The sequence below is a fragment of the Xenopus laevis genome, chromosome 7S (genome assembly GCF_017654675.1).
Source record: "Xenopus laevis strain J_2021 chromosome 7S, Xenopus_laevis_v10.1, whole genome shotgun sequence".
NCBI classification, from domain to species: domain Eukaryota; kingdom Metazoa; phylum Chordata; class Amphibia; order Anura; family Pipidae; genus Xenopus; species Xenopus laevis.
Window position 1 is genome coordinate 33,186,939 of NC_054384.1, and position 144,179 is coordinate 33,331,117.

Sequence of the window (144,179 nt, forward strand, 5' to 3'; positions counted from 1 at the left end):
CTGGAACGACCCATTTAACTTCTATTTTCAGAGAGAGAAATGTACTATAACCAGCATGCACAACATTTGCTGCCTTCCTTCCTTCCTTAAATAAGGGCCATAATTGACACCTGTTATTTGACAGAATGAAAGACCTCACTAATTGAACTCCACAATATTATTTGGAACAAGCTATTATTATTTTAAACACTGCTATTATTTGGAACAAGCCTCAATTAATGATTACACAGAATTGGCAGCATGTATGTCATGACTGTTGTGTGTGTTGGTTTTCTATTACTCTACTACACCTACTAGTAAATCATTTGGCATGTATAAATATAATTTCTACAAAAAACCAGTGATGGATTAGGTTAGTGATGTTGGACTGCTATTATTCTGAACACAACTGTATGCTCTCCCTGTGGGTCTCCCACACACAAATAATGTATAAACTCTGTAAAGTGCTGCCTAAAAGTGTTGGTGCAATACAAATATTAAATAAATAATTCAAATGAAGCAACATTTTGTAGTGTGAATCAGAAAAACATTTACCAGTAACATTTTGGGGGGGGGGGGGGGGGAGATGTTCGATCTCTGGACATAAAAGGTACTTTTGTAAAATTATATAGCAAAGTGGATGCTTGAATAGTCTTACAGCTAGGTTAGTTTTACTGCCTTATTACTGGCTAGTGTATGCTAAACTGTGATCCACATTTTGAGAGATTTAATACTGAAGCACTTCTGTGTTGCTCTCCAACTTTAATTTATATCTGGATGTGGCTTATGGGTAAAAAAGGTTGGGGATTCCTGTTCATAACATAAGCTACAACATTTGAAGCCTACGTTCTCTTAGCTTCTTGTTAAATAAATTGTTCAGTATAAAAATAAAAACTGGGTAAATAGGCTGTTCAACATAAAAAATGTTTCTAATATAGTTAGTTAGCCAAATATGTAATGTATAAAGACTGGAGTGACTGGATGTGTAGCATAATAGACAGAACACTACTTCCAGCTTTGCAGCTCTCTTGGTTTCCACTAATTGGTTACCAGGCAGTAACCAATAAGTGACTTGAGGGGGTGGGGGCACATGGGTCATAACTGTTGCTTTTCAATCTGAGATTCATGGTAAGGATTAGTTGCAAACTCATTGAACATTCATGTCCCATGTGGCTCCCCTTCATGTTGCTGACTACTTCCTGCTTTTTTGCTTTCTAACTCCGAGTTAGTGTTCTGTTCTGTTCGACATCCAGTCACTCCAGCCTTTATACATTACATTTTTGGCTAACTATATTAGAAACATGTTTTTATTTTGCACTGCCTATTTACCCAATTTTTATTTTCACACTGAACTGTTCCTTTAAAAAGGTATGTTTGACATTTACACTAGAGACAGATGTAGAAGCTCTCGCGACCTGCAGAAAAATGTAAGAATCTGCTCCTCCCCCACTGTTGCATGTGCCTGAACCCAGATAAATGGTCTCTGCTTAGGTGCAAGCAGATACGGTGGTTATTTGGCACGGAAAAGCAAACTCTCATGTTTTAGTGCCAAAATATGCCACATTTGCCTGGGTGCAGGTTCATGGAGTGGAGGAGCAGATTCTCAGCCTGTGTTTCTCAGAGATCCACTACTAATGTCCATAACATTACATTGAGAGCATGTTCACAAACATTCGACTTATTTAGCAGAGGTTATCTACAGTTTATGCACTAAAAACAAGAGTAATAGAGAACACACATTTGTGGACATTTTGGCCGGTTATTTCATTCATCTTCTGTTTCTCATTGAGGTCACATAATACAATGGTTGAAGACTAAACAAACTTATATAGTTAGATAATATAGTTATAGGGCCACTATTAAGAAGGGTCTTGGGTGCGTATATTTCCTTTCAAAATTATTAGGAGCCACATACTGTGCATATTTTCATAGGAGGCTTTGTAACTGAGCAATCCACCATGCATTATGTGAATGCCAGGAAAACAGGCACTGTTTGGAGGCCTCAAGAACAGGGGATGCCCCTTTCCAGCAAATCTACAACTATACCACTATCACCAAAAAAGTGCTGATAAAAACCAGACAATTTTTTTTTAACTGAACTAATTTAGAGGCATATAATAATTCAGCCTAAAGTTTTACGCTATACACGCAAACTCTCTAAAATACATCTGAATTTATTTCATTTATTTCTTTACAAATTAAAATATGACTTGGCAAAACAAACACAACGAAGAAAAGAATATGTATATAATTTATAATCATTTCCCTGTTTGGAAGAAAGCAGTTAATACGAAGCATTGGGGTATAAGCCTGCTAAGGCCCAAATTTTGTGAAGTTTTCCTTGCTTAAGAGAAAATACTGACAACCAGCCATCGTAATGAACTCTCCATTGGGGCTGAATGAGCAAATACCACATCACAGTGAAGGTTCTCAATCTGACGTCAAATAGACTATCTCAGAAATCATTGTCCTTCGCTTTCTGCAAAGTGACATGCAGGCAAGACCATTGGGTAAAAACTAGGAGGAGGCAATGCTAATTATTACATTTAGCAGACAGCCACACTATCCAAAAGTGCCCACATATGCTTCAGAGGTGAAGGCATTTCTGTTTTGATCCAATTAACAAGGTGAGCATATAAATAATATACCGCCCCTCTACAATGTAAATGAGGGCTCCTATAAAGTGATTTCTATGTGCAATACAAAGTCCAGTGCATATAAGTAACATTTTTGTTCATAAATCTTAATTTTTACCAAAAGGAAAAAACACAAATATAGAAATAAAAGAGAGTCCTTTAAGTCTTGAGTGCAGGTCCAAAATATCTTCAGAGCTCGTGATCTTTGCCATGTAAAAACAACAGAGGCGCACTATCCTGAAGGTCATTAGGTTACAACCCATGTATATATATATCATAAATACAGAAGAATTGCAGAAATGCTTTTTAAAATGTTTTGTTTTGCTGTCTTACAACGACAAGTGTTACATAGTGACAGCACACACCTTTTCACTTTAACCTATAATGACTATGATTAAAATTGATGTCTGCTGGCTTGGCTATGTCATACTTACACTATAACAAAACCAGACTATTTCCAACATAAGGTACACATAACATTATGTAAACTCCCTTATTTGATATGTTCACTCTCTGCAGAAAAAGAAAATAATTAGCTGGACTTTTAGAAAGCATCTACCTTAAAAGCTTTAACACCCTATGAGTGTGTAGAACAGTATAATCACAGGCTTTAGTAGTTAGTTTATTTATCTAATAGGCAACAATATTAAATGAAGCACAAAACCACAGTTTTCAACAAGAACAAATGAGGAAAAGTCCAGAAGAAAATTAAATATGGATGATTTAATTTTTTATAGAAAAATAAAGTGTTGCTAGGTGCCATCTTTAAAAGGGGTATATCATTTTGTATATGAACAAATATTTTTAGCTTAGTTACACCTTCAGCGCCCAGGATGATGCTTTCTTTGCACAGCTTTAATAGTATGGCCATTTTCATTAGCCGTTCTCAAACGGTGACAAGCTGAATAAAAAAAAAAACATGGGTCTAAGGGTGGGGAGGGTTACATTTCTTATTGCCAGGCACAACTTCAAAAATTATGTCATCACATGATACTGACAATTTCTTTATACATTTATCCATCAATCATTTGGGAAAGGCAGACAAAGCTATTTAGGCAATTACCAGTGTATTTTAACAATTATTTAATCCAAGTTGATACACTACATTCATTCTGACAGTACTACCAAGGAATTTTGGTGTTTGGGCTCCTTTTCTAGGTACTTTCACAACCTCCTTAAATACTCCCTCTGGCCTTTTGTTACTTTGTATTTAACCTTCCGCTTCTTTCTGAAATTGCCTTTTTACAGGAGGTTTATTGATTTTGAGGAAAGTTGAAGAGGAAAAAATAAGCTGCTGCTGCTGTCCTGGTTGTAGTAGCAAAGTTAACAGACCAAGGTGGTTAGTGAAACATCATATGTCTATGAGCACACTGCTGGTTGCTTTTTTTAACTTAGAAGTTGTCTGATTTCTTTGTGCATGTGGCATAGGAAGTCTACATATGAAGCACCTCCATTCAGGTTCTTGTCTTCTACCAACAAGTTTTTGAAGAGCATCTCCATCTTGTCATCCTGTTTCACAATAATAAGCTGTGAAAAAAAGATTGTATAAATATAGAGAAAACTGCTGGAGTAAGGTAGTAAGCTGTTCATGGTAAAATTTTCTGAATAAATATGTCCTTCCTTTATAAATAGGCTGCTAACTCAACAGTTTATTAGCCCTTGCATAAGGCCAAAATGATGGCCTGCCCAACAGAGATATGAGATTGGCCAAATCGCTAACTGATCCTCCAAAAGTATATAGTCCAAAGTACAAGATAAAATATGTCTTCTGTCTCTTTGTGGGGAATGTGTGGATCTCCTAAAATCCTCACAGTATACATCAATGACAGAAAATCCCAGCGTTCTTAGCTAAGCTCTTCTATTGTTCTTTTGAAGTTGAACTTGGATTTTCTATCATAGGTTAAAAAATACTGGAAAAGGACCACCAAGTGATGTGGTCCTCTCCCGGCGAACATCCATAGGCCTCAAGGCTAATGACTCGATCAATCAAATTTGGCCTGTCCAAAGTGGCTGTCACTGAGGCCAAGACATACTTGTTCTGTGGATTCTTCACACAGCAGCATCAATTTGTAATGTTTTGATGACATGACAGGGGTACAAAACTATTCAAAACTCACCCCACCCCCAAAGAGAATATTAATTTCCACATTCAAACCTTTTCCTTTATAGGGACAGGCACGTATCACTCGAAAATGTGTGTCCCATCATTTTTGAGCAATACATGCCTGTTACTAGCCCAACTGTAAGAGTTTATTTTAAGAGAGGGGTATTTCATCCCTCTAATCATCTACTCCTAAAGACTAGGGATGCACCGAATCCAGGATTCGGTTCAGGATTCGGCCTCTCAGTAGAATTCGGATTCGGCCGAATCCTTCTGCCCAGCCAAACCCGAATTTCCATATGCAAATTAGGGGCGGGAGGGAAATTGTGTGACTTTTTGTCACAAAACAAGGAAGTAAAAAATGTTTTCCCCTTCCCATCCCTAATTTGCATATGCAAATTAGGATTCGGTTTTCGGCCGATTCTTTTGCAAAGGATTCGGGGGTTCGGCCGAATCCAAAATAGTGGATTCGATGCATCCCTGCTGAAGACATGCAGTTAACGTGTACAGTGGTGCACTATACTGTACTAGCAATTATTCAAACTGTCCTAAGAAGAAAATTTTAGAGCATTTTGCTACCACTAGTTTTTAAAGAGAACTGTCACAAAGAGCATGCAAGGAACTCAAATATTTTCTTACCTTCATATAACGTGGCCTCTGTGCTCTGAACATTGTTATGATACCCCGTATTTTATTTGAAACTGGGTTATCTAACACTGGCAGCGCATTCTGGAAAGATAAAGTGGAAAGTCTTATCACACGGTATACTATTTTTAATAAATATAACTAAAAGGAGAAAGCAGACATTCAACATCCAGCCTCATTAGGGTTAAACTATGGATCACTTTTATAATGAAAACAATCTCTATAAACTACAAATAATGTATTTAACAGGTTAATAAAAAAAAACAAAAAACTTACAATAATAATGACATTTCCATGCTTCCATTTAAAGGGGAACTCCGGGTTCCAAACCAAAATTTGATAAAGATACCCACATAACACAGAAACCCATCATTTAGCCATCACAGTTACCTGTTTCTTCAAAAAGTATGACTAAATGCCATTTTTTATGCTGAAATCCAGCTGTTTAACAGTTCTCTTTCTGCATCATTTGAAATCCTGGCAAGGGAAGGAGGGACTAAACGTTGATGTTACAAATTGTAACAACTTCTCCACAGCTTACAGACAGCATGTAGGAACTACATAACCCCCAATGTATTGCACCTTGATGTTCTGTTCCTTATTGAAATCACGTGTGCAGGGAATTGTGGGGTTTGGAAGATGCAGGCTAAGGACAGATAGCTGCTCATAAAAAGTAACAGTAGTCAGCCAGCTCAGAAAACTAGTCAGAGAAATCAGCAGGAAAGCAGGGGGCTAGGCTTAGAGAACTGTTCCAAACCATTAAAAATCCTGAAAAGTCTGCATATTTTTTAATTGATGTATATTGCAAAGTTGCCTGAAATTATGTTTACTTTTCAAAAAGCTTAAGTTATGTTTGTGTGGAGTTCCCCTTTAAATAACAAGATTCGGGAAAACATTAAACGTATTATTATTCTGCTACCGCTACTACTTACCATGCTACAGTCTATTTGACTGAAGGAAGATACACCAAAAAGGTTCTGGATATATGACTGTTGTAGATTTGCCCCAACCCATACAAACAAGTTCAGACCATTCTCTAGGAGATACACTTCACCCTTAGAAAGACGCTCCTCTGATGAACGGATAGCTAAAGGTAAGCCATCATTGGAAGGGTCCATTTTTGACTAATAAAAAGTGACAAGAAAATTGTGAGTTAAACAAGAGTTAATAAACACTAATAATATATAATGCAAGACATATTAGGGCGTTGCATAGTAAGTTAGGTTGAAAAAAAGACATCCATCAAGTTCATCTCTCTCTCTCTCTTTCCCAGCACATGCTCTGGCCTTGTTACTGCTGTCTATTACCTTGGCATAGGGACTAACTCAAAATATACTGTATATTTACAAAATAACCACAACACAAACCAGGCCTGTAGCAACTTCTTCTATGTAAGATGTAGGCTTTCCTTCTACTTATGTTTTGCTGATTACAACAGCCATTTAGCTCAGCTTCTCAACACCAAGCCAGAGCACAATGAACATGTAAAGTGTCACGGACATCTAGAAAACAAGAAGATGTGAGCTACTATATATTTGAATACATGTATTATCGGGCTGCTGCATTAAATTTATTAAGAAAAGTTCAGAATTTCTACATTTCTAACTATTTCTTCATTAGACTTTAGTTCTAATTTTTCATGAATTTGTGTTGTTTTTTCATTGAAAAATGCTAACAACATTATTTAAAAACTTACTAAGGGCAGCAGTCGAGGATAAAAAAAGACATGCGAATCTGCAACATCCATGGCAGAAACAAGCTGACGGATATAAGCCCGATCATCGGTGGTCATCTCAGTCCCTGGTTGCAGCACATCACTTTTGAGCAAACAGTTTAGGTAAACAGGAAGTAGTTTCATGCATTCTGGGAGTATAAGCTATAGAAAGACAAATCACATATACTGAAATCAGCCAACACATTTATTCACAATCACTTAAGTCCTAAGAATTAGACAAAAATATGACTTTAAATGCCAGAAAAACAAATTTGCTAATAATGGTGCTTGAGAAGGTCTTTTTATATATATAATACACAAAAGCCATGAATATCTTGTAAATTATATCCTTATAAACGGTGAGTTCTGATGTCATTTCTGTCACATGACTCACTGAAATTTGTGTATTATAATAAATAAAGTACCCCCAGTTGCCTTCAGCCTCATGTTTTTATATGGTCACGAAACTCCTCTGTAACTTATAATATCCTTATATTTTGCAAGAGGGGGTACTTTATTCACTATATATATATATATATATATATATATATATATATATATATATATATATATATATATATATATATATATATATATATATATATATATATATATATATATATATATATATATATATATATATATATAAAAAAATACATTACATATAATGTAAATGTAATACAATGAAAAATGCCCAAGTGTAGCCTATATCCTTAAAGAAAAACTACACATGTGGTGAGTTACCTGCCCAGCAGATGACGGACTTGCGCAGTTTTTGCGATAGCAGGATAAGATCTGAGCACATTGATTGATCAGGGTGTCCCTTACAGTCTTTGTTGGGTTGCTAAGGACTCCTCGATAAGCTGTTAAGTAATGAAGAATGCTTTACATTGCAAGTGAAAACAGAATTATTATTTTATATAGAACTACTGAATCTTATTTTCAATTGTACATTTTTTTTAACAATTCTTTTATTAATTATACATGTGAATTTTACATTTTTATAGCAAAGAACAGTGGTTTTCTGTTGCATGCTTTTTCCTAGCTTTAATCAAGGTTTTACAGACTCTGCTTGCAGAGCTATCTATGCTCTCTCTGCTTGTCTAGTCTATGAATCACTCATCTGACTTCCAGTCCCAAAATTCCTGTACAGTGATAATCCTCTTCAACAGGAAGCTAGGTAAAGGCATGGAAACAACGAAATGTTCACTACATTCACAAAGGCTCTAGCCAGGCAAAACACACCATTCTTCTACATAATATATGTAATAAACAAATCACAAGGTAACTAACAAGGTCTATAAAAATTCTGATCCAAGCATCTAAAAGTGTATGTTTATGGGGCATTTTGTGTTGTGGAGTACTTACCCAACTTCGCAAAGTAGTTGATAAGGGTGTCGGTTTCGCAGTTACGGTAAAGATCAGCTAATTGGTTACAGCAATTCAGAGCCATGTTGTGAACACGAAGCCTACGCTGCCCCCCACAGCTTGTGTACAGTACAGCACACTGTAGGACAAGAATGATCTTTTATTAAATATTTAAAAAGGTTCTTATTTTCATAAAAGACTAGTCTAATTTCCTTTGCATTAGCCAATTGATCTCTCAAACAGTGATGCCACATTGCAAATGTGAGACTGATCTGTCTCTCTCTCTCACGCTCTATGTATATCTAGGTATTTTGCAGTTTGCTGCATTAAGATGGTATTAGAAGAATATTATGAACAGACAAGCTGGCCAGATAGAACACCAAATGCTGTGTTCAATGATCCAGGCTAAATTGGCTAACTAAGAGCAAAACTACAATAGTACACCTCTCCGTTACAATGTTGCATTCTCAATGGAATGTACTGGAGCATATTGTTTGCTTGTACAATTAATTCTTAGACAATTCATAAAGTATTAATTCAATTGGCTCAGTGAGTCAGAAGGAGACAGTTTAATACTGCAGTAAGACCAGTAGTAAACTCTAATATATCATGCATGGGTGGAGTACCTGAAGAAGGGCACCAGTGTCTTCATTCAATTTATCATCATGTTTAAATTCCACTGTTATTGTTTTATCACAATCCAGTCCAGCTAATTCCACATCAGTGGTGTTGCTCATATAAAAAGCACCAAAGAAGTCTGTGGCCCGGATGCCTGAAAAATTCAGTAGTATTGTTATTTCAGAACTGAAAAGGAATCCTTCCAGATAAAAAAAAAAATCCAATATATGTTCATTGAATCTATGATTTATGTGACACTTCAATCAATCCCCAATACTACTACTTTGCCAGTTATGTTCAAAATGTTTGCATGCTGTTAAAACACAAAACAAATGCAGGCAGAAAGTGCAAGTATATTAAGGATTTTTTTTAAAAAAATGTCAGTACTTACCAGTACTAGTTCTGACTCTCATAACTGCATCAAATCCAACTTCTTTCTGTACATCCCTTCGTAGGTCATTTAAAAATTGTTCTTTATCGGTTTCCGGCTTCAGAGAGAAATACATATAAATACATAGAGATAAATATAAATACGTAGAGAAAACATATAAAGGTTAGATATCAGATTCTCTTTATGGAAGTAGTAGACTATGCTTCATGTAGGAAAAAATAACTAACCTGGAAGGAAGTGTACTTGTAAACAGAACCACCAGTTTGGAATGGGACCACACCAAGGGTGGCTACGTCCACAAATTGATTGGGAAACAGGAACAAGTCTACACAACAGCCCTGGGCAACACAATCCTTGGATAAGTTGTTGTAGAAATTTGTTTGAGGTTGGAACAATATCTGCAAGGATGGAGAAATCACCATTAATTTCCATCATACTACATTGCACATAACCAATGACAGCTACTTAAAGAGATCCTGTCATCGGAAAACATGTTTTTTTCAAAACGCATCAGTTAATAGTGCTACTCCAGCAGAATTCTGCACTGAAATCCATTTCTCAAAAGAGCAAACAGATTTTTTTTATATTCAATTTTGAAATCTGACATGGGGCTAGATATTTTGTCAATTTCCCAGCTGCCCCATGTCATGTGACTTGTGCCTGCACTTTAGGAGAGAAATGCTTTCTGGCAGGCTGCTGTTTTTCCTTCTCAATGTAACTGAATGTGTCTCAGTGAGACATGGGTTTTTACTATTGAGTGTTGTTCTTAGATCTACCAGGCAGCTGTTATCTTGTGTTAGGGAGCTGCTATCTGGTTACCTTCCCATTGTTCTGATGATATCACTCCAACTTGCAGTACAGCAGTAAAGAGTGATTGAAGTTGATCAGAGCACAAGTCACATGACTTGGGGCAGCTGGGAAATTGACAAAATGTCTAGCCCCATGTCAGATTTCAAAACTGAATATAAAAAAAAATCTGTTTGCTCTTTTGAGAAATGGATTTCAGTGCAGAATTCTGCTGGAGCAGCACTATTAACTGATTAATTTTGAAAAAAAAATTTTCCCATGACAGTATCCCTTTAATTAGCAACTAAGGATCAGTGGATATGTACACCTGCATACAAATACAAACTATATATTCTAAGAAAAAATAAAAAAAGCAAGTATCCAACAATTTTAATAGCAAATCAGCTAATATACCTTAAGTACTGTCATTTATGTCTGAATACAAGGGACATGGTATACACGCTCTCTACTGGTTCCAGATTTACTTCATATGCAAAGACCCTGGACTCTGCACCCACAGTGCTCCAAATACACAATCTAATAATGGCGCATGTCTCAGCATCAGCAGTAGCTGCTGGGCAATCAGCAGTGCTTTACCACTTACAGTATCTAAATGGATGTGATCTGGGGTGAGTTAACTAAATGAATAAAATTGTTTTGGGCAAGTCTAATAACAGTTAAAAAAAAAAAAAGCAATGGTTGACATGCCACTGCTCATTAACAAAGAACCCTTAACTTTCGTGATAACAAACTACTGATAAAATGGGTTTTGTACAGTATTGAAATCATGTCTTTTTGTTAAATATTACCTTTTCTTTGTCTGTGTTGACCAGCTTTTTATCATCTCTGTTCTTAAGTTTACCAGGGGCTTCAGCAATAGGCAGTGTTGTATGAAAAATGAACAGCTTTCCAGCACAATCTGCTGCCTAAAGATAAAAGGTATAAAATATTTGTGGAAAAACACTTCTAAAAATATAAAAAAAAATCAAGTAATAACAAAGAGAGGTGCATTAATAATTAGGGAAAACTAAGGCTCATAGAAGTCATAAGTTAATAATTGTTCTGCCTTCGGGTGGTGAAACATATAACCCTAGGGGTTCTCTCTCCAAAGCTAAATTAAAGTGAAAATACAACTGCACTGCTGTTTATACTACACCTTTGTAAGAATGACTGCAGTGCCAGAATGCTTTTACCAATATAAAGAGGTTTAACACAGTGGCTCTTACCTTCAGTGCTTCTAAACCAGCTTGAATAACAGGAGCAAACACAGTCTCTGTTTCTCGTGTGTCAGCAAATAATTCAGGAATCTGATCTAACAAGCTATGGGAAGAGTATTCATGTTAAAAAAACACAATACAGCAACACATCTAAATAAATGATGCTACATAATATTGTATATATGCAACTTCAACAACCCATCAATTGCCAAACTACATCTTAATAGAACACCAACAACTTAGGCAGGGGTAGTTTCCATTCTAACAAACATGTCATGTTCAAAGCCTGTATATGTTTACCAACACTGTTTGTTAAATATCTGAAGATAAAGGTTTCTGGACAGGAATATTCCAGTTTTGTAAGAGTGTGTTTTACTCTATAGAATTGTAAAGAGCCATGAATGACTTCTGTGCCCTCTTTATTTACTCTTTAGTGCTAAAAATGTTATATTTTTCGGAGAAGTAACCGTTGTTTAAGTATTGTAAAGAGTTTATCTGCTACGCATATTGGTCCCTTATGGCCTAAAAGACTTTTACAAACAGTCCCAACCAATGCTAAAAACTAACTTAAAGGGATTGTTCTCCTTTGAGATAATTGTTAGTATGATGTAGAGAGTGATTTTCTGAGACAATTTGCAATTGGTTTTCATTTTTTATTATTGAAGGTTTGAGTTATTTAGCTTTTTATTCAGCAGCTCTTCAATTTGCATCTTAACCAATCTGGTAACTATGGTCCAAATTACCCTGGCAACCATGCATTGATTTAAAAAAGAGACTTGAATATGAAGAGGAGAAGCCCAAATAGAAGGATCAGTAATAAAAATAACAATACATTTGTAGCCTTACAGAGCATTTGTTTTTTAGAAGGAAGTCAGCGACGCCCATTTGAAAGCTGCAAAGAGTCATAAGTAAAAGGCAAATAACTATAAAAAATAAATAATGAAAACCAATTGAAAAGTTGCTTAGAATTAGCTGTTCTATATCATAATAATAATGTTACCTTAAAGGCGAACCACCCCTTTAAATATAAACTGTATTTAAAAGCAAACACAATCTTTCATAAGAACAATGTAAAAAAACGATACATTTACATATAGATTATACCACTTAATTTGCATTCATGCATAATGTACTAGCATATATTCAATTACACTAGCTTCTCCTTAGTTGCAACTGGTTCCGTTTATTACCTGGTGATAACTGTTCTAGATTCATTCACGTTCACAAGAAAACCATCCAGCAGAGGAACAAACATATCGGATACATCGGACACAACCATCATTTGTGGCTGAGCCAGAGAGCTTTTCACATTATAAAAGTGGAGGACTTTATTGTAGGTCACAAAACCCACCCGGATAACCGATTCTTCCATGTTGCTTTCCCTACAAAGGAAACAAACGAACATTTTTAGTTTATCCTAATCCTGAGTTGTAAAGAACAATTATAACTTAATTCTAAATTGTGTTTGAGATCAGTTTTGACATCTGAATGAATAAAAAAATTATGATAATGGCCCTTTTATTACAAAATTAACACATAAGGAGTTGGGGTACCCTTTGTAATAATTTACAGGGACACTAAAAAACAAAGCTACAAGACTTCCAGGTTAATTTTCGTCTCACCGTGGTAAGTAATCCACAAGTTGCTTTAGTTCTTCACAAACCAATGCTACTAAGCCACTCTTTACAGCATTGTAGGACACATCAATCATAAAGATGAACGCAGGAGGATTGGGTATCTTGTTATTCTAGGGAAAAAAATCCATCTTTAATAACAAGGCCACTTTTGAGCTGCTAGCACACTGCAATACACCACACGAGAAACGGGAAAAAAAAAGGTAATAAAAATATGATATATAGCGTACTGTACTTTGTGGTAGACCCATTGACATAATTATAGAGGGAACAGACCTCACAACTGCAGGGCTTTGCAGTCACGTGGGGGATGCCAGACCCCTGAAATCATGGCACTGGGTGCACCCTTCTTTGTCCAATTTTTTCATTACCAAGAGTGTGGCGTTGTTTATGTTGCATTATATAATAAACCCAAGTCCACATCTAATTTTGTAGCTTTTAAAAAAATCAATGAATATTTGTTAAAAATAAAATGTTTAATAGAATATATTATTGCAGAAGTAATTTCTTGCTTTCGAGGCTTCTAATTAATGTTGCTTACTCATTTCCAGAGGTGGAATAGAATTAAAATTAATCATGAGATGGAGTATCCATAGGTAAAAGTATGTCATACTTTACCTTACAGTAGTCAACAGTTGCTGTAAACTCATAAGAACCCATAGATAGTTCTGGCCTCTCATAACAGTCTACCCTCCTGCCTGTGTGATCCAAGTGCTGGAAGTAATGTGTTGGTACTGGAAAAAAAAATGGTGTTTGGGATCTGTCATTAAGCAAACGTGACAGGGGATAACAGCACAAATTATAAGGTGTGTGCAAACAGGGTGTGAATTCACAAAACTGTAGGGTAACAGCCATAATAACCAGTCGTCACTAATCGGTCAGCTGCAATAAGACTTGCCATGGTTTCCTAATCTGAAATAAAGTATTCATAATAATAAAGAGAAATAATTATATTTAAAAAAAATATATGCCCATATTTAAAAGGCACTAAGTTGGTCCAGGTAACCAACTACTTTTAAATAGATGACTGGTAAATACTTATTGGTTGTTATAGGTTATTAGAGAAGAAGCAAACTTTGCACCTCTTATTACATTTCCTTAATATGGTGTAATGTACTCACCTTCAGTAACACAACTGCAGAAGCAGCACTGAAACCTCCTCCCACCTTCGATGAACTGCATAAAGGGGCACATGTAAGCCTTGCATCTATTACACCGAATCGGACCAGTCTCTACATGATCAACTATACAAGGAGGCAACTTGAAAAAAATAGAAATTGCAGTATGAAGCTTTTAATGCAATAACACAGAAAAAAAAGACACAGGGAAGTGACACAATAACAAACAGGCAAATTAACAACTACTTTACTTTACAGGTGTTGAAGGACTACTACATCATACAAGCCTGCATAGCTACACCAGAATACAGACAACATGAAGAACCTTTGTTTTGATCTGACAGCTTCAATAGTAAAATTCATACTAATCAGAGTTCCCCAATGGTTGAGAGAGAGTTTTGCAGAGACAGCAGAGTTGTATCTTTGATCACCCCTTTAAGCAGTGAACGCTTCAAAAACGACCCAAACCTTTGACACAATGGAACCCTCACAATCTATTTTAGGCTAATGGATAACAGGAATACGGATTACAATGGGAAGCAACAAGCACAGATTCCTACAACTAAATTACTGCAATTATCCAACTTCATTGTAAAAAATTAACCTAAATTTTAACTTTCTAGCAGGAAGAGAAAACAATGATGCATGACATTCATCTGTCTGAAGCGTTTCCAGGCAAAAATGAGCCTTAGATGTAAGGGTGGTATGGGGTGTTTTATCCGCCTGATGTACAAAATATTACAGGGCAGCTTAACCCTTTTAATGCCACCATTCCTTGATTTTGAGTTTTGCCAGTAATCATGCATTGTGGCACAAATCGAAGAGCAAACCAGGAATGTAACATCTATAGAATTGGTGATTTTATGACCTATGCTGCTATGACTGAAAGCTACGTCCAGAGAGAGTTCATAGAGAAAGAGACATATGGTAGGGAGTCCGACAACCAAGCACAGTCCGAGCTGCCTTCTGATGGAAGCAATCATGCTTTCGCTGCTGTAGCAAAGCTGTCCTTTTATTTTGTTTTGATCTCATCCAGTTGGTTAAAAATAACAATTACCAGAAGGAATGGTTGTCCTGGCTTCACTCTGCAGGGACCTGATAAGACTCCCAAGAACATCTGGTGACACAACATTAATAAGAAGGCGATTCTAGTCAACAAAACATGCACAGGTGTCAACTGTCAGCAAGTCTATCCATGGCAGAACTTACACTATTCAAGATGTACATTGCCAGCTCAAACTTCAGGGGGTGCTGGGATTTAAAGTCTGACAACAAATGGCACAACATAATTTGCAAATTTAAAAAAGTACTACAAGTATTGCATATACAACGAGCAAAAACTTTAGATTCCACTAAATCTCACAGCATTCACTATTCCAAAATTTAGCGCTTTTAGGAAGATTATGATTGCAAAACAGCAATACACTACCAAATTTTCAAACCACTGCTGCAGAAATTAGCATTGCAAAATAAAACCAATAGTTGATTTACCTCTGGAAACAATGTATATATTATTTGGAAAGAACACATTCTGATGAATGCAAAATTAGTAAATATGCTTTTCTACTCCAAACTATGAAGATCATCCAAAATGACAGTAATGAAAAGTTTTAAAAAATTGAGAGAAGGTCTGGGGAAAAGCAAATGAAAGAGAAGGGTGAAATTCTGGCAGATACTAAATGTGCGCAGAAATGTAAAGAAATAATAAGTAAGGTGTTGAGAAAAGGGGATTTTGTGTTACTCACCGTTAAATCCTTTTCTCTTCAGCAGTCTGTGGGACACAGGGACCATGGGGTTTAGCTTCTACCTTCAGGAGGCAGGACACTAGAACAAAAACTGACTCCGCCCCCTTAAGCTATACCCCCCACTCACCGCAGGGGAGCTCAGTTTTGAATTAACCAAGAAGAAATAGAACTCCATAACTATATACAAACAACCACTTGATGGCGAATAACAGTCTGAGGAATCGCTTCCTGGGCGGGATGCCCTGTGTCCCACAGACTGCTGAAGAGAAAAGGATTTAACGGTGAGTAACACAAAATCCCCTTTTCTCTTGCAGATATCTGTGGGACACAGGGACCATGGGGACATACCAAAGCTGTCCCAACTAATAGGGAGGGAGGAAGCGAGGCCGAAGTCTTTAAACTACCGCGGCCTGTAATACCTTCCTCCCGAAGCGTGCATCCGATGCCGCAAAGACCTCAAATTTATAGAATTTTGTAAATGAATGGATAGAGGACCATGTTGCGGCTCTGCAAACTTGTTCGGCTAAGGCGTGATTCCTGAAGGCCCATGAAGTGCTGACACCTCTCGTTGAATGGGCTCTGATGAGTGTTGGAGGAGTTTTTCCTCTGGCCACGTAGGCGCGTCTAATAGTTTCTCTTATCCATCGGGATATGGACGTTTTAGATGCCGGAAAACCTTTGCGTATTCCTGAATGAATGATGAACAATGAAGATGATTTCCGAAATTCCTTGGTTCTGTCTAAATAAAACTTAATGGCTCTTACAGGATCTAAGGCATGCAAGGCAATCTCCTTAGCTGATTTAGGATGAGGACAGAACGATGGTACTGTGATGTCTTGGTTGATATGAAAATCCGATATGACCTTGGGTACAAATGAAGGAATGGTGCGTAGAACCGCTCGATCCTGATGAAATGTCAAGAAGGGTGGTTGACATGATAGAGCACTCAGTTCGGATACTCTGCGCGCTGACGAAATAGCTAATAAAAAAGCCACTTTCCAGGAAAGCCACGCCATAGGAATGGAAGCCAAGGGTTCAAACGGAGGACCCTGCAATGCCGACAGCACCAAATTCAGGTCCCACGGAGGAAGAGGATCTCTATATGGAGGAACTATATGAGTTGCTCCTTGTAAGAATGTTCGAATATCCGCATTAATTGCCAGCTTCCTTTGAAACAGAACCGAAAGTGCTGATACTTGGGATCTTAATGATGCCGGAGACAGTCCCTTATTCAACCCAACTTGAAGGAATTCTAAAATGCCAGGAATTGAACAGTCCTCAAAAGGTATTCCTTTTTGAACACACCAATCTTTGAAACAACGCCACACTCTGTAATAAGTCTTCGACGAGACTGGTTTCCTTGCTGCTATCATGGTCTTTATTACCTCTGAAGAAAACCCCTTTCGTTTCAGCACTAGGGTCTCAATAGCCATGCCGTCAAATTGAGCATCTTCGAGTTGGGATGTACTATGGGGCCTTGAGATAGTAGATCTGGTAGATTCGGTAGTGGCCATGGATCCTCTCTGGACAGATTTATCAGATCGGAAAACCATGCTCGTCGAGGCCAGTGTGGTGCTATTAGAATCACTGTGTGATTTTCTCTTTGAATTCTTCGAATTAACCTGGGTAGCAGAGGAAGAGGGGGAAATGCGTAGCCTAGTTGGAACTCCCATGGAGCCGTCATGGAATCCACTGCGAGTGCTAGAGGATCCCGGCAACGAGACATGAATTGTTGTACCTTCCTGTTTGCTCTTGACGCCATAAGATCTATGTCCGGAATTCCCCATCTTTCTGTGATCAAGGTGAACACTTCTTGCTTTAGAGACCACTCTCCTGGGTCCAGTGTCTGTCGACTCAGATAATCGGCTTCCCAATTTTCGAGGCCCGGAATGTATATTGCGGATAGAGTTGCATTGTGTTTTTCCGCCCAAGACAGAATTTGGCTTACTTCCTGGAGTGCTTGTCGACTGCGAGTACCTCCTTGGTGATTCAAGTAAGCCACCGTTGTCGCGTTGTCCGATTGAACTCGGATGGCTATTCCCTTCATTATCTGTTGCCAATAACTGAGAGCCCTTCTCACCGCTCTTAGTTCTAGAATGTTTATTGGCAGTTGAGTTTCTGCTGATGACCAAATCCCCTGAGCTGTGAGTGTGCCGAACACTGCCCCCCAGCCCCTTAGACTGGCGTCCGTAGTGAGGATCCGCCATTGGGGATCTGCAAGGTTCCTCCCTTTGGACAGGTTGTTGCAGTTCAGCCACCATGCCAATGACACCTTGGTCTTGGGAAGTAGAACTATTCTCTGAGACAGATTTGTTCTGTTCCACTGTGTTAGAATGTTCCATTGTAATTCCCTGAGATGGAACTGCGCAAAGGGAACCGCTTCTATTGTGGCCACCATGGATCCCAGTACTCTCATGGCAAACCGAGCGGTAGTGTTCGGAGTCTTGGCGAGACGTCGTACCAATGTTAAAATATTCTCTATCTTGTCCTGTGGCAGATAAACTTTCTGATTCTTTGTGTCGAAAATCATACCTAAAAACTTTAGTTTTTGGCTGGGAACTAATTTTGATTTTGTGGTATTGATTATCCAACCCAAGCTTGTCAGTGATTGTATCACTTGGGCCAGATTGTTCTGTGCTTCTTGGTGAGATGGCGCCTTCAGAAGAATGTCGTCCAGATAGGGCGTAATGGATATCCCTTGTACTCTGAGAGATGCCGCCGCTGCTGCCATCACCTTGGTAAAGATCCGTGGAGCCGAGGTTAGGCCGAATGGTAGTGCTACGAATTGAAAATGTAGTCCTAGGTAAGCAAACCTCAAGTATTTCTGATGGACTTGGAAAATCGGGATATGAAGATACGCGTCCCGGATATCTAGTGCGGCCATGAACTCGTTCGGTCTCATACTGGCAATTACTGAACGTAGGGATTCCATCTTGAAATGAGCTGGTCGAATGAATGTATTGAGCTTTTTTAGGTCTAATACTGGTCTGAAGGAGCCATCCTTTTTTGGCACAATGAAGAGGTTTGAGTAGAACCCTCGAAATTTTTCCTTTGGGGGAACAGGTACAATGACTTTTTCCTGTACTAGATTGAGTACTACTGCGAAAAAGGCTTGTCTCTTTTGTGGCTCTGTTGGCACTCTTGACATGAAAAATCGAGATGGAGGGGTGGAAGAAAACTCCAGCTGATACCCTCGGGATACAATTTTTTGAACCCAAGAATCCTGAGTGGTTCTTCGCCAAACCTCTTGAAAGTGAAGCAACCTGGCCCCGACTGTAGGTTGCAGACTGAGATCGATTTGGTAGTCATGCTGAAGATGACTTGTCTGACGGCTTTGACTGGTTTCGTCTGTTCTGCCAGTTGCTCTTGAACTTATTCTGGAATCTGTTTTTGTTTCCTGAGGACTGAGACTGGAAGTCCCTGGAAGTTGAAGTCTTGGTGTAGCGTGGGGAACGAAAAAATCGTCCTTTCCGAAAAGTGGACCGAGGTTTATTTTGGGGAAGGAGCGTGCTCTTGCCCCCTGTGGCTTGACTAATAATTTTATCCAAATCCGACCCAAACAGAAGTTTTCCTTTAAATGGTAGAGTGGTAAGAGATTTCTTTGATGATAGATCTGCTGACCAGAGTTTCAACCATAAGGATCTGCGTGCCGCCACCGATAATGCTGAAGTACGCGCTACTACTTGGGCTGCATCAAGAGATGCCTCACAAATATAATCGGATGCATCCTTAATTTGTGAAGTAATGTCAAGAAGTTCTTGTCTAGGTCTTCCTGAAGCAATATCATCCATCAAGGATGAAATCCAAGTCTGAAGAGCTCGGCTTACCCATGCCGTTGCAAAAATGGGCCTTAAGGATTCTCCTGATGAGGAAAAAATGGCACGCAACAGTCCTTCCAATTTTTTGTCCATAGAGTCCTTGAAGGACGATGCGTCTGGAACCGGCAGAGCTGTATTCTTAGACAGCCGAGAAACCGGAGCATCTATAGATGGAGGAGAACCCCATTTGTCAGTATTTTCTTTTGGAAACGGATAAAGTCTTTGAAAACGACGATTAGCCTGAAATCTCTTCTCCGGTTGTTCCCACTCGGACTGAACAATGTTGTCTAGTTGAGGGTGAGAAGGAAATATTGGTACCGATTTTTTCTGACGTTTAAACATTAACTGAGAAGAATCTGATGAAAGCTCAGATTCCTTGAGATCCAAGCACTTGATTACTGACAAAATTAACTTGTCTATAGATTCTGAGGATCTAGTCGGCTCCTCATTATCCTCTTGGTCATCTGATATTTCACCTTCACTTTGTGAAAAATCATCCTCTGTAGGAGAATTGGCTATAGATTCTTCCTCACTGAGTTCCAGAGATGTTGAAGGAACTGCACGTTTGTGGGCACGGGTCTTAGGTTCCACTGTACCCTGATCTAGTCTGTCTAGAAGTTTATCTAAGCATGCCGCCAATTTAGGAATGCCTGAAGATAACTGGGTTGCCCATGCAGGAGGGGCTACTTCAGCGACTATGTGAGTTTGAGCAGTGGCGGTCGGTACATGCGGAGGAGAATTATCCTCCCTATTGTCTGACACAGCAGTTTCCTGCAGTTCTTGAGCCCTCAGTGACCCCTCAGCCGAAGAAGGCGGAACGCAGTTACTGCATAAGGTCTCTTTATGACCAGCTGGTAGGCGTTTGCGGCACTTGGAGCATGCTAAATATCTAACTTTAGAAACAGCATGACTGGTCCTAGCAAACGGTCCTTCAGACTTTTTATCCGCCATGGTGGAAAAATTTTTTTTTTTTTTTTTTTTTTTTTTTTTAAATTTTTATATATTTTTTAAATCTTTTTTAAAAACCACAACACTCTAAGGTAGCTCTGAAGAAGCTTTTACCCTTGTGCCTGCCCCCCTCGGCACCCTCTCCCAGCCCCTGGCCCCTGTGTCTGACCGTGAAAAAATACTGTCTTGCTGAGTCAACGTAGCACCGGCTAGAAACACTGGGACAGGTCCTGCACACGCGCGCTAGGAATGCTGTTCCTAGCCGCCGACAACCTTTTCTCCCTGAGGCGTTGAATTTTGGCTGGCCGCAAGCAGCCACACGCTGCTCAAATCACTTGCGCACTTAAAATGGCGCTGCCGGAAGTGATGCGTCATCGCCAACCGAGAACCGCCTATGCGTTCCGCAGTGGAACGCAGGCTCACTGAAATAACCTCCAGGTGCGCCCTTCCCCACGCGCCTAACAGAACACGCTGGTGCCGCAGTCGGAAGACACAATAGGACCCGGGGTGGGGTTGAGGGGGGCACAAAAACCACCATTACTCGCCAAAATAGTTGCTCCAGCGTAAAAACGCCAATACTCACAGACCCTGGACATCCATCATCTCACAGGATGCCCGCATTCAGCCTTCTGCTCTGGACAGCTGCGGCTCATGTTACATGACACCATTGAGTGCTGTGTGGCTCGCTCCATAAGAGACTTAGTCGCCCCAGTGCAGATATCCCACGAAGGGGGAAGCCTAAAAGGAGATTCCCTTAAGCAGAGAACTCCAGGACAACCCCTGGTGCCAACACAAAGTCTGGCCGCAGAATAATCCTGACTGGATTAACATCCTGACTCCTTGAGGACACTAGAAAAACTGAGCTCCCCTGCGGTGAGTGGGGGGTATAGCTTAAGGGGGCGGAGTCAGTTTTTGTTCTAGTGTCCTGCCTCCTGAAGGTAGAAGCTAAACCCCATGGTCCCTGTGTCCCACAGATATCTGCAAGAGAAATAGATTGTTAGAAAAGCATCATGAGGTGTCTGGTATATTACTGGAGGTAAATTGATAGAAATAAGGAACGTTGCAAACTGTTTTTAACTTCAGGTTCATTCATTTTTTATCTTTATTTCAAAGTTTCATGATGAGGTTTTTTTTTTTTTTTAATATGGTCAGCAAAGGTTAATAACAAAAGCAGTTTTAATTGCCTATACTGCATGTATGTTTCTTCACATATGTTGAAAAGGGTTTTCCTGTTCTTCGAGGAGAACACAGATGCCTTGTGACCCGATAGACAAAAAAAATGCAATCAACAATTTGGCACCCAACATCTATCAATGTAATGTTCTAGTGCCATGTACAATTGAAAAATGTTCTGCCATATGAACAGAGCACAAGGAACAAATAAAAAAAAGCAAACAAGCAATTTGATGGAGAAAGATACATCTGGGGCAGTGATTTTTTGCTTTTTACATGGGTTGATTTTTTTTCTCATATCATATGTTTGAGGACCAGATCATATTAAAATGTCATACAAAGTCTATGGCATAACTGTGCAGACCTAGGTCCATAAAAAACCACTTTTAACAGCTTTTCCATTTTGAAAAAGAAAATTAAGGCTACATTCACAAAGTTACTAGTTAAAACTATACACCATGACTCAAAAAGTAAAGGGAATTACTGGTTGGTAAAAGGTCTGGACTTACCTCATCCCCTGGAAGAGTTGCCAGAGGTTTAAAAACGGCAGCCAGAGGTACCTGGGACTGTTTTGCCATGTCCGAACTAGCAGGAAAGTTGTAGGAAGTACATCTGATATAGCGAGGACTTGCATTCCCTTCAATCAAAACACAAGATGTACTTTAGCTTATGTACAAAAACCCCCATAACACGTTTTTTCTGTAACAAAGCTCACTGCCCTCTGGCTCACTGAATAAAGCTGGCCATAGACGCAAAGATCCGATCGTAAGAACCCTCATGAAGAGTCCCGACATTTTTCGTCCCACTGAGATCGGTCGTTCAGTCGATGGGACAGGTTAAAAGATTTGTCGGCTGCCGATAATATCTCTGCATGTATTGCGGATCGATCGTTTTCGAGTGGGAGACTGTCACCAGCTTTGTCGGACATAAACTTCTGCACGATTGCCGTTAGGGGCAGAACATCGGCTGATCTGTTCTTTTACTACTTTATTTAAACTGCAGGTTTGGGGCAGGTCGGGAGATGGGGAAGTCCGATCGTTCAAGGATTCGAATGATAGGATCCTTGCGTCTATGGCCAGCTTTACTTCTATAGGAATATTGTATGCTTTGTCTGCTGCCTGTATATTGCAAACTGAAAACGATCACAGAGAAAAGATGCAACACGGGTTCTTCTTCCTGCGTACTTTAAAAGTTTAATGTCTGCATGTTCGGCAACACTACGGCTAAGAATTTCAAAAGCTCCAATATAAAAAAAAATATATGTTCCATCTATAGGGAAAGTTTTTACTACAATGCTTTAATAATACAGTACAGACATGTCTACTGATTTTTTCATCACTGATCAATTTCATCACTCAATTCTGTGGATCTTACAATTTGAACAGGAGCCAGTTAACACAAATGTTTAGGAAACCGCACACCTTTTTTAAAAACAAAAATAAAAACGTTGTCCAAGCAAAACAAACGTTTTTTGCTTCTTTTTTTTTTACTTGGGCAGGGAGAATTTCATACAAAGAAGAAAATCAATTAAAGTAAGCAGAAATAAACAAAAATACAGTAAGCTATAGTAAACTCAGAAGATTCTGCTGCTACACAGTCAAAAAACAATTTAAATCAGAGAGTGAAAGCAGTATTTTAAACACTATTCTGCAGAGTTTGCAAGAATTTACATGAAAGAAGAAAATAAAATGACTCACTACAGTAATCCTAAAAGGCAAGTACTAATGTTTTATCATTATTCACATGACTGTACCTTGATCTTTGACTAAGACATTTGTAGTTACAAGTGGTGGAACTTGACCTCTTGGCCCAGTAATAAAAGGCTCAGAGCCCCTGTTTTTGTCATCTTCTATGACCTGGATCTAGAAGACGAGATTGTATAACAAAGTTAAATACGTATAATGTATCATTATAAAGTAAAACATTATGTTTTTGTAATGAGTCAAATGGAGACTCTGCAGACATTAATGAAAAAAAACAAACCTGTCATTCAATCATGGAAACCAACATACTAGCCTATATAGTACTGACAAGTATGTCTTAAAGGGACAATGTACCCCTTATTCAGCATTCAGTGACCAAGAGTTTAAAGAACGGGGTTTGTGCTGAACATACTTCTTGCCTATTGTTTCAAACAGAAATTTTTGTTTGTTTGTTTTTTGTTTCTTGAGTTAAACAGGGCAAACAGGGACATTAAAACTACTCCAGGTTTGGTCCTTGGCAGATAATTAGACTGCAAATGCACAGATAATCCTACTGCATAAAGGACTTCTGCTAAAAAACAGTCACAACAAAGTAGAAAAAGAGGGAATTGTATAATGGTAATCCAGTTAAAGTCCTATTGCGGTACACCAAACTGCAAGTTAGTTAAAACCTATATTCTGTGTAAAATATTGCCCAGCGTTTAGAGATTTCACCTGTGTTTATCATGTTAGTCCACCAAATAAATGTGCAGGCAAGATGGTGAATGAAAAGTATATGAAAAAGTATATAATAAGTAAGATTCTGCACTGTATTCCCTCTACAGTGTGAATGATTAAGAGGCTTAAGAATATGAACTATAAACATCATAGAACAGAACCTAAAAATGGCGTCTAATCAATTCATCAGTTAGGGTGTATAAGGAACATTCTTCAGTGCTGACTACAAACATGGTAGAAGTGTTGGTATATTGAAAAAACACACATAACTGTAATAACCATCCTCTTTATACATTCTTAGTGTTGCAAAAATACCTGGATTAAGAATAATTGGATTTTTTGATACTCACCGTTAAATCCATTTCTCTGTAGTCGAAAGGGGGACACAGGGACCGATGGGGTTAAGCTCCATCCTCCAGGAGGCAGGACACTTGATAATTAATTTAAGGGGCGTGGCCTACTTGGCTTAACCCCGCACACTGTGCTCAACAATCAGTTTGTTCCAAATTTAACTATATGTGTAACTGAACATTATAACCGATTAATAACTATGACAGAATGAAAGCCAGGGACTATCCTGGACACGACCATCTGGTCAACGGCTCGTCCGAGGGCGGGAAGCCCTGTGTCCCCCTTTCGACTACAGAGAAATGGATTTAACGGTGAGTATCAAAAAATCCAATTTTCTCTGTCGTCTTAGGGGGACACAGGGACCGATGGGGACTTAACAAAGCAGTCCCAGAACAGCAGGGTGGGACGAGCCAATGAACGTAATTAATGTAGAACAGACTGCAACACCTTGCGACCGAAAGCGGCCTCAGCTGAAGATGTTGAGTCGAGTCTGTAAAATTTAGTAAAAGTATGAGCGGAGGACCAGGTAGCCGCTCTGCAGATCTGATCCAAGGAAGCGGCATTGCGCCATGCCGATGATGCTCCCATTGCTCTTGTGGAATGAGCTTTGACACCCTGTGGTGGTGTCCTTCTTTTAGACAGGTAAGCTTGACTGATGGTTAGTTTGATCCACCTGGCAATGGTTGTCTTGGAAGCTGGAAGGCCCTTACGAGGACCAACTGGAAGAACAAATAGTGTTTGAGATTTCCTAAAGGGCTTTGACCGTTCAAGGTACCACCGAAGTGCCCTGACAACGTCTAGATTGTGGAGACGTCGTTCTTTGTCATTCTTGGGATCTGGACACAATGATGGAACTATAATTTCCTGATTAATGTGGAAGGATGATACCACCTTGGGTAGAAATGAAGGAACTGTTCGTAAAACTGCCTTGTCCTTGTGGAATACCAGAAATGACGGATCACAGGATAGAGCACTCAGTTCAGACACCCTTCTGGTAGACGAAATTGCCACTAAAAACACAGTCTTGTACGTGAGCCAGGTATCAGAAATTGAATGCATCGGTTCAAACGGTGGATCAAGCAAGGCCTCTAGCACCAGATTGAGATCCCAACCTGCAACAGGCGGATGAAATGGAGGACTTACATGTGTCACTCCCTGTAGAAAGGTCCGTATGGTATCATCTGTTGCGAGCCGGTGTTGGAACAGAATAGACAATGCCGATATCTGTACTTTCAGTGAACTGAGTTTGAGGCCTAGTTGTAGGCCTCGCTGTAGAAAGGAAAGTATCCTAGGAATGTTGAGTTCCAGAAAAGTAAACCCGAGTTCTTCACACCAAGTGAAATAGGAAAACCACACCCTGTGATAGGACTTGGAAGAAGTCGGTTTCCGTGCTCTTAGCATTGTTGATATAACTTCTTCAGTTATCCCCTTTCTTCGCCAGATGGATGCCTCAACAGCCATCCCGTCAAAGCGAACAGCCCGGGATTGTGGTGTGTTACTGGGCCCTGGCTGAGCAGGTCTGGTCTGCACTGAAGCCGGATCGGTTGGTCTATCGACAGATCTTGTAGATCGGAGAACCATGTTCTTCGAGGCCAATAGGGAGCTATCACGATTACGGTGATATCGGATTGTCTGATCTTCTTGAGGACTCGAGGTAGCATTGGAAGCGGAGGGAAGATGTACGCCAGGTTGAATGACCAGGGTTGAGTCATGGCGTCTACCCCTGCCGCTAGTGAGTCTCGGGATCGAGCAAAAAACGTGTGAACCTTTCGATTTGTTCTGGAGGCCATCAGATCTATTTGCGGTTGGCCCCAGAGATCCACTAGCATCATGAAGGCTTCCGGATGAAGTTCCCACTCGCCCGGTTCTACCTGATTGCGGCTGAGGAAATCTGCTTTTGTGTTGGACACACCTGGAATGTGAATGGCCGACAATCGGACTTGGTTGGTCTCGGCCCATCCCAAAATCAATTGTGCTTCCTTCAGTGCTGCTTTGCTGCGTGTTCCTCCCTGACGATTTATGTACGCCACTGTGGTGACGTTGTCGCTTTGTATGCGAACTGGTCTTTGGTGAAGACGGTGAGACCAATGTAGTAGCGCTTGCTTTACGGCCCTCAACTCTAGGATGTTGATGGGTAGTTTGGATTCCTCGAGAGACCATTGACCTTGTGCGGATAGGTTGTTCCATGTGGCCCCCCAGCCTTTTAGGCTGGCGTCTGTGGAGATGACATCCCAATTTGGAGTCGCCCAGGATTGACCGTTGGTCAAATTGTCCGTGATCAACCACCACTGGAGACTCTCCCTTGTTGTCTGAGAGAGACGTATTACTCGAGACAAGAGACCTCCTTTCCAAGCTGAGAGTATGTTCTCTTGCAAGGCTCGTAGGTGAATCTGTGCAAACGGTACCGCCTCGATGGTCGACACCATCAGTCCCAGTACTTTCATCGCCATGTGGACTGTCGGCCTCTGGTGTGAAATCAGTGATTGTACTTGATCTCTGATCTTGTATTGTTTCTCTAGTGGAAGACATACAATTTGTGTCATTGTGTTGAATTCCAGGCCTAGGAATATCATCTGGTAGCTGGGCTGTAAATTGGACTTTGACCAATTGATGGTCCAGCCGAAGCTCTGCAAAAGTCGAATTGCCTTGATTAGATCCTCCTTGGCCTTCTCTTCTGATCTGGCTTTCAGAAGAAGGTCGTCCAGGTATGGTGTCACCGATATTCCTTGTAGGCGTAAGGTTGCTGCCGATACCGCCATGAGTTTGGTGAACACCCTGGGCGCTGAGGACAGTCCAAACGGAAGTGCCGCAAACTGAAAGTGTTGGTTCGCAAAGGCGAATCTGAGATATCTCTGGTGAGGTGCCCAAATCGGAACATGGAGGTATGCATCCTGGATGTCTAACGACATCATGAGCTGTCCGTGCTCCATTCCTCGTATCACTGAACGAAGTGTTTCCATCTTGAAACGAATGGACCGAATAAACCTGTTCAACTGTTTGAGATCTAAGACCGGCCTGAAGGACCCGTCCTTCTTCGGTACTATAAACAGATTGGAGTAAAACCCCAAGAATCTCTCCGGCTGTGGCACTGGTATAATTACCCCAGTGTTTTCCAGCTTGGTAATGCACTGTAGAAAGGCTAGAGCCTTCTTGGGATGAGATGGTACTCTGGACATAAGGAATTTCCTGGGGGGTAATTTTGTGAAGTCGAGGTGATAGCCTTCTGTGACTATTTCGTTGACCCATGCATCTGAAGAGTGATGGATCCACACCTCCCGGAATCGTAGTAGTTTGCCCCCTATTTGTTCTAGCGATTCCGGAAGGAATGCCCCGTCATGCTGAGGCAGACTTGTCTCCTGTGGGTTTGTTGAAGGGTTTGTTGGCCTTCCATGGAGGACGGCCCTTATCATTGGTTTTGCTCCGAAAGTGTGAACGTTGCGGTGGACTGCTTTTACGTGAGTAACGTCCGCTTTGGCCACGAAAAAATTTTCCACGTCTAGCTGTTCCTGTGGATCTATTCTTCGCCTGAGGGAGAAAGGTGCTTTTCCCTCCTGTTGCTTGTGAAATTATTTTCTCAAGTTCCTCTCCAAACAACCGTTGGCCCTTGAATGGTAACGAAGTTAGTGATTTCTTGGAACTTAGGTCAGCTGACCAGTTTTTAAGCCATAATGTTCTGCGTGCCGCTATGGACAGGGCTGATGTTCTAGCAGTGATCTGTGAGGTGTCAAGGGTGGTGTCACTGAGATAGGCTGCTGCTTCTGCAATAGTTTGAGCAGAAGACACTAGGTCAGTTCTGGGTACTCCTTCTTGGATGTCCTTGACCAGTGATTCCGCCCATGCTTGAATAGCTCTGGACACCCAGGCTGATGCTAAGCTGGGCCTCAGGGTTGAACCCGAGGACGAGTAGATTGCTCTTAAGAACCCCTCCAGCCGTCTGTCTGATGGATCTTTAAAAGCAGCCGCGTCAGTTACTGGCAGAGTGGTGGATTTTGACAGTCTGGATACTGGAGCATCCACTACAGGTGGATTTGTCCACTTCTCCACTAGGTCTTTGGAAAAGGGATAGGTTTTTGAGAACTTTCTTGTAGCTTGAAACTTTCGTTCAGGATTGTTCCATTCGTCTTGTATCATATCCATCAACTGCTCGTGTGATGGAAATACTATTGTGGATTTATGTTGTCTCTTGAATAATCTGGATGTTTCAGTTTGTTTTGGTGCTTGTGAAATATTGAGAATTTCGATCACCCCTTTAATGATTTTATCCACATCATGTTGGGAATCACGATCTCTGTCACCTTCTTGATTCTCCTCTTCCTCCCCTGAGGACACATCTGAGGGTAGAATTTCGCCTTCTGACTGGGAAGAAGGCTGATCTACAGACGACTCGTCTGGTGATGCATCCGCTAGGGTATTGCCTTTGGAATCATCAGAGCGTTTGCGTTTGGTGCTTGGTTTCTGACTGAACTTAGCCAAAGCCTTTCCTAAATTATCTGCAATGGCTGGAAGCCCTTGTAGAGATGCTAGGGATTGTGAAAGCTGAACTGCCCAGAGAGGGGCCGCCATATCTTGCACCCGGCTGGGCCCTGGCTGGTGTGGGGGAGTTCCTGACTCAGTGTTCTCTTCTTGTGCCCCAGTTGGAACAAGGTTGTCCCCTGAAGCTGCTGAATTAGCTTGTCCCATTGAACAAGGTCTGCACAGCGGTTCACTCTGACCCCCCGCAATTTTTGTCTGACATTTTGTACAAGTAAAATAGGTTACCTGTGCTGTGGTGGGTGCTCTCCCCCCCGCCCTGGTAAATAGACCCACTGGCCTACCTTCTGCCATGGAATCACCTGAGAGGTGAGACAGTGTGCAGGGCTGAAACAAGTAGCAGCTACTGTAACAGCAGATATCTGTGCTTTAGCAGATATAACAACAGGCCAATATGGTTCCGTTTCCACTTCCCTGCACTTGCTAGCACTCTGGAGTGTGTGAGCGCGCTCCTGGTAGCGTGTTCCGCAGCGTTTGTGGAACCAAAATGGCCGCTGGAACGCATTTGCGTTCCACTGCGGACCGGATCCAAAATGGCGCTGAGCGCCAAAACGCCGCGATGCCAGCCAGCCTCAGCCCTCCTCCTAACATGCGCCATGATTCTCCTCTTACACGGAGCCTCTGTTGGAACTCCTCCAGTAAGGTATGCTGCTTAGCTTGCCTATGAGGAACGACTAGAGGAAAGAGAGATATATATATATATATATCCTCCCCTAGTGAAGCAGACAAGTGAAGCTGTTAGGAGGGCAGCTGCTAGGTGCGGATAAGGAATGGGAAGGAGGGGGGGGGGGGGGGGCCCCTGTGATAAACGGAGCAACAATAGCATAATGGCCATTGTAGAAACCATTCACCTACTGTACCTTCACTGCGGCCAGACCCTCTGTCGACCCAATGGACGCAGGCACTGTCTGGGTGGTCGTTATAGCTATTACGCTAGAAAGTGACCCCGGTGAAATTATCCATGATGGGGGTTAACCTTGAGGATGCAGGCAGCCCTGCTCCAGGTTTCACCCCGGGTGTCAGCGAATCTGACCGTAGAATATCTCCCACTCTAGGGAAGTCCATCCTCCTGGTAGCAGGACACTTGAAAAACTGATTGTTGAGCACAGTGTGCGGGGTTAAGCCAAGTAGGCCACGCCCCTTAAATTAATTATCAAGTGTCCTGCCTCCTGGAGGATGGAGCTTAACCCCATCGGTCCCTGTGTCCCCCTAAGACGACAGAGAAATTTAAGATCACCAGCCATATGTTGGTAAATTTCATTGGCAGGTCTTACCCACTTAATACAGGTCATATAAAGCCATGTAACGGTTTCCCGTGGTAAATGAGATTACTGAGCATAATTAAAAGTAACCTAAATACCATGACTTGTTTACCACAGATGGTTGAGTTCCACAAGCCACAAAAAGGTTTGGGAATCCTACATAACTCAAATCAATCAGCAGTCAGCACCCAAGTTTGCTTTGGTGAAAAATAAAATGAATGAAAACTGCAAAAGAGAAAAAAAAGCCTGAGTAAATTTACATCAATGCATTTTAGGGTTTAGATTCCTCTGAATACTGGGTCAATAGCTGCAGTGGATCCAATTTGGGGAAATGAAATTTAAATTATATGTATCAGTTGTACATCTGTAATTAATAACAGTCACTAAGACTAACAATTTAGAAAACATGTATGACATGAGGGTCATATGCTGAAATAAGAATGCATCATAAAGCTACCTACCATTAGCACTGTACAGCTCTGATTTTGTGAAGGCAGGTTATTCTAACTGCCCACAACTGTGGAGTGCACAGTAAATTTGTCAATGCAGTCCATCATGTTTTTTGTTTATTTGAATAAATCTTACCTGAGAATAGGTTAGATTTTGGTCAAAAATGCACAGAGAATACTTCTTTCTGTGTGCCATGGGCATAAGGGTCCAGGCTTGGTTTGGCTTGGCTAAACAACAACAATTTAAAGGGGTTGTTCACCTTCCAAACACTTTTTTCAATTTAGTTGTTTTTAGATTGTTCCCTAGAAATAATGACTTTTTTCCCAATTACTTTCCATAATTAATTTTTTACGTTTTTTCCAAAATCTAAGTTTAAAGTTGAATGTTCATGTCTCTGGTGTTTGAGTCTGGCAGCTCAGTAATTCAGGTGCAGACTCTAAACTTTTACAATTTTGCAACATTTAGTTGATACATTTCTCAGCTGCATCTCTGGAGTATTAGCAACAATTGTATCAATTCTAACAGCTGCCTGTAATGTAACCCAGAGATTCTGCTCAGCAGGGACAAAGATAAGAAATGTATCAACTAAATGTGTCCATTTAGAACAGTTTACAGGATCGGCGACCCCCCCCCCCCCCGAGCTGCTTCAGAAGGAAAGAAATGACACTTTACACTTCAATATTAGAAAAACCATGACACATAGAAAATAGAAAGTCATTGGAAAAAGTCGTTATTTCTGGTGATCTATCTGATAACTAGTTGTTTGAACGTGAACAACCCCTTTAACCAAATCCTGCAAGATTGCCAACATTTATTTGTTTGAAAACAGCAAAAAGTTGTAAGTTTCCTCCAAAAAGTAAAGACCAAGATTTATAAGTAAAAATTCAAATCATCCTAGCATGCCAGAAGTATCGCCCAATATACCACGGTGGTTGAACCCATCCCTGCCACATTTGCAAACAAAACTGGATCCGCAGCTATGGGCAACATATAAAATCAAATATTTGGGCCAGTTATACCAAAACCAGACACTTAAGTCTTTTACAGAGTTGTCCAAGGAATTTTGTTTACCGCGTACCATGTTTTACAGGTACCTTCAGGTTCGGCATGCCCCGAATGCCCATTTCCCATGTATACCCTTAATGGAAACACCAGCCTTGGAAGCTTTGCTTAAGGCACCTGAAAAGAAGAAAAGATTGTCCAAAGTATACCCATACGCAAAATGCTATAGTAAATGGACCCAAGACATTCCTACTTTGGAATTAGACGACTGGGATGACATAACAGCAACCTTTGTTCCTACAGTAATTAGTAGTGGGAATAGGCTTTTACAGCATGAGATGATACATAGATTGTATTACACGCCAGTGCGTTTGCATAATATGGGATTGACCCCAGCTAATCTGTGTTATAAATTATGGTCTAGACCCAGGTTCCTTTATGCATGTCTTTTGGTCCTGTACGGTGATTAATACCTTTTGGGAGAATGTAGCTATGTATTTGCAAATCTATTTGGACTTTTTTTTGCTAGGTCATATAGACCAATTACTCCCACAACAAGCTAAACGACAAATTTTTCAGTTATTTTTCTTTTATGCAAGGAAAGTTATTGCACTTAAGTGGAAACTCCAAGACCCTCCTACGGTATCATTATGGTAAAAATTGATTAATGAAGCGCTTCCCATGTGTAGATTTACCTACATGAGTAGAGGTTGTCCAGAAAAATTTGCTAAAATTTGGGATGCATGGACTACGTGCCAAGAAACCACCACAGAGATGGACTAACTCATCTGGTATAGCATAAATACTGGACAATGGATGGTCCAACCACCATCCCCCACCAACCATCCACTCTTTTTTTTTTTAATTTTCCTTCCATCAATATGATTTGTGTTATTGTTAAATGTAAAAATAAAGGCTTTAAAAAAAAAATTCAAATAATTTATTAGGACATACAGATAACCGCCTAACATGTTTTGTGCCTATAGGGCACTTACTCATAGGCCTATGAGCCTATGAGTAAGTGCCCCAGTAGGCACGAAACGCGTTAGGCAGTTATCTGTATGTCCTAATAAATGATTTGAATTTTTACTTATAATCTTGGTCTTTACTTTTTGGAGAAAACTCACAACTTTTTGCTGTTTTGGACTTATGCACCCGTGGACTGGGGTGAACTGTATTTTCTCTTTTCATTAATTGCTTTGGATATTTTGCTGTTTGATTAATAATGGTACACTTATTGGCATTGCGTACCAATCTCTTTCATATTTTAACATTTGTGTGAAGCCAAAAAGCCCTGACTTTGGTGCCTCTCTGCATGGATTGAAGCCTCTATTCGTCAGTATCCCCAATGAGGAGCAGAATACCATTCCATAATTTCCCAGGATTACCCACACAGCTACCAGCTCCACCATGCGCTACAGAAATAAGATTAAGAGACAAGATGTTTGTTACAAGAGGCTGAATAAATTGTAGATTCATTTGTAGGAGACATGGATGACCTTTGCATGGATTTCTCACTTTACTTTAAGTTTGTGTTTTCCTCGGACAAGAATTTACCCCATGTTCAAGATAATTTTGTAATTTCTTCCTCTATAAATTTTTAGAACTGACAAGATGACGCCACCCAAACACACATTTTAGGCATTATGAGACATCACTAACTCACAGAAAGTGAGTCTACAAAGCTTTATACATAGGTTCTACAGCCTTCTCAGTGCTGTTAAACAATCCATTTGCTTAGAAAATGTAACTTAAAAGCAATTCTTGGCCATTTTAAATTAGGACTTCACTAGTTTATTATAGTATAAATGAAAGGTATTATGGGGGATGAGAAAATGTAGGGCTGCATGCATAAAGCGAGTGAACAGTGTTAGCATGCATAAGGCATTGTGAATGAAATTATGATCACGCACATGACAAGGGAAAGACAGACGGTTCACTTACTGCACTAGGAATTGCATCTGGGTCTATTCTGTGCCTTGTTTTCTGCTGGGGTGGCAGTTCATTAGCTTGCTTTATTGTTTAAAAGACAAAAAAAAAAAAAATGCCGCAAAATAGCAAAGAGAAAGAGTATTAAAGAATAATGATTACTGAACAAAAAGGTTAACCCAACATTTCTGAACTTTTTGCACCATCATGAAGCTCTTTGCAAGTTGTGTATATGTTGCACTGTTGGTGCTTTCCTGCCAACGCTTTTTAAATGACTGATGTGAGCGATGTGAATCATGTAGAATATGCTGGCACTGTATAGATAACTGTTCAATGCAAATTAGGACTTTTCTTAAGCAGACTGAAGGCTTAGAAGATTGTTACTATTTAAAGGGAAACAATCAAGTATACACTAAACTGTGGTTCAAACATATGTATAGACTTAAGTACAGGAAAGCTAGGCACATTTTTAGAAAAGTGTTACTATTTAATGGGATTAAAGGACAATAGAATAATGCCAGAAATGCTGTATTTTGTATACTAAACATAAACTTACTGCACCAGAAGCCTAAACAAATGATTTATGCTTTAAAAGTTGGCCACAGGGGGTCATCATCTTGTAACTTTGTTAAACATCTTTGCAAGACCAAGACTGTGCACCTGCTCAGTGTGGTCTCGGCTGCTTAGAGATCGTCATAAATGATCAAAAGAGCACAAGTCAAATAATATCTGACAGAAGCCGATACAGCAAAACTGATTAATAATCAGAATAGGCAGACTGCACTGGGTCCTGTGTGGCCATGTAATCTAATGTGGATTTTATAGTTATTGTATTGTTTAATACAAATTTTCTCCAACTCTGCAGAACCAGTGGCTGCTGCAAAATAATCCTCCAAATAGAATCCCAGTTCATTTTAAAACTTTTTAAATCTGGCTCCATGATCTTAGTCCCTGCAGCTGGAGTTGGAAACAGTAAAGGGAATGTAAAGGCAAAAATAAAATCCAATACAAATCTCTACACAGTCGCAGACTGCTCTACAGGGAAACAAACAAAGCTGCTTGAGTTCTGCATGGCTGGGAAGTAAGGCAGAGGGCTCCCCCCGCTGTTTATAAGTATGATTGTTTCCCTGCAGAGCAGTTAGGGATCGTCTGACAATTCCTATCCACAGCAGTAAATGAAGGGAGAATTTCACTGCACTTCACTTACAAAAACGGTACACATTTTTTAATTAAAGTATATTGGGGATAGGTTTCGTTTTTATTAAAGAAAGTAAAAATTAGATTTTATTTTTTTGCCTTTACATGCCCTTTAACTATATAGAAGTTACACATTTTGGTGTAAGGTCAGTGCATTTAGTCACTGCACACGATCTGTACAAAATCTTCCTCTTCAATAACAGGAGGATGCCATTCTCATCACTACATTCACACAGTAACCCATGGCTATCCAATAGATCTTTTCTCTCAGCGTTGTTCTTGCAGCTGGCTGAAGAAATCTAAACACTGACTGGTTGCTATGGGCTTTTACCAAGGATCAAATTTGTCCAGTGTCTAGTGAGCCCAATGGAGTCGTTGCAGGCCATGTCAGCATGTTACATTATGCTTAAGGTTCCTATGTCATCCGTTTACGTTTACACACACACAAAACATACTTGATTAATTAATAACTGGTTTAAATTCAGGCTGCAAAGCATTCATTTCAAACACAATTATATGCAAATGTTCAGAAAGCCACCATTTTTTGCAGATCACTGCTAAACTATTTTCGTTACTGGTCAGCAATGCGTTCACCTGCATTGCATAAGTATGTTCCTAGTCACATGTAGGAGTGGATGAGGGAAAGGTGAACAATTACATATCGGTCTAAACAAGTGTCAGCAGGAAAAGTCCTATACTTCCTTTGTCTAACTAAAACTTTAGCTCTCGTGGAAAAGCAACGATTCCTAAGAATTTCCTTCCTTTGACATGACTTGTACCAGGAAGAGTTTTCTCCTGAGAAAACAAAGCATACATATGTTTGCCCATCAGCTATTTACTTTATTGCCTGTGGTAGAGCATTTTCTGCGAGATTTAATGTCCAAGATAGCAAAGATTAAACCACAAGCAACAAATCTCACCTTCTGCCTTAGTCCTTAAGTTCACCAGGAACTGAAAAAACATATTGACACTACAAACAAAAAATTAACAGTGCAGTATACGACAACTTCCAAAGAGTTTGATGATGGATGCAAAATATACAGAAGTGTTAAATTCACTTTAACACCTTTATCTTAGCCCAACAATAAGCCAAATTGTGGTTATAGGGATCAGTTAAATATAATTTCATGCAAAATGTTAATTGCCAAGCTACACTTACAATGCACCACACTCTGTACAGTACATTGAGCATCTTAGAATGCAAAGTGTAAAGAAAAATTACAAAGGAAATGCAGAACACATAAGCAGGACAACATTAAACGAAGATATTTTATATGTATTATTATTGTAAATAAAGTTAAAAACCTTGATATGACGTTGGAATATATATTTCTGAAGAATAGCTGCCTGCACACCAATATTAAAACTAAAAAATATATATACTTGTTGGTTCAGGGATAAAATTTTCAATGGTAGAGTGAATTATTTGCAGTGTAAACAATGTAATTTAGAAATAATTACTACACCATAAAAATCTATTATTGTGAAGGCTTGGGACCTGGAGTTTTATGCATAAGGGAACTTACCATAATTTGGATCTAACATAAATGCTAAATTTACTAAATTTGACTAAATAAACTTGTTTTGCCACCAATGTGGGTTCATGCATCATAATAAAAACAGAAACTGTTTTATTATTACACATAAAAAGTATTATACTATAAGAATGGATGCATGTAGATCTTTTACTATTAAAGAGTTGAACACTCTTTAAGGGTACTTTGTCTTTTTTTTCATATGCCATATTTCATATGGCACTCAACGCGCTTCGTTTTCCGAAGTCGCCTCACGGGGAAACCTGAAGAAGAGAAACCTGAAGAAGAGGTGATTTGTTGCCGTGCGACTAAATCTCCCCGAATCTTTGCGCGTATTTCTGCCCTAAAACATGACTGGGGCCAGCTGGGAAACTGACAATACGTCTAGCCCCATGTCAGATATCAAAATTAAATTTAAAAAAATCTGTTTGCTCTTTTGAGAAATGGATTTCATAGCAGAATTCTGCTGAAGCAGCACTATCAACTGATGCGTTTTGAAAAAAAAAACTGGTTTTTCCCATGACAGTATCCCTTTAAAGTTTGCTCATAGCTAAAAAAAAAAAGATAAAATACCATAAACTGTCAGCAAAGGTATTTACCTGTGCTTAGTGCAATAAGTAGAACATTTAATTGTTGTGGGCCTCATACTCCCCTTTTTAGATAAACAAGTACTGAGAGTGCAGAGGAAAACACTCTGCTGTACTGTAGTTCAGTTACCTTGGCCACTAGATCCCATGTGCCTTGTGTCAAGGTAGCACAAAACAGAAGCATAAGCCTTATGCCGTTATAGCGGTTCTATGATTAAAGGAACAGTAACATCAAAAAATGAAAGTAATAAAAATATAATTCAGTGTTGCCCTGCACTGGTAAAACTGTTGTGTTTGCTTCAGAAACACTACTTTTGTTTATATAAATAAGCTGCTCTGTAGCAATGGAGGCATTTATTCAAAGGAGAAAAGGTTCAGGTTACACAGCAGATAGCAGATAAGCTCTGTAGAACATAATAGTTTTATCTGTTAACTTGTGCCATATAGCCTTTTTTCAATTTCCGCCATTGCTACACAGCAGCTTATTTACATGAACTATGGTAGTGTTTCTGAAGAATACCGTTTTACCAGAGCAGGGCAACAGTACATAATGTTGTCATTACTTTAAAACACTTTCCTTTTTTGGTGTTACTGTTCCTTTAAACTAGGTACTGGGAACCGCAAATAGTTTGATCTCTCATACAGTGCTTGACAGAAAAAGGCATGAAACAGGCAAGTTATGTATTTATATACATGTGCTCGGAGAAAAACAAAATAGCTTTTCACTAATTTTCTAAATCTTAGGTACTAATCATTTGTTACTCATCCGAGAAAAGTGAAATGGATTTATGACACATGTAGCAAAATTATTATTGTACAGTTGCTTTAAGTTGTAGAATGTGGCCTTTTTTATCAGCTATTACTTCATAATGTACAAGTGCCACTAAATTATTTTCATGGCCAGAATGTCACCAGTCTTTATTTTAGGCTCTAAGAAATAATGTTGAGACGGGGATTTCTCAGCAGTTTGTATCAGTACTCAAGCAATATGGTTCAATGCATATACGTTACAACTTTTAGGCAATGTATGAACAGGTAGTTTAGCCCAGTTTAAGAATTGTTGTATTGTATTTTCTGATATTAATGTTGCACAAATAAATTACAACATACACCTAAGAGTTTCAAATCGCTGGTGGAAACCATTAAACATCTGAATGAATTATTATACATGAGGTAAATTTCCAGTACTGCACATAAAGTTAACATATATCTGTTAAAGTGGATGTAAAAAAGAAATAATGAATAAAGTTAAAAATATAAGCATTGAAAATGCTTCCTACAAGCATATTAGAAATAAACCACATTTTGTATAGATGGCACAAATAATAGTAATACTTACAGGACTGGGAATGGAATCCGGGTCCAGCCTTTTTTGTGCAGGGGGCGGTGGTGCAGGAGGACCTTGAAGTCCAGGTTGGGTGCCGTAGTTTGGAGCACGTGGGTATGTCGCAGGGTATCCTGGCTGAGGACCCTTGATCTGCCCAAATGAACCTGAGAGATGAATCGATGCACATGAATTATAATGAAAATTGTGAAATTAGTATGTTTAATATCAGCCATTTCCTTAAAGTGGTTGCATTGATTTTACTAAGATACTGCAAAATGAATAGGAGAGGGCCTGAATAGAAAGATGAAAACTAAAGAGTAGCAATAATAATATATATGTAGCCTTACAGAGCATTTGTTTTTCTAAAGGCTGGAAAAAGTCAGAAAAAATGAAGGCAAACTGAAACGTTGTTTAGAAATAGCCATTCCATAACTTACTAAAAGTTGACTTAAAGGTGAACTATGCCTTTAACAATAAAAATTACCATATTTATAAATACAGATGCATTAACTATATTTTCAATCAACTAATAATAACCTAACAATAATCTGTACAGAACCCATAGTAATGCATCTAGATATATATGAGAATGCCTGACAAGGTAAACCATACACAATTACTGTTGGCTCTGATTCACAAACAGGGATGCCAATAGATAAATAGAGCATTGCAGAACATACTATGTTCAAAGGGGGTGTCCACCTTTTAGTTAACTTTTAGTATGATGTAGAGAGTGATATACAGAGACAATTTCTAATTGGTAGTCATTTTTTTTATCATTTCTGTTTTGTTAGTTATTTCACTTTTTGTTGAACGGCTCTCCAGTTTTGAATTTCAGCAGCTATGTGGTTGCTAGGGTCCAAATTAACTTAGCAACCAGGGAGTTGTTTGAATGAGAGACTGGTACATGAATAGGAAAATAAGCAGTTAAAAGTAAAAACAGCAATAAAATTGCAGCTTCACAGAGCAAAAGCTTTTGCCTACCAGGGTCATTGACCCCCATTTAAAAGTTGGATAGAGTCAGCGCAAAATTGCAAATAGGTAATTAAACAAAATAAATAATTTAAAAATTACAACCAATTCAAAAGTTGCTTAGCATTGGTCATTCTATTAAAAAAAAGATAACATAAAAGTGAACAACCACTATTATGTACTTTAAGCTACCTGAATAAACTAAATTTGTTTTAAACTAAGCACTGGGGACAAACTGAATATTGAAACTATAAACTGCAAGTAATCTGATTTTCAGCCCCCCAAGTGCTTTCATCTGGTTGTCAAGTAGTCTGTAAGTTATGAAGCAAAACACACCAGAGGGGGCTGCAGTTTGGACTTCCGGTAAAATAAACATTTACATACAAACCAAGGTGTGTTCATTTTACACAACTTCAACTTGGATTTAACCTGGATAGTTTCTTAACAAGCAAGTTGATCTAAAATACTCGAGAAAATTTTTGACAGTAATACAATCATAACATTGTAAGTACCAAAACATTATTATATTGGATACTCTTATGTAGATTAGTGATTCAAAAGTCACCCCTTTCCAATGACTTACCGTTCTGCTGAGGAGGAAATCCATCCTGACTGGATGGCATATGAGGGGGTGGACCCTGAGGACCACTCATTGTAGATATTAGTGGAACTCCAGGCATTGGTGGTTGAGCTTGGTTAGGGGACGCGTGATTTGGATGAGGTAATGGGGGTGCAGGTAGAGCCTGCCCGGGCAAAGGTGGACCCTGTGTAAATGGTTGTTGAGGACCTCCAGAAGAAGAAACATAAGTTGGTACTTGAACAGCTGAGGGTGGAGGGGGAAAACCTGGAGCTTGTGAAGAAGGAAGGTTCTGTGGAGGAGGCCCACTGGCAAAACGCTGCTGTGTTGGCTGACTCTGAGGCAGACTTGTAGGGGGCATTCCTTGTGTCAAATTTATTGGAGAAGGACCTTGGCTACTGGAATATGAATGTTGAAATCCAGATCCGGCAGTAGGAAAGCTTCCTGAACTGGGCTGAAGAGGATTCTGAACGCCTGTGGAGGGTTAAAATATATTTTAGTTCTACACAATCAATTACAATGACAGAAACTGCTATCCAATCAGTACCCCACCAGACATCTGGTACAGGATATAATAGCAATGTTCTAAATGGCAGAAACACCTAATACTCAGAAACTGCAGTAATTGAATTTCATTTTAATTCACTCAATATGCAATTAGAGCACCTCAGCAACTTTGATCCTACAATAAGTTAAGGCCGTAGCCTGATTCAAAAAGAATAAATTATACACGGCATATTAAGAATTACCATAACCCATTGCTGTTGATGTTGGTGCCGCTGCCGCATTACCGATGTGCATTCCCATAATTTGATTGGTCAGTTGCTGTGTACTAGCAGTCGATGGAGTATATGGCTGATAACTAGTTGCTTGTGGTCCTGTACCTGGTTGCATATATCGCATTGGAGGTCTGTGGGAAAAATGGATGCATTAATAAAAATGCATAATGAAAAAAAAACATTTTAGAAGAAAAATAAACCTATTTTTATTAAAGGAGAAGGAAAGGTTAAAACTAAGTAAGCCTTATCAGAAAGGTCCATCTAAATATACCAGTAAACCCCCAAAGTATTGCTGCTCTGAGTCCCCTGTCAAAAGAAACACAGCATTTCTTTCCTTCTATTGTGTACACATGGGCTTCTGTATCAGACTTCCTGCCTTCAGCTTAAATCTCATTGCCTTGGGCAAGAGCATGCTTAGTTTGCTCCTCTCTCCCTCTCCCCCCTACCTTCTCTACTGTAATCTGAGCCCAGAGCAGGGAGAGACTCAGGCAGGAAGTGATGTCACACCACATTAATACTGCAGCTCCTATCTTAAACAGAGAGTTTCTAGAGCTTTTTACTGAGGTATGGTAAAACATTCTACAGAATAAATATAACATTCTAGCTTGCACTATTGCAGCTAATCTATTGGCAATAAAATGCCTCCGTAGCTTTCCTTCTCCTTTAATATTTACTAGGATGCTACCACTCAATACATCAAACAGGTTTTATTTTTACAGGGTATTTGACACAAAATTGCAATGGGGGAAAAAAACTTTCCAAATGTTTTTTTCTATTTACTTCATTATAATTCAGATTACAAGGATTTTTCACAAACTGCGATAGGCATCAAAAATGGTGTGAAAGGGGGAAAATAAAGCAAAGCAAAAATAATTAATCCTTTATATTATTCCAGGTCATGATGAGAAAACGAAGAGTTACTGTTGAATCATTTTTAGATATATACTAGTGTAGAAAAGTAACATCTAAGTTATAAGATATAAGAATGTTTCTGATATTCATACCTTTGCATCTGATTGGCTACTGATGTTGGCCCATTGTGTGCATCTCCCTGGCCATATTGACTGTACAGCTGCTGTTCAGCTGGAAGAGACGAACCTGCTATTGTAGGTGTAGGTGCAGTCGATACTGGTGGTGGTCCCATGAGACCTAAAGCACAAAAAAATGCTATCATAAGTAATAAATGTGATTGACAGATGAAAAAGTGATGATTTGCTGACCCAAAATAGGTTATAGATAACTTTGATGCAAGTATATATCCTTAGGGATATAAAAATGTAGAAAGTCTGGTCAGGCATCCACTTTCTCCTCAAAACCGAATATCACAAGCTCGGCACTAAACTGATTTCTTAAAGCTTACTGCTGTAGCCCACAAAATCATACATCAGATCATGACATGCAGTTTAATGCAAAGCAATCTCTAGAATATCAGAAGTTATATTGTGAGGGCAGTATGCGCAGAGTGCCCCACACACTTCATCTACTGTTACAGCATCGCCCCCACAACTTTATTCATGGCAGCTTGGCTAATCCCAAGGTTACAGATACGGGTGTTCATGCCCCAAATGTCATACAAGCTGTTCTTCAGCCTGGCAAACAGTCTCTACCCTGTGGTGGGAGGGCTCCAGTTTGGGAACCATTGAACCAGAGAAAATGTTGTCAAGTAACGCTAAAGGGCAGAATTATCATAATGTGAGCTCACCACAAAAAAATGAATCCAAACTCTATTAATTGCTATGGGATTTGTATTTATCAAATGGTGAACTCTAACGTTCACCTGATGATAAATACATTTTTAAAAATGCCTAAAGAATGAAGAAAAAGTGGGTGAATTTTTCTGTGGTGAGCTCTAATCTGACATTTTGAGCAATCTGCCCTTAAGACACAGAGTTTGATTGATTGTAAGGGCTCAGTTTTACTGGTTTTCAAACTCTGTATGCAAACAGTAACAAAACTAATCAATGGTAAAGAATATTTGGCCAGATATAGGCTCAGAGACTGTTTAAAAGCACTGCTCTGGTTTAACTTTATTTCACATAAATGCATTACCCTGGTAGCTATAAAGCTATTATCAAGGAATGTTTCGGTTATTATAATGTCATATGGTACAACTGCATTGTATAACAATTATTATAATTGGTACTGGTGACTAATGGTACATATAAATGCTGAACAATTATTTACAGCAGCAAATGCGATGGAAAGTGTGAATAAGCCCTTTGAACAATGGCTTATAGCATAATTCAGGGCGTTGTCACAAAAAAAATCTGCAACTGTACAAATGGGTCCAGCAAATATAATAAAACTTGAGTGAGAAAGTGGCCCAAATTAGCCCATGTTCCATTTCCTTAGATGTGCTTTTCTGGCCGTTATGCTACCTTATCACAAACCTAACTGTAGTAAGTGCTCTATTTATAATCACCAATTACAGAAATATTAAGAGATTACATTTTTTTTTAACCAGGTAAGCTTTTATTTATAAAAAGAATACACACAAAGGTAAGAGATTACATTTACCTAAATAGTCAGAAGTAACAGGGGAAGAAGTATCAGAGGTAAAAGAATCAGGAGACCCTTTAATTGGGAACCCTGAGCTACAAAGTAAACCTGTAATACAGAAAAGAGTGAAAGAGTTTAAAAAAACAGAGATGGACAAGAAAAGAGAAGTCAGAAAGAGGTGAAATAAAAAGAAAACAATTGCATGTCAAGAACCAGGCCTTATTTTCAGGGAGATGACTCGGGCTAATTTGTACAATGGATACATGTGGTCCATGGGTGGGAAAATAACTGGAAGCTTATATCCTATTGTAGTAGAGTGAGGTGCTACAGGCTGACCTTCTGGGTCTGATTAGCCTTAGGTGGTTAATCAGTAGCCCTTAAAACCCATGCTGGTCAGTCTCTCAGAGAACACTAACAGAGAGAAATCTGGAAACTAATGTATTGAAGTCTATGTAGAAGACTATGCACAGTTACCTGCTCAGAAGTATGTAATATTGCAGTCTTTTTCTTTTTGCTGTATTGTTATTCTTGCTGCAAGCTTTTTTTTGTTGTTTTTGGAAAAAAAACTTTTTATTTTGCCACCCCTTACTGCTGGCTGAAATAAAAGCCATTTTTCTTTACAAGACTTTTGCTGTCCTGACAAACAAGCAGATCTCTTCCCGATATGTCCACCTTGAGAGCCCAATGATCGGATGATAATGTAAGGAATACTGGCAGTCGGATTGCGGGATCTTACCAACAAACAGATGCATTCCGTGATCCGACTGGATTTTTACCCCGCTGATCGACATCTGCTCGGCTCTCGGCCAGATATTGATCGGCAAAGCCTGTTGGAGGGCCCCACACATGGGCCGATAAGCTGCCGACTCGGCCTGTCTGCAGCTTTTATCGGCCCGTGTATGACCACCTTTACTGTGGAAACCTGCCGCACTATATGAAAAACAACCACCTAAAGATAACTTAGGTTCAAACAATTGTCATTCATGTAATTAACCTTTGACAGAGATCAATTTCTGTCTACAAACAAATGAAAATTGTGTTCTTACCTTGTGTAGGGTCATGTTGTGAATATCCTTGCAAAGATCCATTGTAGCCAGGATACTGAGGGAGTCCAGGCATTTGCTGAGCTGCATAAATAGGTTGTTGGTAACCTTGCTGGGGTTGCATGTAAGAAGTGGCAGGGTGTGGCTGCTGGTTTACGTTCATCTTGTGTACATCCCCACTCTGGTATTAACCTTTGCGGAAATGTAGAGAATAGACTTCACTATCAACTGTACAGAATATATAGTTCATCTAATTACATTGTTGTACAGTGCTGGTAGTAACACAACAAGACAGGTATACTCAAACATGTAAAAGAAGAAAACTCCCAGTGGATGGATAAGAATGCCAATGTAGTTTTTGATGATAATGTTACATTTGTTTTTTCTTGTTTTACAAAGATGGAGCATTCAGTATCCCATATGATTTCTCAAGTAGTTATTTTTTAATGGTAAAATTGTTTCCCTCACCAAATTGTTGGCTAATTGAGCCCAAGATGAGACTATAAAGGCAAAGCACAAGGCCACCCACAGTGGGAGGGAGGCTCCAGATGTGGAAGCCCATCATAGTGCTGAGAAAAGTGCCAGAATATTTAATCTTTTGTGCACGTGTGACACTCATTTTCCTGAGATACTGGCAGTTTTACACTGCTATGCAAGCCGATTCTCATTTGAAACCCATTATCCAGAAAGCTGGTTTACTACAAGAAGTAGTAATCGCATGAAAAATGTTTAACAATATATGAGCATCAGTCATATCCAGGGCTTACTGAAAGTGATTAAAGGGATTCAAGTGATGGCTGGTGTTCCACAAGTGCAAATATTTACTGCAGCGAAAATGAAATCAATTTGCTCTGGTAGCATAAGGCATAGCATCCAATACAGGGTGACGTTTTTTGTTACCAAAAATTACAATGTTGACAGTTCAGTTGAGTATCTGACATTAAAGATTCAAAAAATCGAACGTTTATGACTCATGTCTTTTTATGTTTTCAATAAACTACCTGAGTTTAAAAAAAAAAAAGATTCAAAAAATAAACAGTTTTTTAGGATTTGACCAAATACCAAACCACTGAACAAATGATTCATCCAAATCCCAAGCAGAATGTAATCTAATAAACCTACAAAAAATGTTTAAAAAATTCAAAAAAGACAAAAATATGTAACTTTCATTTGTCCAGAGTTCAAAAGTTATTTAAAGGAGTTGTTCACATTTGCATATATCTTGTACTGCTGATGAAAACTTGCACCATCATCTATAAAATGATACAAACTATAAAATCTTAGTGCCAAGCAAAATATATACCAAAGAGACTGGTAATAAACACAAGTCTAAATATATTCAATTTTATTTTCCACAACCTAATATAAATAAAAATTCTAGTACCTGTATTGTGTTATTTGCTGCAACAAAAAGTAAAGATTTACATTTAACATAAAAATGACAATATACAAGAAGTTTTATATTAAAAACAAAGTTGAAAATGTATTTGTTGTTTGAAAACAATTGTTTACTTTGGAGAGAAAGCATAACCGCAGAGATACGTTAGCAACCACATATTGGACATTAGGACAGTAGAACAGAATTATAATGGAATGCTTTAATAAACAAACAGAATTCAAGTCTTACTGTTAGAACAGTGTTGCAAACGGATAGGCAATGTTGATTTTTGAAGAAAATTCCTTACTACACAAATGCTGAATTTTAGATAAGATAGTTAACATCCTTCTTACAATGGCCCCATTCCCACTCCGGCTTACTACCCAGTTGCATATGAAAGAATGTTCAATAAATTCATCTGCAGGGACTGGCTCACTTTAAGGGTTAGTCCACGCGAGGAGATATGGGGAGATTTAGTCGCCTGGCGACTAATCGCCTCTTCTTCTGGGCAACAATCTCCCCGAACTGCCTTTGCGTGTCTTCTAATCCGTGATAATGAAAAGTCGCCTGCGCTAAAGCACACACGGTGCTTCGTTTTCCGAACTTTCTGATTGGAAGACGCGCGAAGGCAATTCGGGGAGATTGTCGCCAGGCGACTAAATCTCCCCGAATCGCCTCGTTTGGACTAACCCAGGGGTCAGCAACCTTTACTATCAAAAGAGCCACTTTGCCCCCTCTTCCACTAAAGAAAAATAGTCTGGAGCCGCAAAACATAACACATAAAAAAAATAACTTGTAAAAGTTTTTTTTAATTTTAACTGTTACAACAACAGAGGGCTATAGACATCATTAAAATATGCGTCACATCCACATCTATAGCCTTCGCACCTGCTGCAGCTGGACTATGGAGACTTCTCTCTTGTTTTGAGTGTGCGACCGCGGTAAGGACCATAATGAATCATCTTGCTGCGGCACGGTTTTGCCTGGGATGTTAATACAGGCCTCGCACCTGCTGGCGGCATCTTGAGTGTGCGACAGCAGTAAGCTAATGGTTAGCTTACCACGGTCGCACACTCAGGAAGCCGCCAGCAGGTGCAAAGGCTGTATAGACGATGTGACAGGCAAAGCCGTAAGACTGAGTTTCAGCAAGCAGGAAGAAGAGCCGCAGGTTGCCTACCCCTGGACTAACCCTAAACCATATCCTATTCTACCAAGCTAGAATAGAATAAGAATAATTAGAATTTGAAGGATACAAAACGATGTTATCAGAGCAAGGGTACACGTGGAGTGATATTTGGCCTGAACTGCAATCAGATAAATAAAAATTGTGGATAATAAATATAAGCCATAAACTTACTGAAAGAACTCATACAACTGGTATGTATGCTACCTTGCTACTTTATATACTAGCAACATGAGATAATCAAATAAATTAATTAGTATAGTATGCTAAAAATTACATTTTACATTCATTTTAACTATCTTCCCTAGTTTGCAATTTTTTATAGACTCAAGACTGATGTCTTGAATTGTCAGGAAAATTGTTATTCTAGATTGTGCAGCATATAAAAATGTGAAGGACAAAACACACTTGTCAGTCTCTTATTGCTCTAACTGCATGTTATTCAAGTGAATAAGAAGCGTGCAATTAGGCACACAAGTAGCAGTGACAGGCAGACCTGTGATATCCTCCAATGTTGGTCACATGAGGGCAGTGGCACACATAACACCACAAGCCAAGGGCAAAAGCATAATGAAAATTGATGCTACTAAAAAATGTTGCTGCTTAAAGGGGTGTTTCATCTTTAAGTTAAAGTTTATTATGTTATAGAATGGCCAATTCTATGCAACTTTTCTATTGGTCTTTATTATTTATAGTTTTGTAATTATTTGCCTTTCGCTACTGACTCTTTCCAGTTTACAAATGGGGGTCACTGACCCTATCCAAAAAGATATGCTCTGTAAATAATACAAATTGATTGTTATTGCTACTTTTAATTCCTCATCTTTCTATTCAGGTCATCTCCTATAAATATTCCAGTCTCTTATTCAAATGAAGCCATGGTTGCTAGGGTACTTTGGATCCTAGCAACCAGATTGCTGAAATTGCAAAGTGGAGAGCAGCTGAATAAAAAGCTAAATAACTCAAAAACCACAAATAATAATAATTGTAAATTGTCTCAGCATATCACTCTACATCTTATTAAAAGTGAACTCAAAGGTGAACAACTGCTTTAAGAATTAGGGTAAAATGTATATATATATATATATATATATATATATATATATATATATATATATATATATATATATATATATATATATATATATATATATATATATAAATAAATAAATACAGGTGTGGGATCAATTATCTGGAAAGCTGATATTCAGAAAGCTCCGAATTACAGGAAGGTTGTGTCCCAGAGATTTTTAATCAAGTGATTAAATTTTTTCCCTTTTTCTCTGTACTTGGTCCTAACCCATAATATCATGAATCCTTACTGGAAGTAAAACAGTCATATTTGTTTTATTTATGTTTACCTTATTTTTTAGTAGACAAGTAGACCTGGAGATTCGGGGAGATTTAGTCACCAGGGAGCGACTAATCACCTCTTCTTTGGGGCGACTAATCTCCCCAAAGGGTTCCCCTTGCCTTCCGCCTGCCTGAATGAGAAATCGCCTGCGGCATGGCACTACCGGCGCTTCGTTTTCCGAAGTCGTTCGATGTTGCCTCATAAGGAAACTTTGGGCGACTTCACACCTGGAGATTTAGTTGCCCGGCGACTAATAGCCTCCTCTTTGGGGCGACTAATTTCCCCGAACAGCTTCCTCCCTGTCTTCCGTCTGCTCGAATGAGACATTGCCTGCGGCATGGCACTCATGGCGCTTCGTTTTCGGAAGTTGCCCAAGGTTTCCTCGTGAGGCAACTTCGGAAAATGAATCGTCTCGAGTGCCTTGCTGCAGGCAATTTCTCATTCGAGCAGGCGGAAGCTGTTCGGGGAGATCAGTCGTCCAAAGAAGAGGCGATCAGTCGCGGGGCAACAAATCTCCAGGTGTGACCTTACCCTTAAGGTATGAAGATCTAAATTACGGATACCCATACATAAAATTCACATATAAATAATAGTCACAGAATGGCGACATCCGAAGCTTTTTTTTTTTGGTAAAAATAAAACTGCGATAGTTTTAATGGAATACCACATAGATCAAGATTTCTAATATAAAAATCAAATACCAGTTATCAAAAAAAATCATGAAATTCTGCATGAAAATTCACACGATGATATATTACGGCTTTTGTTTTGGTGGAACTGAACCAAGATCCCAGCAATACCCACCAAGACATCATGCTGCAAACGATATGGCTCCAAAAGGTCACTGTATCTTGATTTTTTAAAAATATTAGTTGTTTTGCAGGGACAGGTATGTTTCTAGTGTGAAGCTGATGTAGCTATTATCATGTGTAAATATTCTCCGCTGATCTAGTAAGTTTTCCCATCCAATCATCACTTAATATTGCATTGGAAAATAAAGCAAACCATAGGAGAAGCAGCCAGGCCAGTAAATACTGATAGACTGCAGTAAAGGAATCAATGGGTTGTTGCTTTTAACTTGACAGAATTGGCTTTCAGCAGGCGGCACAATACAAGAAGCTTGGCTATTCACTTACATTTGGTAAAACAAGTAGTGGAGGCGGACAATGCACAGGGAATGTTCTGCTACAATTGATGCCTTTCACCCTTCACCTTGCTAAGCCCAAGCACCTGTTCACATGTGAATGACAGTGACAGCCCAGCAAGCTGTTTTACCTGTGGGCCGGATACGCCTATAGCAACGACGCACAGCTCTTAGCAGCAACTACAAACACGGGACATTGCAAAACGGGGTTCCTTTACGTCGCAAACGGAGAGTTGCATTTGACACCCCCCTTGGCCTACTATAGCCTCCTCACTCTGGCTGAGACTTGACAGAGACAACATGTAAGTACAATGAGAGCAGGGCGCACCTTTCAAGCAATGCAGTGCCGCGGCATCCTGTCTCCACCTTTGGTCAACCATAGAGTACATTTCACTCTCATTACTCACCACCTCAATCCCGGCTTCGTTTCCACTCGCTCACTTCCCTGTCGCTTTACGGAAGCTTCGGTCTGGTTCCGATAGGAAATGACATCACATCCCAGACCACCCACCGGAAGAGGCCAGCGTCTCAAATTCTGCCACGTCCTCACTCCTCCCAGACAGATCAGGCAGTCCTATGCTACCGACTGCGCAGATACAATATCCGGGATAGCTAACGCAGAAGCGTCCATATTTGTTGTGGGCGAAAGAGTGTCGTAAACTCATCAAAGTATGAAATTGTTCGTGTACAAATATAACACTTGGACTCGTCCCGAAGTGACTGAGAACTAGTAGTGACAGAATAATGCTGCCGATTTACATCCATCTAGATCGGGGCCAACTCCCCAGTCCCCCCGGCCTTTTTTTAGCCATGACCAGATAATGAGCCACAATTAAAGAAAGTGAAAGAAGTTGGAGAGCAACATAAGCATTCAAAAAGTTCCAGGGGATGCTAAATGTGAACTGTGATTTGGTAAAGCCCCTGTGTGGCCACTGGCCAGGCAGTCTACAGGAGGCTCTGTTTGGCAATACACCTGTTCTTTTATTTAACTAAAACTTGCCTTCACATCAGGAATTCAAAAATAAGCACCTGCTTTAAGTAGGGTTGACGCCTGTCCGGATTTGCCCCTGACAGCCCGGTTTTGCGGAGGGCTGTTCGCACTGAGAATTAGAATAGGCCCTGGCATTTCAGGTACACAGAGGTCCAATCGACCCACACATAAGCCCAAACAGCCCCCACCAGCCCACTAAATACTGACTTTCTATGGGACCTTATAGCAGCCCCTCTGGCATTTACCAGAACCCACAGATTGCCAGTCCGGGCCTAGTTCGGGTCAAAACTAGGGTTGCCACCTTTTCTGGAAAAAGATACCGGCCTTCCTATATATTTATCTTTTTTTCCTATTAATAACATTGGGATCAACCATCATTTTTACCTGCCAGGTGGCAACCTTAGTCAAAACTGACTGCCCGGTTTTCCTAGTTTCAAAAACCAGGCACGATTCCCTAAAACTGACGCAGTGATTGGCCGATTGCCAAATCACCCCTCCCAAGGTAAATTTACAATTATATCTATATGTACAGAGCGTAAAATCAGTAATTTGGGATTTGTGGTAGTTTGGAATTTACTGTGTGTTGGCACCCTCAAATCTAAAGAAAGCTTCTTTCTGCTATGGGGTTAAAAGAATAGTTTTCCTTATTAAAGAAATATCTGCCCCCAGAAAATAGCCCTGAAAGTGAAAAAGCTCTGACTAATTTGTGTGGTTGTGGGATATCAGCTGCCATTTAATGGGTTAACTATAACAGACGTTCTGTATTGCCATGTGAAATGGCTTCTATAATGCTACAGATCTCCAATTCTATTAAAGAAAGGAACAGATTTTTAAGTATATATAATGCAACAAAATGTGTCTTTTAAATAATAATAGTGCAATATTATTCCATGAGCTGATATTTTTTTTCTCCACTAGGAAAAGCCGCCACCGTGAGACCACCACCAGCTCAGCCTTCCAGGACTGACCCGCTCAGAGTCTCCAGTTACAGCTTCTTCTCCATGCTGGGAGGAGGAGGATTCGGCAAAGTTAGTGTGACTGGTTCCCATTAGGCAGAGCTCTTTTTTGTAGGTGCTACATCCTAAATGTGGTAGAAAGCAAAAGGAATGAGAGCTCTGGGGTCAATTTCCCTATTTCCATCTTTGTGCACAGGAACAGATATTGACTCTTTTCTTTCCTTTCTCAGATGATGCTGGCCAAGTTAAGAAACAGGGAGCCATATGTGGCTATAAAATACATTGAGAAAACAAAGGAGACCAATTACAACAGCCTTGTCACTGAGGCACAAGTTCTCCAGATCTCCAGAGAGTGCCGGGAAACTTTGCCAAGGCTATACCGCTTTTCAAACCCAGGTGCAACATTAGTTCAGTATTGCCATTTAGTGCCATAAATGCAGGAATCTGATTGGCCTGCCAGAGTACCAGAGATTCTCCCAATGGTTTCCAGCCATAACAGTATGCAAAATATCAGTCAACTACCCACAGTATTAATGAACTGATGCCATGTATTCATATTATATATTGAATATTATTTATTACTGATATAATTAGAGTATTCAAGTCCCATTCTATTAGTTTTTAGTTATGTTTATACCATCTGGTAATTAATAAAATAAGTGTTATTTCTTTCTACCCATCACTCTTTCTATTTGTCTGTATAACCAGCGGCATGCCTTCTACGTTATAGAGTATCTGAGACGGGGCAGCCTGGAACATGCACTGGAGGAATACGGCCGGATTGATATCGGCACAATACAGTAAGTGGCACATGTGGTAAATGGTACAATTGTACAATATCACTAAGAAATAACTTTATACTAATTGCACCTAAAAAAAGGAAGTACATTTTTTTAGTAGACACTTATTGCTCATGTTATTAAAAGAAAGGCTAACCATGATTTTCCTGTTTAAAACGTTCCTTTCAGCAGAGATGATATGTGGCCTACAATTTCTGCACAACGAGGGGATCATCCATCGGTCAGTATAGATTTCTTCATCTCTGTATCATTCTACAGCAGAGGCCACGCACAGGTTGCTCTGCAGATCAGCAGCCCTTACCTTCTTCTGTGTAACTCCTTTAATCTCTATATTACAGAGACATCAAACGCCTCAACATCTTACTGGATGACAAAGGCCACGTTAGGATCTCAGACTTCGGCCTGGCTAAGCAAAACGTCTTTGAGGACAATACCATCACTAGCGGTGTCGGAACCCTGGGATACATGGCCCCGGAGGTGAGAAATGCAATTACGGTAGATATGTGAAATATAGTAAAAGGAAGAAATATAGGAGAATGTCTCCTGGATGGGCAGATCATGGTCAGAAAATGGGCAGATCAGGGAGCTGTATGTTGTGGAAGTGGTAGGGTGGTGGAATAGTTCAGGTAGGGGAGGGAAGGTTGGGAAATAACACATTACCACTTGTGTGGCAACCCTAGTTTTGATCCAAGTTGGAGAAAGCAAGTTGTTGCATGCATTACTTTATACACTCAATGGCAGCTAAAGTTTGTTTCACATATTATGCCTGTAGACAAATTTAGAAGGTGCCATTTAGCTACTTGGCAAGTTAGTATTTTCCTCTCCTTTTCAGATTCTACAAGAAAAGCCATATAATGCAGCAGTCGACTGGTGGTCATTTGGCGTCACCATCTTTGAAATGGTCACTGGCGTCGCCCTATTTGCCAACAATGACAGTGAGGAACTCATTGATTCTATCATCATGGATAGGCCTGTAATACCTCAATGGCTGGATGAAGAGCTAAAAGATCTTCTGAAAAAGGTGGATTAACAAGTTGCGTGCACTCACCCTCTAAGATCCACGGGTACCAATCCACCGTGCTACAACATAGTGAGCGTCCCCGGATCCAGACGAATTAATATAGATTCAGCAATTGTACTATGGAGCACACAGGTGGTTGTGGAAAAATCAAGTCTTCTTTATTGAAAAAATGGTTTTAAAATCATCAGATCAATGTACATGTGGATATGACATCCCCCACACTTGACGCGTTTCGTGGCATCTCGCCACTTCCTCAGAAGCATAGGGAAACCCTCCCCCAACACCGTTAATAAAACCACAAGACCCAACCCCTAAAAAACATTAAACCAATCAGGTCATTAATTATATAATAATGATCGACAATCTTGATCAGAAAACACAGATCTCTCTGTTTATGCCACCTACTGGTCAGGTCAGGCTAATCTGGGAAATAGAACTTTGTCACAATCTATATTAACAATGTTGCAAAAAGCTTATAAAAGACTTTTAGAAATATAACACTTAGATAGCAACATATTATGAGTAGTCAAATGGTATAAGGTATCCTGTTCTGTCACAGACTAATATAAGTCATAACGTGGGGATGAATATAGGAAAACACCAAAAAACAGGAAACTAAATATTAATCAATATTATATATATTATTAACGTAAAAAAATAAAGATAAATATATTATACACAATCAATACTATAAATGATATAGAAACAAAACTAAATTTTAGGAAGTACATCAATTACAAAAGCAAGAAAGCTCCCATTCTCTATTAAGCCCCCCAAAAGGCTCGGTAGTTTTTAGATAAAAAATCCAATAGGCTTCTAGCCTCAATAATTTCTGATCCAAATCACCTTTTCTTATATTTCTGGGGGGTCTATCTATAATTTGAAAAGAGCTTTCTTGCTTTTGTAATTGATGTACTTCCTAAAATTTAGTTTTGTTTCTATATCATTTATAGTATTGATTGTGTTTTCTGATCAAGATTGTCAATCATTATTATATAATTAATGACCTGATTGGTTTAATGTTTTTTAGGGGTTGGGTCTTGTGGTTTTATTAACGGTGTTGGGGGAGGGTTTCCCTATGCTTCTGAGGAAGTGGCGAGATGCCACGAAACGCGTCAAGTGTGGGGGATGTCATATCCACATGTACATTGATCTGATGATTTTAAAACCATTTTTTCAATAAAGAAGACTTGTTTTTCCACAACCACCTGTGTGCTCCATAGTACAATTGCTGATTCTGAAAAAGGTGGGTAGCAACAGTGGTATGGAGGTATTGTAACATTCACAGATATATTTCTGCTCTATTTCTGCTCCATTTGGGGTATTCAAGTAATTGCCTATTGATATTTTAGCTAATAAGAAAGAAGCCAAGAAGATGCCTTGGTTTGCGAGGGAACATCAGGCGCCATCCATTTTATGAGTCCATCAATTGGATGGTGCTTGAAGAAGAAGGAGCAAAATCCCCTTTCCAGCCAAGTGAAGTACATGATTTGCAAATACAAATTATAAATGATTATAGACCTGGTAAATAACACTGACTAGTGAAAAGTTTGTGGAAGTTATATTTAAGCATTAAACACACAAGTCTCTATTAAACCTATACACATAAGGAAGGTGCCTCTACTAAAACAAGCAGTATGGCAATTCCAATTCTAAATGTTACATATTTAATGTAATGGAATTTTTATTGTATATTGATGTTAAATACATTGCAAATCAAAATGTTAAATTGGGCCTCTAAAAGCAAATACAGTAACTATTCTCTTGCTCATAATAGATATTCTGTATGATTTTAACTGAATTGATTTCTGCTTTTCAAACAGCCATCAGCAAAGCTCTTCTTTCCATATGATGTGAATCTGCCGTTCCTCCGATCCGAGGAAGATGAAGCCACATCAGGGGACAACAATATCGTCTCTGGCTTTCCATTCCTAAGTTCCTCCTGGCTGGAGTAAGTGAGTATGTGAGAGTGTGATCCAGCCAGTCATAATAACATGCTGTTCCATCTAGCATAGGTACATAAGATCAGAGGACGGGGGGCATATCTGCGGGCTTCAAATCAGCTCCACCTGCTGCACCAAGGCCGTGTCATCATCTGCATTTCCTTCCTTGGTAACATCAGGCACAGTCACTCATCTGGGTTCATGAAGGTAAGTACCAGGTAGGTATATATATATATACCTACCTGGTACTCGCATGTTTTAATAAAACTTTTTATTCAGTATCTAAGACCTGAGAGTGCGGATCCTTCTCTTGCTTGGTATGTATATATATATATATATATATATATATATATATATACACACACATGTGGAGCGAATGGTGTGTGAATGAATGTGAGATATGAAAGGATAAGGGTGTAACAAGAAGGCAAGTGATGCCAAGATCACAGACTGCTTTGTCTTTCTGCACATCTTGTCTATGGAACCCATACCCTGTTAGTTATGTATATAGTTTTGTAGTTTATCCAGGGCAAAGGTTTTTCCCCTGTCTGGGGCAAATTAGCCACCGCTTCGGATCGTTTTTTTTTTTACCTTGTCCTGAAAGTTTCTTGTTAAATGAGCAAAGGGTGGGACTTCATAGACACGTGCAGTTTAAGTCTCTTGTGTTGTCTTTGTTTGTCACGTTTGTCCTGTTGTGTGAGGCGTTACACCCGGCGTGAATGGTGTGTGAATGGCCAGTAACAGGGTTGAAGCCTTGACGTGGCGTTACTGCTCATATGTATAAACATGTGCTAATTCAACCAGTGGTGTAACTTTGAGTGACATATTGTTTATTGTTACATGTTATATCCTGCGAGACTACGGGTCCAAAGTGGCGGAACTGCACATTTCTTCTCCTCTGCTAACGAAGCAACGGATTGAATGGACAGGCAGGATCTTCCACAAACCAGACTCCTAAGAGCTAGAGATCAACAATCTCCAGCACAGGGATTAAGGAAATCAACTGAACCCTAAGCCTTACTAAACAGAGACCCTTTTGTTTCTTTAATTGAAAGACAGACTGCTGTGCTGGAGGCTTCCTACCTGCCTACTACTACTACTACTACTACTACTATCCCACCATCTGCCTCCCTGTGTCAAGGATTAGGTAGGGGGAGCTGTAGAGACTGAAGGGAAAGGGCGAGTCCTTGAGGCAGGAGCTGTATGTGCCTAGGAACACTTGAAGGGAAAGCAGGAACAGGTTGATGAGGGCGAAGAGTCAGTCTGGATCAGGTGCAGAACAGGACGGAGAGGGCGAAGGTCAGGACTGGACTAGGCAGGAAGAAGAGGACGACTCAACAGGAACAGACTTGACGGGGCAGGAGTGGAACCGGAACAGACTGGATGGGACAGGACGGGCGTAGATCAGATCAAACTTGGGATAGAGTGCAGAGGGAGACTGGAGCAGATAGCAAGACAGGAGCAGAATAGAAAGAGAGCAGAGCAAGAGAGGACTGGAGCAAGATATAGCAAGAGAGGACTGGAGCCGAGGATAGCAAGACAGGACTGGAGCCGAGGATAGCAAGACAGGACTGGAGCCGAGGATAGCAAGAGAGGGGTACAAGGCAGGGTCGGATCAAGGTCAAGGTTGGGAAGGTACAAGATAAGATTAAGCAAGACAAGGACAGGCAGACAAGGCAAGGCGGAATAACAAGGGAAAAGGGGCAAGAGCTAGAACTACCTAGTTAGGGGCGCTGCCGCAGTACTAGGAAACCATACAATGCTCTGCCAAGGAGTGGTCTAAGTGCTGCCCTTAAATAGGGAAGAGTCAGCCCTGATTGGCTGATTAAACTAGGCAGCAGCTGGGTTGGGGCTGTAGATGCCAAACAGGCTGCAGCTGAGCTGGGGCTGGAGAGACCAATCAGGCGGCAGCTGGGCTGGGACTGCAGAGGCCAGGTTACACATAGCGAGCAACCCTACAGGCTGCTCACCTCGCCAAATGGTTAAGGTATCGAGCCAGAAACCCAAAGGTCCCCGGCTCGAATCCCAGCAATACCTGACACCCTGGACCCATCCATTCTCTGGGCTAGTGTTCCACTCTGCAAGCCCCTGACAACCAAATGGCTAAGTAATGGGCTTCCTCATACTCACGTGCAGCACAAAGCTGATACCCCGTAGGATTTGGTGTGACCACAACTCAAAGGAACTTTGATCCCAGGATGTAGATGGACAGTGTCTAACTAATACTACCGTAATCATTATAAGCCCAAGAACAGTGAACTTGGTTAAGGCTATATTCATGTGGTTGGTTATGTTGTTTATTAGTTAAAAAAAAAGATATATATATATATATATACCTTTAAAAAAATAATGTCTATTATTTCAAATTGTTAGTCGCATGGTACAGGTACGGGATGAGTTATCTGGAAACCCATCACCCAGAAAGTTTCGTATTTTAATTAAGTCAGATTTTTTTAAATGTTTTTTTCTCTGTAATAATAAAACAGTACCTTGTACTTGATCCCAACTAAGATATGATTAATACTTACTGGAAGTAAAACCAGCCTATCGGGTTTATGTACTTTTTACATGATTTTTTAGTAGACAGAAGGTATGAAGTAGACAAAAAGATTCATTATCAGGAAACCCCCAGGTCCAGAGCCATACCTACGTATATTACATAAATAGTGTACTTTGGAGAAGGCACATTTATATGTGGCAAATATATAGGCAATTAGGACATTGGGGTTTAATGAGGAAAAATATCTATTCTTTATTTTAAACAATGGTAGCCAGTGTCATTATACTGTATCTCTCAAAACTGCACTAGATCCACAATATTTTTTCAATATGTTATATAACAGCAAGATGCCTGATGCAGTGCTATTAGGAAGGACACTCTTGCATTGCTAATTAAGTTTGGGATGCATAGTTTGGAATGCTACAAGGGCACAAACGTTTTGGGGCATATTTACAGAGGAGGTCCCCTACCGTTTATACCCATGTGTCATACTCAAATGTAAAAAGAGTTGGGGAGCAACACAATCATGAAAATAGTTCCTGGGTGATGCAAAATAAGGGTTGTCATTGGCAGTACCTTGTACTTGATCCCAACTAAGATATAATTAATACTAATAAACAGTGTTTTTCACAGCAAGCAAAGTATACAGCGAAAGGCAATAGAGGCAATAGGGCACCTCAGGAATATTAGCTACAATTATAGAAGTGTATACTATGTACTTTATATACATACAATAAGAAGCAGGGACATGGGCTGCCTATGCATGTGCCCATACAGGAAAAGGGTCTGGGCTGCAGTCTGGAGCCTAGTTCAGCAACAGCCCTAACTACAGTCCAGACCATTCATCATATTCCTTCCAATACAAAGGTATTTCCAGACTTTTGTCACCCACGCTAGAAGCAGCAAATGTCCTGTGTGAACTTCCATCCTACCTGATCCCCACGTTTTGCGTTAATGGGGTTGTTCAACTTTAAATTAACTTTTAGTATCATGTAGATAGTGGTATTCTGAGACAATTTGCAATTGGTTTTCATTTTATTATTATTTGTGGTTATTCAGCAGCTCTCAAGTTTGCAATTTAGCACTCTGGTTGCTAGGGTCCAAATGACCCTAGCAACCAGGCATTGATGTGAATAAAAGAAGCTCTAACGAGAAAGATGAGTAATAAAATATAGCAATAAATGTGGAACCTTACAGAGAATTTGTTTTTTAGAAGGGGTCAGTGACCCCCATATCAAAGCTGGATAGAGGCAAAAAATGTAAAAACTGTAAAAAAAAGAAGGGATGCACCGAATCCACTATTTTGGATTCGGCCGAACCCCTGAATACTTTGAGAAAGATTAGGCTGAATACCGAACCCTAATTTGCATATACAAATTACGGGTGGGGCGGGGAAATTTTTTTGACTTCCTTGTTTTCTGACAAAAAGTCACGCGTTTTCCCTCCCCGCCCCAAATTTGCATATGCAAATTAGGATTCAGATATGGTTCAGCTGGGCAGAAGGATTCGGCCAAATCCCGAACCGAATCCTGGATTCGGTGCATCCCTAAAAAAAAAGTAAAAGTTAGGGCCAAATGAAAAATTGCTTAGAATTAGCCCTTCCATAGCATACTTAAAAGTTAACAAAGATGACCTTTACGTTAACATTTAATATGTTATAAAATGTCGAATTCTAAGCAACTTTTCAATTGGTCATCATTAATTTTTTTTTTATAGCTTTTTATTCTTCTGACTCTTTCCAGCTTTTAAAAGGGGGTCACTGACCCCATCTAAAAACAAATGCTCTGTATAGCTACAGATGTATTATTATTTGCTATAGACATTTTTTTAAAGGTATATATATATATTTTTTTTTTAACTAATAAACAACATAACAAACCACATGAATATAGCCTTAACCAAGTTCACTGTTCTTGGGCTTATAATGATTACGGTAGTATTAGTTAGACACTGTCCAGCTACATCCATACTAAAAGTTGAACAACTCATTTAACAGGGTTGATGATAGAACACTGACAAATTACTGCTGCACCTGTCCTACACTTACCCTCTCCCCCATTTGTTTTTTCCCCCCTCAATTCTGCTTTTTCCCCACTCACCCATTATATCACCCTCCATTTATTCTCCCTTCACCATCAAGGTTTACTTTCATTACTTATTCTGTTCTCTACATTGTCAGACCAGACCCCCTCTCCTGATGCTCATTTTTTTTTTTTTTTTAAAAAAAAGGATTTTTGTGACGCGCAGCACAGGGGTGCCCTGTGAGCATTCACGACGATGGAACGCCTTGTGTGACTGCGCGCCGACATCTGCACATACGTGCCAAGGGGGTGCCAAACATCGCTGCACGTCGCAGCAGGGGGCCTGTAGGGGGGGCCCTGGACTGCAGTCCCGGTGGGCACCGGGCCCCCCAGTCCGACCCTGGACATATATATGAGTAAGTTACTTGCTATAGCATATATTTCAATATAAACAGCTGAGCTAAAGATCTGGAGGCACATGGGAGAATTGTGCTCAAACTCCATAGTGTACCCCAGTAAGTAGAACCCAAAAGTAAAAAAAAATGCCTAAATACTTCCTGTAATGAATGCTGTTTAATTCCCTAACCCTGCACCTAATAGACACACAGATCCTATCGTACGAATCGAGGATTCATACGATTTTCGGATCGTGTGGTGGGGTGCCAACAGCTTTCGTCCGGCTGAGATCGGACGTTCGGTCGTTCGGTCAGGTTTGATTTTGACCCGACCGATCACGCCGGAGCCCATTGCACATCGTAATCAGATCGTTCGCCATTCAGCCGAACAATCAGATTACCCCTGATATAGCCATGCTTGTTAATGGCATATCGGGGAAAGATATGCCATCTATGCGTCTATGGCCACCTTAAGGGTAGATAAATATCCCATAACAAGGTAGATTTCAAACCAGTGACACTGGAGTTTAATGGACTGGGGTATCTCTTATTCACTGTATATGAACCTTTCTCTATAGGGAAGAGAGAAACTGTATGATGGGCGCATGGCAGCTCCAACACAAACAAATGAAAGTATCTGACTTCCCATGCACATACGTGAATGCACTTTCAAATATAAAACAGTTCATAGTCTGATTCTAGAATCTAGAGAACACAGACTGGACAAATGGAATGAAACATTAACTATGAGAAAGATGATCAACTAACGGCATAGAGAATGCATGAGGGGTTACTAGCTGCACTTCCTACTTATGGGTGCTCTATCACAGTGCCTGTAGGTTTAAAGGGAAATTTATCCTCAAACCCCATTTGAGCCCACACAGTATATCCTGCCCAATGTATAAGGAACCTCTAATAAGAGAAGGTTGTAACTGACTGTAGTAATATGTCCCTAGCTCTACACTGCAATGGCATCTTCCAACCTGTGCTCAGGTAGAGCTAAGTCCCTGGCTCTGCACTGGTATCTTGCAGGCTGTGCCCAAGTGATGATGTCATGAAGTTGCGCCTGCCACAGGCACGAGACCTCGACCGTTGGAAAGTTACAGTTGGTGAGGAGATTTCAGAGAGAGAAGACACAGAAGAGAGATCGGAGTGAAGAGAGAGAAAATGAAGCGTATCCATCTAGAATCTGGCATTTCGGAACCCGGGCCCTTAAAGGAGAAGAGAAGAAGATCAGTAGGTAAAGAAAATGAAGAGGATAGGCCCAAGAAGAAGAGAGCAAGGAGTTTGGAAGAGCAGTGGGTACCAGATGAGAGCTGCAGGAAGAAGAAAAGGAAAAGGGAGAAGAGTGATCAAGGTAAAGAAAAAAAAATTACTTTTGGAAAAAGGAGTGCCCCATACGATAGCCATCTTATCCTATTTTATTGGGGCAATAACATTTTAGGGATTAGTTACTAATAGTTACTATGGGTGCTATATTGTACAAGGGCAGTTGCCAATAGCAACTAATCAGCAAACCTTTTGGTACAGTGTAATTTCAACTTGAAAGCAAAGACCTGGTTGCTATGGGAAACTGCACTAGTACAATTTAGCACTTATCTTCTATATGTAATAAAAATCTCCAAGTTTGCCCATAGGCACTTATCCATATTAATAAATCAGCTTTTGAAAAAATGACCAGTAAATGCTACCTTCTAATTGGTTGATATAGGTTATTAGATCTGTACTCAGTTGTGCCCATTTGATCACTGTTTTTCCTCCTTCCTCAACAAATTTTAAAAAGGAGCAGCCCACATGATTGCCAACTACCCCTAATTTACTGGTGCAATCACAGTTGCCCAGGTGCAGTAACCCCCATATCATTATGACACTGCCAGTGCAGTGTATTTTTCCACTCACCCCTCCAAAGGTCAATTTACAATTATATCTATATATGCAGAGCTTAAAATCAGTCATTTGGGATGTGTGGTAGTTTGGAATTTACTGTGTGTTGGCACCTTCAAAACTAAAGAAAGCTTCTTTCTGCTATGGGGTTAAAATAATAGTTTTTCTTATTAAAGAAATAGCTGCCCCCAGAATATAGCCCTGAAAGTGAAAAAGCTCTGACTAATTTGTGTGGTTGTGGGATATCAGTTGTCACTTAAAGGGTTAACAATAACAGAAGTTCTTTATCGCCATGTGAAATGGCTTCTATAATGCTACAGATCTCCAATTCTGGAACAGATTAATTTCAATGAGTTTTAAGTATATATATATATAAGAATATGCAAGAATATGCGTCTTTTAATTAATAATAGCACAATATTATTATTCCATGAGCTGATATTTTTTTCTCCACTAGGAAAAGCCGCCACCGTGAGACCACCATCAGCTCAGCCTTCCAGGACTGACCCGCTCAGAGTCTCCAGTTACAGCTTCTTCTCCGTGCTGGGAAGAGGAGGATTTGGCAAAGTAAGTGTGACTGGTTCCCATTAGGCAGAGCTCTTTTTTGTAGGTGCTAAATTCTAAATGTGGTAGAAAGCAAAAGGAATGAATGCTCTGGGGACAAAAGAAACTAAATCCAAATCTGAATAATATTTCCATCACAGGAACAGATATTGACTTTTCTTTCCTTTCTCAGGTGATGCTGGCCAAGTTAAGAAACAGGGAGCAATATGTGGCTATAAAATACATTGAGAAAACAAAGGAGACCGATTACAACAGCCTTGTCACCGAGGCACAAGTTCTCCAGATCTCCAGAGAGTGCCGGTTCCTTTGCAAAGGCTATGCCGCTTTTCAAACCCAGGTACAACATGAGTTCAGTATTGCCATTTAGTGCCATAGATGCAGGGATCTGATTGGCCTGCCAGAGTACCAGAGATTCTCCCAATGGTTTCCAGCCATAACAGTATGCAAAATATCAGTCAACTACCCACAGTATTAATGAGCTGATGCCATGTATTCATATTATATATTGTATTATATTTATTACTGATATAGAGTATTCCATGCCCCATTCTATTTGTCTTTAGTTATGTTTATACCATCTGGTAATTAATAAAATAAGTGCTACTCTGTGTTATTTCTTTCTCCGCATCACTATTTCTATTTGTCTGTATAACCAGCGGCATGCCTTCTACGTAATGGAGTATCTGAGCGGAGGCAGCCTGGAACATGCACTGGAGGAATACGGGCGGATAGACATCAGCACAATACAGTAAGTGGCACATGGTAAATTGTACAATAGTACAATATCACGAATAAATAACTTTATACTAATTGCACCTACAAAAAGAAAGTACAATCTATCTCTTCTGGTTTAGTAGACACTTATTGCTCATGTTATTAAAAGAAAGGCTAACCATGATTTTCCTGTTTAAAAGGTTCCTTTCAGCAGAGATGATATGTGGCCTACAATTTCTGCACAGCAAGGGGATCATCCATCGGTCAGTATAGATTTCTTCATCTCTGTAAAATTCTACAGCAGAGGTCACACACAGGTTGCTCTGCAGATCAGCAGCCCTTGCCTTCTCCTGTGTAACTCCTTTAATCTCTATATAACAGAGACATAAAACCCATCAACATCTTGCTGGATGACAAAGGCCATGTTAGGATCTCAGACTTCGGCCTGGCTAAGCAAAACGTCTTCAAGAACGATACCATCACTGGCGGTGTCGGAACCCTGCGATACATGGCCCCGGAGGTGAGAAATGCAATTACGGTAGATATGTGAAATGTAGTAAAAGGAAGAAATATAGGAGAATGTCTCCTGGATGGGCAGAATGGGGTCGGGAAATGGGCAGATCAGGGAGCTGTATGTGGTGGAAGTGGGAGGGAGCATTTAAAAGACACGGTAGGGTGGTGGAATAATTCAGGTAGAAGAGGGAAGTTTGGGGAATTACACATTACCACTTGTGTGGCAACCCTAGTTTTGATCCAAGCTAGAGAAAGCAAGTAGTTGCATGCATTACTTTATACACTCAATGGCCGGCTAAAGTTTGTTGCTAATATTATGCCTGTAGACAAACTTAGAAGGTGCCATTTAGCTACTTGGCAAGTTAATCTTTTCCTCTCTTTTTCAGTTTCTACAAGAAAAGCCATATAATGCAGCAGTCGACTGGTGGTCACTTGGCGTCACCATCTTTGAAATGGCCACCGGCGTCGCCCTATTTACCAACAATGACAGCGAGGAACTTGTTGATTCCATCATCATGGATAGGCCTGTAATACCTCCATGGCTGGGTGAAGAGCTAAAAGATCTTCTGATAAAGGTGGGTAGCAACAGTGGTATAGAGGTATTGTAACATTCACATATGTATTTCTGATCCAGTTGGGGTATTCAAGTAATTGTCTATTGATATTTTAGCTCCTAAGAAAGAAGCCAAAAAGACGCCTTGGTTTGCGAGGGAACATCAGGTGCCACCCATTTTATGAGTCCATCGATTGGGTGGCGCTGGAAGAAGGAGCAAAATCCCCTTTCCAGCCAAGTGAAGTAAGTACATGATTTACGAATACAAATTAGAAATGATTATAGTCCTGGGTAAATAACACTGACTAGTGAAAAGTTTGTGGAAGTTTTATTTAAGCTTTAAACACACAAGTCTCTATGAAACCTATACACATAAGGAAGGTGCCTCTACTTAAGCAAGCAGTATGGCAATTTCAATTCTAAATGTTACATATACAAATGTAATGGAATTTTTATAGTATATTGATGTTAAATACATTGCAAATCAAAATTTTAAATTGGGCCTCTAAAAGCAAATACAGTAACTATTCTCTTGCTCATAATAGATATTCTGTATCATTTTAACTGAATTGATTTCTGCTTTTCAAACAGCCATCAGCAAAGCTCTTCTTTCCATATGATGGGAATCTGCCGTTCCTCCGGTCTGAGGAAGATGAAGCCACATCAGGGGACAACAATATCGTCTCTGGCTTTTCATTTCTAAGTTCCTCCTGGCTGGAGTAAGTGAGTATTTTAGAGTGTGATCCAGCCAGTCATAATAACATGCTGTTCCATCTAGCATAGGTACATAAGATCAGAGGACAGGGGCATATCTGCGGGCTTCAACATCAGCTCCACCTGCTGCACAAAGGCCGTGTCATCATCTGCATTTCCTTCCTTGGTAACATCAGGCACAGTCACTCATCTGGGTTCATGAAGGTAAGTACCAGGTAGGTGTATCTATATACATGTGGAGCGAATGGTGCGTGAGTGTGTGAGTGAATGTGAGATATGAAAGGATAAGGGTGTAACAAGAAGGCAAGTAGATGCCAAGATCACAGACTGCTTTGTCTTCCTGCACATCTTGTCTATGGAACCCATACCCTGTTAGTTATGTATATAGTTTTGTAGTTTATCCAGGGCAAGGGTTTTTCCCCTGTCTGGGGCAAATTAGCCAATGCTTCGGATCAGGGTTTTTTTTTACCTTGTCCTGAATGTTTCTTGTTAAATGAGCAAAGGGTGGTACTTCATAGACACGTGCAGTTTAAGTCTCTTGTGTTGTCTTTGTTTGTCACGTTTGTCCTGTTGTGTGAGGCGTTACACCCGGCGTGAATGGTGTGTGAATGGCCAGTAACAGGGTTGAAGCCTTGACGTGGCGTTACTGCTCATATGTATAAACATGTGCTAATTCAACCAGTGGTGTAACTGTGAGTGACATATTGTTTATTGTTACATGTTATATCCTGCGAGACTATGGGTCCAAAGTGGCGGAACTGCACATTTCTTCTCCTCTGCTAACGAAGCAACGGATTGACTGGACAGGCAGGATCTTCCACAAACCAGACTCCTAAGAGCCAGAGATCAACAATCTCCAGCACAGGGATGAAGAAAATCAACTGAACCCTAAGCCTTACTACACAGAGACCCTTTTGTTCCTGTTCCTTTAACTAAAAGACAGACAGACTGTGGTTTGTTTTGTTTTTTATTTGTTAAAAAAAATAAAAATATTTCTTTAAAAAAATAATGTTTTCTAGTATTTCAAATTAGGGTTAGGTTAGTTGCATGGTTTCAGGTACGGAATCAGTTATCTGGAAACCCGTCACCCAGAAAGTTTCGTATTACGATAGACTCCATTTTAATTAAGTCAGATTTTTAATTTTTTTAAAAAATTTCTTTTTTCTCTGTAATAATAAAACATTACCTTATACTTGATCCCAACTAAGATATAATTAATACTTATTGTAAGCAAAACCAGCCTATTGGGTTTATTTTCTTTTTACATGATTTTTCAGTAGACAGAAGGTATGATGATCCATATATTATTACATAAATAGTCTACTTTGGAGAAGGCACATTTATATGGGGCAAATATATAGGCGATAAGAACATTGGGGTTTAATGAGGAAAAATGTATATTCTTTATTTTAAACAATTGTAGCCAATGTCATTATACTGTATCTCTGAAAACTGCACTAGATCCACAATTTATTATTTCAGTATGTTGGATAAAAGTAAGATGCCTGATGTAGTGCTATTAGGAAGGACGCTCTTGCATTGCTAATTAAGTTTGGGATGCCTAGTTTGGAATGCTACAAGGGCACAAACAAGTATTTTAGGGAATATTTACAGAGGAGGTCCACTACCGTTTATACCCATGTGTCATACTCAAATGTAAAAAAAAGTTGGGGAGCAACACAAGCTCTGTTTGGCAGTACACCCTGTATTTCAAAACTTTATGTAAATAAAGCTTGCTTTCAAACCAGAAATTCAAAAAGAAGCACCTGCTTTGAGGCCTCTGGGAGCAACATCCAATGGGTTGGAGAAAAACATGTTACTCACATGCCACTGGTTGGGGATCACTGATTTACAATATAGTCTAATCTAATGGGTGTGCTTAAGGGAAAGTATACCCCACTTTTTATATATGCGCTCCTTCAGCAGCAGTTCTGTGGAACATGCATAAACACTGCACAAAATAAATGTAAATGTATTTTTATTGTACAGAGCTCATGCCTCCGACCATGATGGTCTACCTCTGACTCTGTAAGATTATTTCCTCATCCTTTCCTTGGTCTGGCAAAACCATTTAGCCACTTCACCATGTACCATAATGACATGTACTTCCTCCCATTCCTATCCTGCCTTCACTCACCCTTCTCTGCAGAAAATAACCCTACCCATGGCCTAATAGCTTGCAGATCATTGGCAGCTGCAAATGATGAGACATAGTTGAGGATGAACACATTCTCTGGGAAGCAGAGGAACTTCAAGTTAGAGTCCAGCGGCCGGTCGGGTACCTGTGGAATACCCACAAAGTGGTTGGGTTTTGGGCAAAAAGTCCCCAATTCCCTGGCCATGCGGGCAGTCTGCAAGTAACTCACCTGGATACCCAGCTAAGGTGCAGGCTTTATTCCTCTCACCCTCCCTTGTGGTTTCAGTAGCTTTGTTCCATCTTCATTCAAAGGGTTATTCTTTGTTAAAGCCAACATTTATGCTGTTGCTCCCTCTTTAATTAGAGTTGATGACTGCGTTTTAAGTTGTCCTCATCTTAGCAGCAACCTACAAATCTGGCAAACGCTTACGATGTGCTTATATGTATCAAAAACATGTATAGAAAACTATAATACATTAATCAAATGTATAAGGTAAACTCATTGATTTCAAAGAGAACACACAGGGCAGTGCAGATTCAGAGCAGATTGTGTTTAGATATTATATGACATTCATTTTTTTAAAAAAAAGAAAATGTAGTGGCTTTGCCAATGGTTTTTGGCATAATTTGGGCTTGTTATGATAAAAATTCAGCTGTGTGTTTACAGCACCAACATGACCAGAATAACATTTGTGTCTGCATACAAATACAAAGCCAGCAATCTTTGATTGCTTTTTGGAAGAGTTCCAGAAATTGGCAAAAGTCACACAACATTCTTCAGGGAACAAATATATATGAACCATTTAAAGTTTATGAACAATGCAAAAAATATTAAATATGTCTTGATTTTTCTGTGCAGAATTGGTTGCATGCTGAAAAATAATTTTTAAATGCGGGTTATAAAATAATTATCACATTAACAAGATAGCTTGGGGAGCAAATAAGGGATTTAAGGGGAAAGAGAAGGAATTTTAGTGCAGAATCGGCAAGAATCATTCTGCCCTATCCTGTACGACACTATGCACAAAGAAATTTAGGGCAGTGGTACATGGAGTGACTAGGGGGCCCATTTACTAAGCTCAATTGAAGGAATAGAATAAAAAAAACTTCGAATTCGAATGTTTTTTTTGGCTACTTCGACCATCGAATTGGCTACTTCGACCACAACTTCGAATCGAACGATTCAAACTAAAAATCGTTCGACTATTCGACCATTCGATAGTCGAAGTACTGTCTCTTTAAAAAAAAACTTTGACCCCCTAGTTCGCCACCCAAAAGCTACCGAAGTCAATGTTAGCCTATGGGGAAGGTCCCCATAGGCTTTCTAACTATTTTTTGGTCGAAGAAAAATCGTTCGATCGTTGGATTAAAATCCTTCGAATCGAACGATTCTATGGATTTAATCGTATGATCGAACGATTTTTTTTCTGTTCGATCGAACGAATTGCGGTACTTCGATACTCGAAGTCGAAGGATTTCCATTCGGCAGTCGAATATCGAGGGTTAATTAACCCTCGGTATTCGACCATAAGTAAATTTGCCCCTAGGTGTTTTGCCCAGTATATTGTTTAGTAACCTAAACACACAAGACCTAACTCACCCTCCATTGCCCTCTATGACTAATGTGACTAATAAACAACCTCTTTAAAGGGAAGCATAGATATTGTGTTGTGCTATTATTTATAGGTTTATAGTAATACAGGTATGGGATCCATTATCTGGAAATCCATTATCCAGAAAGCCTCAAATTATGGAAAGGCAGTCTTCCATAGACTCAATCCAAAGGATTTCCTTTTTCTCTGTTATAAAACAGTTCCTTCTACTTAATCCAAACTAAAATATAATTAATCATTATTGGAAGCAAAACCAGCCTATTGGGTTTATTTAATGTTTATATGATTTTCTAGTAGACTAAAGGTATGAAGATCAAAATTATAAAATAATCTGGAAAACACGATGGGGCAAATTCACTAAGATTCGTAGTTGCGCCAGGCGTAACTTTGCCGCACTTCGCCACACTTCGCCAGGGGTAGTTTCGCCAGCGCTTTGCAAATTCACTAAAATCCGAAGTTGCGCTCAGGGGTAGCGTAAGGTTGCGAAGTTGCGCTAGCGTTGATTTGCTAAGTAAAGCGAAGTTACGCTAGCGAAGGCTAATTTGCATACGGCGCCAAATTCAAATTTCAATGGAGGAATACGTATCAGCACTACAAATGGCTAGAAAAGCTTCAAAACATCAAATAAAAGTTTTATTTTGCCCTACACATGTGCCCACTGTCTAGGTAAGTTGCCATGAGTCAGGAAATGTAGGGGGGAAGGAGGGGAGCCCCAAAAAAAATTTCGATCTTTTTCAGCCTATCACCCATAATGTAGAAAACACGCCAGCATTTTTTGGGACTTAGAAAAAATTTTGACTTTTTTTGAAGCAATCCCTATCTACTCTATTGCGCTTCGCCTGGTCTGAGGTGGCGAAGGAAGTCTAGCGTAAAAGGTAGCTTTCAGTACACTGCGCGCGTTAGTGAATTTGCGTAGTTACGTCACTAGCGAAACTTCGCCAGGCGTAAGGGTGCGAAGTAACACTAGCGAAACTACGCCAGCGAAGTAACGCTAGCGTTCGGCTCTTCGGTGCTTAGTGAATTTGCCCCGATGTCCCTAGCATTCTGGATAACAGGTCCCATACCAGGAAATTTTTGTCTGAAACTACAATTTTAAAAAATTGGGTATTTTATGTAGTTTTGTGTATGTATGTAGTTAATTTTAAAAATGTTCTGTGCATGGGGAACAGTTTTTAGCCAGTTGCTGCTCATTGCACCATCAACAGCCCCAAACATCAGCTGCCTCACCCAAAGATGTCAGAAATTCGGCTCTGCTAGTGCTCACTGCACTAGTGATGCGGCCCCCCCTCCAACCGCTCAGATGCGAGAAGTTAGAAGCGCGGAGTGTGAGGCAGGTGGCAGCAGCCCCTGATTGGGACAGAAACAGTTAACAGCAATATAGTGAGACTGCACATTACTACTGATGGCTCTGCAGAGTACTTTTTATAGCGTGTGTGTACACCTATATTGAATTTTATGGGTTTGATGTGTTTAATATATGCTTGACATTTCTATACATTAAGGCTTCACCTCCAGAAATGTTTTTATGGGTTGTGGATGTTTAAGTTATGCTTCAATAAATTCATATTTTCATTTTATTATATCAGATCACTGTTTAATGTAATCAAACAGAAACATGTTGGGGCCGATTCACTAAGGGTCGAATATCGAGGGTTAATTAACCCTCGATATTCGACTAGGAATTAAAATCCTTCGACTTCGAATATCGAAGTCGAAGGATTTAGCGCAGATAGTTAGGATAATTCCTTCGATCGAACGATAAAATCCTTCGAATCGAACGATTCGAAGGATTTTAATCCAACAATCGAAGGAATATCCTTCGATCAAAAAAAGTTAGCCAAGCCTATAGGGACCTTCCCCATAGGCTAACATTGACTTCGGTAGCTTTTAGATGGCGAACTAGGGGGTCAAAATTTTTTTTAAAGAGACAGTACTTCGACTATCGAATGGTCGAATAGTCAAACGATTTTTAGTTCGAATCCTTCGATTCAAAGTCGTAGTCGTAGTTGAAGGTCGTAGTAGCCCATTCGTTTTTTACCTTCGAATCCTTCACTCGAAGTTAGTGAATCAGCCCCGTTGTGTTACCACAACCTGAAATAAATGTTTTGCAGCTAATCTGTTGGAATTCCTCCTCTTTTTCTGTTTTGGTTTGAGATTTAACAGAGTTTCAGCACAGAGCAACTGCACGGAATCTGGACACAAAGTATTTTTTATCTTATTGTACAGACCACCAACACTTTCCCCTCTTTTTTGAACTTCATTTATCTGTGCCTGGGTGAGTCTTGCTATGACAATGAGGGCCCTACATTTCTGTTGACAGAACACATCTATTGTGTTCAGGTGCTACTTCCCTGAGAGATTAGGGCTAATCTCCATAGTCAATTTTGTAGGATGGTCAAAACGCATCCTGCAAGCTTGATGCACTTGCATGGGTCAAAATATAATGGGACTGTTACAACAATCTGATGTGTAAACTACATGGAAATTTTTCATGTCTGATGGGAAAGCAGCATAAAATCTGAAGGTGTCTGGAGACTTTAATTTTCCACTGAAATTAACTGTTGGATGTAGATGCATGTAGATGCATGAACAAACGACATTATACAACTCTGATCTCATTTTACATTCTAGCTATAGGGGAGGGGGAAGATTTAGTAGGATCCTACAAATCGCATGCTGTTGAGTGGTGTTGCATGGCAAGATCAGATACAATGTGACACACAAAATCTGATCTTATGGGAAGCTAACTGGCACAAGCATAGAGTATTAAGCTAGGCAGGAGGGCACAAGAGTGGCAGTCAACAAATTTTGGCCTGTGACTGAGGAGGTAGAGCCCTGTAACAACACCTACCTTGAACAGAGGGTTAGCCTGTTGCTCCCTTATTGTAGTTGCATTCAGTGTTGGACTGGGATGCTGGCCTAGGGTTGCCACCTTTGCTGGTGGCTAAACCCGAACAAAGGGGGCGGGGCAGATAGCATTGGGATGGAGCAGTGATGTTAAGGTTGGCATGATGACATCAGAGATGATGTTGTGGAGTTATGATGTCGGGTAAGGGTTATTGCATCACTTATATGCAACTGGATTTCTGTCCAGTTTTTGCAATGTTTTAAATGGGACAGTTTTGAACGGACAGCCATTTGACAAAATAAGACGTCCAGTTGAAACCTACATGGCTGGAAACCATATCTATCTATTCTGCCCCATGAGTAAGCCCAATCGTTTAACTACAGGTATGGGATCTATTATACAGAAATCCTTCATCCAGAAAACTTTGAAATACAGCAATGCTCATTTAGAAAAACTTTCTTATTTTGATTGATTTGCTTATTTCTGTAATAACAAGAATTGAACTGCACTTGATAATAACTAAGCCATGTCAAGGTGAGTATCTTTGTATTTAATTGGTTTTCATTTATTGGCCAGATTATTGTTCGGGTTTCACATGGCTGAAAACCGAACAGAAGTTGAGAACCGAACAGACCTTAGAAAAACCGAACAGTTTGGGTCAAAACCGAACAGGTGGCAACCCTAGTGCTGGCCTGAATCAGGGCCGGAACTAGGGGTAGGCAGAGTACGCGCCCGCCTAGGGCACAATCATGGGGGGGGGTGCACTTTTAGGGTAAGGCCACACTGGGCGTTTTGGGGAGATTAGTCGCCAGCGATTAGTCGCCAGCCGACCAAATCTCCCCAAAACACCCAGTGTGGCGAAGAGTGAGGGAAGGCGTTTGGGGAGATTGGTCGCCGCAAAGACGAGGCGATTAGTTGCCAGCCGACCAAATCTCCCCAAAACACCCAGTGTGGCCTTACCCTTAAGGGGAATTTTTTTCTTTTCTTTTTTTTTAAACCCTGGTTTGCTTCGCCTTTAATATTTTTTCAATTTTATAAGCCGCCTGTTCCAAACCCCTCTTACCCATGATTTGTACTGTGGGCAGAAGCACTCCTCACCTCCCTCTTGGCTCCTGCTGGCAAAAGTACATATTTGGGGGAAATTTTGTGGATTTTTTGGCTGCTGCTCGCTCAGGTACAGATTGGAGGCAAAATGAGGGATTGGATTTGCTGATGGCTCAGGTATATGGTGCAATATGAAGGCTGCTGGCAGTTGCACAGATGTTTGGGGCAATATCATTGATTTTTGGCTCCTGCTGGCACAGGTACAAATTAGGGGCAATATGAGGATTTTTTTTAGCTGCCTCTGGTATAGGTACTGATTGAGGGCTTGGGAGCAATTTGATTGATTGACTGCCGTTGGTACAAATGGGGGAAATATGATGGTTGCTGGCACAGGTACATGGGGCAATATGAATGGTAAGGTGGGAAATGGTGGGGGGGCACTCAGGAGCGATCCTGCCCAATTTGCCAGAGGTGGCCTTTGTTTTTGCCGCCCCCATGGCACTCACCTTCAGCACCTTCGCTAGTGCAGAGAGCGCAATTGTGCTCTCTGCACTAGAAGAGCCGAATTTCCTGGTTGAAAACCGTCTCTTAGTTACCAGGAGCTGCATTTTTGCCTCCCTAGCAACCAGGAGGGCACTGCCGCCTGAGTCCAGTGCCTCAGCTCGCCTCATTGGCTGAGCGCCCCTGGGGGCACTGATTGAAGCCCTTGCCTAGGGTGCCAAAATACCTTTGCCTGGCCTGAATAACAGCACAATTGCATAGAACTCATAGTGGAGTTATTTTTATTAATTTTCTTTCTGAGAACGAGCCTTTTCTATAAAATGCATTCAAAATCAGTAGCTGTAGAGGTAAATGCCATGTGGAAAATCGCGTCCATTACGTAGGTTCAGCAAAGGGGCATGAATGATGGCGAGTTTCCCAGGCAGAGTCCATTTTACTGTGTGCGAGTAAAGCAGTGGGCATGTGGTTGCAGCAAACTACCATTAGTGCGTGCATGAGTGCTATCGTCACTGCTGCCTGCAGGATTCGCTCCACTATTGACCTGCATTTGCAGCTGTACACCCAGCCCACTAAGCCGCAGTTTTCGTCGCAAACTGGAAGCGGTCACACACTGAAACCGGGGAAGGCGCTTTTCTGGTCCTTTAAGAAAGCCAATGACCTGTGTGTAGGAGGAGGGGCCGCATCCTGAGAATCAGGTGCATGTCTGAAGGGATGATGTCATCTTCCTAACGAGACCTGCCCGGGAGGGACAAGGGATGCAGAGCGAGCTATTGCCTTAATTGCATTGTTCCAGATGGGAGGATGCACGGGACGCTGAGGGGACCGCCTGCACTTCGTGTATCACAAGCAGCGAATTGTACCTCAGTCAGTCCGGGCTGTTGCAGATACGTAGCAAAGGCAGTTTCAAGGTGACACGCTGCCACTTGTTATAAGTCAAAACAAAAACTGCAGGTAGGGCGATGTGCTGTGCTGCTGACGTCATTATTTACTTCCCAAATGTTTGCTTGTAGATCAACGTCACTGTCATTAACCCTGTCTGCGCCGCGAGGGCTGGATACTGCAGCACTGTGTTCTTCTTACTTCAATCCTCCCTGTGTGTGTGTGTGTGAGGCTCGGCATCACTCTGCTTTGCAGGTGCTTCATATGACTATACTGGTACTAGGATTGTTAAGTCATGTTTATATCAGTGACACTTTGAGGCACGGTGTTATGGTGTCAGTGTTATCCCTGCACATAGCCTTGTTTTGGAACAAGTGACATCTGCCATTTTTCTATAAAATGTATGTATTATATATCTATTATATATATATATATATTCATCTGGGCCCAAAAGCCTTGTTATGACTGTGACAACAAAGCCTTTGCACATGCTATTTTTTTTTTTTCTAACACAGTGGATGTGGATTCTTTTTGCTATAAAAATGTGATCTTAGAAAAGAATCTATTGCAATTGCACAATACATGGAAGGAGAACAGTTAATCAAGGCTTTTCATTCAGATGCCATACTTATAGTGGGCCTGGTTTGTTTATATTTGGTCCTGGCAAATCTATATTTTTTTTCCGTACATTAGTATTCATAATGGTACCAATTTATTGTAGTATTAAACATAGATGTAGCATGTACCAACCTAGGAAAGCTATCCATATTCTCAACTCAGAGAAGCAGAATCAACATGGATGCGGCTGCTGTTACATAAGCTGTATATGTCGGAGAAGCAGTGCTGCACATTGGCTTTCAGAAGCTGGTGACTGCAAGTAACCTTCCCCTGGCTTTTAATGTTGCTGTAGCATCCTCCCTCTAGGACCCTCTCTGAAATCCATATCATTGTAGTTTCACTAGTAATATGCATAAAATGCCAGCTACTATAAGCAGATTCATTTAGCTAAAGGGGTTGTTCACCTTCCAAACCTCCTGGACTCGTGTGGAAACATTTTTAATGAACAATGGTCTGCATGCTTTATGATTTATAAAACACCATTATCTATTTTAGTGTTCTACAGAGTTGGGGGGAAAAATATGATGCACACATGTGAACTATTACAAGACCTCAGACTTATTATAAAGCATACAAATAAAAGACAAGAAGAAAACATTTTAAGAATTCCAAATAGAAACAAACATAGATCCCACAGTGAAAAATGGGTAGTGAAAAACAAGCGGAGCTCACCCTTCCTGTAGTGTAGCGTGTTGGCCGCAGCTCCCGCGATAGTCCGGCAGCTTCAAGCAGGAACCTGCAACAGTCTCAGTGTATCGCCGTTTAGCACTGGCCCAATCACCCCTCAGGAGTCGCTACACATTTCTTTAAAAAAGCAGCTTTTATTCAGCTCAATAAGTGATTCATTGGCAGTGGGAAAGTGATACAAACTAACGCGTTTCGTGCCCTTCCTATTGTCACTTTCTATTGATTGATTCACTTTGAACTCTGATGAAGTGCCAATAGGAAGAGCACGAAATTCGTTAGTTTGTACCACTTTCCTACTGCCAATGTAATCACTTATTGAGCTGAATAAAAGCTGCTTTTTTTAAAGAAATGTGTAGCGACTCCTGAGGGGTGATTGGGCCAGCGCTGAACGTGATACACTGAGACTAGAACCAAACATACCTTTATTTGTATACAGTAATTAGATGAAAGAGTACTTTCCCAGTGTATGCCTGAGTATCAAGTATGTTAATACATTTACATTTAAAACATGTTAAAATAGACTCTCTACATACAGGGGCAGATTTACATAGGGTCGAATATTAAGGGTTAATTAACCCTCGATATTCGACTGCCGAATGTAAATCCTTCAACTTCGAACATAGAAGTCGAAGGATTTACCGCAAATAGTTTGATCGAACAAAAAAACGGTCGATCGAAGATTAAATCCTTCGAATCGTTTGATTCAAATGATTTTAATCCATCGATCGAACGATTTTGTTTCGACCTAAAAAACATTAGAAAGCCTATAGGGACCTTCCCCATAGGCTAACATTGCACTTCGGTAGGTTTTAGGTGGCGAAGTAGGGGGTCGAAGTTTTTCTTAAAGAGACAATACTTCGACTATCGAATGGTCGAAATAGTCAAATGATTTTTAGTTCGAACCGTTCGATTTGAAGTCGAAGTTGTAGTTGATGGTCGAAGTAGCCAATTCGATGGTCGAGGTAGCCAAAAAAACCATTCGAAATTCGAAGTTTTTTTCCTTCTATTCCTTCACTCGAGCTAAGTAAATGGGCCCCACAGTGTCAGCAGTGTGAACCCATGTAATAATGTGCTTGTGTCAATATGTTGATAAGAGGAAAAGTAGTCATCACACCCAGGATGGCATAGCAACAGTGGAATTAATAATTTTATATAATATTGGATAAGAACAGCATTAAGGTAGGCTCTATGGTTAATTTTATCAGGAGACCGTTACCTTCCTTTATGTCTTTGGGGTGTAGGGAAAAAATCCATGCAGATGCTGGTAGAAGGTACAAACTTGCTGCCATTAGTGCACAGGCCAAAATCAAACTCAGGACTCCAGAGCTGTAAGTCAGAAGGGCTAACAATGCTATTGTGCTGCTGCCTTAGAGCAGAATCATTACTACTATGTAGACTTTGAAATTCAAGTATATGAATACTTTATGGCTGCAGTGTATATGTATATATAACATGATATTCAAGTGAACCAGCACTCCCATATATATAAAAAAAAAATATTTTATTTCTGTTGCATCAATATCCAACGTTTCGGTCCCTGCTATGACCTTTCTCAAGGATGATACAAAGACATTTCGGCCAGTCATAAATAGTCTTACAGATTCGAATTCTCCAATCAGTGCTTGTTATCCAAAACTTATTAATTAGGTGACCCATTGTAACCTTCTTTACCCTAGTGTCATAAAAAATACTTTTATCTTGATAGTGTTACTTTCATAAAACACTCATCCCCTGTACATCATAAATATCATAAATAAGTGTATAAAGTTTTTATACACTTATTTATAATATTTATGATGTACAGGGGATGAGTGTTTTATGAATGTAACACACTTATTTATGATATTTATGATGTACTATACACCCCGGCTATAGAGGCCTCATCCTTGGAGCAGTGTTTATTTAGCATTTAACAGGCCATAGTCAAATAAAATTATTTGTTCAAGATTATCATAGGTTAAGGGTACAATTACAATAAAAGTCACCCCCTTAGTGCTTAATACTGTCAACAATATTTATATTACTGTGTCTTAGTACTTTACAATCAGTGTAGGGGCTAGGATAAGTCCTGGTAGGCTATAAAGCATTGTTTACATTTATTCTCAGCCTATCAGAACTTCTGCAACATCACTCAACTGTGGTGTTGAGCAGTCCAAAACGTGGGTCTGTGCAGAGGCATTGGGGCTTAGTTCTACATTAGTTTAGTGTAAAATTCTCATCTTTGAAAAAATGTGGAAATGTCACAAACTTTTGGTATCAAACAGGTGACCTGTTGATGCTACCTATTGATTGGTTTGTAAGGGCTCATACATATGATCTCTTAAACCTGCCCGCCCCTGCTATCCATTTTAAATTGCTCAGTCACAGGGGAGCGCAGGAAGGAATGCAGCCAACTGTTCCCTTATGAGCACCTACTCACAGGTGCATGTAAACACAGGTGGAAGCAACATACTGTGTTTCACCAATAATATTCATTCCTTCCTGTGCTCCCCTGTGGCTGAGGGCATTAAAACGGAACGCAGGGGAGCACAAGTTTAAGCACTCGTATGTATGAGCCATAAGAGTTACTAATCCTTGGAAACTATGCAACTTTACATAGCTCTCATACCCCCATATGTAATAAAAGGCACTAAGTTTGCCCAGGAGCAGTAACCCATGGCAACCAATAAAATGTTTACTTAAAAAGGTGGCCAAAAATGTTGCCTTCTTATTGTTTGCTATGGTTTACTGCTCCTGGGCAAACTTAGTGCCTTTTATTACATAACTCCATGTACATATTAACCATTTACATGTACGTGCTATAGAATCCAGTGAAACAACACCGTTGATTCTGCATTTTGCATATCCTTTAGGTCTGTGTCACACTGCCTGTATACCAGGGACATTGCTTTGAAATTGCGTAGAGCAGAAAAAAGGTTTCAAGGGTAACTTTCCTGTAATTCATATATTTCTTAACTGTAAAGGAATTTAAGTTAAATATATTTTTGTTTTCGCATATGGGTCAAATATTATTGCCAAGCATTTGGCAAGAATATTTAATTACATGTTAGTGAATCAATAAAAAGCAAAACAGGTACATCAAACCATTTAGGAAGTTGAATGTCTGGTGTGATGGCATACCCATAGGCGTAGAATGATTCAGTAACTACTGCAACTGTTTGCATCATATGCCCCTGGGGGCTATTCCAAACAAATGTTATTTCTTTTTTTCTAGTTTTTGATGCAAAAATAGTTTATTAGTGCACTCAATCATATTATTTCCTGAAAAACAGCCCAGTTATGCTGTTTAGTTGTATGAAATTGCTAATAACTGCCTGGTGCCAGAATCTGGCTGTTATGCTGGGAAGACCAGTCTATGACTCACAGCATGGCAACGTTATTTGCAGCAGCCCAAACATGTTTGGTTGAGCATCTCCTTATTTATAGCATTAGCAATCTGAAGGATTATTGATTAAACATTAACCTTTTGTAATTCAATTTAATACAACATACTTGTATAAAGATATTCATGTTTAAGATATTCCCACTGGCAATTCTGAGTGCCAGATTCATATAATTAACCTGGGAACGTATGTCCTTAGTTGAAGTAGCAGTTTATCAGAGGTAATCGCTGCTGCTGGGAAGGGCAACAGGAGTTAAAGGAACAGTAATAGCAAAAAATATTAGCGTTTTAAAGTAATGAAAATATAATGTACTGTTGCCCTGCACTGGTACAACTGATGTTTTTGCTTCAGAACCTCTAATTTAGTTTATATAAACATGCTGCTGTGTAGCCATGGGGGCAGCCATTCAAAGCTGAAAAAGGAGATAAGGCACAGGATATACAGCTGATAAAATATAAGCTCTGTAGTATACAATGGGATTCTTCAGAATGTATCTATTATCTACTGTGTATCCTGTGCTTGAATGGCTACCTCCATGGCTATACAGTAGCTTGTTTATAAAAACTATAGTAGTGTTTCTGAAGTAATCACACCATTTTTACCAGTGCAGGGCAACTGCACATTATATGGTCATTCCTTCACACTTTTACAGTGTTACTGTTCCTATAAATATTATTGATTCATTTATATCATATATCATTTATATAGCACCAGCAAGTCATGCAGTGCCTTACTATAATTTATAACAAGCAGGGTTCTTGCAGCAAGGGTTACAGAATAAAATAAGGAGTGTAGGGTCCTACTCAAAGAGCTTACAATCTGAATGGTAAGGGACAAGTTGACATATATGCATTTTTAAAGCAAGGAATATGACACACAAACGTGCCTGCATTTGTAAGGTACCCCCTGCCTTTCTCCCTCATCTCTTTGCTATTCAGCTGTGTCAAATCTTTACGGCTTTAAGAAGATGGAATCTGCAATTGAGATTGTGCCTAGGGGGTTGGACAAAGTACTAAGTGCCTGTTTATATTTGTCTGCTATCCTATTGGTTCCTTGCCCTGATTTTAAGGCCAACATCAATCCTAACTTTTTTTTTTGTAAAGCAGAAGTAGTACAAGAGGGGGACCAAGGTACAGTTGCCACATGGCTGGAATTTAACTGTAAGGGGCATATTTATCAAAATGTGAGATATGGCCAGTCTTTCCTCATAGCTTAGATTTTTCATACCTTTTATCATCTTAGTTGCCCATCTCTGCACCCTCTCCAATTCAATAATGTCCTGTTTGAGCCCTGGAGACCAAAACTGCGTGGCATATTCTAGATGGGGCCTTATCAGTGACACTGACAAATCTATGCCCCTTTTTAATACAGCTCAATACCTTATTTGCTCTTGATGCTGCTGACTGGCATTGCTTTCTACAGACCAGTTTATTATCTCCAAGGTCCTTTTCCATTAAGAATTTGCCTACTGTAGTCCCATTAAGGGTATAAGTGGCTTGGATATTTTTACATCCCAGGTGCATAACTTTACATTTATCAACATTGAATCTCGTCTGCCACAGTTTGATATATGAAGGCTTTACTCTCAAAAGGCTGAACAGGCCTGAGCCCTATGTCTAAAATCTGGAACTAGATTCATATACCTGTTTTCTTTCCAGAACACAATGCAAAAAAGCCATCTATCCAGCCTAATGGATAATAACCAGAGAGGCATGAACAGATAAAGTTACACAAAAGTGTGCTACTTATTGAATTTCCCTTCCTATGGCTTAAAATTAATTGAATTGGATGATATGACTGTTGTATTTGATGATTACTTAACGTTACTAAGGCTGCATATAAATTAACTAAAGTGGGAACAGTATTATGTCAACCATTATAACTGAAGAAATGATCTACAGGGCTAAAAGAAAAATATTGAAATGTATTAGTGGAGCTTTGACAAGTTGTCGAACCACACGAGAACAACATGCTGAGATTAAACCATACTATCCTAATAACTCTAACATGGAGTAAACACAGCTCAAACGAATAAAATCCTATTCTGGCAATTAGTTTAATTAGTTAATAAAACTTGCCTTAAACATGTTTGTATAACCATTAAAATATCTTGATGCCCTCTATTTGTGGGTATAATGACTGAAGGGTGGCAGAGGGAAGTTGGATTCTGTGACTTCAGCATCTCGCCATGTGGGCTAGCATTATAAATTGTTTCTAAGGGTATTTAGATTTGCTATCAATATCGCAAAAAGTCCTTTCACCAACCAGTTATTTCCAGTGGTGTATTTCTGATGGAATCTGCCCCTGCCCATTCTCTGGATTCTGAATACTTGTAATTGCCAGAACCGGTGGGTCCTGGACCTTAAACCACTCTGCTGCATAGTTCAATTGGCAGAAAACAATGCCCCATGTTTCTTCAACCTTGTAATTGTAATTATCTTTGTTTAGCCAGTTTTACTTGGGCTGTTAAAAAGGGGAACTATCGCAAAAATTTAAATACTGAAAAATAAACTTTCTAAATACAATCAATTAAAAAATCCATATTCTTTCCTAGCAGATGAATTAGAGCTCACTCAAATTACTGATTTCAGTACAAAAAAAAATCTAACAAAATAACTGGCTTTTGCACAAATTCTGCATGTAGAGACAGGATTTCTGGTGATTTTATAATAGATCTTCTAGGCAAAAGGAGCCCCCCCATAAGATATATTGGATCTAACTCTCAATGAATATCTGACACCCAACTCTTGAATGAAGACAGAATAAAGAGAAGCAGATGCTGAGAGAGGAACAGTGAAGATAAACTTGATTATTTCAGAAACGTTACAAGATTTTTAATCAATTGTATTTAGAAATTTTCATATTCCAGTATGCTGGGGCTTATATTAAATTTTCATTTTCATAATCATCCCTTTAAATATCTTGGGGGGGGGTGGTTTCTTAACATTAAAGTAAGGTGCTTCTATTGTATAAATAGTTTCCTGTTTAAGCATGGTTTTATTTGAAGTATTATTTTTTGTTACCCACTGCAAGTGAATCAAATACTGCAGCAAGTCTTCCATAGCTTCATCTATCAGTGCTTGCGAGAGAGCCAATCTTGTGCGTGGAATGTGCTGCTACAGTGTGTATAGACTGTTCATGGTTAATAATTGAGGCGGGCATGTATAAGTTGCACGCTATTGGCTTGCTATTTTGGGTAACTGCTGTTAATTGTTCTATATGTTGCAGATAACACTTAATGCATAGATTGCTGTATTTGATTCTACCTTATAGAATATTATTAGAAGATTCAAACCTTTGTGGAAATTCTATTTAGATAGGTAGATAATATATATTTCACTGTACGTACAGTAAATGTACATTTAGATTAGACATAATAAACCACTATGGTCTGCCTCTACATATTTGAACAAGAGATGGTAATACCTATACTGTAACAAAAAGAAGGCTATAATGTGGTAATCTCATATACAGTATTCTGAAGTATGTACCCTTTCAAGTAAATGGTGTCTGTGGCAGCGCTTGGAATGTTAGTATTTTCGTTAGCATAGCTGTCAGCTGCTTCAGCCTCGGGGGCTGCAGTCCTTGGCTAGGGCGCTCTGAAGCTTTTTTTTATTTAGCTTGTTTCCGTAGCAGAATCATTTTATCACAATTCAGGAAGCATCTCTATCCAATCATAACACAGATTTGCAAGAATGGTTGGTTGGAAGATGTGGAAACAATGCATTTGCTTTAACCTTGATATGTATTTTTTTCCAATATACAGTAGCTAACATGCAACACATTCTAGAAATCCTTTGCCTGTCTTATTGATAGAGTTTTATTATTATTATCATTTAAAGGAGAAGGAAAGCTCCAAGACAGTTTATTGCCAACAGATTAGCAACAATAGTGCAAGCTAGAACGCTATATTTATTCTGCAGAATGCTTTACCATACCTGAGTAAACAGCTTTAGACACTGTCTCTGTTTGTTTAGGATAGTAGCTGCCATATAAGCTTGGTGTGACATCACTTCCTGCCTGAGTCTCTCCCTCCTAATTTACAGCTCTGAGCTCAGATTACAGCAGGGATGGGAGGAGGGAGGGGGGAGAGGAGCAAACTGAGCATGTTCAAGCCCTGCCCTGGAGGTTTATGCTGAAAACAGGAAGTCTGACACAGAAGCCCATGTGTACACAAAAGAAGGAAAGAAATTCAGTGTTTATTTTGACAGAGGACTGGGAGCAGCATTACTTTGAGGGTTTACTGGTGTATTTATATAGACCTTTCTGATAAAGCTTACTTAATTTTAGCCTTTCCTTCTCCTTTAAGAATGTATGGTCATATATTAGCAGTTGTTGTCGATAATACATTGTGAATGTTTCCAGGCCAAGAACTCCCTGTACTAGTGGTACCAGGGAACTCCCACCAATGACAGTGGGAGATGTTATGGGCAGTTTTGAGCTTTTCCATGATGGCTAAAATACACAGACAATATGTGCTACTGCCTTAAAGGGGACCTGTCACCCAAAAAAAATTCAAAATCCTTTTTTTATCACATTAGTCAAGCAAAATGAACTTTAATGACACTATATAAATGATATGAATCTTGTTTAATTCAGTCTGGGAATTCATAATTATAGCAAGCAGGCAGGAGCCATTTTGTGGACGCTGCTATTAAGGCAAGCCTTGCGTCATCTCAGAATCTTGTTTGTGCACCAAAATGGGGGACCCAATGTCCACCCCATGCCCCGGCTACACAATTAAACGGTGAAGAGAACAGGGGAAAGTGTGGAGAGCAGTGACATCTAGGAAGTGCTAAATGGAAAATGAAAGTAATTGCCAAGGAGGGGCAGACAATATTTGATTGACAGCTGAGATTTTTAAATGAGCTTACAACAGCTATGAATGCTTTAATACAAAATATAAATTTGATTTCATGTTTGATTTGAAAAGGACTTTTATTATAAAGCTTTTTGTGTCTGGGTGACAGGTCCACTTTAAAGGAGAATTCAACCCCTTCGGCGCTAAATTCCCTCCCCCCTCCCCTGTGTCCCTCTCCCTCCTCTCCCCCTCGGGCAAATGCCCCTAACTTGTTACTGACACCTCCGTGCAGTCCCTCTCCTGTTGAGTTCACGGCAGCCATGTTCGCCCACGCGCTCTTCTTCCTGTATATGCGCAGTATAGGGATTTACCGGTAAGGATCTACTGCGCGTGCGCCTGAAAGTCAAGAAGTTTCCGATTTATTTTTTGGAAACTTTGTGACTTTCGGCGCATGTACAGTAGATCTTTACCGATGAATCCCTCAACTGCGAATACAGGAAGAAGCGCGCACAGGCGAACATGGCTGCCGTGAACTCAGCAATAGAGAAACTGCATGGAGGGGTCAGTAACAAGTTAGGGGCATTTGCCTGGGGGGGAAGATAGGTCGGGAGGGAGGAGGGGAAACACAGGGGAGCGGGGAGGGATTTTAGCGCTGAAGGGGTTGAATTCTCCTTTAAAGTGTATGTGTATTTGATCTTATAGTTTGTTTATTTGTTTGGGTGGTAAAATTGGTGGATATCTGAGTGTACACTTTGTTGGCAGAGGACAAGTTGTGCAGAAAGGCTTATTGAAACAGAATGTACTGCATTATATTGCTGTAAAAAACTCATGTTTTTTATGTACGACAGTAATCATCAGTACTATCAGGCCTCTGGTGATTTGAAAGCATTGCTTGTAAATGGCTGTATACAGATGAAAAGCATGTGACATTGGGGGGGGGACTTCTTAGTCTGCTTTTTGAGACTTGGATGCAATGTTTTAAACATCTTTTAAAACATTTTTCTTTTTTGCTGACCCAAGCAGAATAACAATTATTGATTGTTAAAATCCATTCCAGCTGACACCATTAAATTAAGTCGCTGTTTGCTGTTCTGCATTTCACATAGAATTATTGAGAAGGCAAAAGTCTTACCCCATATGAAATAAAAGGCACTAGGTTTACCCGGAATCAATAACCCTCAGCAACCAATAAGATGTTTGCTTTTAAACAGCTACAAACTACATGCATTCGACTGTTCGATGCGATTGCTGCACACTGCATCTTCATCCGACAGTCGGATGCATGCAGTTTGTAGCTGCGATATTTCTAGTACTTACATTATATTCAGGGTCTCCAACTGGTCGCCTGTGTGTCCTTGCAGCGTGACCCAGCGCACTGCATCAATTTGTGGAGTTCTGCCCTTCATCATTGCCTAATATTAACTTCTAGCCAGGGCTGTTGTACGGCCTTTGTGGGTCCAGGGCAAAGATTAAATTGCTGAGTCCCACACACTGCACAGAATAACTTGATTTAATAACACACTTACTGACTTAATCTGGCCGTACATTTACAGATCTGCTTGTTTAGCAACCTTGAGGTGGGTTATATTTGGCTGATCCAATTCCCAGTGATGGAAATGCAGGCAGTCCGGTGAGGACTGCATCAACTAGCCAGAATTTTAAAACCTGCCCAATCAATATCTGACTCCTTTTTACCCACATATCGGTCAGGATAGCTCATCAGAAGGCCCTGTACATGGACTATTAAGCTGTCACCCAATCCAGAAGGACTGAATCGGCAGCTTTCATCAGCCACGCAAGTAGCGTAGGGCAGGTAGAGTGGGGCACACACAGGGAGTGTAAGGCAGGCACAGTGGGGCACACCCAGGCAGCGTAGAGCATGTTGCATTAGTATGAAACAAACAGCTTACATGCCCTTTTAAAAGCACTTCATCTGTGGTCCATGACTTATATGGTCGCTGTACTCCCTGTAGACCTCTACTATCTTTATTTACAATTGTTCCTATATACAAGGCAAAAAAAGACAATATATTTTCAACAATTAGGTGACTCCTAATTTCTCCTAGGGTTGGTCACATAAGCTTTGTCACATAACCTGTATAAACACTAATTTGTTTTGTGGCAAAGTTATTTATATCACAGTGTTATGCAAGAAAACTGTTTTTGGAGCAGGAGTAATGATCTGAAACTAATAAGAAAGGTTCAGAACTAAAATCCACTGTTACAGTGCTAATTGTTTATTTTGAAAATAATTGCTAAAATGTATTATGTGGCTCAGTTGCTATTGTATAACTGCTACTATTTATTATATTTTTATTGCAAAAATATTCACCCCCCCTTGGCATTTTTTATGTTTGTTGCCTCACAACCTGGAATTAAAATGGATTGTTTGAGAGTTTGCACCATTTCATTTACATTTACATTGCCTACAACTTTGAAGATGTTTTTTTTTTTATTATTGTGAAGCAAACAACAAATAGGACAAAATAACAGAAATCTTCAGTGTGCAACTGTTCACCCCCTTTAAAGTCAGTACTTTGTAGAGCCACCTTTTGCGGCAATTACAGCTGCAAGTCGCTTTGGATAAGTCTCTATGAGCTTGCCACATCTTGCCACTGGGATTTTTGCCCATTCCTCAAGGCAAAACTGCTCCAAGCTCCTTCATGTTGGATGGTTTTTGCTTGTGAATAGCAATCTTCAAGTCTGACCACAGATTCTCAATTGGATTGAGGTCTGGACTTTGACTAGGCCATTCCAACACATTTAAATGTTTCCCCTTAAACCACTCGAGTGTTGCATTAGCAGTATGCTTCGGGTCATTGACCTGCTGGAAGGTGAACCTCCGTCCCAGTCTCAAATCACAGGCAGACTGACACAGGTTTTGCTCAAGACTATCTCTGTGTTTATCACCATCCATCTTTCTCTCGACTCGGACCAGTTTCCCAGTCCCTGCTGCTGAAAAACATCCCCACAGCATGATGTTGCCACCACCATGTTTCACTGTGGCGATGGTGTTCTTGATGTGATGGTTTGTGCCAGACATAGCATTTTCCTTGGTAGCTGAAAAGTTACATTTTAGTCTCCTCTGACCTTCCTCCATACATTTGGGGAGTCGCCCACATGCCTTTTGGCAAACTCAAAACGTGCCTTCATATTTTTAATTTTAAGAAATGCCACTCTTCCATAAAGCCCAGCTCTGTGGAGTGTACGGCTTATTGTGGTCCTATGGACAGATACTCCAGTCTCTGCTGTGGAACTCTGCAACACCTTCAGGGTTACCGTCCGTCTCTTGGCAGGTTTGTTGTGGTACCATTGTTGTGGTATCATGTCAGAAAAGGTGTGTTTATATGGATAGATCATGTGACACTTAGATTGCACACAGGTGGACTTCATTTAACTAATTATGTGACTTTTGAAGGTAACTGGTAGCACCAGGATTTTTTTAGGTGCTTTGTGGCAAAGGGGGTGAATACATAGGCACATGCCAATTTACAGTTTATTGGGGTTTTTTTACACCCATGGATGTAAGTATTTTTAGGTCACAAAAATATTGTGTTCAATGTTTTTTTTAGTTTTCCATCACTATATATGCATTTCTGAATTAAGTGTAAAGATATATGGAGAGAACTTTCTTGCAGTTTATTAAGACACAAGGCTTAGAAATAAAGTTATTACCAATAAAAGAAGCACAAGTAGGTATGACTGGGACATAGTTTGTGGTTGTGAAGGACAGTAGAGCCTTTGTTTGTTTTGCTGAAAATGATGTAATATTTTATTTTTGCCACAAGAGGAAAATAGCATAGTACCACCCATTTCAGAAAGATGTTTTAAATACCTGTACAGATGTTTGGGTTGGGCAGTATTGTGTAATATTTCATGATAAAGTGGTTGCAATTCTTTTAGTCAATCCAGTATATTCTGTCATTCCTACTTATCTTTAGTGTGAAACATTTTGGCTACTGCCAACAAAAACTAGAAACCAAATGAACACTAATTGTGCCAAATGGAAGTTCGAATTAAATGCATAAAATCCTTTTAAAGGATCATTAGGATGGAGTCTACATTTTTAATGAAGACATCTTTATTTCTGAATTGCACAAGTTGGACACTTATTCCAGTGATTACACCAACTGGTATTTGGGATTGCTTTTTACATTTGTTGTGGTCTAGAGGACTGAGAAGTACCCAAATAAATGTGACCTTGGCATTCCCAAAAAACTCCCATAGTGTCAAATTTTGGCCTTGCACTACAACTCCGGTCGCTGGCCAACTCAAAGGACACGTCATAGTGAAATTTATGTTTGGATGCAGAATTGACAGTGACAAAAGGAGGTAGGTACTAGGTATCCAAGGTTGGTGGTATGGGGAACATTGAGACATAGAAACTTATATTTCAAACCAGAGAGTCAATCTTTTCTGCTGCAAAGGGCAGTTCTGCAAATTGTCAACACAAAATTTTTACGCATTTCAACGCATGATTTTACTTATAAAATCTCAATTGATGTTTATGGGGAAATCTGGAAATGAGTTAAAATTAAAAGTTATTTTCAGCGACTAACTCATGGGACATGACTTTTCAGTGAGTTTGCAATTGATCCTTAGCATTCAACTCAAATTCAAAAGCAACAGTTATGACTCATGTGGCCCTCCCCCAAGTCACTGATGGGTAACTGACTTCCTGGTAAATAATCAGTGGAAACAGAGAGCTGCAAAGCAGGAAGTAGTGATCTGGCTATTATGTTAGACATCCAGTCACTCCAGCCTTTATACATAACATTTTTGCCTAACTAACTATATTAGAAACAATTTTGATTTTGGACAGGCTATCTATTTATCCATTTATTCTTCAGAAAGCTTTCTTAAACAACACTGTGTGAAGTTCTCAATGTTTTTCCACTCCACTATGTGTTTCCATGTTATCTAAAAATTTGAGACGACTGTGTTTTAATAAGCATACACTGGTTTAAGATGGTACTGCCTGTCATGTTCATGTCTGTGATGTGCTCAAGCTCGCAAAAAGCTGTACAAAAAAATCTTTGTGTGCAGTGAGTAGGGAATTTGAAGCAGCAGGTGTCTTGTCAGCCTTTTGAATGAACAACAGAGTATTATCATGCTGATAATGTCTGATTGTGGCGTTACTATTGCATGTCCATATACTATTGTGCTTGGGGTTTCAAATTAAGAAACTCTTAGGGGGTTATTCACTACATTTTCTAAGGAGAAAACAATTTTCTTCATAGGGGAAAAACTGCAATTTTTTGAGATTGATTATACCCTGAGGCTGCTAAAAGTCTGATTTAAAAAATACTAATACTCTCAAACCTGCCAAGGTCATGTAGAAGTCAATGGCAGATGTCCCTTTTACAATTAGAATATATCATGATCTGCGCTGGGTTTCATACAATAATGCATTTTTCAAATTATTTTATTGATACATAAGGGTAAAATTGTGGATGGGAGTTTAGTCAAAGTTGTTTTAATAAAATAATGAGGAAAAAAACTGTTTTTGGTAAATAACCTCCTTAATGTTTTCGTTATAAGTTCATATCCTAAACTGAACACAAAAACCTACAACATTCTTTATTTAAAAACAGCAGCCGTCTGATAGGGAGCAAGCATTTCCTAGGCAGGTAAAGGTTTCATCTAGAAATGATGCCCCACTTGTCCATTGCACACACAATTTAAAAAATCCTTTTGGGTTGCATTTGTAGTGTGCCACTTTTGAAAGGCACTGGCTAGCATAATAGAGTGGAGGCTGCTATATGTTATGATATGTCATATCCTGTTTTAAGTGCCTAGTTGTGAACAGAAGTTAAGCAGGAACTTGTTGGACCTTCAAGACATTCACTGCAGACGTAGATAAAATGAACAAGCTGCATTCATACAGACATTGGACACTTAGATTTCATTAAAATAAAGACTTTTAGATCAGCAGCCAGGTATTGTGCTGAACTCTGATTGCCATTGACTAGAGTTTTGGAAGGAATAATAACCGACCGAGTAATTTACTTCCCTTAGTGTTGATGCAGCATATTTCCCATGCCTCCTACCCCAGCAATACTGCTTCCAATCAGGTAGGGAAGGAATGTGAACTGAGAGAGGATTGTCTTCATTGTAAATTGGCAAGGGGAGGAAGAAGGATTGTGAAAGGCTGCAAACTCTCCTACAAAGTTCTGGAGAGTATTGGAAATGTGTCATCCACATGCAAGTATAATGTGGTATGTTTTGTATATAGATGTTGTTGCTCCTTCATGTTTTGGTTGTTTTCAGATTTGCACAGTATTTCATTTAGTTTCTGCTTCCTTGTGCTCTCCATACATGTAACTGCTGAACTTCTCTTTCATAAATCAGATTTTTTTTTTTTGCTCAGAAAAGGTTTTTATTCGAAAAAAAAAAATGGTAACATACAGGGGTTACAAACATTATACCGTGTAACATGCAAGTTACATCCCAAGATATATAAACCTAGGGCCAGTGTTTACCTTGGCCCCCCTTCGCACGCTAAACGACTGAAAACCTGAGGTGGGGTATACAACTTTAGGCCCCTACGCTGACCCTTCCTCTATAACGCAGCTCTTTCAATTGCAGCCACATTGTCAATAGCCATGTGCCATTCTTTAATAGTCGGCAGTGCAGAGTTACCACCTTTCGTGCCTGAAATAGAGCCTTTAAAATAAAGATCCTGGTAAATTTGTCCAAAGAAGCGTCCAAGTCCAGGTTCAACAAACAGGATCTAACTCCAGCCGCACTCCACCCCGGAATGGCATTTGTTAACCATGCTATCACCTCCTGCCAATACTGTTGTAGAACTGTACATGGCCACACCGTGTGCAGCAGGGTGGCCACCTCCGTCCCACATCTAACACTCAATGGTGATGGCACCACCTTCATAACATACAACCTGTGCATAGTATAATACGCCCTGTGAATGAAGTAGAGTTGCACCAGCCTGTGCCTTTGGGACAGAGAAACCAGCAGTGGTGTACCCATGATCATGCGCCATTGCTCATCCGTAATACTCAATCCTCCTCCCATCTTGCCCTGGCCGGGAGCTCTGGGTCTAGATATAATGGTTTGTGGAGCTGTTTGTATAGAGTGCTTAATACAGATTTAACATTGAGCTTGCATGCCTGAATTCAGGTTCTAACAATACTTAAGCTATGTTGATAAAGATTAAGTGCTATGCCAATTGAATGGAATATTGAATATGTATTAACTCGCAAACCCCATTTGAAAGAATTTTTAAAGTAAACACAACTGAAAAAATACACCTGTTAGAAATGCATTTATTTTTTTTATTGCCAGACAAAAGCATAATGCGTTTTCCTCTTCATTGCAGTCCAGTTAAAATTCAGCTAGTAAAAGTTTCTCTCCAAGACTTCGTTTAACCTGCCAGGGCTGTGCTTTCATGGTCTTTTGTATGACAAGGACTATGGATGATTTGTGTGGTTTCACCAGAAAATTAGCATGTCAATGTTATTTCCATATCTGGCTGTTGTTCACGTTAACAAACAAGGGAAACTTGTGCTCACCACTAAATTTTAAACCATTAAGTGGCAGTGAAATAAGGCTGTGACTGCAAAATTCATACCAACAAATACAAGAGTCCTCTGACCGATTATCAATATATTTAAGACATTGAGATATTTTGTGCATACAGTTACTTGAAAATGCCTTACCCTTTAAACAAAACATGGATTGTTTGTCCATATATTGCAATATATTTAATCTGGCCATCAAAGTCATCCACAGTCTGCAGGCCCAGATTTGTGGCGAGGCCACAAAGTTCCGGGTCTAGGGTGGCAACATTTTAGGGGCGGCATGCCGCCCAGCCGCATCCTAAGGAGGCTTGGGGACGCAAAGTTCCCCAGTGCTCCTGTGCTTCTTAGCATGCTAACGTGCACGCGGAGGAGGGGTTGCGTGTAGTAACTTTTCATCACTAGGACCATGTAGTGGGGGAGGGGGCATGCATGTGCGAGTGAGTGCCTGGCAACGGAATCTTTCGGCCTCGGGGCCGTGCCATGGAATCCAGCTCTGCCAGTCTGGTCAGTCCTACACTCGAATTTCATCTGATTCATTAAGAATTCTATTACTTCATTATACATTTCAGACAGGGACTAAATGTATAAAAGACTCAAGCCCTAATTATGGGAAAGATACAGAGGTGAGTACATTTCAGCAGAGAGGTCAATTAATAGTCTATGCCCCCAAGGTTAAGAATCCGGTGGGCCCCAGCTGCTCCAGTCCGAACCTGTTTAAAAGTATCATAGCAGTAATTATGGCACTGTTTTATCTCAGAAAACAGGCATCACGTTTCTGCTTTTTGCAGTTTTGGAGGAATGAAGTCCGTTTAGGGCTGACATGGGGTTAGGTGGGGCCCCCCTTCCAACCAGGTGTAGCCTAGTCTCTCACTACCCAGCCCCCAGGTAAGAACAATGGAGGGGCTAACAGTGGAGGAGAAAAGAGGGACAGGCTAGGGGAGGCAAGGGGAGGAGTGCTGGTTTGGAAGGGTCTTTAAGGGGATGTACAGTAAAATAATTCAGACTTACTTGTGTTTTTTGTTTCCCACCCTCCCTCCCTAGGTAAAATGGATCCATTTGAATAATGGTGCTCTAGGGTGTTTTACGACCGATCGCCTGGATGGGGTCAGGAAGGAATTTTTCTTGTAGCGCTTATTGGCTGAAAAGAGCTAGAGTTTTTGCCTTCCTCTGGAGTACCATTATCTGTGGTGGTCAACAGTACTTGCCTGGGTCAGCTGCGGCTCAAGGAAGGTCAAGGTGGTATTGAGCCAGTGTGTTTCAGTGTGGCTCTAGGAGTACGAGTTGGTCATGGTGCAGGCCTACCTTGATGGAGTCACAAGTGTGCATCAGATTTGGACTGCACGGTCTTGTCTGAGGCATGCAAGATACTGGGTTAGCGCCATTTATGCACAATGAAAGAGCAGGGGGATGGGCTAAAAAGCGTTCACGTAGGGTGCTCAGCCCCATGATCCCTGCTTCATGTTTGACCAACTTTTTGAGAATACAATTCTTTTGAGAATACAATTTTTTTGAGAATACAATTTTTGGGCAGTGAGCCCATGTTTGGAGAATAAGAGCCACAGCTGGGGTTGGGGTGTACCTAGTCCTGTGACTGAGTTGCCATTCGAGTCAATGGCAAGTGTGGCTAATTGTGGGTGGGTTTGTATGTTTCATTTTGTTTTTGCTCTGCATTGGCTCAAACGGCTTCAAAATGCAAATAAAACAGAAATTTGCAACAATTACTCATGTTATATTCCACTTGATGTGATTGTGATTAACCATTAGTGATTTTTCTTAAATTTACTTAAAATCCCAGATTGTTATACTGTAGTTGTGATAGAGATTAACCTTAATTATATTATAATCTGCCATCACCCCAACATCAAGTAAGTTTGCAGTAACATAAAAATAAATGTACTCAATGCATCCCAGAAATGTGTGTGTTTAAGTTAAAGGAACAGTAACACCAAAAAATTATTGTGTTTTAAAGTAATGAAAATAAAATGTCTTGTTGCACTGCACTGGTAAAACTGGTGTGTTTCCTTCAGAAACAAGACTATAGTTTATATAAACAAGGCTCTGTGTAGTCTTGGGGGCAGCCATTCAAAGCTGAGAAATGAGAAAAGGCACAGGATACACAGCAGATCACAGATAAACTCTGTAAAATATCCACTGTGTATCCTGTGCTTGAATGGCTGCCCTATGGCTACACAGCAGCTTGTTTATATAAACTAAAGTTATGTTTCTAAACACACAGGTTTTACCAGTGCAGGGCAACAGTACATTATATGGTCATTCCTGTATAACACTTTGATATTTTGGTGTTTCTGTTCCTTTAAGCAAAGAGAATACATCCCTCATTCAATCTTTATAATATTTACAGCTGAGTGCGTCATCATTTTTGAGATTATCAAAAGTAATAAATGAAATCTGTGTATCTTTTAAATGCATTTTTATGTATATTCTTTATGTATATCACTTCATTTAAGGGGCTCAAAAGTAATTGGACAATTGACTCAAAGGCTATTTCATGGGCAGGTGTCGGCAATTCCTTTGTTATGTCATTATCAATGAAGCAGATAAAAGCCCTGGAGTTGATTTGAGGGGGATGCTTGTATGTGGAAGATTTTGCTGTGAACAGACAACATGCCGTCAAAGGAGCTCTCCATGCAGGTGAAACAAGCCATCCTTAAGATGCAAAAACAGAAAAAACCCATCTGAGTAATTACTACAATATTAGGAGTGGAAAAATCTACAGTTTGGTACATCTGGAGAAAGAAAGAAAACACTGGTGAACTCAGCAATGCAAAAAGACCTGGATGTCCACAGAAGACAACAGTGTTTGTAGATCACAGAATAATTTTCATGATGAAGAGAAACCCCTTCACAACAGCCAAACAAGTGAACAACACTCTCCAGGAGGTAGGTGTAGGTGTAAGTCTACCATAAAGAGAAGACTGCATGAAAGTAAATACAGATGGTGCACTGCAAGGTGCAAGCCACTCATAAACATCGAGAATAGAAAGGCTAGATTGGAATTTGCTAAAAAAAACGTCTAAAAAAGCCAACACAGTTCTGGAAAAACATTCTTTGGACATATGAAACCAAGATCAACCTCTACCAGAATGATGGCAAGAAAAAAGTATGGAGAAGGCGGGGAACAGCTGATGAACCAAAGCATACCACATCATCTATAAAACATGGCAGAGGCAGTGTGATGGCTTGGGCATGCATGGCTGCCAGTGGCACTGGGACACTAGTGTTTATCTATGATGTGACACAGGACAGAAGCAGCCGAATTAATTCTAAGGTGTTCAGAGACACTGTCTGCTCAAATCCAGCTAAATGCAGTCAAATTGATTGGGAGGCGTTTCATAATACAGATGGACAATGACCCAAAACATACAGCCAAAGCAACCCAGGAGTTTATTAAAGCAAATAAGTGGAATATTCTTAAATGGCCAAGTCAGTCACCTTATCTGTACCCAATTGAGCTGTATTTCACTTGTTGAAGACTACTTTAGACAGAAAGGCCCACAAACAAACAGCAACTGAAAGCCGCTGCAGTAAAGGCCTGGCAGAGCATTTAAAAGGAGAAAATCCAGAATCTGTTGATGTCCATGAGTTCAAGACTTCAGGCAGGCTGTCATTGCCAGCAAAGGGTTTTCAACCAAGTATTAGAAATTAACATTTTATTCTCAGTTTTTTCATTTGTCCAATTACTTTTGAGCCCCTGAAATGAAGTGATTGTGTTAAAAAAAGGCTTTAGTTCCTCACATTTTGATGCAATCTTTTTGTTCAACCCACTGAATTAAAGCTGAAAGTCTGCAGTTCAACTGCATCTGAGTTGTTTCATTTAAAATTCATTGTGGTAATGTACAGAACCAAAATTAGAAAAAAAGTTGTCTGTCCAAATATTTATGGACCTAACTGTGTGTGTGTGTGTCTTTTAACTAAATTGCACTTAAACTCAGATGTTAATGCTTTTATACTTTCAACTTAAATTTTACTTTGTACATAGATGTTGTTATTTTCTCATACTAAATTGTCCTTCTGTTTTGTTTTTTAACTAGGTTTCTGAAATCTTTTGGACGCCTCTTACAGGAGTGAAACATTGTTCAAGTATAAAACTTTTTCTTTCAACATAAAGGGATCCGTACAACAACGCAGGACCAAACTATTTCCCAGACTACAAAACCCACAATCATGGGGTTTGGTGATAATAAGTATTCAGTGAGATATGATGATATATATATTTTAATGCTTGAATACATACAAAGAATACATTTATAAAATGGTCTTCCCTAAAGAGCTTTCTCCCTTTGGATCCATGTTTTTAACAGCTTCCCTTGCTTATTTATTTTATTTTGTTTATTCTTGTCTCTAAAAAGTTCTCTTTGGGAGGCGAGGCTTGCAAGACTAGGCAGAATACCATCAAATAACCCGGAATGGTGATTAAGTGAAGTATTTCTTCCCAATTCTGACCTCTTTACAAAGCTTCCTGGAATTTCCAGTCATTCAGTTATTAAGACACAAGGTTCGGATGTTCAGAGCAGAGAAACATGGATATATCAAAGCCTTTAATAGGACCCATATTCAGGATAACAAACAAAATAGAAGATTCCTGCAGTATCGTGCTGTAACCTGCCCTTGTTGAAGTTGTTTTCTACTTCTCCTTTGCAATCCACAGGGTACCCAGATGTGCTGTTACCGTGTGTGGGTTGTGGCCACTTTGCTTTTTTCCCATTCACTTGCCTGATCTGTGTATACTGTAATTGCTGTACCACATAAACCCATGGAGGGACTGAAACTGGAAAAAGACACAGTATTTTTCTGCTTTCGGCAATACCTACAGTAGTTACATTTTTATGGATATCTCTGCTTCTAGGATTTTTTTTTCTAAATGAATATTCTGCTAAGAACACAGACATTTACTCTACAGTTCAGATAAGTTTTCTCTAGCATCATCATCACTATTGTATTAGGCTTCACTGTCAATTTAGCACAGCTGTTTGTCAAGGAGGAATTTGTACCAGGATTTAAACAAAACCAGTTAAAACAGTTTCTGTTCATTTTTTGATTGTATCAATGATGTCCTGGAAGAGAAATTATTTTGCTACAGGTCGAGGAGGAGTTCAGGAGATGTTTACTCCACGTAATTCAATATCTATTGCTCCTAGCAAAGGCCTGATTAATGAGCCAGGACAAAATAGCTGCTTTCTAAACAGTGCACTGCAGGTAAGGACTATGCAATAAACACAGAACCTACTTCACATGATTAATCCCTTGTTCCTGTTGAGGTGCCAGCTTACTTGCCTCAATTTCCCTGCAGTGATACTCATGGTGTTGCGCTGTTGTTTAGCAAAGTTAAATCTTTTTAACTCATTTGATTAATTTTATGGGTCAGTTTCCAGACTGTACTTTGAAAGAGCAATGTTTAAAGGGTTAAAAGGTAGAGTGTGTGTATGTCCCGCAAATCCGGGCCTGTGTATGTGTGTGTGTGTATCCATGTACTAATAGAAAGGTCAGTAGAATGCTAGCTTGTCATAATACAGTATTAACAATGTAAAAATCTCTTCTTTTAATCTTGGAGTTATTCACATTTTATTGCCCCCAGCAGAAGGTTTTAGAATTTGCTAGTCATCTGTACTTTTACAACGCTGAAGAATAACCTGCTGCCCCAATTAATTGTTTATTCAAACAAGCCCTTTATAGACACTAAAAGGGCACTTATGACCTCAAGTACGATGTGCAAAGTGCCCTTTTGGACATAAATCAGCATGTTTTTTTACTAGGGATGCACCAAATCCAGGATTCGGTTCGGGATTCTGCCTTTTTCAGCAGGATTCGGCCGAATCCTTCTGCCCGGCCGATTCACAGCGAAAGCAGTTGTGCATGTATATGGTACCAAATTGGATGTAGGTTGAAGCTAGCATTGGGGTTTTGTCAGTCGCAGCACTTGCATTAAAACTCTTGTTTTTGTGTGATTTTGTTTTTGTGAAAAAGTCTGCTGTGCCTATTAACACAAACTGATGTGGGATCCCTGGAATTACCGTAGCACCTTTCTTTTGGGTGGCTGTAGCTGCAGGGTACACATACATGTACATATATATGGTTCAGCAAAGAAGCAGAATGTATATAGTGGCTAATAGAGCAACTATACCAAAGTGGAGTTTTGTTGCAAGCACGTTTAATGAATCGTGCCAATATGCACACAATTTGTGTTTATTTTAGTGCAAACTCAATTGCAGCTTTATTTTTAAATTACTATTTTAAAGGAGAAGGAAAGTGCTCCTGATTGCTGAGAACTGCACTGGACCTGAGTTTTTCTTAGCGAGCACCACAGAGCGATCCTTCTTCCCTTCAATGCCCAGGGCAGACAAATGTGGACAAGAGTGAAAAATCTAGATAATATGTTAAAGTTTGGCTTTCCACTCTACTGCACATATGCACCTTCACAAAAAAAGCAGGTAGAGAATTGCTTTGTGGTGCCTGTTGAGAAGAACCCCCGGGATCTTATATGTCAGTGCTGTCCTTTTCTAGTAATGAGGGCCTGAATTTATCTGGCCTACGTGGTGGAGGCCGATAATGGAAGCCAGTGCTGACCATGCCCCCTTTAGGCCACACCCATTTAAACCACACCTATGTTATCTCAAGGACTTTTGTCCACATTAATGGTGGTAACAGACACAAAAAAAAATTCTGGTACTCTGCATGGATAGCATTCATCACTCATATGTGAAAAATGTAAATCATGCTCTTAACCAGGAGTCCCCACACTAATTTGAGGTCTGCGTTTAGTGATGTTGTCCCATTATGATTTACATCCATAAAAGTATTGTTAGCATTCTGTTCCATGGGAAATATTACTTAAATATTGTTTTATGAGAAAATGTATATTGCTATATTTAACAAACAACAATTTTTTCTGTAACCTTAATGAAAAGCATGAAACAGGAGGATAATTTAATCAAGCTGTTAGTTGACAATGTCTTGAGATCTACCGATCACCAGCTAAATGTCTACTGGTAGATCCTGATCTACTTTTTTGGGCACTCTTGCTCTTAACTATACCATAAACATACCCTTAAAGCCATATGCCGTCTCCTCCCCTGTGGATAACTGTCTGTTAATACAGCAGCTAAGTAACGTTCTCTGTCTGCTTCTGACATACTCTGTCTGTTTTCATTAAGACTTTAAAGGGTCAGAATATACATGATCAAGATAAATAGTTCACTGCAGCCATCTTCCGGGTCTTTGTGTCTTCTTTCAGTGCTTCGTCAATTTCCGTCCATTTTGTCTCATGCACAGTTGTTGCAAACCGGTAAATTGCTCCCACTGCGCATGCACCACTTTGCAGGTCTTCCTCTCAGCTTACCGAAGACCCGGAAGATGGCTGCGGTGAACTCAGATGCTGTGACTCTGCACTGAGGGGTAAGTAAAAAGTTAGAGGCTCTATGTGGGGTGGGCGGTAGGATTTTTTCTTGGTAAAGGGTTTGTTTCAACTTTAATAAATATAAATGTCCGTATATTCCCCTTGTCAGCAAGGAACATTGTTGCAAAGCAAAACCTTTTTGGTTGAATAGAAGTGTTGAGGTTGATGATGAACTAATGATGCATGGTTCACACATGAGGAAATTCAAAAGAGAATAGAACATGTTGCCAGAAGGTAAGCAGGGACCTTGATTCTGGGATGGCAGTGGATGTGATTTACTTAGACTTTGCTAAAGCAGTCCCACACAGAAGGTTACTGGTTAAATTAATGAATGTTGGCCTGGAACATATTATTTGTACCTTTATAGAGAACTGGCTAAAAGATAGACTACAAAGAGTGGTGGTAAATTGAACATTTTCTAATTGGACCAGTGTTGTTAGTGGAGTACCGCAGGGCTCTGTACTAGGTCCCTTGCTTTTCAAATAGTTTATTAATGACCTGGAAGTGGGCATTGAAAGTACTGTTTCTATTTTTGCAGATGGTACTAAATTGTGCTATAGGTTCCATGCAGCCATTTTGCAGAGTGATTTGTCTAAGTTGGGAAACTGGAAAATGAGGTTCAATGTTGATAAATGCAAGGGTATGCACTTTGCCAAAAATAATATAATGCAAGTTATACACTAAATGGCAGTGTGTTTCTTAAATGAGAAGGATCTTGGGTTTTTTGTAGAAAACAAGTTGTCTAATTTCTGTGGCTACTAAAGCAAATAAGTTCTGTCTTGCATAAAAATGGCATTAACTCAAGGGATGAAAACATAATTATGTCTCTTTATAGGTCCCTGGCAAGGCCTCATATGGAGTATGCAGTGCAGGGATATAAATGAGCCGGAGAGAGTGCAGAGTGCAACTAAACTGGTTAGAGGGATGGAAGACTTAAATTATGAGGGTAAACTGTCAAGGTTGGGATTGTATTCTCTGGAAAAAGGCGCTTGCGAGGGGACATGATTACACTTTACAAGTACATTAGAGGACATTATAGACAAGTAGCAGGGGACCTTTTTACCCATAAAGTGGATCAACATACCAATGGCCACCCCTTCAGACTATAAAATAAATTTCATTTGAAGCAACGTAGGTGGTCCTTCACAGTGAGGACATTTAGGTTGTGGAATGCACTGCCGGGTGATGTTGTGATGCTGATTAAGTTAATGCCTTTAAGAATGGCTTGGATGACATTCTTGGATAGACTTAATATCAAAGGCTATTGTGATACTAAATTCTATAGTTAGTATAGATATATATATCATTTATGTGAAGGTATGGAGGGGTGTGTGTATGGATGCTGGGTTTTCATTTGGAGGGGTTGAACTTGATGGACTTTGTCTTTTTTCAACCCAATGTAACTATGTATGAAATGGTTAAGGAAGTTTTGAAACCATACCCATTTTTGTTCATGCTGTAAAAACATTTACAAGGTGCTAGAAACCAGAACACAGGAATATGCGGGATTCTATCCAGGCCCGGATTTGGGGAGAGGCCCCCTAGGCCCGGGCCTAGGGCGGCAAGATGCTAGGGGCGGCAAGCAGGCCCCCTAGCATCTTCTCTATAACATAGTAAAGCGGAGCGGTCCGTGACCGTCACATTTACAAACAGAGCAAACGCCACCCCCCCCATTGACCCGGCGCAGCAGCTTGTGTGGACTCCTGCTGTGCGCCTGCCTCTACTCTACAGAGAGTAGATAGCAAGCGGTGTCGGTGCAGATCTCCACTTCTTCCGGTCTGCGCTATGTGACGTCGCCACGTTACCATGTAACTGCGCATGCGCGCTTCATCGTGACATCACGGGCACGCACGGTGCCAGAGTAATTAGAAATAGAGTCTAGAGGATTGGGAAGGGAGCAAGTTCAGGCAAGAGCTGCTGAGCGCATGCGTGCACAGAAAATACGGGGGGGGGGGCGGCACAGTAGCAGGGCCTAGGGGGGGGCAGGAAGGGTAAATCCGGCCCTGATTCTATCACAGATTTTAGAATTTGGTAAATATTTCTTACTCTTCCACTTGACATGATACTCTGTCTAGGTGCTACCTAGGTGAATATGGATTACAGGATTGGAGCAAGACTTTGCCAAAGATCATTGAATGGAGATGATGTGAGGATGAAAGCAAAGTTAAAGTGCTAAAAACACTTGGTAACCATGCAGTTTGCTTTCATTTCACCTTGTGCTTATAGCTATGCTTTTTCATATATTAAAGGTGACCTGTGACCCTAAAAAAGTAATTCCAAGTTATTTTCTAGCATGATAATTGAGCGAAATATACTTTGCTATAGTGCTATACACTATATTTATTAGTTACATTTTGATTCCTTCAGTCTTACAATTACACAATCGCAGCAAGCAGGCAGAAGCCATTATCAATCATGTGTATGCACCAGGATGCCTCAGGCATAGAGGTGGAGCAGTCATTTGATTGACAGGTCAGATATTTAAACATCTTTATAACAGGTTTCAAGAAAATGAATTTGTGTTCCATGTTTAATTTGCAAAGGACTTTCATTATACAGCTTTTTATGCATAGGAGACAGGTCCGCTTTAAAGGAGACGTCATTTTTTTGTGTTGACCTAAAACTGTATCTGCATTTTTATTAAGAAGAATTCTAAAGGTATTACTAATAAAAGTAATTTTGAAGGTCTCGGTGCTGGACTAAATTGTCTGGCAAAACAGAATCGCTCATCTCTAGTTGCAAAAGTTTTGCAATAAAATTCAAATAGATTTCAGTGGTTTTAAATGTGTCATCTTTTGATAAACACACTGCTGATATTCCCTCTTCTGTCCTAGTTTGCAACATATTATAGTTAACACTACACAGAGCGCTGTTCCTGGATAATTTCATAGGTAATCAGTGGTGGAGACTGAATGCCTGTGATACTAGGCCTGGCTACTCAGCTTCTGGTTACTGGAATTAAGGGATAGTATATTCTATAGTAGCTGATTCCTTCTCGTGCCAAGCCTGTGTCTATGCCCTTACTTAAAGTGTAGTATATTAAAAGTTATTCAAATATGAAATTCCATACACAGGGCCCGATTTACATAGCGGGTCGCCCCTAGACCAACTGCCGTTCTTCACCCCTGTCCCCTCCCCTTTATTAGTGCATATTTTCGGAACGGAGCAATGGGTATTGGGGCATGGGAAAATTATTGTATCTCCTGTGCATCCGCAGTGTTTTTGAACCAATGTGGGTGTGGTTGGGCCGCATGCCGCCCCCTAAAATATTGCCGCCCCAGGCCCGGGCCTTGGTGGCCTTTCCACAAATCTGGGCCTGAGCACACAATAATATTCTGAGACAGTTTGCAATTGGTTTTCTTTTTTTTTTTTGTAGTGGGATGTTTTTATTTAGCCTCTTGTTTGGTAGCTCTTTGTAATTTCAGCAATTTACCCTAGCAACCAGGCTGTAGCTTAAGACTGGTCTATGAATAGCAGGGGTCTGAATAGAAAGACATGTAATAAAAAGTAGCAATAACAAAAAATTGTAGCTTCAAAGAGCAATAGTTTTTGGCTGCTGAAAGCTAGAGGCTCTCCCTGCGTTTTTCAGGGATAAGCTAGGCTGGGGGGGTCTATCTAGGTTATGGGGTAGGGTTTTTTTTAAGAAGGGGTTGAATTCTCCTTTATGGCCAGCATCTGCACAGGGCTGCCCTACCTTTATGCTGGAACAAGTACAGTAAATGGGAATATAGGCATACACAGATAGGGGCAAGGGGGCACCACGGAGCGCTTCCCTTCAGCTTCTTCTGGCGGCTGCACATGCGTATTACAGTAAAGAGCCGAACTGTAACTAAAAATTCAGCTTTTTCATTCTACTGTGCATGCGTCTGCCTCAGGAAATTTGAAGACATAAGAAGCCAGAAGAGAAGCGCTCCGTGGTGCTCACTGGAATAACCCCGGGCCAATAGGAGCATCGGCCCAGGGTTTCAGGTAAGTAAATACATTCACTAACATTAGGCAACCCCAAGTGGTTAACGACTTTCCTTCTCTGACAAACTGTGTGTGGGTTATAAAGACTATAATGAACCTGTGTATAGCTGTGTAACTACATTCATTATTGAATCTTATAGGTACAGGTTGGCTGTGGGTTTTCCTACAACCATTCTTTCAGTGTATTTGCCAAAAAGGAAATTAACCCCTACAGTTCCTTGCCCTGCTGCTCCCATTGTATCCACCACCTATACCTGTCCTCACTCTATTCACTGTCCTCTTTTACCCTTTCCCTTCTCATTCTGCTGAGTTACCTCCAAACTCACCTCTCCATCTCTCATAACCCTCTGCCTCACTCTATATATTTGTATAGATAGAAATATCTATAATATATATATTTGCACCTCACCCCTCTCCTGCTCCTGTCCTGTATCCACCTCATTGTTTCTCTTTTGGATGATTCTTATCTTTTAACCCTTCTACCACTCTGGGAACAAAGCAGCTTTCCCCTAAATTGAAATAGAATGTATAAACATAGATTCTATTTTGCTCAAACTATTCCTGCTGTTGCTACTCTACTTTATGTACAGTAAAACCCCCATTTCACATTTTTTGGAGGACCAGAAAAAGGTTTCTGTGTAAACCAAAATATGGGTATAAGTAATTTGTGTAATATGTTTTCTTCCTTGCCCCTCCCCCTTGGGAAATTTTCTGCAGACGCCCATGGATGGACTGCAGCAGTTATAAGGACTTTAATTATTCTTTCAGGTTTATAAAACAGGTGAACGTAATCTGTATTTGGAGGAAGTATAGTGTTTGTTGCATGAGGTTAAGATTTGCAAACAATTGTGCAAATCAATAGACTTGTGTTGTGGCTATTCTGGAGTGGTGATTGGTGCACATAAAAAAAGGGTCATATAAAGCAATAGAAAGGAAAAATGTAACTATATAGTATTGTGTGATAATGAATTCCAGTGGGAATGGAATTGTTACGGAGATGACACTCACAATTGCATTCATCCCTTTGATCACACATTGTCTTATTTAGATGTAATGAAGTATAGTTTATTGCTGAATCTTCCCTTTTGCTATGAATTAAAGTAAATGTCCACTTATTTATTTTCAGCAAGTCCCTATTGGCAAAATAAGTACTTTGACAACAGAGACATGTTGGCATAAATAGCAAGCTAAACTTTTTGAATGAAGTTACTGCTTACCCAATGTAGAGTAAAAGTGCTTTCTCATTGGAGAGAAGGTCACTGACCCGTGCCTTCTTGTATAGATCAGCAGTGTGTAACAGGAATCCAGCAGTACTGTGCATATTCTTCTTCATTTGCAGAGTATGAATTGTACTGGCAGCCAAAACAATTCTGCTAATGAGTGAGGAAAGGATGCTGCTTGTTTTGCATGGGTTAAGGAAACTAGCATTTTTGCTTACAAATCACTATTCTTAAAATACTTTTTTGGAAATAGGGACTTGTTGATGACAGATTGACACTGAACAGTTTGATGCACAGGATTACACAACTATGTGGCAGCAGAGACCCCAATTGAGCCTTGTGCATACATATTCCATAGCATACAATATGTATATCTACTACTACAAAAACACACTGCCTTGTTTATGTGTGGTTACATTTTGCAGATAAATGGACCCCAGAAAATCATATTTTTATGGCAAGTAAACCGAATCCAAAATGGGTTTGTACTCAAAAGTGCAAAGCAGGGCTAAACACGATGTTTTTTTACTCAGTCATATGTCCCACATATCCATAAAACATCCTAAATATGAACAGGTTTCTGCCAAACGGTATGATGCCCAATATGCATAGATTTACTAGATTATGTGGTGTATAGTGGCGCCAAAATTAATTTATAGCACACACAATTTTTACAGGTAAAAACAAGTTTAAATAAATGCAGATTATGATAAAATCACTAAAATCCAATAAAAACCAACACATTTGTAATGCCTAGTGAGGCAGATAGATTTGCATTGGATCTTAAATTAAAAATAGCTCAAGGTTATATATACAGCTTTCAAGTTGATTTATGTAGATTATTATATCTCAGCATTGAAGTCTGTCATCTTCCTGGATCTCGGACACTGTCCTTCTGGAAAATAGAAAGAGCACCGAGTTCTAGGCCTTTTCCTAGCAAACTCTAAAGTTATTGTATAAACTTCATTATAAGGAGATGGCACAGAACAACATAGGTGGAAGTGCATGTTTGTTCTTTAATTCTTTCAAAACTGTGTTCAAACATTTTCGTATGAACTTCACTGTTTTAAAATGTTTCATCTATCTCTCTTTTATGTTTATTTACAGGTGTTATGGCACCTAGACATTTTCCGGCGGAGCTTCCGACAGCTTACAACACACAAGTGTATGGGAGACTCCTGTATATTTTGTGCACTGAAGGTAGGAAGACTGTGAAAGATAAATTATTAGTGGTGGGAAAAAAAGAAGCAAGACAAACTGCCCCATAGCTGTTTAATGATTACATCCAGTATCACCATAATAAAATATTTGGAAAAAACTGTCAGTACTGTAAATTGCTTATGGGCTTTAATTTTTTTTCTTCTTTGGTTTGACTGACACTTGTATTAAAGAGGCAGGATAACTAGTGTTGTGGGTTTCAAAGTAAATGCTCACTGCTAATGGTGGTGGGTCTGGGTCCAGATCTTCAGCTGAGGAGTATGCACAAGAAAACATCAATGCAGGCTGGCACATACCGACCCACATGTAGTTGAAAACCAGGAACGTTTAAGAGTACAAATTTATTTTCCATGGTAATAAAAACAAAAGCCTGGCATGTTTCATGTCACCAAGAGACACTTGTGGAGTTATTTACTAAAATCTGAAATGTTCTCACTATTTTCTGAAAACCAATTCAACCAAACTGCCATGCACATTTTTACCATATTTATCAATAAATTTACCTGAAAAAATTGGTGCATAAAAAATACGCTACAATTTTGAAAAAATCTGAATCGACCGATTTTCCAGGAATTAACACCTGAAAACGTTGATTTTTTCGGATTACTGCCCGAAAACCACAGATTTTCCAAATTATTGTACGAAACCCAGCGCAGATCATGATATCATCCAGTTGTAAACGGGACATCTGTCATTGACTTGAGGCATACCATAGGTGACTGGCTTTTGCATTTAAAGTAATACTGACACTAACATTTTATATGAATATGAATGTACATTAAAAGTTACCTATAGGTCATTTTGATACTTTATGGCAAAATTATAAAAAGCATGCAAAGTCAATTTTATGGTAGATGTAAAAAAAAGGTTAAATTTCTGGTGTCAGTATCTCTTCAACATGTCGGATGTCCAGAAGATAAAGGAAGCGAATGAGAAATCGCAGGTAAAAACTACTTGTATCCAACTGTCGCATGAAGAGTAGTGTGTAGCATTTTGGAGTTCAGCCCTAAATCATGTCTGTAATGCTTAAAAATACTCATATGCAGCAAAAGTTGCTTTACTGTAATCCCAGTATTTCTTTTTTATACACGTGAAAGCCTAGATAACAAAAAGGCTTATCCTTCACTACAGTTGGATGTGTTTACAAAATACAGGACACCTTCTTTCAGTAAGGGTGGTGACACGCTAAGATTCTGGGCGACTTCGGAAAATGAAGCGTTCCGAGTGCCATCCCCAGGGCCACCATCAGGGGGGACAAGTGTCCCGGCAGTGCTGCACTTTTTGAGTCGGGCCCCCCTTCCGAGCACCGAAGATTTGCGGGCATTTTTGATTCCAAACAGCCGCAAATGCAGAAGTGTCAAACAGCCGAAGTCCCGAAGCAGCGAGAAGACCCGAACTCACGAAAACAGCCGAAATTTAAGTCCTGAAGCGGCGAAAAGACCCAAAGTCACGAAAGGAGGCGAAGTTGAAGTCCTGAAGCCACAAGTTCAATTCTACTTAACACCAATTTGTGTTTTTCCCCTGGCCACCAATGTATTATTTTAATATTCTATAGGCCCCTGCCATGAATGTTTTTTTTAAAAAAAAATTTTTTTTTTGGGGGGCCCTAATTTTTTTTACTTGTAAGGGGTGCCCTGGCACCAATGCTTTTTTAACCAAACTTTTGTGTGGGGCCCTGGCTATAATGTTTTGTTTTTTTTTTAATTTATAAGGGGGCCCTGACCATCAATAGCTTTTTATAACTTGTGTGTGGGGGGGGGTTACTTTTTTTGCGGTGATGTGTGGTCTTTTAACTGTGATGTGGAGTGGGTGGGGTCTGGGGCGGGGTCCCGTACAACAACATTTTCGGGTGATTTCTAATGGCGGATTTCAAAGCCACCAGGGCAGATAATAGAAAGGGACAGACAAACACTGCATTACACATACAAATAACTTAAGAAACCATAGGAAAATGGTAATGAATGTATATTGCAAAATTGCTAAGAATTATGTTTTGATTTACTGTATTAGGCAAAAAAATATCTTTTTTAAGTTGACATTCCCTTTAAGTATTACTGGAGCACTGCTGAGCTGACCAGCAAATACAAATACATTTTGTGCCAAAAGCCCAAGACTTGCTCAGATACTTAAATCATTTGGGAGGAATTAAAGGTTTGGGTTGTGCCTTTTATTACATTGCCTTATGCTTTTTATTTGATATTATTCACCTTAATTAATTAAGAAATAAATTACTCCATCTTATTTGTGAAAGTTGTTTCATTATTTTTCTTTTTTTTAATCCTTCAGGGAATCTTCAACCAGTTTCAGTGCAGCAGTGAGAAGGTGTTACCATCAGATACTTTACGTTGTGCTCTTGCTAAAACATTTCAAGATGAGCAGCGGTTTCAGCTGGGCATCATGGACGATGCAGCAGAATGCTTTGTGAGTACTGCTCACAGCAACTTGTTTATATAAACTGTAGTTGTGTTTCTGAAGCAAACACACCATTATAACCAGTGCAGAGTCACAATATAATATAATTATATATCATTCATTTTTTGGTGTTACTGTTCCTTTTAGGGTAGGGTGGCGACCCATCACGCACACACACACGTGTGAATACAATGTTTTGGTTTATTTTCACCAGTGGTTAAATGATAAGTGGTGTGCCACCCTACTGACATTGTACTTGATTCAAACATAGATATAGTTAATCCTTATTAGAAGCAAAGCTAGCCTATTGGGTTTATTTAATGTTTACATGATTTTCTAGAAAGATCCATTATCTGGAAAACACCAGGTCCCGAGCATCTGGATAACAGGTTCAATACACACACACACACACACACATATATATATATATATATATCAAAAAAGATCCTCAAACTTTGAGAAAGGCCTCGGAGGAGGCCGAAACTTTAGTCTCGCAATTAAAACTTTTTACATTAATATAAGTCCTGAGAGTGCGGATCTTTTTTGCTTATATCAATTTGACTTTTATGATACTGCACCCAGGCAAGTTATATTTTTATTCCTGAGTGCTGGCTACCCCGTGTACTATATATATATATATATATATATATATATATATATATATATATATATATATATATACACACACACACACACACATACATGCAGTTTTGTTCACATCACTAACCTGAAAGAAAGTGGGTGTAATTATTATTATTATTTTTTTTTGGCAGGAAAATTTATTAATTCGCCTTCACATCCATATCGCAGACGAGTCCAAAGAAGATATATGTACTGCCCAGCACTGCATCTCCCACCAGAAGTTTGCCATGACATTGTTTGAGCAGGTGCATTCTAATTTTGTGTTTAAGGGAAAAACCTAAACATTTTTTGACTTTATATCTGACACCATTCGTGTTACTTCTTACTATTGCAGTGTGTTTGTACAAGCTGTGGTGCCACTTCTGACCCCCTGCCTTTTATTCAGATGGTGCATTATATATCTACTACTGCCCTCTGGTAAGCTTGGCTCTTTTATCACTCTGTGTATGTATATATATATATATATATATATATATATATATATATATATATATATATATATATATATATATATATACACATATATATATATCTTTGGTATATTCTACATTTAACACAGTCACATAGCTTTGCAGAATTCATTGTTGCATTCAAGGGCACATGCATGTAGATATTCATTTAATTAAATCATTTACTTCTCTATGAAATACTGGGGCAAATTTGCATACGGCGCGAAATTCAAATTTCAATGGAGGAATATGTATCAGCACTACAAATGCCTAGAAAACCTTCAAATCATCAAATAAAAATTTTATTTTGCCCTACACATGTGCCCACTGTCTAGGTAAGTTGCCATGAGTCAGGAAATGTAGGGGGGAAGGAGGGGAGCCCCAAAATTTTTTTCGATCTTTTTCAGCCTATCACCCATAATGTAGAAAACACGCCAGCGTTTTTTGGGACTTAGAAAAAATTTTGACTTTTTTTGAAACAATCCCTATCTACTCTATTGCGCTTCGCCAGGTCTGAGGTGGCGAAGGAAGTCTAGCGTAAAAGGTAGCGTTCAGTACACTGCGCAAGTTAGTGAATTTGCGTAGTTACGTTGCTAGCGAAAATTCACCTGGCGTAAGGGTGCGAAGTAACACTAGCGAAACTACGCCAGCGTTCGTTAGTGAATTTGCGCAGTAACGAAAATGCCAAACGCTAGTGAATTAACGCTAGCGTTCGGCGCTTCGGCGCTTAGTGAATTTGCCCCACTGTGTTTTCCCCCAGTTGGATGTTTAAAATAATAAAACATAAATGTTACATATTGAACTATTGAAAGTGTAGGGCCTTGCATGACTATGTGGGGTGCCTTTTTATGTGAGTAGGAACATGCAAATATGATATATGTGGCATTCCATTCATGAGTAAATATTGGTATGAACATATTGTGAACAGAGGGAAAATTAGACTTACAGCATTATATATATATATAGCACTCCCTCTCAAACCATATTACTTAAATTATTTCCTTACCTTTTAAAACAGCAATCAGGCAATCTTTATGCTGGAGAGAAGAGAAAACCCCACCCCTGATATGTTTGGGGAACTGCTGCAAAAAGCAAGTACAATGGGAGACCTGAGAAACTGCCCGGTATGTTCACTACCAGATCCATGGAACGCCTTGTAGTTAATAATCTGAAAAGAGTTAAAATGGAATTTACATAAAAATTGGCAAGATTGAAACTTCTCTTTAAAAATGAGAGCTTGTATAATCCAAAATGATCTGACAATAAAATGTGGTATCTTTAAATTCATAATTAATATGTGTACTAAAATGCGGTATCTTTAAATTCATAAATGTGTACAGTATTTTGTGTAGTAAATGTGTTTCCTTGAATTTCAAGAGTAATTGTGGTGAAAAAATTCGAATTCGGCGAGTGCTTATGAATGCCCCTCAGATCATCACTATTGGGCTGGTGTGGGATTCTGATCACTCGGATTTAGCTGAGGACGTCATCCACAGTCTTGGGACCTGCCTGAAGCTTGGTGATGTGAGTTCACTATGTGGGTGACCAACCAATGGTTGGACTGTACATTTGATGATATTAGTACATTGATTTCTGCTGTATTAAACTGGAAACTCTTAGGACTGTTGTAAACAGGGCAGTTTTCAGCCAACATATTTTCTTTCCACCTCTATGTTTTCAGTGGAAACCATCTGACAACACTAGTGAAACACAATGGCTTATAAACCTTTACTCCTTCAGCTGTTGTGAACTACACAGCTTCCAACATTCTGACAAAGTCTCAGACACAAGTTTAAAATGCTATTCTTCTTCTACCAAAATCCATGACTTATTTATTTTCAGTGTTTAATGTAATTGTCTTTTCTTCTGAGGTTTTGTAGGTATATTTATTTTTCAGCCAGTAGTTCTGCTAGCTAAGCATTGACACCAGTTAATAGCCAGTACATATGATGTCCCCATCTGTGGGCTGCTAGTTGCTTTCTTTTCAGGCCATTCCTCAAAATCATGTTGTTCTTCTTTTGCTAGGTCATGCCCCTGAGCCAAAGTATCATATAGAATTATCACACAAAACTTAGATGGACAAAGGCATGAAGAGATTTTGAAAAAAAGCAGTTGGTCTTACAAGACAAAAATATGCAAGTTGTAAACCACCGTATATAGGCAAGGCAATACCCTATCTCAAAAGGGTGGGTAGGGATTTGTTGCCATTAAAATAAAACCTGACTAATTAGGCCAAGGATCCCCCTATCCCCTGGGGCATCTCTCATCCCCCTCAAGAATGACACAGAGACTTAATTGGTGCAAAATATGTGTGGAAGTCACTTTCTTTATTTATTACTTTTTGCTAAAAGGACTAGGTACCCCCTGACCCCCAGCTGCGGCTCCTATCACCAACCTGGGCATTGTGCCCACACCGTAATAGACAACCACAGGGAGCAGGGATCATGGGGCCAAGCGCCCTCTGTGACCAATCAGTCGCCCATCCTCCTGCTCCCAACCGTGTGCATAACTGGCGCTAACCCGCGCGTGCCCCCACGCTGGCGATTCCCCATAGACGCCAGTGCAAAAGTCTCCCCAGCGACTGCGGCCCAAAAGTCGCGGCGAAAAGTCGCCGCGAGCCAAACCGCGGCGCCACCGCCCAGTGTGGCCCCAGCCCCAAGCATCTGTCCCTTCTCTGCACCAGCCCCCCTTACCTCCCCCAGCCCGCCCCCTTTTTTCCCGCCACCAGGTATCTCTCCCTTTGTTCCCTTTGTATGTGTCCAGGGGGAGGGAAGGGGGGCTGGGGTGGCAGACAGCCCCAGCTACGTGACAAACTACCTAAAGCCCTGGGGGAAGGGGTCCCTTGCCTAAGTCCCACTCTCCCCTATACAGGTTTCGTTCCCTCAAAAACATGTATTGGATATGATTATTTTCAAACTTATAAGTTAACATCTTGAAGTTAATTAAGAATAACATGTTTTTCTCTATTCAGTTATTTTACAGGGTAACAGATGACCGAGGAAAACATTCTGAGCTCTATTTAGTAGGGATGATTTGTTACTATGGCAAACATTACTCTACTTTCTTTTTCCAAACCAAAATACGCAAGTGGATGTATTTTGATGATGCTCATGTTAAAGAGGTAAGAATCGTTGTACATTGCATCTCATTTTTGAGCTAGACAATGTTGCATTTGCAAGTTAGCCTTATCTCCACAACAGATCTACTTTTCTGTAAATCTGATTTGCAAGATATCAAAAATATGTGTTTAAATCTTTATACTGTATGTGCATATGTGACATTTGGAAGTGAGACAACTTTGAGCTCTTTTTTGAATTAGATTGGCCCAAAGTGGAAAGATGTTGTTACAAAGTGTATAAAGGGTCATTATCAGCCATTGCTGCTGCTGTATGCTGATCCCAGGGGTACACCAGTATCAGTGCCTGATGTCCTGGCTCAGATGGATCTACGTCAGTACACCAGAACTTGCTATGACAGTGAAGATTCTGGTAACTTTTTTGAGTTCATATTTTTCCTTATTTAATACTGGAATTTGCACTGCATTTGTTTGTATTTTGTTTAAGCTTTTTAACACCGTACTCTGTAAAAGATTTCATGTTTCAACTTTTTTTCATTTAGGCAGAGAGCCATCCATCTCTAGTGACACCAGAACAGATTCTTCTACTGACAGTTACCATTATAAGCATTCACACCATGAGTCTGTGGTGAGCTACTTCTCCTCTGAATCACAAGGCACGGTCATCTACAATCTGGAAAATGATGCAGCATCGCAAAGCAGCAGAGATACAGGTACCTCTTCCTAAATACTGGACAGAGTGTACTTGAATCATTGGTCATAAGAAGATATATGTAGATGTTTATGGTGTGTATGCATGTTTGTGTCTGTCTCCCTGATGAAGGTTACTGTGGTGTTAAGATCGTCTTAAAGGAACAGTTCAGTGTGAAAATAAAAACTGTAAATAGATGGGCTGTGCAAAATAAAAAATGTTTTTAATATAGTTAGTTAGCCAAAAATGTAAGGTATAAAGGCTGGAGTGACTGCATGTCTAACATAATAGCCAGAACACTACTTCCTGTTTTGTAGCTCTCTAACTCTGAGTCAGTCAGCAACTTGAAGGGGGACCACATAGTACATATCTGTTCAGTGAGTTTGCAATTGAACCTTAGCATTCAGCTCAGATTCAAAAGCAACAGATATGACCCATGTGGCCCTCCCTCAAGTCTCTGATTGGTTACTGCCTGGTAACCAGTCAGTGTAAACCACGAGAGCTGAAAAGCAGGAAGTAGTGTTCTGGCTATTATGTTAGACATCCAGTCACTCCAGCCTTTATACATTACATTTTTGGCTAACTAACTATATTAGAAACATTTTTTATTTTGCACAGCCTATCTATTAACCCAGTTTTTATTTTTACACTGAACAATTCCTTTAATGCAGAACTGTGACTCTTGTTAATTTTGTTTACTAGAACCTGGGTGTTTGCTCTATGGGTTGTCCTCCATTAATTAGGCTTTCTTTGTTAACTACAGAGTAGTCTGTAACTATATAATTGTTTGGTGGACAGTATGCCTTCAAGCAAGACCAGACAGTACACGCTATTGTCATGTCATGATTTATTAAAAGATGGAGTAAATATTATGTCTGCACAGAATTCAAAAACAGGAAAACCGTATTGGGGGGACTAAAGGTATACTCACTGGGGGTGCCAAAATGTTAGGCACCCCCAGTGATTATAATGGCTTAAATGATATTCCGAGACGGTGTTTCTGTAGTGAAAACTGCACCAGCCCAGGATATTTTTGGTAGATGCTTATTCACAATCTAAGTGTAAAAAGCCAACTTTTTGCACCTAAGTTCAGCTTTCACTCTGCTCATGCATCTGCCCAGGCCAGAAGAAGGAAAGATGGAAGAAGCTGATGAAGATTGTGATCAGGAGCTTCTACAGAAATACCCCAGGCTGGTGCAGTTTTTAGCAAACAGGAACACCTGGGAATCTAATAAGCAATTATAATGACACGTGGGGTACCTAGCAACTTTCAGGGTACACACATACTGATTGCAGCAAGACTAATCATAGCATGTACCTAGAAAAAACCAGGACTACCATTGGGATCCCTAAAGACAAAGATAATTGGCATAGCCACCAATGAAAAGCTTACATATACATTGAAGAACGATATGGCAGCCAGTGACAAAATATGGCTCCCTTGGTCAGCCCATGAAAATGACTCTCAGCTTTATTTGTCCCTACACTCGTGACGAGGGGACATATTCCAGAAAAAGTATTAACAATAATATCCCACCGCCATATAGCTATCGTTATTTTAAGCATATGCTAATAGTATGTACTCTTTTTCTTTTTTTATTTCTTTTGATTTTTCTTTTTTTTCCCTTTCTTTTCCTTTTCTTCCTTTATTTATCATTTTTGCATTAATATGTAACCATTGATGACAGGATACCGCACCCAGCAGACGACCCATTTCATGTGTAATGAAAGTTAATAAAGCATGTCAGTTTAAGAAAAAAAAAGTTTTTTGTTTTTAAACCTGTAATTCTGCTAGATTACCAACTGTGATCACCCAGAATAATTTGGTGAGTTTTTATATTACTCTGTTAGGACACTTGACAGATAGCGAGTGCAGCCAACACCACTTTTCAAGAAAAGGACCCTTTACAGACCGAAAACGAAGTTCCAGTCGCCCTCGGAGAAAAGGAGATGAGTCAAAGTCTTCTGGCTACCACAGCGAGGGTCAGTCTTACTGTTTTGTATTTTTTTCACATATTTCACTTCCATCATCATTACATTTATTTCCATGTGTCTTCATAGTTATAGTTTGGTAGATGTAATGGTTGCACTTTTTTCAATTAGGTGAGACGCTAAAGGAGAAGCAAGCACCCAGAGCAGGTTTGAAACTGTCCAGCAGTTCAAGCAGGCTGAGGGACTTTAAAGCTACTGTTAGCAATATAATACATAACAGACCATCCCAAGCATCACAGACTTCTTCACAAGGCTTTCACCATGTGGGGAGTAGCCTCGATCAGTCGGAAATCAAGCCACCTACAAACTTGACTATGAGACTGCGGGATTGGGAGATAGACAACAGCACCAGTGAAACAAAGTCTGGCTTCTCAAACAGATATCGCCCGACTTGGCGGCCTACACGCGAGCCATTAAATGTAGACAGTGTCTTCAGATCAGAAAAGAGGAAAAATGCTTCATACAGTCCACTTAGCCCTTTTTCCGAAGATTCAGGTAAGCTGATGTTCAAGGCCTCTAGATCAGGGATCCCCAACCTTTTTCACCCATGAGCAACATTCAGATGTAAAAAGAGTTGGGGAGCAACACAAGCATGAAAAATGTTCCTGCATGGAGTCAAATAAGGGCTGTGATTGGCTATTGGTAGCCCCTATGTGGACTAGCAGCCTGCAGAAGTCTCTGTTTGACAGTACATCTGGTTTTTATACAACCAAAACTTGCCTCCAAGACTGGAATTCAAAAATAAGCACCTGCTTTTAGGCCACTGAGAGCAACATTCAAGGGTTTGGGGAGCTCACGAGCTACTGGTTGGGGTCACTGCTTTAGATAAATCATTATTGTTATGTTTTTTAAGTGATCCCACTGCATCTGGTCTATATCTAGTGCTTTTGTTGTAGCTCCAATGCTGCTTCTTTTCATTCATGTTTATGAAGAAGTATGAGCATTATTTATAAATATTTTTGTTATACAGGTATGGGACCTATTATCCAGAATGCTCCAGACCTGGGGCTTTCCAGATAATGGACCTTTCCATAATTTGGATTTTCGTGCCTTAAGTCTACTATAAAAGCATTAAAACATTAACTGAACCAAATAGGCTGGTTTTACTTCCAATAAGGATTAATTGTATATTAGTTTGGATCAAGTACAATGTACTGTTTTATTCTTACTGAGAAAAGGAAATTATTTTTAAAAAGTTGGATTATTTGTATAAAATGCAGTCTATGGGAGTTGGCCTTTCCTTAATTCAGAGCTGTCTGGATAATGGGTTTCTGGATCACGGATCCAATGCCTGAATAGTAGTAGCAACTTTGTATACTGAATGTAGAATTTTGCTTTGACTAGTATGCTACTTTTCTATTGTTTTCAGTTGCAGTTTCTACCCTAGCTTAACACTTGTTCAGAGTTTAGACACCTAGCTGTCTTCCTCTGAAAGTTAAGAGTCTCATTTTCTTGCTTCTTTCCTTGTCCTTTTTAAACTTTAAGGAAAAGAAATGGCAACTAATGAATTACGAGAAATAGCCAACTCTGAATCAAAAGACAATCATCAGTTAAAATACAGAAGTTGGGGTATTGGGAGGGGTGCCCCACATTTTCTTGACCACCAGCAGCCTCGTCTAATCCAGAGAATGGAGTCTGGGTATGAAAGCAGTGAGCGGAACAGCAATAGCCCAGTCAGCATGGACTTGCCTATTTCAGAGAACTGTAGTGCATTCAGGTAAATATTTGTCCATTTATTCCTGTTTCTTTATGTTTGGTTATTTTTATTTAAAAATATTTTAAAATGTTACTCCGGTTCTGAAGCAAATTAAGCAATGGTTAACACTCAGTTTAAAATAACATCATAATAGTGACACTAGATCTCTTGCAGACATTTTGACCTTTCAGTTTACTAATTAATGTGCATTTTTGTAAGATTTGTAATGCTTTCTTTTTTTTTTTTGAGCAACTATGAGAAAGGAAAGACATTGAGGGAAACGCAAATCCTACACAAATAATTTTAAAACACGTCATTCTGTTTAGTCTAAAATGATAATATAGTTCACTTAAAGAATGTAGGGATAATTATAGGGGGTTCGATTTATATGTGAAAGAGGAAGAGACTGCCAGTAGCTGTTCTTGTCTTTGCATTAAAGTAAAACAAGATAAGCTCTGATAAGAGCCAGTACTTCTAATCCCACCTTGTCCCCAGTTCTTTTTCAGTTATAAGGTTATGTTACTTAACTGATAAAATGTGTGATTCTAATTATTCCAAAAGGACTGGAAATGTTTATGCTGGCTGAATGCTGTGTTTTTTTAAAATTAGAACTACTAATGTAGGGGTGCCCGAAAGTCATACTGTATTGAACCAGTAGATATTGAGCTGATATCTTGTAGTTCACAAAGCTCAGTTTAATCACCCTGATTACACCCCTTTCAGATTTTTAAAATAATTGCAAAACAAATGAGTAGTGTCTTTTCAATACAACAATGTTGTGAACATTTTAGAAGTGAAACTGGGTATTCTTACCAGGATCCTTCTGCTTTGCATACAACTGAGGAGAGGGCCTCCTTACTTCCAATGATCTTCTTGTGGATCCATTGCCCTGGTTCTAAATAAGCTGATCATAAAATCTTGATTAATCTATTGAGCCCCAGAAAGAGTTAAACCGGATTGGGATCTGTCGCCAAACGAGCGGATCTCTCTCCGATATGCCCACCTTGAGGTGGGCAATATCGGGCTGATCTGATCGTGGGCCCTAGGGCCCAACGATCGGATCCTAACGAACGGCAACGGGCGGTCGGATCGTGGGACCGCATCAACGAACAGATGCGGCTGCGATCCGATGGGATTTTTAGTCCCATCCGATCGAGATCTGGCAGACTTTCGGCCAGATCTCGATCGGGGAAGCCCATCGGGGGCCCCCATACACGGGCCAATAAGCTGCCGACTCGGTCTGTCGGCGGCTTTTATCGGCCCGTGTATGGCCACCTTAATCTCCAGATGCCCTGGCTGTGCTTTAATACCCAGTGGGTTAGCTTGTAGATTATTCCATGAAAATGGAAAATTTAGGGGTGAAAATGGGTTTCCTTCACAGGAATAATTCTTCTTTTCTTACAAATGAGAAGTTGCCTTATTCAAGATGTTTTCTTGTAATGCAAGAAGGCCCCATTTCAGAAGCCTGTGTACCCCTATAGTATTGTTGTCTCTAATCAGTGCATTTGTGTGCGCAACAACAAATTGTGGCTTGCAAAAACACTTAATTTAGTCCTATTGAGTCACCCATCTATTAGTTCACATATAAAAATAGTTATTGCACAAAATACATGTTTCTGTTCACAACCATTAGGCCCTGGTCACAGTGCTACTGTATATGTTTTTTGTTCCCCCCCATTTTTCTAAAAGACTTGAACTTCCACTGCACCCAGTGTACAATCCAGGTTTAGCTTTGTGTCCTGAAATTCACTTTTTGCTTGTACTTTAAGGGAATATCACTCAAGGAAAAGCCCAGGTACAGCTCCTACATGGCGAAACTTTCCGAAATCTCAGAGCAGCAGCACAATAGACATGGCAGATTCTGCCTCCAGTGTCTGGGTGAAGGTCCATCCGACACACTTGGGTAAGAGACCTGTATGTGATGAAATCTGTAAAAGGACGTTTACATGTTTCATATTACTATTTATATATAAGCAAAGGCTCTTTAATATATTTTTCTATCTAGATATGCTTAATGATTGCATGTTCAACACAATGAGGATTTGCTTCCTAAATATTTTGAATAATGGTTCCAAAGTAGTTCCAGAGTACAAAGTCATTGTGATTTTAAAGAAGGAACTTTGTAAATAAGATTACCTCTTTTAAACTTTACTTTATGGCCAACACAATCTGGATACTCGCCTTTCTAAAAATCGCAATTCAGAATATCTGTATAAAATTTCAAAACCAAGTGTATAAATATAAAGTTGGTCCTTCCTTTTCTGCTATAACAGTAGCTTTTCACTATATCAGGGCTGTCCAACTGGAGGCCCATCATCCCTCAAAGGTATATTTCTATGTATACTATAATCATTATGTGAAGTGACAAATAACTGTTTTACTACATGTAAAAAGTTGCATAGTAATACTCATGATGACTCATTTTAGGCGAGATTTTCTTGCATTCATTCATCCACAAAACCATAAGTTACTTGGACAGGGAAGCCTGACTTGCAGTTGGCAATTCAAGTCATCCCCAGGTATTAATTTGGGCTGAGCTTAGGCCACTGAGTTTCTTCTACTGCAGTCTCTGCAAACCACTTCTGTATGGTCTTAACTTTGTAAGAAATATTAAAGGCCTTCTCTTTGTGCATTGTGAAAGTAGGAATTAGCAAGGTCATTTTATGTAATAGAGATGAGCTTTGCTTTAAGTGTGAAGACACACAGAGCTACTGGTAACACTACAAGAATAAAAATAGACAATGTTGATAATTTACTGATGATTGTCTCTGTGTATTTTAGCAGGGGCTGTTCTCCATATTGTCTATGGCAGGGTATAAGTAGCTGCTTCTAGTAGTCACACAAAAAAGTCCAATTACTCGTATTATTGAAGGAAAACTCGAATTTATCGGAATATTTAACGAAAACCACTGTCAAAACTTTCGACAATCTTAAAGGCAAAAAGCATGTTCTGATTTTTAAATTGACCATCTGACATTGACTTTTACATGACCAGTTTTAGCTAGAGTTTTTTTGTTTTTTTCTCTCTAAAAATTAGTTTTTCCCTTAAAACTCGACCAGAAAAAAATTGAGCTTTAATGAATAGGTCCCTTAATCTCTGTAATATATTTGGCTAACATTGCCACTGGGCTTCTCCCTATTTTTCTGTACAAATTTTTATTGCTTTGGTCACCTTTGCTTGGTGTTAGTTTTCCAGGTCCATCTGCCACTTGCTTGAGACTTTTGCATATTTCATTCCCCACACCCTCTGGCTTAAACTGCATTATGCTGTTCACCAGCAATTGAGAATTGATGCACTAAGCAGCACTATGAAGAAGAAGCAGGTGCATACTTGGATATAACAGTAGGGGCTAACGCAAATAAAAACTCCTTAAAAGCTATAGAAAAATCCTTAGGTAGATTTTAAAGGAGAATTCAACCCTTTAAAGGGATCCTGTCATTGGAAAACATGTTTTTTTTCAAAACACATCAGTTAATAGTGCTACTCCAGCAGAATTCTGCACTGAAATCCATTTCTCAAAAGAGCAAACAGATTTTTGTATATTCAATTTTGAAATCTGACATGGGGCTAGACATATTGTCAATTTCCCAGCTGCCCCTGGTCATGTGACTTGTGCCTGCACTTTAGGAGAGAAATGCTTTCTGGCAGTCTGTTGTTTTTCCTTCTCAATGTAACTGAATGTGTCTCAGTGGGACATGGGTTTTTACTATTGAGTGTTGTTCTTAGATCTACCAGGCAGCTGTTATCTTGTGTTAGGGAGCTGCTATCTGGTTATCTTCCCATTGTTCTTTTGTTTGGCTGCTGGGGGGGGGGGCAGGGAGGGGGGATATCACTCAAACTTGCAGTAAAGAGTGATTGAAGTTTACCAGAGCACAAGTCACATGACTTGGGACAGCTGGGAAATTGACAAAATGTCTAGCCCCATGTCAGATTTCAAAATTGAATATAAAAAAATCTGTTTGCTCTTTTGAGAAATGTAATTCAGTGCAGAATTCTGCTGAAGCAGCACTATTAACTGATTCATTTTGAAAAAAATTATTTTTCCCATGACAGTATCCCTTTAACAAAAAACAAACTCCTACCTGAAAAGTAACTGTATTTTACCATTTACATTGTTTTCAAATGTGATAGAAACATACTTAGTTCTTATCATTCTTCTAAACCATGGATGATTTTAGTCTTGAATTTAATCCCACAGCAGTGGAAAACTCTGTACCTATGAAGAGTGAATTTGATGAACTACAGGAGGAGGTGGCAAGGAGGGCACGAGAGCAGGAACTAAGATGGAAGCGTGAGAAACAAATTGAGGCTGCAATGGGATTCAATCCACGACCAAAACGGTTTTTGGATTTAGATGAATTACAGACTCAGGGTACTTTGCACACAACACTCTGCTATAAGTTTTATATATAGTAGCTATGTAAAATTGACTGATAATTTTGGCTAACTAACATTGTGATGGAGCCCTGAAACTTTGCACAAGTTAACAGTATGTAGCCACAGGGTTTTCTATATATTTAACTTTAGAGATTAAAATATGAGGTCCTCTATACTTTAGGTATACATTTTAGGGTTGTCATATTGTTAACAGTCTTCTTAATACCACTAGTGAAACTATTGGGCTGAGGCTACAGTTCCCAGAATATTGTTTCTTACTTATTTCCCAGTAATATGTTGACTCCCAATTTGAACTCTTGACTGGCATTTAACCTGCCACTCTCATACATGTACCATAAGGGATAAGATCGTTGAAACAAATGCAGCTGTGAGAAGAGGCCAGGACTGAGTAGAGACAAGATCAAAGTTGGATTCTAGGAAGCTTCCTACTTTTTTACAATACCACCCATTCCTTACTGTTGTAATTGTTTTTAAACTTATCCAGTGGCAAAAAGAGAATTTCAGAATATTTCACTTGTTTTCTACCATTTTTCTATACACCATAATTAATCTGACATCCTGTTGCTAAAATGATAAATAGGAATGTTGTGATTTTGAACCGTCTTTGGTTTTTACAGGTAGAAGTGAAAGCTTTGAGCGAGCTATGTTAGAAGCAGATTCTGTATATGAGCAGTCAGTGAGACTGGAACAGAACGGAGATTACACGTCGGCACTGGCTTTGTGTAATGAAGCAATTTGTAAGTAATTCAAGTCCAATTAACTATGTTATCCTTGCTGTGCTCTTATACTTGCATTTCTAACATTTGCAGCTCCACTGCAGACTGGAACAGGGCCTCTTAATATTCTTATTTGAATGAAAGTGTTTGATATTGCCTAACCCTGCAAGTATTTTGTAGAACTTTTCAGCTTTTCTGCTTTTTCTGATTAGCTTGTGCTAAATCAGAAGATGCTTTGCAGTGTGGGAACAGAGCTCTGAAGTCTAAAAAATAAAAACCCTTATATCATATTACAAAAACCTGTTATGGGGCAAACTGAACTTGCTTTCATACATTAGTTTCATTACTGCTCTATATCTAATGAAACTGTACTACATGAGCCTTCCCAAAGCCTTCAGGTCAGGTAACATTTAATTCTGCTACCAGATATCTTCTTCCAGTTCATAGAAAAGTCAGTTAAGGAATGTTCTTGGAACATAATCTGTGTTTTTTAAACAATGTATACTTATTTTCACATGGGAGTCCCAGCTTTTTTTTTTTTTTTTTTTTTAAAGGCCAAATAAATCATTTTACTGTGTAGCATAGCCAATCATTATCAATGTTTTCCTTTTTACACATTCACAAGCATATAGCATAAGTGTCAAAATAAACTAGATGTATGCTATTCCTCATTTTGTACTGCTTATAATTACATATTTATACTGGCAAGGCCTTTCCAATTCAGACCAAATAAATACCAAAAGTTGCATACAGTCATATGAAAAAGTTTGGGAACCCCTCTTAATTCTTTGAGTTTTGTTTATCATTGGCTGAGCTTTCAAAGTAGCAAAATCCTTTTAATATATAACATGCCTTATGGAAAGAGTAGTATTTCAGCAGTGACATAAAGTTTATTTTATTAACAGAAAATATGCAATATGCATCATAACAAAATTAGACAGCATAAATGTGGAAACCCCAACAGAAATATATCAGTACACAATAACAATCAATAGTCAAGCCTTTTGCAAATGTAACAGCCTCTAGACGCCTCCTATAGCCATTGATGAGTGTCTGGATTCTGTATGGCGGTATTTTTTGACCATTTGTCCATACGAAATCTCTCCAGTTCAATTTGATGGCTGCCGAGCATGGACAGCCTGCTTGAAATCATCCCATAGATTTTTGATAATATTCAAGTCGGGGGACTGTGACGACCATTCCAGAATATTGTACTTCACAGGCAAGATATTGTGTAATTGGTACCAACTCTTATTATTTCTGCTGAATTCATCCGACCCTCGACTTTAACAAGGGCCCCAGTCCCTGAAGTAGCCACACAGCATGATGGGTCCTCCACCATGCAAAGCACTTTTTGTTATGACCAAATAACTCCATTTTTATCTCATCAGTCCAAAGCACTTTGTTCCAAAATGACTGTGGCTTGTCTAAATGAGCTTTGGCATTCAACAAGCTGTTTCTGGCATGAGTGCAGAAAGGGCTTCTTTCTCATCACCCTGCCATACAGATGTTCTTGTGCAAATTACTTTGAATTGTAGAACGACGTACAGATACACCATCTGCAGCAAGATGTTCTTGTAGGTCTTTGGAGGTGATCTTTGGCTTGTCTGTAACCATTCTCACAATCCTCCACGTATGCCACTCCTGTTTTTTTCTTGGCCTGCCAGACCTGAGTTTTACAGCAACTGTGCCTGTGGCCTTCCATTTCCTGATTGCATTCCTTACATTTGAAACTGACAATTTAAAACCTCTAACATAGCTTTTTGTATCTCCAGCGCATCACCTTTGTTTTTGAACCAATGGGGGTGTGGTTGGGCAGCATGCCGCCCCCTACCGCCCTAGGCCTGGGCCTAGGTGGCCTTTCCACAAATCCGGGCCTAAGGATTGGACACATCTGCCTATGAAGGCTTAACAGACTAATCGAACCAATTTGGTGTTGCCAGTAATCAGTATTAAGCAGTTACATGCATTCAAAATAGCAAATAGCACAGACAGTTTTTCACATTTGATTTAATGCAACTGAATACTGCTTCACTAAAAAATCTTTTTTCAGAAAACATGCCAGTACTCAGATGTTCCTGGGAAATAAAAGACATACCACGGTTATCTTTTTTGTTGAAAGTGAAGTAAATTATTATGCAGGCTGAGGGGTTCCCAAATTTTTATATGACTGTATATAAACATGGAGCAGTACCAGCACTAAAACTGAAACTGAAAACACACACTAAAGTACATGTACATGCTACAGAAGGGTTCTGCACCTGGAGGCCCATAGGCCAGATGTGGCCCTGACTTTGCATACAATTATAACATGAATACAATTCTACAATAAATCATTCAAAAACACAGCAATAAATGCACAAGTAAACTAAGTGAATACATATTGTGCAAACAAATTGTGGTGTGCACAAAGAATTTAATGTGCAAACACATCATTTTGCATTGAGTCTGACCTGAGCACACAGTTTTTAAATCTGTGCACACAAACTTAAAATGTACGAACAAAAAAAGTGTTTTGCGCACATAGCCGAGCAGGAATTAGAGGGAACATTGCTTGGCCTGATTTGGGAAATATATCCACATAATTCATCCTTTTATCAATGCAGTCAATGTACACAAGGAGAAAATTTTTCATAGAAATTCAGTTTTACACAAGACCTTTTTTTTAATATCAGTTGAGAATCATTCTGCTGTCATTAGAATAATGATGACATTTATAGGTTAGTTATTGTAGGAGACACTATCCCTGTTGCTAAATAAAGTGGATTTATGCATATCAATTTAGAGTCATATACATGCATAACCCATCAGGGATTTATTCTCATCATATTTCTAGACTTTTGGAAATACTTTTTTCTGCTAGCTTGTGGCTTTCAATATTTAAGTTACTGTATATCTTATTTAGAGCTTATGTAGGATTTCCCCAGTGTTAAATCCATCCCTGTAAACCTCATAAGTAGTAAGCTGTGACGCACAGCTGAAGAACCTTATATGTTACTGTACAGAAATGCTTCCTTTGCTAATGTAATCTTTAATGGGCAGTGCTTTTTTAAAATAAATAACATTTCATAGATTTTAGGACAGTGACAATATGGAGTCTGTTCCCACTCCAGTTTGTTTTACATTCATAAGGCTGGTTCAAGTAACATTTTAGGATGCATTCACTGCATACATAAATGTTCATTGTTAATCAGTTGAGAAACATTATTTGTTTTGTTTTTCTGTAGTGCATGATTTTATGTTATGCTCCTTTCTGCATCCATTTTTTTTCTTCTTTTTGTGTGTGCTGCATTTGTTTCTGCTATGTTTTCTTTTGCATTTTAGCTAAAATCAGATTTGCCATGCATGATGCCAGATCTAGCACTCACTGCAGAGCCATAGCAGATAAGAAGTTGCAAATGTGCATACGAAAAGCACGGAGTCTTCAGGACCGCATGCAGCTGCCGACAATTCCTCAGCCGCCATCACCAGATTACCCCTTGCCACAGGGAAAAGCTATAAACCAATCTACAAGGTAGCTGCTGTGTAACTTCCGTAACTAGGCATGGATTAGGGAAGTATTCTTTAATTTCTGTATTTAAAGGTCAAAACGGAAATGGTCTTAGAAGATATTTAAGCCTACGGTCAAGAAATATTTAATATACACTTCTTATTAAAATATATTAAATTTTCAAAAGGTTGGCTACCTTGTTAACCTTAGGGCAGTCACACTTCCAAAAAACGCACCTATGCTAATAAAAAGTCACTAGCCTTTCAAATTGATACAGTACAGAAGGGTGATTATTATGCTGCATTTTGCTGTTGCTTGGTCCATTAAATGTTACTTACATTCTTTTAAGCTGTAGCCGCTTAAATTGTTTAAGTTTTATCTATGTTATGGTGTCTGCTACATTGTGTACAGAGATCTTTTGGTTGCAAAATAAAAGCCTGTGTTGACAGCCTTCATATATTCTAGTTGCTAACTATGTGTCAAAAATTTTAAAATTTTTAGTGACCAGGCTATCTCGGAACAAGTTTCAGTGAACAGACCGGTACTGCTGGAGACAAACACAAAGGAGGACTACCCATCCAATCCATTATTCCACCCATTAGCTTATAGCCATGAGTTGCTTCCATTGTCCTCTGAGTCTTCCAACTTGTCAGCTTCTGAGCAAAACCCACATCGCAAAGCATTTTCTAACTTCCTTGCTTCATATAACAATCTTGATTCTGAAGGTCCGGTCTCATCACCAAAGGAAGCAGTGGTTGAGAATAAGGTGAAATCAGAATCTTATAGCCAAGGATTAGTAACCAAGCAAACAAAAACAGAAAAGGTAAAAAATGTCAGCCCTGATAAAAGTAAGGTGGAAGAGGAACATGAAGGAAAAGAAGGCCTTCTACCACTGCACAAGGTGAAAATAAGTGGAATTAAATCTGGTTCTTTACCATCATTGCTATTTCCGTGGGCACGCCGAACACAGACTCAGTCTCCTGACAGAAGCAGCCCACCCAGTTATTGTAATAAATCTGTTAGTACAGACAAAGGTGTTAGTACTGAAATTGATGAAAGTAATAAACAGATTGGTTCCTGTAATGACATAACTCCATCTTGTAATACCAGCCTAAGCCTTCAACAAGCCAACTTGTGCTCGACTGCAAACAGTCATGATGCATTATTAGAGAAGCAGGGTAAACTTTGCAGTCCAGAACCTTGTAAATCGGAGGCACCAAAGAATAAGGGGTTGGTACGCTCTCTAGCAGAACAGTTTCAAAGGCTCCAAGGGGGCTCACCAAAGCTAAACAATTTTGGTGTGAACTGTACTGGTGTTGACACATGTGAGAAAAAGCCTCGACCTTTCAGTCCTATGGATTCCAAATCCAGTTTGCAGCCCCTTGTAATTCAAGAAAGCAAAGCTAGCTGCACCGAACAGACAAACCTCTCACCAGACTGCCTGGGCAGGTCTTTTGAAGTAAATGGTTCCAGTGTACATCTTGTTGATAATGAAAATAGTGGCTCTGAAAAAAAAGAAACACCTGGATGGGTTGTTGATCATTTTAACACTCCACTTAACCGAGGTAAACTTTTCTACAAAGGAGAGAAAAAGGTGAAATTTGCCAGCACTGTCCATTTACCTGCCTCTGTGCCCATGGAGCAGTGGGCTGAAGATGTCAACAGATATTATAATGTCCAACTAGAGAGTATAAGGGATAAACCTAAAGTTGGACACACTTTATCTCTTAAACCAAAGTCAATTAAATATGGCTTATCAAAAAGTTCAATTGATCTGCGCCAGGAGTGGAACCAGGATGCTGAGCAAGACATTTCAGACCTGCAAACTTTATATAATGCCAGCCTACAGGCTCGTCCAAACAGAAATATGCAATGGAGGTCAGAAGATGCAAGACAAGGATTTGGAAAACCATGTGAGTAACTATTGTCTTACAAAGGACTGAAGTACTTTTCATGTTGCATCATCATGCCATATAAGAATTAAGTCCCATTGTTGAAAAAAATGTCAACAAGATGAAGCTCCAAAAACCATTGTCATGGCTTGAAAGGATGCATTGGTTTTTCTGTAATTACATACATAGCTCAGATTCCTCTGGCACTTCTTTAAAATAAAGGCCAGGCTGTTATTTTGCCACTTCAGCTTCCTCCTACCATTAGTTGTGGATCTGAAAGGCTCTCAGCCTTTTTCATACCTGGCAGCATTGGAGCAGATTTGTTCTCCTTTGGGAGAAAGTTCCATGGGTTCACAGGCATGATAGCTTTCAGAGCATTTTGAGATGCTGGGATGTTAGAGAATGGTAACCATACCTGTACTATCTGATTTATCTTTACATTGTAATTCCTAGTTCTGGACAACACAGCTGAAAGGAAGGTGCAGATAACTGCTGGAAAAGGTCTTTCAAGGACTCCCACAACAGAAATGGATCTTAGTGGAACCACATTTACACCTGTGTCAAAGGTAACACTGGATTTTTAAGTGGGGGTTCACCTTTAAAATTAATTTTGTATATTTTAGCTTGTCCTCGTCTTAGCACCTTTTTAGTTTGTGTTTGTATTTTATGGTTTATAAAGTTTTTGTCTTCCTAATCTGCCTTCAAATTTAGTTTAAAGTGCTGTCTAGTCCCAGACACATTTTGTGGCTGTATCTTTATTGTTAATTTTGTTTTATCTTTGCATAAAAGCCCTCTATTTTTTCCATTTTGACTTTCAAACCCGGTGCCGTGCAAGAGTAAGAAAGCAACCAACCACTGATTGAAATGTGAAAACTGGAAATTTTACACTCGAGAACTGCAGAAAAAAGTTAATTTAAAAGTTAATTCAACACTCCTAAAAAGTAAAATGTAAACTATCCAGCACTACTGCCTAAATGAAATGTCAATTCTGAGATGACTCATACCTGCCTCTTGAATGCACCAAAGATGAGCTTCTGCATGAAAATTGCAAAAAAATTAAAAAAGTTTGTGTTGGTTGGGGTATCAAATGGGCTAAAAATGTAAGATATGATATCAGAAAAGAACCTGCATATAGACAGTATATACTATTGCACCCTCCATACATGGATTCCTCATTGCCCAGATGCCTTTCTGTTATGGCAGTCTCGGAATACAGGTTTTGGTAATTTTTTATGTGCTTTACAGAATTTGGACAAAGTCAGTATTGGACAGTCTGATCCAACCATACTGTTTAAAGGAGAAGGAAACCCCCTGGGCGCAAAACCCCTCCCCTGTGTTGCCCCCCTCCCTCCTCCCCCTGGCCTACCTGTCCCCCCGGGCAAATGCCCCTGGCCTACCTGTCCCCCCGGGCAAATGCCCCTAACTTGTTACTCACCCCTCAGCGATGGTCCTGTCCACGGAGTTCACAGGCTCCATCTTCTCCCACGCAGTCTTCTTCCTGCTTTGACCGGCGTCTTCTGGCGCTTGCGCAGTAGGAGCATTTACAGGTACGGATCTACTGCGCATGCACCGAATCAGAAAACTTCGTGACATTCGGCACATGCGCAGTAGTACCTGTAAATGCTCCTACTGCGCATGCGCCAGAAGACGCCGGTCAAACAGGAAGTAGACTGCGTGGGAGAAGATGGAGCCTGTGAACTCCGTGGACAGGACCTGCGCAGAGGGGTGAGTAACAAGTTAGGGGCATTTTCCCGGGGGACAGGTAGGCCAGGGGGGAGGAGGGAGGGGGGGCAACACAGGGGAGGGGTTTTGCGCCCAGGGGGTTTCCTTCTCCTTTAATCTGACTAATGAACTTATAGGTCAATATTACTGAAATCCAGGTTTCACCTAGCCTGTCAAACCTAAAACATTTGCATCACCTCTGAATTTGTGATTAACACTTGCTTTCGCTTTCTAACCTGCACTAAAGTTTTGCTTTATGAAATAATAGTAAACAAAAATTCTTCCTGCCCTGGACTAAACATGAACTGCTTTGGTTCAGAGACAAGAGTTTTTTCGATGCTACTTTGTGCTTTTCTGCCACTTTGCAAATTCTATGTGCGCCTGCAGTTTACCCATGACGGGGGCCGAAGCAGGGAGGACGATGAGCTGTACAGTGCAGAGAATTTCCGGCGTCTGGCACGTAGCCTCAGTGGGACAGTCATCAGTTGCAAAGAAGAGGCAGTTGTCTCTTCTCAGAGCTTTGTAAGTAGCGTTCCCTCTCTAAAGTGATTTGCTCCATGTTACCACAAGATCACTTTGTCTTAACCTCCTCTTACACAAAAACTAGCTTAACATATCAATTTATTGCTTTACTTTCCTAACAAACTACTGCCCCTCTGGTGGCTTGGAAACAACTGCTTGGCACTTAATAGCAATAAAATGATGAAACTATGAACTGTTATATTGCCAATTTATACAAAGCATTGAGCCATGCCGTTATAATTGCATATATTATGGTGTCTGCTCATAATGACATGCACTTTTCTTCCAAGTGAAGTTTAATTGAAAATTTCTGTGACTTACATTAATACAATTGGTGAATTTGCCACCTTTATAGATGTGTGCATATTTCTTCATAAAGAATCATCCGAGCCAAAATGAAAAAATTGCTTGGTAGAATGTGCTCCAGTCAACATAGCCAGAAGCTCCACTCCACTTATGCTGACCCTCATTGCAGCCTTCTCACACACAATTCAGTACCGCAAGTGCTGAGAAATGGATTTGGGTGGATTCTACTAGCTTATGCCGTGCCTTTTATAAATATGTCACAGATTGTACATTTGTAAATGTTTGCATTTAGCATAGCGATTGTTTGCAGTATTTTATCTTACTTTAGCCAACTTGTTTTTGTGTGAATTTTTGTTTCTTTTCATTTATTTAAAGGAGACATCCAATGAAAGGAAACCACTTATGGACAGCAGCCACCGCTGTCACAGCTCCTCCTTCCACCCTTATTCCCCAAATCCTTCTGTATTATCCATTGAACCCCAGCACTACCCAACTCAGCTGCAGCACCCATCATTTGAGGTTCCGGCGCCCAGCATGATGGGTGAGACACACAGATCATCAGGTAAACGCTCACAATGTTCCTACATGTTTTAATAAAATGTTTTAATAAAATCTGTTTGCCTTTTGTACCATCACTTGATCAATATTTTTGAGTAATTTGCATTAGAAGTCACTTTCATGAACTTGCTAAAAGTGTTTGATTCTTAATTTTTTCCTCTTTTTATTAATAAATAGCCATTATGATGTTATATATCATCTTATCAATATCTATAAGAATCTTAAAATGAAAACATTAAAAAAATAATCAGCAAAATAAAAACGCTTCCCCCAGAACTTTATTTTTTTGTTTATTGGTGTTAGTACAGGTATGGGATCCATTATCCGGAAACCCATTATCCAGAAAGTTCATAATTATGGAAAGGCTGTCTCCCATAGACTCCATTATAATCAAATAATCCAAATTTTTAATTTTGTAATAATAAAACAGTAGCTTGTATTTGAAACAAACTAAGATATAATTAATGCTCATTTGAAGCAAACCCAGCCTATTGGGTTTATTTCATATTTACTTGATTTTCTAGTGGACTTAAGGTATGAAGGTCCAAATTACAGAAAGACCCATTATCCGGGAAAGCCCCAGGTCCCGAGCATTCTGGATAATAGGTCCCATACCTGTATGTTTATGTATCAAGTGGTTCATGAGAATCTGTAGGGATTACTTTAATAACGTACAATATAGTGTTCAAGTAAGTGGCCTAAAGGCAAATTCTATGACACACTGCAGGAAAATTCAAAGTATATAGGTGTAGGATTTATTATCCAAAATGCTTGGGACCTGGGGTTTTCCAGATAAGGGATACCTTAAAGTCTACTAAAAACCATTTAACATTAAATAAACCCAAATAGGATTAGTTGGATTTACCTACAAGGTGCGGTTATTATTATAGAAGCAAAAACCATTTTTAATAAATTTGAATTATTTGTTTAAATTAGATTTTAGTGGAGATGTTCTACCTGGATAATGTGCTTCAGATAAGGAATCCCATACCAGTAATGCTTTCTCTAAGCTCTGTTCTTTGCCGGAAATATTTCTTCTAAGGGGCTTTTGTAACCTTAATTTCACTGGTTGATCTAGAATATTTGACATTCATTACTTTAATTAAAATTGTATTTCACAATGTACTGTGGCTTGAATTCAGTGTTTGGGGGTCATCTTACAAACTATCTGTGGCCCCTAGACCCAAAAAGAACAATCTTGCTTTCATCAGTCCACATAATGTTGCACCATTTCTCTTTAGGCCAGTCAATGTGTTGTAAATTGTAACCTCTTAAGCACATCTTTTTTTCAACACTGGGACTTTGCAGGGGCTTCTTGCCAATAGCTTGGCTTCACATAGGTGTCTTCTAATTGCAACTGTACTCACAGGTAACTTTACACCTTCTTCCTGGAGCTGATCATTGGCTGAGCCATTAAGGCTATTCTTCTCTCCATGCGAATGGTAGTTTTCCATTTTCTTCCACATCTTTTAGGTTTTAGTTGCCATTTAAAAGCATTTGAGATCATTTTAGCTGAGCAGCCTATTATTTTCTGCCCTTCTTTATGTTTCCCCTCTCCAATCAACTTTTTAATCAAAGTACACTGTTCTTCTGAACAATGTCTGGAATGAGCCATTTTACTCAGATTTTCAGAGAGAAATGAACTATAACCAACATGCACAACATTTGCTGACTTCCTTCATTAAAAAAGGTCCGTAATTGATGGCAGGTTTTTCACAGAATGAATGCCCTCACTAATTGAACTCCACACTGCTATTATTATTTTGAACAAGCCTCAATCAATGATTTAATTACACAGAATAAGCAGCATGTAATTACTGTTGGGTTTGTTGGTTTCTATTATTCTACTACATCTACTAGTAAATTACTTGCCATGTAGAAATATAATTTCTACCAAAAACAGTGATTGATCAGGTTAGTGATGTCAGACTGATATTATTCCCATAACAGCTGTATATGGGGTAATGTAATTGGCCGCCAATGCAAATAATATCTGTAAAAACAAAAAAATATCTCTGGAAGAACTGCTTTTAGACTGATGCCACAGAAGACTGATCTCTGCCTGCAAAAAAAGCAAGCCCCTACACTCAGCCTTTTTCCTTGCCCACTCCCAGAATCATTGCATGCCAAAGTGCAGGCACATTGTGGCACCAAAATGCGAGAGTTTGTATTTCAGAACCAAAATATGCCACAGGTGCCTGCACCCAGGCCAGGCAGGGAAGAAAGCTGATGCCAGCTGTGCTTTTTGGCTGAGAGGGGAAAGGCCCTGCTCACAAGAGCTTACGTTCTAAGAGGGAGAGGAAGTGAGACATACAGTGAGGGTAAGCAGTGTGATTTTACAGTTTCCATTGGTTAGGATAGTGATATTAATTCTACCACACTCCAAAGTCTCTGCCTTTTAGAAAATTTAAGCCATAACAGTTTTGCTTTATAAACCTTGATAACTTTATTATGGTGTTGAGAGTGAAGTAATGTATTGTATTTATATAACCACAAGTATACACAATGCTTTATAATGCATAAACACAACAAAGGAGTACAATTAAATAATTATACAGATGCACTGGCATATTTTTAATGTTGTGTAAATTGAATTTACGTTGTTTTTTTACATGGTGAAGCCTGCCGATGTGTGGTGTAATATCCCACAGTTTTTTTTACACAGCATAATAAATATGCCCCTAAGAGTTTCAGTATACAGATGAGGTCCCTGTCCTAAAGAGCTTACAATCTATTGCCCTAGAAGTCTTGCACATTTTATAATATATTTCACTTCATCAAAATCATATGAAGTATTAGCAAAAATTTCTTGCAACATATTACTAGAGGGGAATGCATGACTGTCTTTAAAAGTGGTTTGGAAATATCACAATAAGAAAATATCCTGAAAACTGAATGAAAAAAAACTGAGTGAAAAATGCATGTGATAGTAAACCTAAACTATCAAACTATATTGATTTTTTTATAAATTTCATTTCAGACATATTCATATGTAGTATTTTTAAAGCTTTTTTTAAATTATTGTTTACTTGCTTTATATATTGTAGGGGATCCCAACTTCCAAAAAGTTTTGGCTATGTCTGAAAAGGGTGAAAATCTCCAAGGTAACGAACAGTCGAGGATGGCAACAGCAACACTACAATCTTACTCTATTCCGAGGCAGCAGACAGACAATGGTGATCAAAATGCTCTAAGTCATTGCCGGTGGTCAGGTCATACAGCTCAGGGATCTGCATCCGACAAACACATGGTTAGTGCCAGTTTCATGACTTCACCTGTTTGGAGGTCACAAGGTCCTCAAACCTCAGGTTATGGAGGCTATTCCAATTTTTCAACGTATCGTAAAACTCCGGATACTGCTGATTTCTGCATATTGAGGATGCCACAAAGCACGTCCATGGGCACAGAAGATGTATGGGAAACTTCTCAGACTAATCAGTCAAGTGTTCAAAGCCCTAAGAGAGTAGACATGCCACCCGAAGAGGACTGGAGTCATAATACTTTTAGCACTCAGTTTGGTGGAAGGAAATCACAGCCTGTGTTTTCACCACACAGGACCTATTCATCTGATGCTGACCTATATAGGACAAACAGCTGGAGAGCTGCCTTGCACAGAAATGGACGATAATCTTTTCTCGAGTCCACCCAATCAGCCGAACATGAAAAGATCATTTTACCCCACTTAAAATCCACTTAAATCCCCCAGATTTATAGTTTAGACCAGTGTTGCAAGCCCTGTAATGCAATGGACATTCCTGTATAGAATTTGTACCAGTATTGTCTTAACACCTTTGAGCCTGTGATGTGTCACCTTGTACATTGTGTTATCGATGATCAGCAAGAATCTGAACCCCATTATGTTTCAAAGTGCCCACTCAGCAAGGGAAATACTGTGGTAATCTTACATTAAGACTTGTTGATCACAGTTGAGGACTGTATATTATGAATGCTCCAAATTACTTCAGGGTTGAATCACTGACAGATCTTTCTTCCATATAACACACAGCGAGAGCAATTGCAGGTTCAGTACTCTGTCAGTATGGTGCTCGCTCAGCAATAATTGCTCAATGGAGATTTTAGATGTAAACACAAGTTGTTTCCAAACTACCCAGCCTAGTGGAAGTCAAATTTCAAACTACGTTTTTGACAACTTTTGCCTTTTCTCATACAGAATTTGCTGCAGTTAGCAATAGTTATACGTTGCAATGAAATTAGATGAAATCTTAAAATGTTTGCTGTTATATATTTGTTCCCTGCAAGTGAAATGTATGGCTTAATTGCTGTAGTATTTTCACTGATAAATGCACTGCGGCCATACAGGGCACATTGTTATCCTGGTTCTCCCTGTACTTTTTTCTTTACCTTTTTTAGGGACAGAGCAGCCTGGAGCCTACATAGCAGGGAACATGAGAATTCTAAGGCCGTGCACATTTTTGATTGGCCGTCTAGATCACTTTGCACAGTAAGCCTGCAGAAAGCCTGATAATCTTAGGACAGGAATTGTTAAAAGGGTAACCCAGCATTAAAAGTGCAGCTAGTTAAGCACAAATCTTGACTAATGAATAGTATAGTGGGGGGGGGGGCAATGCCACGGGAGTTTAAGAAAGCCCACCCTTTTTTCCTTTCCTCCAGTATCTGTAGCAATGCTTATAACAGAAGACTGTTATCACTGCATGCTTAAATTCACTTCTAGAGTAAAATTTAATATTTTAGTGTCAAAACATTTGCTTTTGTAAGTATTTTTCGAATAAATATATGAAATAGTTCTATTAAATAACTTCTGCCCAGTGTCTATTTGTTCTACCTTATTTTTAGGATATTGAGGGGGTGACTGTATGAAAATTACACCTAACATTTGATCTGACTATGCGTTTCAGTTGTGATTTGCACAATAGCAAAGTTCTAATCTAGAAAATCATATTTTGACTTACAATGAACTCACACTAGAAAACGATGCTCTTATTCTAACAAAATTCTGGAACCAGCAAAACTGAAGCAATGCCAATGACAGCCAACTTGTGTGCAGCTAATGGCACTTTAGAACCATTGCCTTAAACTGGCCATAGACGCAAAGATCCGATCGTACAAATCATCTAGCTACAAATGCAGATGTTCGCTTGGCATCATTTCCGATGTTTTGCATGTAAGGGACATCTGCACCTGATTCATTAGGAGCAAGGGCACTGGGCCTATTAACACTGGGCATGAAGGGGATGCTGGAGCTACCGTCTGGTCAGGACTTGGTGGTAGCTCCATGGTTCCTCTGCATCAATAAGTGCATCAACCCTTGATTTGGAACAGAAGGCAAGGAGGACTGAGTGGCACCGTCTACAACTATAAGAAAGTGCAAGGGGTCCATTTTACATGTAATGATAAACCCCAACTACCAAAAACCCACCCTAAACTTTCAGGCATTGCCCCCCTCTCCCTCCCCACGATGTGCATTTAAAACCCTTTAAAAAAAATCGGACCCTTAAATGCAGAGATGAGCAGCGGAGCTCCTGGTCACCATCTGTATTGTCTTCAAGTCTCAAAGCCAATACGAAGCCTTCAGGAGTTTGCACATCAGTCAGGTATCGGCTTTAACTGCGCATGCGCAAATTGGTGTTCAGACCCGGAGACAATATGAAGAGCTAGAAGATGGCGACTGTGAGCTCTGCTGCGCTTCTCTGCATTTAAGTGTCAGGGTTTTTTTTTAGGAGAGGGAGAGGGGGGTTTAGTTCTCCTTTAATGCTCAACTCACTGTTGGGGAAAAGTGCATCTGTACTTCATAAATGACCCTTAAAATGTTCTTTCCTTCATGTGCATATACTCCTGGTTGGCAATAGCAGAGGACTGGAGCAGCTAGTAGCAGGGCCAGCCTAAGAGGTTGGGATGATTAATGTTTCATACTATTCTTTAAGTGAAGATGGAAAAAGATTAGAGATACATGTAGGAAGGAGAATGTGGGGGCTAAGAACAGGGAATATGTGTAGAGGTGAGCAAAGGGTAATAATGATATTACCTAAATCATCCAGCATCAGTCTTCTCCCATGCTCTATTTACTAACCTCAAATTTTTTTGAGATTCATTATGCTCTTAAGCTTCTAAAAATCCAAAAATACTCCTGCAAAAAACTGTCGAAATAGTGTAAAAGTCAATGGCACTTGGGTCCTTTAAAATGTTTTTACCTTCAGGATTCTCGATAGTTTGGGGATAAAACTGAGTTTTTTAAAAAGAGTTTGATAAAGTAAATGTTGTTGCAACTTTTTGTTGCATTGATTTTATTTGAGACATTTTATTGGTAAATTAAGGGGATTTCGGTGTGGGAGTTTGGAATTTTTTTTAATAAGTGAGTTTTAGTCAATAACCCCCTTAATCTCTGTAAAATACAATGAAAAACTGATTGCACACATCATATATATATATATATATATATACACACACACACACACACATGGGCCCCCATTAGGGGGGCACAAGGGGTACAGGCCTAAAGGGGGGCCCAGCTGTGCTTCAATTTCTGAAATAGCTGGTCCCCCCTTGACAGCGTGCAGTGGAATGAGGGCATGTACCAGCACAAAGAAGAAAGTCAATTGTGTGGAAGGCACAAAGTGGGAATAACAGGTGGCAGGTAATGGGCGCACTTTACTGCTATCACCATACTGCTGCCGCTCTCCTCACTTGCTGGTGCAGCCATGTTGCTGGTTCTGAGCTCAAAAGTTCTGGAACAGAAGCCGCAAAAGTCACACTTCCTGACACGCAATGCATATGGATCACCGGTTCCCTGTCCCAAACTCCACCCATGTTCTACAGCGGGACCGCCCAAAGCGTTACAAGCCCAGCCCTCTTAATTCATTTGGCCTTGTCTTGGCCTTGCCCCTTATAAAACTTTTGATAAGACTGACAGGATTGTGTTGGCGAGGCTCCGCCCATTTCCCCCCTCAGATTATGTTGTTTCAGGTTTCCTAACCTTTTCCTCAGGGGACACAAAGCAAGTGAAGAAATTAAAGTGAAAATCAGTTTGGTGATTATTGAAATCTTTTACTTTTGCCAGATATCAGACTCATACTTATTATTTGTTATATAGGAGTAATATAAGCATGTTTGGGATTTATATGAGCAGTGGAGTTTTATAGGCAAATGCAGGCTTTGTGTTGTGTATGAATGTCAGAGGGTGAGCATGTACCATGGTTGCCATCTTTTCTAGAAAAAAATTGCAGCTGGTTTTTATTATTCGTGGTTTTTGAGTTATTTAGCTTTTTATTGAGCAGCTCTCCAGTTTGCAATTTCAGCCATTTGGTTGCTAGGGTCCAAATTCCCCTAGCAACCACGCACTGATTTGAATAAGAGACTGGAATATGAATAGGAAAGGCCTGAATAGAAAGATGAGTAATAAAAAGTAGCAATAACAATACATTAGTAGTCTTACAGAGGATTTGTGTTTAGATAGGGTCAGTGACCCCCATTTGAAATCTGAAAAGAACCAAAAGGCAAATAATTCAAGAACTATAAAAAAGAAAATAAATGCCAATTGAAGAGTTGCTTAAAATAAGCCTTTTATAACATACTAAAAGTTAACTTTAGGGTTAGTTCACACAAGGAGATTCGGGGAGATTTTGTCGCCTGGCGACTAATCGCCCCTTCTTCTGGGCAACAATCTCCCCGAACTGCCTCTGCGTGTCTTCCCATCCGCTATAATGAAAAGTCGCCTTTCGCTAAAGCACACGCGGCGCTTTATTTTCTGAAGTCGCCCAAAGTTTCCTCGTGAGGCAACTTTGGGCGACTTCAGAAAACGCAGCACCGCGTGTTCTTTAGCGCAGGCGACTTTTCCCCGAATCTACTTGTGTGAACTAACCATTAAGGTGAATCAACCATTTAACCTGGTACCATATGGCATTCGTTGTTGTTTTCAAATATACTAGGGGCCACCTTTTTGCATCTCATGGTCACCATCAGGGTCCCTGACCACCAATTTTCTTTTAACTTATAGGGGGGGCTGGCCACCAGTGAAGTTTTTTAAACTTTTGCGGGGACCCCTGGCCACCAATTATTTTTGTTTAACTTGTATGAGGGACCCTGGCCATCAATGGATTTTTAGCGCCCATGTTTGTGTGGCTTTTTGGTGTGTGGCTCTATGGCAGGCCAGGATCTGCAGTGGTGGGCAGGACCCAGGGGCCCCACAAATCTTTTTCTTACAGGGCCCTGTGATTTCTGATGGCAGCCCTATGGCAGCCCTATATATATATATATATATATATATATATATATATATATATATATATATATATATATATATATATATATATATATATCAAACAAAAAAGTCCAGACAACTTGCTTAATGGAACAAAAAAGGTTTTTACCAAGCAAGAAATTGCAACGTTTCGAAGCTCCCGCTTCTTTATCAAGCATAAATGGTTACAATGACATCACATCCTATATAGGGTCATAGGCATAAGTTCCGCCCACATGCACATAATGAATAAATTACGCACAACCCCATGGTATCACATGGTATCACACAGGATTAGTAAAATTAAACATTGCTAGCATAATTCTTATAAACATCAGGTTATGCATCAAGAAAGAATTGTAACAATTAAGTAACAACATCATATAATAGTTTTCACTCAGACTAAAGAGACAATGTAACATATAGGATATGTAATATCAATCAGTCCCAAAGTTACCCCTTCTCATTTAACAAATGTATCATACTCATATAAAGGCATACAGATCATATTCTCTATTGAGTCCCTTTGGATGTAATGTTTGTAATGTATGGATCCAAAACTTCTCCCTTTTCTGGAGTTGTAGGAGTCTGTTGCCCCCCCCCGGCGTGGGGGGACAACAGACTCCAGCACAAGAAACCTCAAGGCTGCTACTGAATGTCGTGCTGCATGAAAATGCGCTGGAACCGGTAATTTCAGTACCTCCTTTCTAATGGTTGATTTGTGCTGGCTAATCCTGTCGCGTATGGGTTGAATGGTTTCCCCTATGTAGGCCAGCCCACAGGGACATTTCAGCATATATACCACGTACTCAGTGTCACATGTGTAGTGGTCTTGTATCTCGAATTTCCGCCCTGTGTGGGGATGTGTAAAGACATTTGTGTGTATGGCACTAGAACACTGATTACATCTACCACAAGGGTACATGCCATTTCTCAAAGGTGCTAAAATCCTCTGTGGGCTGGTCCGTGCTGTACCTAAATCTGCCTTAACCAGTCTGTCCCTCAGACTCCTCGGGCGCTTATACGACAAGAGGGGAGGGGGGTGCTTTAAATTCCAGAATATCAGGATATGCTTTTTGCAATAAAGGCCAATGTTTGTAAATGATTTGATGAATCTTACGTGTACTAGGGTGGTAAGTATGCACAAACAGTATGCGTCTTTTTTGCGACACCTCTGGCACCTTTTCCTGTATAATGGAATCTCGGTGTAGCTCTCTAACCCTTGCTACTTCCTGGTTAAGCATTGCACTCAGGGACCCTCTCTGTGTAAATTTGGTTGTCATCTCCGTCAGGCGTTCAGTGAGATTTTCCTCCTCTGAAACTATTCGTTTGACTCGTAATAGTTGTGACCTGGGGAGAGAGGAAATATTAGCCCTCGGGTGTGAGCTATCAAACCGTTATAAATTGTTCTTGTCAGTCGATTTGACAAATAAATCGGTATGTAAATGTCTGCCTTTACGGTACACTGTAGTGTCTAAAAATGTAACCATCTCCTCACTGTATGTATGTGTGAATTTGATGGTTGGGATGCATGCATCCAAGTATGATTTCATCCCCTTTATCTTGTATCTTTGGGGCAGTCATACGTTAAGGACACTTCCCATTTTTTGAGATCAATACAGAATTTGGATCTAGGAGAAGAGAGGATAATATTGGCAGCCTTCGATGTAAGTAGCTTGTACACTTCCATCCCTCACGAGTTGGGCATGGCAGCGGTCCGCTTTGTGCTGGAGAGATCAGAGTATGATGTTATACAAATTAACTTCTTTATGGAACTTCTATCTGTTGTTTTACATAAGAATTACTTCTTGTTCCAGGATGTTTTATCTCCAGCTACAGGGGACCGCGATGGGATCCAACGTCGCTCCTACCTACGCCAACATCTTCATGAACCACTTTGAAGATACATATGTTTACATACATGAATTATTCAAGAGGCATTGCCTGAAATGGTGGCGCTATATCAACGACTTGTTGGTAGTGTGGAGGGGTGACGCTGGGTCCCTGTTGGAGTTTAAATCATACTTGGATGCATGCATCCCAACCATCAAATTCACACATACATACAGTGAGGAGATGGTTACATTTTTAGACACTACAGTGTACCGTAAAGGCAGACATTTACATACCGATTTATTTGTCAAATCGACTGACAAGAACAATTAATTACGGTTTGATAGCTCACACCCGAGGGCTAATATTTCCTCTCTCCCCAGGTCACAACTATTACGAGTCAAACGAATAGTTTCAGAGGAGGAAAATCTCACTGAACGCCTGACAGAGATGACAACCAAATTTACACAGAGAGGGTCCCTGAGTGCAATGCTTAACCAGGAAGTAGCAAGGGTTAGAGAGCTACACCGAGTTTCCATTATACAGGAAAAGGTGCCAGAGGTGTCGCAAAAAAGACGCATACTGTTTGTGCATAATTACCACCCTAGTACACGTAAGATTCATCAAATCATTTACAAACATTGGCCTTTATTGCAAAAAGCATATCCAGATATTCTGGAATTTAAAGCACCCCCCCCCCCTCTTGTCGTATAAGCGCCCGAGGAGTCTGAGGGACAGACTGGTTAAGGCAGATTTAGGTACATTACGGACCAGCCCACAGAGGATTTTAGCACCTTTGAGAAATGGCATGTACCCTTGTGGTAGATGTAATCAGTGTTCTAGTGCCATACACACAAATGTCTTTACACATCCCCACACAGGGCGGAAATTCGAGATACAAGACCACTACACATGTGACACTGAGTGCGTGGTATATATGCTGAAATGTCCCTGTGGGCTGGCCTACATAGGGGAAACCATTCAACCCATACGCGACAGGATTAGCCAGCACAAATCAACCATTAGAAAGGAGGTACTGAAATTACCGGTTCCAGCGCATTTTCATGCAGCACGACATTCAGTAGCAGCCTTGAGGTTTCTTGTGCTGGAGTCTGTTGTCCCCCCACGCCGGGGGGGCAACAGACTCCTACAACTCCAGAAAAGGGAGAAGTTTTGGATCCATACATTACAAACATTACATCCAAAGGGACTCAATAGAGAATATGATCTGTATGCCTTTATATGAGTATGATACATTTGTTAAATGAGAAGGGGTAACTTTGGGACTGATTGATATTACATATCCTATATGTTACATTGTCTCTTTAGTCTGAGTGAAAACTATTATATGATGTTGTTACTTAATTGTTACAATTCTTTCTTGATGCATAACCTGATGTTTATAAGAATTATGCTAGCAATGTTTAATTTTACTAATCCTGTGTGATACCATGTGATACCATGGGGTTGTGCGTAATTTATTCATTATGTGCATGTGGGCGGAACTTATGCCTATGACCCTATATAGGATGTGATGTCATTGTAACCATTTATGCTTGATAAAGAAGCGGGAGCTTCGAAACGTTGCAATTTCTTGCTTGGTAAAAACCTTTTTTGTTCCATTAAGCAAGTTGTCTGGACTTTTTTGTTTGATATATAATTTGTCCTATTTGGACTAAGTCACGGACTGGGTCTGCACTCCACTCCACTTTGTACAAATATATATATATATATATATATATATATATATATATATATATATATATATATATATCAATTGCCAATAGACCAGCACTCCCTTTTTAAAACGTAATATTCTTTATTGTTGTCATGGTATCAAACCGACGTTTCGGTCCACATTAGAACCTTTTTCAAGGATGATACAAAAAACTTTCTAAAAACACATTAAATAAAAAAAGTGCTCAATTGCAAACCAATCAGTGCCCTCTTTCAATCAACATTTCAATGAGAATCATGTGTTACAATTAAATGTCAAGTGAATCATGTGTTACAATAAAATGTCAAGTGTATATATATATATATATATATATATATATATATATATATATATATATATATATAAAACAGCAATTACATCTCCATCGTATATATATCTCAATCGTGCATAAATACATATCTTTGTATTTCCATAAAACCATAAATATGTGAATAAATATTTAATATTTTTCAATTACAATCGTGTCCGTGTAATCATTTAAAAAAATCAACTGTGATACTTAAAAACATCCACAAGATGTCATCAGTGTGTTGCAAAAAGGTTCTTGTTACAGTGTCCATAAAATCCAAGTGTATCAAATCCTAAAAGAGAACAAAAAAGATACAATATCGTAATCATTACCTAAAAAATCCAGTTAAAACACTGTAACAACTACTGAGGTTTGTAGAACAGATTGCATACTGATCCTATTCTATTTCCAGGAGACGTTTGGTTTAGTTCAAAAAACAACTTAGATTAACCTGTCCATTCATACCGTGGGACATCATACAGCTTAACTCGTAAATCCAAAATGCCTCCCTCTTCAATAGCATCTTTTCTGTATTACCTCCCCTTGGGTGAGTACTGATGTGCTCGATAGGCATACATCTGAATGACGAGGCATCGTGTTTGGCCTCAGCCCAGTGTTTAGCCACCGGTTGCTGGGCTATGTCTTGTTTCCCCTCACTCTTGCCTCTATTCTTTGCTCTGTTGGGATCTAGGGCTGCCCTTATACTTGACCTGTGTATGCCTATCCTTTCCTTTAGTGGTCTTATCGTTTTGCCACAATAAAGCAATCCGCAAGGGCATTTAATGATGTATACCACCATTGCGGTCTCACAGGTCATCCGCTGTCTTACTGCATATTTTTTGCCTGTATATGGGTGTGATTTTGGGTACCCACTTCACACACCCATATACAGGCAAAAAATATGCAGTAAGACAGCCAGACCTGCTCCCCTCGATTGCCCATAAAGAAATAAACCTGTTTGCGCATGTGCGCGCATATCGGTATTTTGCGTATGTGCACGCATTGCTTTGTGTCAGCGTATTTATCTGCCGTGGGCAAGAGAAAAGGACGTCGGGAGGGGGCCCCCGGGGACTGCAAGGAGGGCCCTTCGCATGCAGCCCCGGTGGGCCCCCAAGGCTCCAGTCCGCCCCTGCACTGTCTGCCTTATGCTACCTGTGTGTGCCATATTCTACCTGCTCTATACTCTGTGTGTGTCATACTTTCTTAATTTTTTTACCTCCTCCTTAGCTATCGTACCCCTCTTCTTATGATCTTGTGCGCAGGAATGCAGAGGAGAAGGAGCAGTGCAGCAGCCACTTGCATATTACTAGCAATCGCTGATCTCTTATCTCAAAGTGTTTATGACCCGGTTCTTCTATGCCGGAATGTGATTGGCTGGACGAAAGGTCATAGTTCACTCTGCAGCCTCTACATCATATTCTTGAGAGCCGAACTGGGGCTTTAACTCTTAGACAGATGAGAGAGGGCATAAATAATTGTAGCGAACTATCAGAAGATTTAGCTCCTTTTTCAGGCGAGTTTCATCTGTCCAGTTGTGGTGATTAATTAATGCTGTGTTACGCGTATAGGTTGGGAATACGTTGTGACTTCTGAAGGAAAGATTCTGATGTCTGTGTAAGGTTGGCTAGTGCGGGGCCCCTAAGAGCGCGGGGCCCAATTGGACCCAAACAATGCAGGGCCAGTTAATCTGTCTAGTGATACCTTTTATACGTTACACCATTCATAGCAGGCAGACTTTCATGTGGGGGCTATACACAAGGGGGGTTGCTGGTTGGATGCTCATGGGCTGCCAGTTGGACAGCACTGTAAAAATGGCGAATGGGGGAGCAGGAGAGACTGCGAGAGAAAATCTAATAATAGAGAACAATAAAAGAGAAAGTGAGCAACACTTGCACATTTTGTTTATTTTTATCTATAATATATATGATTGAGGGTCTGTGACCTGCATTGCTTGTGTACATCGCAATGCCCTGTTGGCAGTGCAGTTGTGATATAACTGTACTTTGTTCATAATCTGACAACATTGTGCTTATCTAGTAGTTACAGTGTTCAGCATGTGGCAAATTGTGCAATGAAGTGCTGGGGGCAATGGAACAAGGGAGAAAGAGAGATTTTTGTACTTACCGTTAAATCTTTTTCTCTTGTCCTATATTGGGGGACACAGGCACCATGGGAATGAAGATCCTGCAGCTGGAGACTGGACACTAAACAGTTAAACTTTGGACTCCTCCTCCTCCTGCTCTGGGCTTCATCCCCTGCCTCCTCCTACATTCTCCAGTTTCAACCGAAGAAGGAGCAGAATAACCCAAAAAACAGAAGAGGAGTACCTCAACCCCCTAATAAAATAGATATCTATAGATATATATATATATATATATATATATATATATATATATATATATATATATATATATATATATATAAAAGAAACATGAACAGTTGCAAAACAACGCTCCAACAGGAGCTGAAGAAAAATCAGTATACGAAATCAGTGTCGATCAGGGCGGGAAGGCCTGTGTCCCCCAATATAGGACAAGAGAAAAAGATTTAACGGTAAGTACAAAAATCTCTCTTTCTCTTGCCTAAATTGGGGGACACAGGCACCACGGGGACGTCCCAAAGCAACCATGAGGGTGGGACACTGAACCCCCGATAGGTGTTCAACTAAGAACAGTCTGTAACACCTTCC

The 144,179-nt window shown here is 39.6% G+C and overlaps 4 protein-coding genes across 8 annotated transcripts; 3 read left to right on the top strand and 1 right to left on the bottom strand.

The window, feature by feature from the left end:
- Positions 1–3,319: 3,319 nt before the first annotated feature.
- Positions 3,320–49,862, bottom strand: sec24c.S (SEC24 homolog C, COPII coat complex component S homeolog; the record flags this gene model as incomplete). The annotated part of the gene is given in 23 exon segments (NM_001094363.1): positions 3,320–4,142; positions 5,356–5,445; positions 6,294–6,485; positions 7,058–7,237; positions 7,820–7,938; positions 8,444–8,582; positions 9,070–9,215; positions 9,453–9,549; positions 9,680–9,850; positions 11,048–11,164; positions 11,465–11,558; positions 12,646–12,837; positions 13,078–13,202; positions 13,708–13,823; positions 14,211–14,349; positions 22,401–22,528; positions 23,645–23,753; positions 38,494–38,645; positions 40,037–40,504; positions 40,780–40,940; positions 41,814–41,958; positions 44,355–44,543; positions 49,818–49,862. Coding segments are annotated over 22 exon segments (3,381 nt in total). The 3' UTR covers positions 3,320–4,001.
- A 2,462-nt stretch (positions 49,863–52,324) lies between these two features.
- Positions 52,325–53,844, top strand: LOC108697502 (protein kinase C delta type). Its single transcript, XM_018227605.2, has 3 exons — positions 52,325–52,377; positions 52,496–52,634; positions 52,990–53,844. Exons 1-3 carry the CDS (start codon positions 52,331–52,333, stop codon positions 53,185–53,187), a joined length of 384 nt encoding a protein of 127 aa, XP_018083094.2. The 5' UTR covers positions 52,325–52,330; the 3' UTR covers positions 53,188–53,844.
- A 9,306-nt stretch (positions 53,845–63,150) lies between these two features.
- LOC108697503 (protein kinase C delta type) lies at positions 63,151–63,977 on the top strand. The gene is made up of 3 exons (XM_041570709.1): positions 63,151–63,233; positions 63,400–63,462; positions 63,581–63,977. The coding sequence occupies exons 1-3, from the start codon at positions 63,160–63,162 to the stop codon at positions 63,747–63,749; spliced, it is 306 nt and encodes a 101-aa protein (XP_041426643.1). The 5' UTR covers positions 63,151–63,159; the 3' UTR covers positions 63,750–63,977.
- Positions 63,978–73,386: 9,409 nt separating this feature from the next.
- LOC108697504 (inactive ubiquitin carboxyl-terminal hydrolase 54-like) lies at positions 73,387–134,205 on the top strand. 5 transcript variants are annotated; one of them, XM_041571103.1, is made up of 23 exons: positions 73,392–74,073; positions 95,084–96,248; positions 104,742–104,834; positions 107,139–107,273; positions 108,038–108,151; positions 108,241–108,323; positions 109,374–109,479; positions 109,733–109,879; positions 111,327–111,476; positions 111,675–111,843; positions 111,974–112,144; positions 113,974–114,105; positions 114,226–114,609; positions 115,600–115,831; positions 117,580–117,713; positions 120,010–120,183; positions 120,827–120,946; positions 124,250–124,439; positions 124,917–126,328; positions 126,761–126,873; positions 128,417–128,551; positions 129,233–129,419; positions 132,463–134,205. In XM_041571103.1, exons 2-23 carry the CDS (start codon positions 96,099–96,101, stop codon positions 133,041–133,043), a joined length of 5,112 nt encoding a protein of 1,703 aa, XP_041427037.1. In that variant the 5' UTR covers positions 73,392–74,073; positions 95,084–96,098; the 3' UTR covers positions 133,044–134,205. The 5 variants fall into 5 exon arrangements, with proteins under 5 accessions (XP_041427040.1, XP_041427038.1, XP_041427037.1 ...); XM_041571102.1 differs by having other exon boundaries at positions 73,392–73,959; XM_041571104.1 differs by lacking the exon at positions 128,417–128,551 and having other exon boundaries at positions 73,391–73,959.
- Positions 134,206–144,179: the final 9,974 nt, after the last annotated feature.

Bases quoted from the DNA above. Each gene is read 5' to 3' on its own strand.
- LOC108697504 (XM_041571103.1), top strand. From the start codon at position 96,099: ATGATGTCCTGGAAGAGAAATTATTTTGCTACAGGTCGAGGAGGAGTT. The intron at 111,477-111,674 runs GTAAGAATCGTT...TTTTTGAATTAG, and splicing joins ATGATGCTCATGTTAAAGAG to ATTGGCCCAAAGTGGAAAGA. The intron at 114,610-115,599 runs GTAAGCTGATGT...TTAAACTTTAAG, and splicing joins CCCTTTTTCCGAAGATTCAG to GAAAAGAAATGGCAACTAAT.
- LOC108697503 (XM_041570709.1), top strand. From the start codon at position 63,160: ATGGAGTATCTGAGCGGAGGCAGCCTGGAACATGCACTGGAGGAATAC. The intron at 63,234-63,399 runs GTAAGTGGCACA...CCTGTTTAAAAG, and splicing joins ATAGACATCAGCACAATACA to GTTCCTTTCAGCAGAGATGA. The intron at 63,463-63,580 runs GTCAGTATAGAT...TCTATATAACAG, and splicing joins AGCAAGGGGATCATCCATCG to AGACATAAAACCCATCAACA.
- LOC108697502 (XM_018227605.2), top strand. From the start codon at position 52,331: ATGATATGTGGCCTACAATTTCTGCACAACGAGGGGATCATCCATCG. The intron at 52,378-52,495 runs GTCAGTATAGAT...TCTATATTACAG, and splicing joins AACGAGGGGATCATCCATCG to AGACATCAAACGCCTCAACA. The intron at 52,635-52,989 runs GTGAGAAATGCA...TCTCCTTTTCAG, and splicing joins TGGGATACATGGCCCCGGAG to ATTCTACAAGAAAAGCCATA.